Genomic DNA, 125928 nt, shown 5'->3' with positions numbered 1-125928 from the left:
AACGAAACTGAGGGATTTTCCCAAAGCATCCTTAAGAAATGGAAGGCAGATTTGACGTAGTCCTGATGCAAATGGGGGAAAAAGGCATTCTTTCACGTTAGCTCCCAACTAATCAAGTTCAGACCATTAAACAAATTGATTATTTGTATTTATGAAGCAGCTGCTATGAGTCAAACATCGTTCTAGATTTAGCAGTAAGAAAGACAGACTCAGTTCTTGCCTTCATGCAGATTACATTCTAGTCTGGAAGACAGCCCCAAGGAAAATCAGTAATTTAGTTTCAACTGTGACAATGCTACAGATATCAAATATGACAGCTGCTAGATAGAAGAGCTAGCAAGGACTGAGCGAATGTGAATCAGGAAGATCAGATCTAGTTTTGAGGATCAGAGAGAACTTCCCTTTGGAATTAGAGACTGAAAGATGAGCAGGCTTTAGCTAGGTCGGGGAAGAGTGTGTGGAGGAGCCTTCAAGAAAGAGGAAAGGAACATGAGGCAGGGATGCTCTGGAAGAAAAAAAATAACCTGATTGCTGGAGAGGTTTGAATCAAGAAGTATCTGAAGAAAGCTATCGCCACATTTCTAGATGGCAATTAGAGAGCCATCTTGGGTGCTGGCTCTTGAAAACTAAACCAGTTCTCCAAGAATAGAATGCTCCTTAGCATAATAATTCTGGCTTTAATTTCACAAGGTCAATGAGAAAAGTCTCTTTTTCCTAATATGACTGAGGCCTGCTTCATTCTTAGGAAAATTAGTAAGAAAATCAGCTGCAAAAGTTCACGAGTCGAGAGACTCAATTAGAATGGAGTGGACCCATTTTCTCTCTCATCCTTTGGGTTAGAGTGTAGCTTTTACCACTCCAAAATCAACCTGGATTGAGCAAAGGAGAATTTCAATCAGCATCAGGTCAAAGCCAGGGTGTTCGTATTTACAAAAGATGAGAAACGATTGAAAGGGCAGAAATTGTGCCTCCTGTATCAGCTGGTTGTACGCAAGATACTCAAACAAAAAAGATGGGGAGAATTTTACCGGAGGGTTTTGGAGTAACTTGAAGAATTAAAAGAAAAGCTAAACACTGGCATCTACATAGCAAGATTTAAGGGGCGACTTTTTAGGGTTCCCCATGAAGGTGAATCAGCTCCAACAGCTTTCCAGACTTGTGACACTATGCTTCTTATGCAAGTTCCTGTAACCACTGTTTCTTCTAAAGTTCCTTGGGCTTTTGAGATGTATTGGATAATTCGGTAAAGAACTCTATATACATCCATGGTGGAGTTGGGTGTTCTTTTTCTGAGAAAAAGAAAGAAAGAAAGGCAGGAGTTACTATGAAAAGGACCAAGAATTTCTCCAATCTCTTGTGAGGGCTCTGGAGAGGTAAGGCTGGGGAGAATGGGCCCTGCCCTCTTATGAATTTCCAAGTAGAGTCAAAGAGAGTTATTGGTAGCATCAGACAGATCCACAGGCCAGCACCAAGAGATACTGCCCTAATTCCCATCTCCCACCTCCTCCTGCCTTGCATCAGTACTAAAGATACAAACTGAATTCAGGAAACTCTAATTCAAGGACAGGAGGAAAAGTTTGCCACTTCTGATATTCAGACTGAGAAAAGGCCAGTGTGACCGGGAAAGCTAGAGAAAGCAAGGCAGGAAATGAGATCAGTGGGGTAGCAGGCACCATATAATGCGGGTCTTGGGATTTTTATCCTGAGAACATTGGCAAGTCACTGATGGGTTTTCAGCAGGGAAGATGCATAACCGGATTTGTAGTTTGGAAGATCGCTCTCACTCATGTATGGAAACTTGCAAGGATGTTACAAGTGTTGATAGAAGTGGTTCTATGTGAACTTTCTGCAGGATGAGGAGGCAAGTTAGCAAACTGAAATTTGAAATATCTCGTTGAAAAATTCTGAATAGTAATTTGGTTTTATGATTTTTTTTTTTTAGATATAGGATAATTAATGTAATGCAATACCGAGGTGTTAGATGTAGACTCATGAGCCTCAGAAATGATTCTGGGAAATATATATACTTATATAAATTTATTATATTTATATAAGATAATCAAATAAACATAAATGTACTTGCATCTTAAATAATTGTATATTTCTATGTAAAGGGAAGAGAAAATAGCTTCAAAGTCTTGTGACTCAAATGGAGACAACTAGGAAGGATTTGAAACAAAACCTTAAAAGCCAGTATTTTCTCACAGTCGCCTTTTATCATTTTCTTTACTGGAACATTACATATGTACAGAAAAGTATACGATAAATTTCTACAAAGTAGCCATACCTCTATATTTAACATGTAGATCAAGAAACTTATGGTTAATTTTTAATAAACGTGAGGGATAAATTCTACAGTGACACTGTTCTCAGAGGAAAGAAGATGAGCACATATGTTGGTAGATGTCCCCCTCCTTCTCCTTGACTGCTAAGCACATGTGCCTGCAAGCACACACACCCACCCTCTTCCCATACATCTGATTGTAAAGATGCCCCCTCTTACCTGATCAAACCATTCTCTGTGTGGCAGAGGCTCCTAATTGCTTATTAAATAAATATTTATCTTCCCTTTTTTCTCAAATTAACAAACCATGATACTTAGTGGGACATGCTGCTATTCATCTAAAGGCTGCCTTTCCCAACTCCTTTACATGTAGCTCAGTTTTAGCCAATACTATATAGGCAGAAATTGTGTGGGATTTCTAGGAACAGATGGGAAGGGATTTTCCATTTCTTTCTTCATCCTGCTGCCTGGGACAACAATGGATGGATGGAGCTTCAATAGCTGTTTTGGACCCTGAGGACAAAAGTCATAACCTAAGGATGATAGAGTCACAATATGCTAGAGATACCCCAGATATCTTAGAGATAGCTGAGGAATCACCATGCTGAACTAGACTGTATACCTCTTGTCTTCTTCTAGTTGGGAGAATAATAAACATGTATCTTGTTTAAGGCACTCTTTTTCAAGTCTCTTAAAATAATCTAATCCTAATCCTAACTGATTGACCATGTATAGCCTCAAATGGATTTACCTATTCCCCAGTAGGAGCCAGCTACATGTTATACCCCACTCTTGCACATAGGAGTCATGCTATAGATACAGTCTTCTCTGAGCTCAGGTTCCAAATGGTGGCTACTCTTCTTTTAGTTCTCTGTATTATAGGCCAATCTCACTTGTGAACACAACTTCTAAATAAAATATTACCAAATCGAATTCATTAACATAATAAGATATATTACAGGGTTTATCTCAGGAAGGCAAAGATGGTTTAACTTTTACAAATACATTTACGTAATTAATCATATTGGCTAATTAAAGGGGGAAAAGCATACAGGCACTTCAATAAATGAAGAAAAAAATGTAAAAAATTTATGACAATTTTTTTAGTCAACCTAGTAGATGAGAATTTCCTTAACCTGATAAAGAGAATTTCACCCAAAAAACCCCAATAGTAGATGTTAGCAAAAATGGCAGAGTAAGGACCTCTAAAAATTCTGTTATCCATAAAAGCAATGAGAAAACTGGGGAAAAACCATCAGGATCAACTTTTTCAGAATTCTGGAAATTAACCAAAGGCCTACAGCAATTCAGGGAGTGTTTATTTAAGAAAAATGGCTGAATCCCAGTAAGAACAGTGAGCTTTGTGGCATTTTAACTTGCCTTATTCCCATCTCACTCTCTCCAGCCTTTCTCTTGCCTTTAAAACCAACATCCCACAATCATCATAAAAGTCAACAGCCTGGCAGCCACTGGAGGGGCAGAAAGGAGTTATAGTTCCTTCAAAACCTCATCTCCAGAGAACTGTCATTATTTGGTCTATCTGGTGGTTTCTTGAAAGACCCCACTTACAAGCCTGTCTTTATTGGACCTAACTGGGAAATCACACAATATGAAAGCCTTTCCCTCGGGGTGTTTATCAAAAACAATTAGAGGTAATCAATTAACTTTACAGCTGTCTGAGGTGGTGAATAACAGGTCTCTTTTTATTATTTTTCTGCTGAATCAATCAAGAAGAGAAGAAAGCTTCCAGGAGTAACAAATAGGTAGGGGTTACAGGTTGGTTGTGGCTCTGCAGGGCTCTGCGCCATGAATATCTTTCCATTCCAGTTTCCAGGCAACAGGGAGCAGCTCCTTTCTCTGCTGTGATTCTCTGGAGGAAGGTATGAATATAAAACAAGGGTGTTTTTAAAACACAAGATTGACTGTGACATTCCCATGCTTAGAAACTTCAAGGATAGGCTCTTTAGAGGGCATAAAGGCTACTACTGATCCCTGTGTGACTTGGCTTCTGTGGATTTCTTCCGTCTAATTTCTAGCCTGGCCCCTCCCTTGCACCAAATGCTGCAACCTTCCCGAACTACTTGCAGTTCCCCAAACTCACCCCAAGCTTTTGCATTTCCTGGAATCTCTCCTCCCCCTCCTTGTTTACCTAAAAAACTTCTACTCATTTGTCAAGATTCAAACTAACTGTTGCTTTTCCAAAGCCCCAAAACCACTTCTTAGGGATGAGACCCTCTCCTTCCCCAATACATCACCTCTTTCCACCCTCTGCGTGATAAAGATGATTATTACAGAGAAGACCTAGAAATCATCAGCAGGGAAGCCCATAAAATTTGCGTTTCCCCATATTTTCTTCAATCTTGGAAGACTAAAAGAGGGAAGTGGCATGCCCAAGGCCACGTAACAAGTTACTAGCAGAGTTGAGGCTGGAAGTCAAAGATGCTTTCTCCTTTCTTTGGGATTTGCTGATGCCTACTGGACGATCCCTGGGGCTTGACCCATTACTGATTTTACGTTCATAAAGATCTCCTGGAGTCTCTCAAACTGAGACCACTTAGGGCCTGCTAAGATGGCAACATCATAGAGCTTGTTGGCACCTAGAGAAAGCACTGCGATGAGCATGTTTGGTCTCCAAGCTTAAACATAACACCTAGAACCACAACAAAAAGCTCGGGAAGGCTGCATGATGTGAGTGAAAGAACATAACCTTTGGGCCCAGAAGGTCTTGAGTTTGAGTTCCAAACCCACCAACTACCAGTTTGAGAACCTCAGGAAAATCTTAGTTTTGGTTTACTCATATGAAAAAAGTGGATGATCTTTTCATCAGGATTAAATGAGATAAACTCAGTAAATTATCCAGAACAAAATCTGGCATTCAGTAAGTGCTCAATAAGTACCAGTTGCCTTCTTCTATCTCATACAGCTCCCTGCTTTCTGCAAGGCTCAAAAACTTTCATTCTACTGAATCAAGACAAGATCTCTTAGCCTAAGTTTCTCCAAGTGTAAAATAAGCGGAAATTGATTACATGGTCTCTGTGCCCAAAATAATACCTTCTTTCTATTCTTACTTTTATCAACCTTCCCGTTCAGGTCTGCGGACTCAGAACAAAGCCTACCCATGGGTGTGACCTGAGCTTCAGAGGTTTTGCTCTCAAAGGAAGTGAGACGAGTTGGGAAATGCAAATTTGGTGACGAAATAGGACTTCCCTGGGTCTGATGATTTCCAAGATGCCACTGAGATATAATTCCAGTGATGATGTGGAGAGGGGATGCCAGCCATAGCTAACAGAATGGTTGTAATTAGTATGTTCATTCCACAAACACTCATAACACCTACTGTATATTGGGCATTGTTAGACTGGGGAAACATGAATATAAATAGAGCAAAATGAAACTCAGTCAAGGGATGGGTACCCTGACCTAGACCCAAGAGACATGGTTTCTGATCATGGCTGTATAAAACCGGCCATGTGGCCTCTGGCAAGTCCCTCCAAGATGTTAACATCTAAGTCTTAGCTTTCTGAGAGTGCGATGAGGGAGTAGGAAAAGTGGCTTCTAAGATTTTTTTCCCTCCAAATTATACCTTTCCTCTGAAATTCAGCTTTATGTATTCAAGTACTCCCTGTAAATCTCCATCTGGATGAACCATAAATACTTCAAATGAACATATTCCAAGCCAATAAACTAGTCTTATACCCTGGCTCCTAGTTTTTTCCCCAAGTTATCTCCACCTCCTGTACTTCCTATCTTAGGGAATGGCATTGCTATGTGTCTGGAGACTACACCATAAGTTGAAAGGCCATTGGACACAGGTCCCTCTCCTTCACACTCCACCTGCATTCAGTCACCAAACTCTACCAAATTCACCTCTAAAATAAGACTCCAGTGGGCCTTCTCTCCCACCTCATTGCCACTTCCTTAGTGGACACCGTTATTTCTTCTAATCATCTCCCAGTCTCTAGTTTGACCTAAATCTCTCCCACACTATGGCCAAAGTAATCTCTCTAAAGTAGAAATATGACCAAGTGATTCATCTGCTTAAAACTTTTGGTGGCTCCCATCAAGACGATGAACAACTTTCCAAGAATGTGTTTTACAGAAATCAAAATATATAACGATGTATGCCAGAAATTTATATAACGTTATAAACCAATGCTACCACAATAAAAAAAAAAGAAAGAAAGAATAAAAACTAGAAATAAAAAAAAAGAATGTGTTTTGCTATTTGTGTATGAAAAGAAGTTTTGATCAGGTGGGAGGCGGGACATTGCCTCCCGTTGAAAGGTCTAGGTTCACAACTTTGAGTATCCTTAGGAATGACTGGAAGACAAAACTACGAGGAACAGAAGGGAATTACAAGAACTGAGTGCCCATGCTATATCAAATACTGTACTTTCTATATACTGTGTTGTTTTAACACTCAAAAAACGTATGAGATATTTTAGGTCACCTTCCCTCAAAAAATAGACACAGATGGAGATTTGTGGCAGGAGGTTTATTGAGAAGCGCGTGCGGAATCAACACCTAGAGAAATGAAGGACATAGGACTGAGCAGAGAGAGAATTTGAACTCTGGATGCAGCTGACTCCATGAGGGGCCCTGGAGCTGGGATACCCCTTAAGGGCTGGCTGTTCCAAATTGAGGCAAAAGGACTGGACTTTTATATCCTTTCATTGACCAACTGACCAGTTGTTAGATGTGGGTGGCCCGCAGAGAAGGAACTGGTGGAGGGCAGTTCTCGAAGAGGGACTCAGCTGAGAGCTGTCAGCCACCAATGCTTCCAGCAACTGGGGAATGATTGCTTTGGTTCTCTGAGATCTGAGCAGCACTTCACGTCATCCATTACATGAGGTAACTTGCAGTGCACTACTGTATAGTTAAAAAACTGAGTTTCTCCAACAGTGTGGCTTCTCCTGGGTCATACAAGTAGTGAGTGAAATCCCTATAGTTCTAATTCATATTTTTCTGACCTTATGCTCCTTCAGCTACATAGACCTCTGCAATTGGAAAAAATTTCATTAGCGTAAGGTCGAACTTGAACTCTCAGATACTTTGGGTGGCAGTACAAGCTGTCACGCACATTAAATCTTAAAGGAAGAATTAGAGCTAAGCAATAGTGGGGCCAAGCATTTAAGATCCTAGATAGAGATTTCCGAGAAGAGATAGTACGAATATCAGGGCCTGTGGGGCCTCAATGTAAAATTCAAGACCAAGAGAGCAGGACCATGCTTACGGCAGGCCTGGGATGATTCTTTACAGAAGACTGGCAGCTGGAAAATCCAGCAAGGCAGCCATCACAGACCTGGGTCAGGGGCCAGAAAGCACCTGGGAGCTAGAGAGCTCAAAGGGCTGATGCAGAAGGAGGGGGAAAAGAGAGAGCCCGAGGTCAAAATGAAGACAGTTCCTAAGAAGAGGACAGGAAACTCTAAAGAAGTCAACAGTCAAAGATGTTCATGATAACTAGATTAGGACATGGGGCACAGAGCCTAGAAAGAATGTGATAGCACAAGCACCTAGGGCCACAGCTATTCTTTGTGCCAGGTCTCTCCTTATGTGGCCTTCTTACCCTTGGATATTAAGGGCTCTGATAATGGCTTCGCTAGCAAGCATGTGTCCCTGGCCAGTGTGGCAGGAGGTTGTAGAGCTTATACTCAAGTGCTGGCCCTGCCACTTATTTACTGTGCAACCTCAGGCGAGTTATTTAACTCTCTAAGCCTCAGTTTCCTCCTCTGTGACTTGAGGATAATAATAGCAAGGTCCAGACCTGGTGCAGGGCACATGTGCAAGATAAGCTGTATCTGTTGTAGAATTCTCATATTCTTACATGCCCATGACCTAACCCACCTGTGTGGACCAACCAAATTTACAACCCAGGCACTTAAAGTAGATTCTTGTATTTTAAAGAGGTTAGGAATCAACACGATTGCCTCTCTTTCTCCTAGCCTTCCCTCCCAGTATGGAATTCTGCCCCAGGAGGAATCGTGAGTGCTGTGGGATGCAGGGAGAATGTCTGCTGCACGGTCTAGCTGGAGGGAAAGCTGAGAAGGACAGCCGGGTCTCAGGCTGCCATCTGAGCCTGCAGGATGTAATATCCCAGGCACTGGGGCCCAGAGGAGACCAAAGTCCAGCATTTTCACGACCTTCATCCGGGTTCTGTCATTAGAACTGAGAATTGTGAGCCATCCTTCTTAAAGACAACACAACAGGAATAGAGGCCTCCTCTTAGTTGACTATTCACTCCTAGAAAATGTCTCAGGGTGGGACCTACTCCTTATTGTTTTAACTCTGTTATCTTGGTTAACAAAGCAAGGTTTAGAAACAGCAAAACTGAAGAAGGAAGCCTCTGTCTCTGGGTACGGTCTATACTTCTTTTACTCCATAGACTGACCGCCTTCTAAAACTTAACATTTTAAACAGTCTTGTGATCTTTATTTGCTCTCTTTTTATGGCAAGATAATTAATATAAGATTCTTTTTTTTTTTTAAAGATTGGCACCTGAGCTAACAACTGTTGCCAATATTCTTTTTTTTTTTCCTTCTCCCCAAAGCCCCCCAGGACATAGTTGTATATTCTAGTTGTGAGTGCCTTTGGTTGCGCCATGTGGGACGCCACCTCAGCATGGCCTGACGAGCGGTGCCAGGTCCGTGCCTAGGATCTGAACCGGCAAAACCCTGGGCGACTGAAGCAGAGCGCGCCAACTTAACAACTTGGCCACGGGGCCGGCTCCAACACAATATTCTTTAAGAAATCCCTGTTCTTAAGATAAACAAACACATGGACAAAGAGAACAGATTAGTGGTTACCAGAGGGGAAGGGGTTTGGGGTGGGCATAGGGGTAAAGGGACACGTGTATATGGTGACAGACAAATAATAATGTACAATTAAATTTCACAATGCTATCAACAATAGTGACCTCAATAAAATAATTTAAAAAAAGAAATCCCTGTTCTTAAAACTAGGCAACAGCATAGAATAATACATTTTATGTATTACGTTAAATAAAAAGAAGAACACAAAAGTGTGTACACACCAGTCGTTTTAGTTATAAATGTGCTAACAGAATGCGTAGCCCAATGAGGCAGGAAGAAACTTCACCTCAGCCGCTGCTCGGTCAAGAGCATTGCTCGCACAGTCTCCACTCTGGGTACCAGCATCATTTTTTCTTTTTAAAGATTGGCACCTGAGCTAATATCTGTTGCCACTCTTCTTTCCTTTTTTTTTTTCCTTCTTCTCCCCATAGTCCCCCGGTACACAGTTGTACATTCTAATTGTGAGTGCCTCCGCTTGTGCTATGTGGGATGCTGCCCCAGCATGGGCCTGATAGCGGTGCCATGCCAGCGTCCAGGATACAAACTGGCAAAACCCTGGGTCACCGAAGCAGAGCACGCAAACTTAACCACGTGGCCATGGGGCCAGCCCCGACACCAGCATCTTGACTGTGATTATAATTTGGAATTAACTCAATTATCAGACATTTACTTGTGGTGATACCTAGAGGCATTTTTTGACTTGAAATTTCATAATATAGCAAAAGAACAAATTGAAGTGACCAAACCCACCTCACAGAATAAGAGCCCTATAGATATTTTATGCCGTTACAGTTAAAATAAACGGTAACTGCAACTACCATACTGTGTGATTTTGATCTTGACTTCAAATCCCTCCACAGGTGGCTTTAGAGAAACTGAATCAGGTGTGGCTAAGGGTTCTCTTCAGATTTTCATTCTGTTTCACATTTTCTGTTCTGATTCATATTTTATTTTATTGTTCCTGTTCTGTTTTATATACTGATTTTTTCTTTATGAAGTGTGATAGTCTACACCAAGAATTTTCCATTCCTTTATGACAGGGCTGTTAAACACCATTGCAGAAAATCCACCTGTCTGTCTTCAGTTGCTAAATTGGCTCATTCGGGGCTTCATCTCTAATTTATGCTGCAAATTACCATTGCCTTCTATGGAGAAGCCCAGGAATGGTGTTCATTTCTGGTGTGCCTCAAGTATTGTTCCAGGTCTCTGAGGATTGTCCCTGATCTTGACCACAAGGTAGTACTTCCTGTACATCACCAGCTGCAGCTACATGAGCCTCATCATTTAATCACTCATGCTCACCTTCAGGAAGCAATGAAAATGGTACACACCAGATGCAAAATGGCTACCACATGCCAGGCAGTGCCCTGAACACCCTACTTGGACTGTTGTCATTTAGTTCTCCCAACAACCCTATGAGACGATTCCTCATCTTAACTATGTTACTGATGAGGACAGAAAGGCTTAGAGAGATTAAATGACCTGCCCAAGGTTGCAAGATTTATAGATAACAGACTGGGGACTTGAACCCACGTCTCTCTGACCACAGAGCCAGAGTTCTAAACCAGTCTATTCTAGTGCCTTATAAACAAAGATTTCTAGAGGATTTGCAAACTTAAAAGCAGTTCTGAAAAAGTTAGGAAACTATGGGAGATTTTCTCATTTCCTCTTTCTAAATTTTTTTCAATGCTGTATTGCATTTACAATTTTAAAACAGGAGGACAGAATCCTAATATTTAAAAATCTCATTTTCTAAATACCCTGCTCTTAACTAGAAATGTTATCTGAGAAAGTCATTCAAGTGGTTGAAATTAAATGTGTTAGTCTTTGTATGATAACATCACTGAAGGATGTTTAGAGTCATATTTTAACCCAATGGAATGGTTCTCTCATGGTTAGTGCTGCAGGCAAATGGATGGAGAAGAGAAAGTTATGGGACTTCCCCCACCGTGCTCCATCTGGGGTTAGTCCCACAATTCATTGCTCTCTCCAGTGATCCCAGCTAGAGTCCTTCATTGAAGCTTTCAAGTCTATAGCTCACTTTTCCAAACTGCTCAAGTATTAGAGCTTTTCCCTCTTCCCTGGACTCACTTCAGTTCAGCCCACTACATTGGAGTGACAACACGGGATTCCCTATTCTGGTTGTGTACATGGCCCATGAGCATCTCAGAGAATTATTGAATGACCTCATGGAGCATGCAGCTCCCACTTCCCCAACTGCCTCTGTCTCTCAGAGAAGCCACTGTTTGCTATGGACTGGAACTACTTAGAGAGAAAGGAATGAATCCTGTTCCTCACCAGCCTTTGCAGAAAGAGTACTTAGTGGACTTGCCAAAGAGCCTTCTAGAACTGCCAAAGAGGAGGCCTTAGTTCAAGCGTTGTATGGAGGGAAGAACAAGGCTGACAGTGGTTATCCAGGGTTTCCAGGGTACTTCGTAAATTATCATCATATTTACCACTCTTTCTAAGAAAGTGGATCAGAGTTATGGGGGGCAGTTTTTGGTGCACAGAAAAGGTCTGCAGCTGGTGACTCAATAGCCACTGCTACTGGTTCCTAAACCCTGTTCCTTCCTAGAAAGAGTGGAATGGCATGGGCATTTCCCTCTTTCTAGCAGCTTATGCCAGCAGAAAGCAGGCTAGCAAACTAAATGACTGCCCTTCAGGGTAATTTAAGAGCTCCTAGGAAGCACCCCAACCCTACCAAGAATGCTTCTCAAAATGCAGGAACATGAGAAATTCAGGGCTAGTCCAAAGAAGGCCCCAGAAGGGGAAAGATTTCCACACGTTGACTTTGGGGTCTGGAAGGATGGCAGGAGCATGACTGGAAGTGACAAGAATTGGGGGAGGAAATCCTCAGGTTACAGATGCCCATGGATATCTCTCCTCAACCTCGAGACTCTAGTGCTCTGAACTGGATCTGAATGCTGGAGCAGGCACTGATGTGGGAAACCTGGAGAAGGCCTTGGAGTGGGCAATCTCAGCACCACAGACCGAGTAAGGGCCAGAAGGCACTGCCAGTGGGCAACTTCACAAGCCACACTGGGCCATGTTCCCAGCTCCTCTCCCAGGGCCTGGATCACTCAACACATCCATCTGCTCAGGAAGGTGACTGACTGACATGAACACTCCGGGTAAAGATATTGGATAAAGCCTGGGCCTATGTCTAGGCTAGAGGCACGTCATAGCCTAGTTTCCTCCCCTGTCTCCCCTTAGCCCCTCTAGCCCCAACCTACAACAGGGCTGTCCGGTCGACTGGTCTGCTCAGCTCCCGTATCAGACACCTGTCCCCGTGGGCTTCCTCATCTCATGCAGCAGGGCTGACCCCAGGGTGTTTTTCCCAGTGCTTTCCCCAGGCCAATTTTAGACTCTGCAATCAGGTCTCCTAGGAGATGTTTCAGAGTTTGGGGGAATTTTGTATTTTCATTTTGTTTTTGTGGGGTTTTTTTACTTATCCAGATAAATGTGCTCATCATGGGCTCCAAGCAGCCAAGTGATCTGGCCTGTCCCTCAGTGACCCTTCCCTGTGGGGCTGGCTCATGTTATAGAGACCTCTGGTCAGGGGTCGTGATGAAAATGGTCATTGGTTGGGAAGCCAGGATGCTCAGGGGTAGCCCAGCCCTAAGCACCATTAAGCATGTCATTTTGCCACCCTGAGCTGTAAAGTGTCAGGACAGAGAGTAGCAAGTCGTAAGGGGATATTACACCCTCCTGTTTAAGAGTAGGAGAGAGCCTCATTGTGCAGCCCACCTGAGATTGTTTGGGGAGGGCTGTTTTCCACAGACATATGGTCCTCCTCACTCTCAAGGTGGGGATCCACATAGGTAAAGGGAAGGAAGTGGTGCTTTGTCACAGGTGGTAGAGGCGAGGGACAGAAAACGGTGCTCACCCAGGATTCTCCTGTTGCCCATGCCTTCATCTGTGCCAGAGGCAGTGTCCTACGGATAAGGAGCTATTGGCCAACATGAGCCTGAAGACTGGCTAAGGTTCTTGCCCAGCATAATGCAAGTGGCGAGTGGATAAAGTGCAGACTCTGGAGTCAGATAATTTGAATCCAATCCTTCTATTTTTTGCCTCTGAACCATTAGACAAGTTATTTAGCAGCTCTCTACCTCAATTTGAAAATGGTGATAACTCCATCTGCTTTTTGCTGTTATGAAGATTAATGCAATAATGTATGCGGAAGCCACAGGCATGTAGGGAGTTCAGTTGGTGGGATTTCCTTCCTCCTCACCCTCTTGCATGTTCGTGGAGATAGAGTACACTCCAGGGAAAGAGAAAGAGGTCTTGACCCAGAGTCAGCTCCCCAAGTTTGGTCCAGACCCTGTCTTATACCACTACCAGCTCTGCCTCCTTCATAGGGCTGTTGCAAAGATCAAATCAGACAGTGAATGTGAAGACGCTTGAAAATGGCTTTGTAACTACAAGGCATTAGCACCTGTGTATCTTTTGCGGTTGGTCTGTCAAAGTCTGTTCTTTATAGCTTTATAGCTGGTAGAAGCAGCTTGGTGTAACAGGTTCAATAACTGTAAACTTCCGGTTAGTCACGTTGCCCTTCAGGTCCTGTATTAGTTTCCTGTGGCTGCCTTAACAAATTACCACAAACTTGATGGCTTAGCTGTAGGTTTTTGTAGATAATCTTTATCAAGTTGAGGAAGTTCCCCTCTATTCCTAACTGATCAAGAGTTTTTATCACGAATGAGCGTTCAATTTCATCAAATGCTTTTTCTGCATCTAATCATATGATCATGTGATTCTTCTTCCCTAGTTGATATGATGGATTAATTGGTTTTTGAGTGCTGAACCAATCTTCATACCTGGGATAAATCCCACTTGGTCGTAGTGTATAATTCTTTTTTTACACTGTTGGATTCAATCTGCTAATATTTTGTTGAGGATTTTTCTACCTATGTTCATGAGAGATATTGGTCTATGGTTTTCTTTTCTAGTAATATCTTTGCCTCGTTTTGATATTAGAGTGAGTTAGAATATAGAATAGAATGAGTGAGGAAGAATTCTGTGTACTTCTATCTTCTGAAAGAGATTGTGGAGAATTGGTACAATTTCTTCCTTAAACTTTTAGTAGAATTCACTGGTAAGCCCATCTGGAACTGAGGCTTTCTGTTTTGGAAGGTTATTAATTATTGATTCAATTTCTTTAATATATAGGCCTATTCAGATTGTCTGTTTCATCTTGTTTGAGTTTTGGCAGATTGTGTCTTTCAAGGAATTGGTTCATTTCATCTAGGCTATTAAACTTGCAGGCATAGAGTTGTTCAAAGTATTCCTTTATTATCCTTTTAAAATCCATGGTCATGGTAGGGATAGTCTTCTTTCATTTCTGATATCAGTAATTTGTGTCCTTTGTCTTTTTTTCTTATTTAGCCTGGCTAGAGGCTTATCAATTTTGTTGATCTTTTCAAAGAACCAGCTTTTGGTTTTGTTGATTTTCTCTATTGATTTCTTGTTTTCAATTTCATTGCTTTCTGCTCTAATTTTTAATTTCTTTTTTCCTGCTTACTTTGAATTTAATTTACTCTTCTTTTTCTAGTTCACTAAAGTGGAAGCTTAGATTACTGATTTCATGTCTTTCTTTTCTAATGTATGCATTCAATGCTATAAATTTCCCTCTAAGCACTAATTTTGCTGCATCTCACTAATTTTGACAACACGTGTTTTCATTTTCGTTTAAAATATTTCTCTTAAGACTTCTTCTTTGACCTTTGTGTTATTTAGAAGTGTGTTGTTTAGTCTCCACATGTTTTGGGGTTTTCTAGTTGTTTGTCTATTATTGATTCTAATTTAATTCTACTGTGGTCTGAAAGCAGATATTGTATAATTTCTATTCTTTTAAATTTGATAAGATGTGTTTTATGGCCCAGACGGTGAGCTATCTTGGTGAATGCTCCATGTGAACTTGAGAAGAGTGTGTATTCTGCTGTTGTTGGATGAAGTCATCTCTAGATATCCATTATATCCAGTTAATTGATGGTGCTGTTGAGTTCAATGATGTCCCTACTGATTTTCTGCCCGTCGGATATGTTTATGTCTAAAAGGGGTACTGAAGTCGCCAGCTATAATAGTGGATTAATCTATCTCTCCTTGCAGTTCTATCAGTTTTGCCTCATGTATTTGAAGCTCTGTTGTTAGGCACATACATGTTAAGGACTGTTATGTCTTCTAGGAGAATTGACCCCTTTGTCATTATGTAACATCCCTCTTTATCTCTGATGAATTTCCTCTCTTTGATGTCTGTTCCGTCTGAAACTAATATAGGTATTTCTGCTTTCTTTTGGTTAGTGTTTTCTCTTTCTTAGCATATTTTCTCTTTCTCTATCCATATACTTTTAATCTACATGTGTCTTTATACTTTAAGTGGGTTTCTTGCAGACAACAAATAGTTGGGTCTTGTTTTTTAATCCACTCTAACAATCTCTCTCTTCTAATTGGTTCATTTAGACCATCTACATTCAAAATGATTATCAATATCTATCATAATTGTTACTATTTTCTATGTGTTGCCCTTCTTTCTTTTCTTTCTTTTTCTGTGAGGAAGATTAGTGCTGAGCTAACATCTGCCACCAATCCTCCTCATTTTGCTGAGAAAGACTGGCCCTGAGCTAACATCCATGCCCATTTTCCTCCACTTTATATGTGGGACACCTGCCACAGCATGACTTGAGAAGCGGTGCGTAGGTCCACACCTGGGATCCGAACCAGCGAATCCCAGCCACCAAAGCAGAACGTGCAAACTTAACCGCTGGGCCACAGGGCTGGCCCTGTTGCCCTTCTTCTTTGTTACTATTATTGCCTTCCACTTTTTTTCCACCTTTTGTGTTTTCAATGAGCATTTTGTCTGACCTCATTTTCACTCCTTTCTTAATATATCAGTTATACCTTTTTTTTTTTACTTTTTTTTAGTGGTTGCCCTAGATTTTGCAACATAAATTTACAACTAATCCAAGTACACTTTTAATAACACTATACTCTTTCATGGGTAGTATAAGTATTATAACAAAATAATCCTAATTCCCTCCTCCTGTCCCTTGCATCATTGCTGTCATTCACTTCACTTATATATAAGGATACGTAGGCGTATAATGTACATAAGATATATACATAAGCACACAGAATTGAGTACACTGTTGCTGTTATTATTTTGAACAATGTGTTATCTGTTAGATCAAAGTTAAGAGTAAGAAAAATAAATATTTTTATTTCACCTTCACTTATTCCCTCTCTGATATTCTTCCTTTATTTATTTAGATCTGTTTCTGACCTGTATTATTTTCTCTCTTTCTGAAGAACGTCTTTTAACATTTCTAGCAAGCAAAACTATTGGCAACAAATTCCCTCGGTTTTTGTTTTTCTGAGGAACTATTTCTTCTTCACTTTTGAAGGATAATTTCACAGGAAACAGAATTCTAGGTTGGTATTTTTTCCCCTCAATACTTTAAATATTTCACGCCATTCTCTTCTTGCTTGCAGCCATTTTTTTTATCTGTTTTAAGTTAAAGAAATGTGAAACATCAAAGTCATATATTGCAACCTCACTTACTTGTCAGTGACACTAGTGAATAAGATGAAAGTTTTTGAATAAGATGATAGCTTCAACTACCGGAAAAACATTTCCTCAATTTTTTATGCTCCTTACAATGTAAAGGCTACAGTCATGACACATTTTTAAGGTTAATCTGCATCACTTCTGTTTCTCCATCACTTTCTTACATCTAGTCAGTCAACAAAACAATACATCAAAGCTCCGATTTATATCATTTGCTAATTTTCATGATATGTATAGTCCCATGCTGGTTGATTTCAAGCTACCAACATTGATGTCACTGAATGCAGAGCTGGGAAGAGAGGTGCAGCAGCACATAACCTGGTATTTTATTGCCACCACAGAGATGCAATTGATGCAACTGTCCTCAAGAGTGTAGATAATAGTAAAATGTCATAAAATAATGAGGAAGTAATGAGTTTTGAGTTTTATTCCCTCTGTTCTCAATATAATTTATTTAATTTTACATTTCTATAATTCAAATTTTAATAATAGTAATGTTTATCAACTAACCAGCCCACAAGATTCCTGAAAATTTGGTGGTTAACTCTCATGAGGTGAGAGGCTCCAGCCCACCACTGGGTAGTGTTGTGGGGAGGATGGTTGGGTGTCAGGTGAGGGAGCAGGGAAAACAGTTTGGATAAAGAGCAAGTTCACATATACCACCAACTCTTATTACTCTGCTCCCCTCAGGGAAGCTCATTGGAGAGTGCCTTTGACCTGTTAAAATGGACTTTAAAAGCACTAGCCTAGCCTTTCAAAGTCTCTGTTAGCACTGGTAATGGCATCTTTCCGGTGTTTTATTCTTACAGTTTAACTCATGGAAAAACACGGGGTCTTTCTTCTGTCCATTCTAGCCCCTTCTCCTCAACATATAGTTGAGCCAGCTCTGATGGCCGAGTGATCAGAGTTCCGCGTGCTCTACTGCGGCAGTCTGAGTTTGGTCCCCAGGTGTGAGAGCACACCACTCATCCGTCAGTAACCATGCTGTGGCGACAGCTTGCATAGAAGCACTAGAAGGACCTATAACTAGAATATACAACTATGTACTGGGGCTTTGGGGAGGGGAAAGAAAGAGAGAGAGAGGAGAAGATTGGCAACAGATGTTAGCTCAGGGCGAATAAAAAAAGAAGTTAAACACAAGCTCTAAAATAAAGGTGGCCCATCCAAACACAGCACGGGGCTCACTGAATTCTGCCACATTGTACCCAGCAGGGAAATTGGGTTTCTGCCAATGATCTGCCCTTGCCCACTCCACCTCTCTTTGACCTTGGCACCAGGACCTGATTGCACGTCAAGGCGTTCTCTGAAATTATGCAACGAGTCAGAAGTAAGAGGTCCATCAGCTCAGTAAAGTTCAGTGTTCAGTCATCCAAGTTCAGCTTTGAACTGACTGACCAAAATTTGGAGGGGGAGGGGTCTGTCAAAACTCCATTTTTCTTTGCACCCTAAGAAGAGTCACCAGACAAGAACTGCCCAGAGAAGATCAGCACCCCTTTCCTGGAAACAGCTCAGAAGAGGAAGAGGGGAGCAAACTTCTGCCCAAAGCTGGGGTTTGGCCGAGGTGACTACACAGCTCCCTTCCCGGCTCTTGTCGTCTCAGCACCTGACTCGGACTTCTCGGGAACACGAAGTGATTTAAGGCCTGAAAAGAAATGAGCAATCCTCAAGACCATAGGCAGAAAAAGTCCCCGTGAGACAGGAAGCCTGCTGGTTCCTGATGCTTAAACTAGACAGTAGAGGCAGCACTGCCTAATACGGAGCTTGCTTCTGCTGTGGCGTCTGTGAGCAGCTGCCGGGCTCCTCGCCAGGCTCCCTTCCCTCTCCTCACTGGCTGATGGATCCCAGGGGACTCCTCTCCTTGAACTTCCTGCTGTTTCTCTTCCTGGCTTTTGAGCTGAGCTGCGGAACAGGTGAGTGTTTATCTATTAGAGGGTTCGAGTCCTGTGATCACCTGCCAGGAATCAGCTAGCCCCATGGATGGAGAGAGGACGCAGGGGCTGGAGGCTGTGGTTCATCTGTCTCTTCCTTAGGGGCTGGCTCTGAGTTTCACCTCCCTCTTTCAAAGAGGAAAGAACATTGTGAGTTCCTGGGCCCCTGGGTTCCAAGGCTCAGCCCCAACAATCCTAGTTTCCAAGGAAACCAGGAGCTCTAAGCCAAAGGCTCTGGTCACATTCTAAACCAGCCTCTCACAGTGAGAGGCTCTGGACAAAGTCTTGATTGAGTGCTTGATTTTGCATGGGTATCATTCTGGCAAAGATCCAGGCTGAGGGACCGAGCTCGAAGGACAAAACTCTGGGCGAAGATTACTCCTACACCCCTGCCCTGGGAGGGAATCCTCACACATGCAACAAGCGGACAAACCAGAAACATGGCCCAACAACAAGGAAGGGCTTGCAGTGAGAAGAGAGGGTAGAAGTGAAAACCCTAGGAGTTTGGTTGAAAACAGAGAGTGGCCACAGTGTGGTCATACCGGTGGCTACTTTCCTGGAAGAGGTTTCAAGGCAGCAAGAGGAGGAGAGGCCAGGATTTCTGGAGCCCAGGGCTGATTACAGTAAGTGGGACATGCAAATCGGGAACCCTCAGTGTCAGGACTGCTCCCGTGTAGGGCCGGACACACAACAGAGCGTTTGGAGCAAGGCTCTTCTCCTGTCTTTCTGGCTTGTCTGCCTCGGAAGGTAAGCTGGTGTTCTGTGTTTAGTAGTATCAGGGCTGTGAGAAAAGGTATTTGGGAGAGAAAAGGCCAAGCAAGAAGTGGACTTTGGGCTCACTGGGGAGCGGGGTGAGAATCTCCTTTCTGCTTAAATGCCTTGGGACTTTGGTTAGACTGTGGGAGGCAGCCTGGAGCAGAAGCAGCATTAGGGAAGGGGGGAAATCCTGAGGCTCCGGTTGTTTTGCGCTTGGGGTTTTCAGGACCGCAAATCCATTATGGACTTTTCCAGGAAAAGCCCAGAGATAGGCAAGGGATGTCGCAGGGGTTGCATGTGGGATCTGTCTTTTGCCAGACTCCTGGGTGAAGAGGCCCTTCCTTGGCTCCACGTTTCCTCGGAATAAGGCAGAGCCGTGGCTCTTGCTTCACAAGGTCTAGGAGAGGAATAATTGAGCTCAGGGCTTAAAAAGCCAAACTGAACCATTTTAAGCCATCACAGAGAGAGCCAAGCCTTCTTGGGTGCACCCCACTTGTGACTCCGCCATTTTTGGAATACTTCTTGGTGACTATCAGGAGTGATGGGGCAGAACAATGGGCTGGACTTTTCCATTTCTGTGCTTGCTTATCTCCTGTCCAGCCTGGCCCATGGTGTCTCCAGTGCCACTGACAGCCGCACCACTGAAGGCTTTGGAGGTCACGAGTGAGAAAGAGCCCAGCCCCATGGGGTGTGTCTACCCAATCATCAGCAACTCCCTTCCTTGCATACCATCTTCTCTGAAATATGTACCAAATTTTTACAGTGTTTTTATTTTTAAACATGCACCCTTTCGTGAAACCCCAATAAAACCCAGACGGAAATGCTTTGCAAGTAAGATAGGTCAGCCATGACAGATTTACCCAACCAAGAAGCCCGATTCTTGTAAAATCATCTCTCCTCAGTTCACCTTCCAATTCCGTCAGAATTGTAAAAATCAAAAAGTCTATGCGTCCCTTCCCCTAATAAAGTGAATTTTCCATTTCCCCCAATGATATTTTTTAATAGACTTTATTTTTAGAGCAGTTTTGGGTTCACAGCAAAATTGAGTGGAAGGTACAGAGATTTCCCCCTACCCCTACACATGCATAGCCCCCCCATCATTAACATCCTCCACCAGAGTGGTACAGTTGTCACAATTGATGAATCTACCTCAATGGGATTTTTTATTCCTCCATACAGGTTTTCCCCACCTCCTTCACACTTAACGTGGGGAGACATGAAAAACAAGTGAGTGGGTTCTAGACTTGGCCCAACCATGTGTGTTCATGGGCCCATTTTATCCCAACACGTAGATCTAGGCCCTTCTATTTCTCAAAAGCTTTAAAACTGTGATGTCACAACATCACCTTCGCTGTCTCCAGCACTGGACTGGAAATCAGAAGATTAGGGCTATTTTGTTTTATCCATAGACTGACTTTGTACAATCCCATTCAGCAACTATCTATTAGGGACATATCATGTGGCAGGCACTATGTGAAGTGTGGGTAAAGCACAATAAATAACCATAGACTCTGGCCAGCACGCTACACAGTGTCTGGTACCCGAGAGCCTTTCCACAAATGCCTGTTGGATTAACAATGTTAGCACGTACAGCATGCTTGATATATACCAGGCACTGTTCTAAGTGCTGTATGTGTATTATTCATTTAATTTTCACACCATCCCTATGAGACATGTGTTATTATTATCAACATTACAATTTTATAAAGAGGAAAAGGAGGCACAGAGTAGTTTAATAATTTCTTTGTGGTCACACAACCTGACTCCAGAGGCCCCAATGAATGAAATTGCATAAGCTTATATTTAGGAAGGAGGGAATGCTAAAATTTGTGTCCATGACCCATGGTAAAAATTAGAATATGCTGTCTATAAGTAAAGCATATGATTTGATTTTAATTGAATTGAAACGAATTGAAGTATAGGAATTTTCAAAAGGTGAGAGAAGTTGATAAAATCACCAAGAAGTAGAATGCCCATGGAGATATTTGGTCTGGAATTTGGAAAGTGAATAACTTCTTTCACGACGTGAGTTTTCATTTACCTTTTTGCTAGCTAGTTCGTTTATTGAAAGAGTATCACATGAACGTCTGCAAAACTTTAACAATAGGAAAAGGTACTGGATGGAGGCAAATCTCCCTTCCGTACCCCTCTCTGGAGGCAATTACTGTTACCAGTTTCTTGCATGTCCTTCCAAATATATATGTCTGGTAGGCTGGATTTTTATAGGACTTGAAGAGTATTCTGAATGAAGGCACAAATGCATGGGTGAAGAGTTGTGAGTGTTGAGGGGGAATGGTAAGTGGTCTGTTAGACCTGAAACCTAAGGTTCATGGCTAAGGCACTTCCATCTCTTCACCTGGCAAGCTGAGAGAAGGGTTCCCATCATATCCCTCCATACTCTACCCCTTAGGGAGGTAGCAAAGGGAAAGAAGAGCACATTCCAACTTTGGAGAGAGGAGAACTTAGACTCTGTGTTGTCGTTTGTCCATTCATTCATTCATTCATTCATCCCATTTAGTTTTTTCATTCTCTTGGGCAACAAGGATTTGTTGCGTTTCTATCACGTCCCAGGTGGCTGTTAGGATTATAGCAGTGAACAAAATAGAAACAGTCCCTACTCTTGGAAGCTTATAATTGAGGATTATAAGGATGACAGACAGTGAACCAGAGTCAAAAGCGTGGTGAGTGATATGAAGGAGAGATGCAAAGTGCATTAGAAGCACGTGGTAGGGAAACCTAATCCACACTAGGGGTCAGAAGCTGAGACCTGAAGGATGGAAGGAGTTAGCCAGGCACCTAATGAGCAGTAACAGCCTTTCAGGCTGGGGGACGGTAAGTGCAAACACTCTAAGATAGAAAGACCCAGCAACTTCGAGGAATGGGAATAGGAGGACGGCCGGTGGGACTACTGTTTACAAAGCAGCCTTAGACAAGTTCTCTTTTCTTTCTGGGCCTAGATTTGCCATCAGAACTGTGAGGCCTATAAGTTCTGCCTCTTCTTTACCTGAAAGAAATGCTGTAGCAGATGCAACAAGCCCATGTGAAAAGATCAGGGCTGGGCCGAAAAACCAGGGGAGATGGGAGTGTCATAGGTAGAATCCCTCTTGTGAAAGGGTTTGCTACATTCTACCAATTTCAGGAAACTATCCAGTGACCCGTGTGAATCACTCTACTTTGTAAGTAGAGTTACCCCTGAAGGGAAGTGAGTTGGTACTAACAGCTACGAATGTTTCCTCTAGACTCTTTCAGTAAACAGGGGCCGACTGAATCACAGCCCCACTGGAAAACACTCATCAGGAGGGCAGACATTTCAAGAGCAGGGACTCCACTTGCGAGGTTTGATGAACCACTTTAAAGTCCCCACTCATCTTTCCACTCCTGCTTAGGTGGCAATGATTTCAAGCAACCCCTCTAGACCCAGCCACTCGCACGCGCTCAGTTGTTACGTCATCATTCTTTATGTGGGTTGTGGGATGTGAGGGTTTCTTCCTGATGAAGTTTTGATTCCACTCCCCGTGACTGAGTGTTCACGAGCTGCTCAGCCTGTCCTCTTCTTCTGCCCCTTCTTTTCTTTCCCTCTTTCCCCTCCTATTTTCTTTCTTTTATTTTCTCTTTGATTTTTTTTTTGACTACTTCCTACCTCATCCTATATCCCCTCTTCCTCCCACTCCCGGCTAATTCCAAGTCTGAAAGCAGCTGCAGTGCAAAGAGTCTGTTGGGTTAGTTCGGGGAGGGGCACTTGGGGGACAAATGGGAGGGTGGAGGGTTATGATCTGAGAAGGAGGATCATTTCCATTTCTTTTTTCTCTGTATCAAAATTGGTCTAAAATGTCAACAGGATGATAGTGATTCTTAATCTGGTTTTGAACCTCAGATCCTTTTGAGAGATGACATTTATGTACGTGCTCCCAAAAAGCGTATGTATGCTTATCTACACAACTTTTTGTACACAATTTCGGGGTGCTAGTGCACCATATGACATTTCTACTAGCACATATGCCTCTAATTTTCTGTTATCCCTTCATATATAGACGTTTAAGTTCAGGATTCAAGAGGTTACTCTCTTGGGTACTGTACCTACCACATTCTCTGGACAGTCAGACATTCATAAGTGTGACTAGAAGAAAGTCCAACATGCTTCCCACTTTATCTTTGCAAAAACAACACTACCAGGGCCGGCCCCGCGGCCGAGCGAGTTCACATGCTCCACTTCTGCAGCCCAGGGTTTCGCTGGTTCAGATCCTGGGCACGGACATGGCACCACTCATCAGGCCACGCTGAGGCAGCATCCCACATGGCACAACCAGAGGCATTCACAGCTAGAATACACAACTATGGACTGGGGGGCTTTGGGAAGAAGAAGAAAAAAAAAAGAAAATTGGTGACAGATGCTGGCTCAGGTGCCAATCTTTAAAAAGAAACACTACCACCAACAGCAGTATTCCTCATCTAATCAATTAAGCAACAAGGGAGAGCACACTGTTTTAAGCGTTGATGTATTAGCGATATTTAAAAGAACAGATGCCTAATTGCCTTTCTCACTTTTCCTTAATAATTATGAGTCTCAACCACTTTAATCCTGATGTTAGCCCAAGTAGACTGCTTTTCTCTTGTTCCCAGTCTCTGACACTCTAGTCTGATGTCAACTGGACACTTCCAGGACAGTGCTGGGATTTCAGGGCATTCTGGTCTCAAAAATATTTTGACCAGTTAGCCCAATTTTCCAACAACCCATCTTAACCGTAAGTTAATTGTGTCTTTTCTAGGTGGCTGTATTACTTAATCAGACGGTTTTATTTACTCTTCTGATTTTCTTATCGACCAGAACAATCTATGCTGTCTCTGAGTCACAGACTCTTTCTTGTATGAACATTAGCTGATGGTTAAGTTCAGTTATTAAGTTCGGTTACATATGGGGCAAAGCTAAATAAGAGAGATTTTAGATAATACGGCTTTCGGTGTTCACAAATCGAACAGATGTTTATATGGCTTACTATATGCCAACCACTGCTGAAGGTTCTAGGGATAAAACAGTTAAAACAATGAAATTCTTCCTCTTGAGGAGTTTGTGTTCTAGTGGGGGAGACAAAAATAAAATAAACAAAAATACAATACCACACAGTGATAAGTGCAATGAGAAGCGGGGTGCTATTTTAGTTAGGATGGTCAGAGCAGGTCTCTCAGAGGAGATAATTTTTTGAGCAGAAACCTAAAATAAAGTGAGAGAATGAGCTATTCAGATATGTAAGGGAAGAGATTCCTAGAGAGAGAGAAGACAGCAAACACAAAAGCTCTGAGATAGGAATGTTCTTGATGAGTGAAGGAACAGCTGGAGCCCGTGTGGCCTTGGTGCAGTGAGAGAAGGAAAAAGGGCTGGAAATAGAGTTGGAGAGGCACCGAGGACTGGGTTATTCGATCTCTGAAGCCATAAAAAGGACTATGAATTTTTTCTCTATGGGTGCTGGAAAGCCCTGGAAGTTAAAAGCCAAAAAGAGACAAACTCTGACATAGTTTGTAAGAGATTATTCTGTCCATTGTATGGATGCAGGGAGAGTAGTTGGAAGACAGTGGCAGTGCCCAGGCCTGTGAGGGTAGAGATGAAGGAGGTTCGAAGGGCTCGAGTGCCAGATCTCTTCTGAAGACAGAGCTAACAGGATTTGCTGATAGACTGCATGGGGAGTATGAGAGAAAGAAAGGAGTCAAGGATGATTCCAGTGTTTTGGCTTGAGAATTTGGGGGAATTGTAAGGTTTGCAGAAGGGGCTATGGAATCAAGAGTTCATTTGCTAAGTTTGACGTGCCCTTAAGACCTCCAAATACTGATCTGTGTAGGCAGGTTGGAGTACAGTGAAGGGTTTGGGTGGGAGATGTATCTCTGTAAGCATTCCAGAAATATGTTAAACTATGCAACTGGATAAGCATGACTGGGAAAGAGAAGAGGTCGGAATACTGAGTTCTGGGAAACTGCAATATTTAGAGGTATTTAAGAGCAGAAGTTTCCAGTCAGAGACTGAGAAGGTGCAGTCAATGAAATAGGAAGAAAACGGAGAGTGTGGTGTTCCAGTAGCCAAAGGAAGACAGTGTTTCAAAGAGGGAGTGATGAATTACGTCAACGGCTTCTGAGAAAGCAAGATGAGCACGGAGAATTGACCTGGTCTCACAGAATATCCGGTGACCTTGACAAGAGTGTTTCCAGTGACCAGTAGGGAAGAATGCCTGTTTGGAGTGGGTACAAGGAAAAATGGCTCAGGAAATGGGGACAGAAAGTATAAACACACATTAAAGGACTTTTCAATCAAGGAAAACAGAGAAATGGAGATGCAGCTGGGAATGGACCTGGGATCAGGCGAGGGATTTTTAAGATGAAGGAAATTATCTGTTGGTGTGTTGTGTGTTGATGGAAATAACCCACAACATGCTGTGCCAACAATAAAGCTAATGATGCAAAGGATGGGGACAATAGCAGGAGCAAAGCCTTGATGTAGGTGACGTCTCCATGAGGGGAGAGGCAAGCCTTAAATGGGAGTATAGACTATCCACCCAAGTAGGTAGGTTGATTTGGTGGTGGTTACAAATAGAAGGGTGTTTTTTTTGTTTCTTCTACTTTTTCAGTGAAATGAGAAGCAAGGCTATCAGCAGAGGTTTGGGGTTTGAGGAAAGAGGAGGTGTTAAATTGTCAGCAGTAGGATTCCTTACAGTGGTTTGAAAGGTTTTTGGTGAGGTTTTTTGTTTTTGGTTGTTGTTGGCTCAGCTTTTTTGAAAAAGAGAAATAAAATAAGTTCTCACCCTCAACATTATTAACTATCTTACAGTGTTTTGGAGAGCCAGGATTCCATAGTTTGAACACTGAGCTTACAACCTTCCTGACTCCACATCCCTCAGATTTTCTCTCCTCATCTTCCAAAATGATGCTTCTATAACCTTGGTCCTTTGGGCTCAAGAGCTCAGAAACACTTTTGATTGTTCTCCATCTTCATACTATATACCTAATGGTGGTGAGAAGTCTGGTCAAGGAATTAGCTGACCCAGATTCTAGTCCAGTTACTAGTTATGTGACTTTAGAGAAGTCACTTAACTTCTCTATGTCTTAAGTGCCATAGCTATAAATCTGAGTTGATACAATTCCTTCCCAGATCAAAGAAACCCAGTGTCCTAGTTAGTCTATACAGTTCTATCAAAGCAATTTTTAAATTTCCATTGGGATTTTAGAGACTGAGAATGTAGTGGGACGCTCATGACAGTCCTTATCAAATACTAAGGACCTGACAACCCTAGAAATAATCCAAGAGGAGGTGGGAGAGCCTCCAGTCTGCCATTCCTGATGCACAGACACGATGTGATTCTCAAAGGGCTCCGTAATAAGAGATTTTCTTCTCCTTCCTCCCACAGGTGAGGGCTTGATGAATTGCCCAAAGATCCTCGGGCGGTTGGGAAGCAGTGTGCTGCTGCCCCTGACATCTCAAGGGATAAGTAAGAGCATGAACGAGAGCATCCACATCCTTGTCGCAAAGGCAGAATCACAGGGAAGTAGCGTCAAGAAGAAAATAGTGTCTCTTAGTCTGCCAGAAGGAAGCTCTGTGGGCTATCTGGAGGATGGTTACAAGTTTCATCTGGAAAACCTGAGCTTGGAGATCCCGGAAAGTAGGAAGAAGGATGAGGGCTGGTACATCATGACCCTGGAGGGAAACATTTCGGTTCAGCACTTCTGCCTGCAGCTGAAGCTCTATGGTAATGGTGGGTTCCCCCGAGATGGTCCCTTGCCTAAGAAATTTGGCTTCTCTGAAGCAAAGGGTCTTCAGAATTGGAAGCAACCTGAGAGATCATCTAGTCCAGGGGTATTTATACTGAACTTCAGGAAGAAGTTTTAGAAGTTCACAAATCTTTTTTGTCCAAATTGCCCATCGGTGGTAGCTGATGAGCACTAGGAACCCTTACCCCATTTCCCCAAGGAAAGGGGCCCAGCTGCCTGTGAGCTAGAAGGCCTGGAGCCCACGAGTCTCAATTTGCAAACAAGGCTTTGTCTGAAAAAAGTTGGGGTTTTTTTCCTGATTTTTAAAAAGTTTGAATGCCACTGATGAAGCCCAACCTCTCTTTCATAGAGGAGGACACTGAAATCCAGAGAAGCGGTTTGCACATGTTACACACATCTGTGTGGGTGGTTCACTGCACTAGGAGTCCTGGGGAAAGGAGAGCTGAAACTCAGCCCACGCACCACTCACCAAGCCCTGCGCCCTGGTGGAAGAGGCACCTTTTCCTCATTTAAACAAAGGCTCTGGTTTGTAGTCGCTTAGTTGCAGAACTTAAACTAGAACCTAGGTCTATCTGAATGTAAGGCCAGTGCTTTATTGAGTCTCTTGAACTGCCAACCCCTCTTGAGTGCATCCAGAGGCTCCCTGGAATTCCTTGGAATCCTGAGAGCCACGTGGGCTGTCCTGCTTCTTCACAGTGACTTCCTTATGTCTGAGGATGGGACAGAGAGCCAGCATTTCTTTGAAATCCTTGGGTACCTACTGGAGAGACAGTGATACTCTCCCTGCTCTTCACTACCCCTAGCATTCCCTTTCCTCCAAACAGTGGATGCAGAATTCCCACAGCCTTCCACCAGGTACCAGGGAGTTTTGACTAGTCCAGCTGTGGCCCCGGGGAAAGGCTGCCATGAGCATGGAGATTATGCATCACACGTTTTCCAGAACAGGTCACTGCCTTTGTCATATCTTGTGATTAAATTCTTACCTTGGAAAATATGGTCTCTGCAACCATGATGTTCTTCTCAAGTCAAAGAAAGAGGCTGGATTTTTGGAGTCAGACAGACCTAAGTTCAGATCTCAGCTTGGCTGCTTAGAAACTGAGTGACATTATGGAAGACACACTCTCTCTCCAGGACTCAGTTTCCTCATCTATAAAATGGAAATAATTATAACTAGTGTTATAATTGTTGAGAAGATTAAAGAATATGATGAATGTGAAATTCCAAAATTGGGCCTGTCCTATAGTAGTTGCTAAATAAATAAAACTTTCCCCTTTCCCTTGTCTATTTCATGACATTAAAGTGAGATAGATTACTGGGGGCTTGTGACTATCCCTACTCCAGACACACTAGAGCACTTGCCACACACACACACGCACACACATATACACCAGATAAAATTCCACCACTAAAAGTCATTCTTTTAGGTCTAAGAGGTAATACTTTATTTAGCCAATGACAATTAAAAGACAAACTCCACGGATAGAATTCAGGAGGACAGAAGCACCAGGAAGGGCAAGTGGAGCCCTCAAAGCATTCATAGGAGGAGGCTAAAAGGCGATTTTTTCTTCTCTATTTTATCCCAAGGTGGTACCAGAAAGGAGCATAAGGGGAGAGAGGGACAGTGCAAAGCAGTAGGTCCCCACCAGAAATAAATCACACTGCGGACACACAGAGAGGGAAAAATATCATTAGGCTGCATTTTCTTTTAACAACAAGGTTAAGTCAGAATTCCAGGGGATTCATTTCAGTAATGGCTTCCTTCCTTCCCCTCCTGACAGAGCAGATCTCCACTCCAGAAATTAAAGTGTTGAACCGGACCCAGGAGAATGGGAACTGCAGCTTGGTGCTGGCCTGCATGGTGGAGAAGGGGGACCATGTGGCTTATAGATGGAGTGAGGAGGCGGTCACCCACCCACTGAGCCCAGCCAATGGCTCCCACCTCCTGTACCTCACCCTCGGCCCTCAGCATGCCAACAAAGTCTACATCTGCACCGTGAGCAACCCCATCAGCAGCTACTCCCAGACCTTCAGCCCGTGGGCCGGATGTAGGCCGGATCCCCCAGGTGAGTGCCCTGGTGGCAGCTAGCGTGCCACATTAATGATGTGGGTTCAGTCCCCACCTGGACCGATTGCTTTGCTTCCATGGCCATGTCTCTCACCTTGGTAAACATGCTTTATATTTTCTGTATGGCTTATGAAAGCCTCTCACGTGCATTCAGTGAGTGCCCTCTGCTCATAATGACCAGGGTGGCATTATGACACTGAGTTCATGCTGAGGAAACCAATATGAAATGATGGAGCCAGACCCAGAGCCCAGGTCTCCAGGTTGTGACCCTTCCTCTCCCCTCCTGCCTTGGTTCCAACATGCAAGGGCGGCTGGGTGAGGGAGTGCAGGCGGCAGGTCCTGACCCCCCAGTCCAGCTTCCACTAATGGTAGAACAGTCCTACACCATTAGTAGGTATTTATTGATCACTTATGCTGTAGGAAATTGGGAATAGATACAATACATGAGCTCTGCTTTCTAACAACGTGTGGTAAGGATCAGACATGAAACATTTGCTCAGTAACGAAAAGCAGGATATAATGAAGGGCCACCTTTTACGGCATGGACTGTGAATCCTATAGCAGGTCAGAGAGCCAGGGGGGTCAGCTCTCTACGACTTGGACTATGAAGCTGGCAATAATGATAAAGCGAATAACACTTTATTGTTGGCAAAGCACTTTCAACTGTGTAATCTCTTTTGATCCTCACAAGAACCTTGCCGGATAAGAATTATCAGCATCCTCATTTTGCAGATAAGGAACTTGAAGCTCATAGCATTTAAGTGCCCTCCTCAAGTTTCTTCAGCTTGTAAATGATAGAGTCAGCACCTAACCTTAGATCTTCTAACGGCTCTTTTGGCTGTTGTTGAGGAAGATCAGCCCTGAGCTAACATCCGTGCCCACCTTCCTCTACTTTATATGTGAGACGCCTACCACAGCATGGCTTGATGAGCAGTGCCACGTCTGCAACCTGGATCTGAAATGGCGAACCCTGGGCCGCCAAAGAAGAATGTGTGCATTTAACCACTGCGCCACTGGGCCAGCCCCTGACGGCTCTTTCTCTAGAAAGAAAAGCATCATTATTCTGTTAACAAAAGGAAGGGAAGGCTCATTAAGTCAGGCCATCTAACCACTTAAGGTTGGAAACAGGATAGACCACTGAATCTTTTCACCAACTGATCTTGTGGCCACCCCTCAGATAAGTTCGGGGACAAAAGGACCAGTGTGCTGGCCCTGCAAGGCATTACTAATACCCTGACATTCTCCTCTGTGTCCACTGTGAAGAAATAGGAATCATTCCAAGGAGACTTGTGTACCATAGTCTATGAGGAGGACTTTTCCAGATGACAAAGGATGCGGGGACAAGAGAATCCAGCCAGGTTATGCCCTTCAGCATAGCACCTCTAGTCAGAGACTCCCTGCAGGTATTCCCAGATGGACTGCTGGAAAAATTGCATCCGGCCTCCAGTCTGCATCTGAGAGTTCTTTGGTAAAGCTAACCCACTGCATGTTGCCTCTCCCATTCACGGCAGAATTAGGCACCTGTCCACCCACTAGATGTGTGTGGCTGCTTGTCCCCCTTGCGTGCAAACCACACTCAGAGGCTGTCCTCCAGTTCGGACCTCTTTCCCTGCCCACAGCCATTCAGAACGTGCTACCAGGACCAAGAAAGCAGTGTCACATCGTTTAGAGTTTACAGAATGTGGCCCTAGAGATCCTAGATCCAATTCTACCCTTTCTACTTACAAGGATAAGTCACTTAACCTCTCTAAGACTTAGATTCTTTATCCAAAGTAATAACAACTGACAGGTCTTCATTGTTTGCTATATGTCAGTTACATGGCACTTCATTTAATCCTCACAACAACCAAATAGTATTAGTATCCACTTTATAGATGAGGAAACAAAGATATAAAAAGGTCGTACATAGAAGGGCCACCACGGTGGCGTAGTGGTTAAGTTTGCACACTCCACTTCGGTGGCCTGGGGTTCACAGGTTTGGATCCCAAGTGCGGACCTAAACACTGCTCTTCAAGCCATGCTGTGGTGGCATCCCACATACAAAACAGAGGAAGATTGTCACAGATGTTAGCTCAGCAACCATCTTCCTCACCAAAAAAAAAAAGGGTCACACGTAGAGCAAGTGGCAAAGCTGAGCTGTCTGATCTTGGAATCCTCATAGGTACTGGTAGAAGAGACAATTCACTTTAAATGCCTTATTAATCATAATAAAAATGTGGGTTTTTTCTTGGGGCTGAGGAAGCAGTAGACCCTCCCCCTGCACAGCCCTCTCTGATCATAGCAACCCTCTTAGAGTAAAGACAGGGCACAAAGGTATAACCTAGTCTGTCTCAAAAAAGAGGGAGAACTCTCTTCATGCTGCTCAATGTGGTTTAACAAGAATTTAATTAGTGCATTCCAAAGTCTTGGTAGGCCATAAAGCTTACACTACTGCACTTGGCTCATGACATTCTAAAGAAGCATGTAAGGATGCTCTTACTCACCTAAGCCACTTTGAGAACCAAGTATGCACTAGCTTGACCAGATTTATTGGGTAGAGAGCAGACTCTTGTGAGATATGGAGGGACAAGAAGCAGAATCATGGCGCCATGGTAAAGCCCTGTCAGGATCTCAGCTCAGTCATTAAGAGAAACGCCTGTCACAGGGCAGAATTTCACTTTCCTGGCCTCTGTTTTATCATCTGTAAAGTGAAAAGGGTGAACTGGTGAAGCTCTTTCCAGAGTTGATATCATATGATTAAGTTTGTATGTACATTAGTAAGAAGTGCTAATAAAGGGTTACCAAGGTGTGTAAGTTTTCTAGGGCTGCTGTAACAAAGTACCACAAACGGGGTGGCTTAAACAATCCAAATTTATTGTCTCATAGTTACAGAGGCCGAAAGTCCAAAATCAAGGTATCAGCAGGGTTGGTTTCTTCTGAGGGCTATGAGGGAAGGAGTTGTTCTGGGCCACTCTCTTGAGCTTGTAGACGGCTGCTTTCTCCTTATGTCTGTTGACATTGTCTTCCTTCTATGCATATCTCCATAAAAATTTCCCTTTCTCTTAAGGATGCCAGTCATATTGCATTAGGGCTCACCTGTAATTAGTTTGCTAGAGCTAATATCAGCCCTGTTGGTCTAGTGGTTAAGATTCTGTGCCCTCACTGCCACAGCCTGGCTTTGTTTCCTCATCAGGCAACCACAATACCCATCTGTCAATTGTCCTACTGTGGAAGCTGCATGTTGCTGTGAGGCTGAAAGCTATGCCACCGGTATTTGAAATACCAGCAGGGTCACCCACAGTGGACAGGTTTCAGCAGAGCCTCTAGAATAAGACAGACTAGTAATAAGGCCACCCACTTCCAAAAAACTGGCCATGAAAACCCTATGAGTAGCAGTGGAGCCTTGTCTGATACAGCGCAGAAGGCGTGAGAATGGCACAAAAGACCTGGCAGGGTTTGTTCCACTCTGCTATACAAAGGATCACTAAGAATCAGAATCAACTCAACAGCACTGACAACAACAAGGGCTGTCATAACAAAATACTACAGGCTAGGTGGCTTAAATAATGGAAATTTATTTTCTCACAATTCTGGAAGCTAGAAGTCCAAGACCAAAGTTTTGCAGCGTTGGTCTTTTTCTGAAGCCTCTCTCCTTGGCTTGTAGATGGCCGCCTTCTCGCTGAGTCTTCACATGGTCTTTCCTCTGTGCATGTGCATCCCTCATGTCTCCTTCTGTGATCATATTTCCTCTTATAAGGGCATCATTAAGATTAGATTTGGGCCCATGCACCCTAATGACCTCATTTTAACTTAATCACATCTTTTAACACCTTATCTCTAAATACAGTCACATTCTGAGGTACTGGGAGTTAGGGCTCCAACACATGAAGTTTAGGGAGTGGGGACACACTTCAGCCCATAACACCACTCTAATGACCTCATTGTAACTTGGTTAACTCTGTAAAGATCCTGTCTCCAAATGAGGTCACATTCTAAGGACTTCACCATATGGATTTTGGAGGAAACACAATTCAACCCATAAGACAAGTAGAGATACCTTTCGCTATCTCCAGGGATGGGGGACCATAGCACGTCAGAACCAGATCACACAGCTGGTTTGTGGCATGCCATTTCCAGTACACCAGGTTGCCTAAATACAGAAAAAAGAGTTTTATTAGTTCATTGGTTTGTGTTTGCAAATGAATATTACTAGTTCTTAAAATACTGTGCTTAGTTCAACAAAACGTTTATTGAGGTTCTACCACATTTCACCATTGTGCTAGGAGCTAAGTACACAAAAATAAGAAAACACATGATCTTGCCCTTAAGGAAGGAAATAGTTCTATAAATAACTCATTATCCTTGATTGTTTGGTGTGATAGGTGCAAAACAGAAGGATGTGCAAGGTAACGAGAGGAGGGAATGATTGAGACTATCTCAGGGAATCAGAGAGAGCATCACAGAGCATGTGACATGAATCAGGTTTTGAAGAATAAGTAGAAATTACCTAAGCAGATAAAAAAAGACATTCTAGGCGGAGGGAAAAGCAGATCCAGCTGGGTCTTGTTCTGTACTATCCTGTAGGTGACGGGAACTAATCAAGAGTTTTAGATGGAGGAGTGACATGGTCAGCTTTACATTTCAGAGAGGAAATTCAGTGGTGTGAAGAAGAGACTGGGGCAGAGAAGAGGCATAAGAAACAGAAACTAGTTGTGAGGAGGCACCATCATTGCAGTAATTCATCAAGAGATGATGAAGCCGAGCCAAAGCAGTGACTGTAAACAAAGTCTTCATAGAAGGGGAATCCCAGGCCTGGGATGGAGTGTCGGAGTCTGAGGTTTATTAGAGGTCACTCCATCATCTGCAATGAGAACGGTGATGTTAAGACATTTTTTATTTTCATTAATGAAAAACTCAGAACGGTTGATGATGTGATGAGACCAAATGTGATGTGATGTCAGTACTGTCTCTTGTTAGGACTCACTTAAATTAAACTGCACAAGAACATATTTGGCCCTAAAAATCTTCTTTTCTAATGACATTTGGCCATGCTCTTGGTCATGTATTCATCCTTATTTCAATTGTCATTTTAGTGTTTTACAGTAAGAAACACCTTAACGTCTGCAGTTATGAAGCATCTTTTTTGCCAAGTTCAAATCCTAGGGTGCTACAAAGCACTCTCACTAGGTCATGCAAAGCGTGTTGATGTGGGTCAGCTCTGGACAGTCTGTGACTTGCTGCTGTCCTTCATGACCATGTTCTGAGATGATTATGTCTATGCTAGAATGAATAATACAAAACCTTAACTAATTCAACTAAAGGGGAATGCCCCTGAAAGCTCATCTTGAAAAGAGGACCCTTTTCGGTAGATTAGCTAAAAGCTGGCTCAGCAAGTCTGAGGTAGCTCAGTGGAAGAAAAAACTGACACCTGCCAGGGAGCCCCAGGGGCTCCCCCTTTCTAACAAGGCCATTTCTTCAAACAGGGAGCTCCCATTGTTAGAGTTACCTAGATGCTCCATAGACAGAGGCAGGTCCCTCTTCAGGGCACTCCCAATACAGCAAGCATGACAACAATGGTAGAAGGATGGAATTTGGGTACCTCTCATGGACCAGAGCCTTGTAACACGGCCACACTTGCTACAAGGGAAGCTGAGAAATGTAGTTGTTAGCTGGGCTGTCATGTGACTGGACGAGACTTGCATTGCCACAGAAGAGTGGGGGAAATGGTGCTGGGGACACAGCTGGTAGCCATTGCAACACAATGCTGGGTGGGATAGGCAGGTGTAAGTGATTTTTCTGAAGCTGTGAACTCTGTAAAAAGTTCTATTTGGATGGCCCCAGATCTTAAATTAGTATATGATTTGTGAGCATCCCTCCCCCACCCCCAATTCTGAGTGGAAACCGCGGCCAACAAGAAGATATCTCTTGGCGATGGTTGACTTCTTCAAGTAGATGTGTGCCGTGTAGGCAGCCTTGCTGACAGAACCACATGAAAGGCAGGAAAGAGAACTGGCATTCTCAGACCGTTATATTAGCATCTCAGTGTCTCCTGGGGCGGACTGCATTTGCTTCTCAGATTCTTTTTTGTTTTCTCCTTTATCTCCCTTTAAGAAGAAGGGTTGGAGACTTGAGGAGACAGAGAAACTTTTGTGTTTCTGTGGCGGCAGACTTTCAGAGATGAAAAAGGCCCTTCAGCATTTTCCTTGGAGGCATGGTTACATGCCAGGTTATCTTGTTTAAACCACAGCCAATAGAGTAGAAGACCAAAGGGTGGAGACGCATGCAAATTACTTTTCATAAATGGCACTGGAGTTCTCAACCACCCTCCTCAGTTCCCTCTAAGAGGTTTCAGGGGGGAAAAGTCCCAAACCTCCTGTTCAACAATGTTCAGATATGGCTTCCTTGTGAATGAAGACTGGGGTCTGTGGATCCCAGAACAACGCTGCTCTGATTTGTGAGCACTGTCATCCCTATAGGCCTCGCTACATGATTGAGCAGAAAGAGGGAGAGCTAGTTTCTGCCACAGGAAATGGTGGTTTGAAAATGGAGAAAAAATTTAAAAAGAAAGAAAGAAAGAAAATGAGAACACAGGTGGTGCTAGGAGAACAGACATGCATTTTCCTCCTGGTTACACACTGCTATTATAAAGCATATGCCAAGTAGGACATTGCTTATTCTCTTCCACTCCTGCCTTGGGCCATTCAGAAGGCAACTCTGCATTCCTTCTGAGACCTTCTTATACTTAGCACTCTGATAATTCTTAATAAAAGAGTACATGACAGTCTTCTCCTAGCTTCCTTCTATGGCTTATAATTTAATTTAACTTAGGTCATCACACATATATTGAGTGGCCCCCTGCCCTACATTGTATCAGGTGGAATAGGGGATGCAAATAAAGCACAAGGTATAGGGTATAAGTTCAAGGAATTTACAATCTAGGTAGGACTGCTATACATTAGTAAGTGGAAAAATATTATCATATTAAAGAAACCGCTGCTAGAACTCCTCTCTAGAAGGGAAGTGTTTGAAGAGACAGTACCTTAATAAATGCTAGAGGGCAGAAGGTAGGACCTCCCTGCAAAGAATGTGGGTTAGATGGCTCTGTCTGAGAAAGGGGGAAGACGTTGCTTGTGCAGATAGAAGAAGAGAAAGAGAGGCTCTGAGCCTGTCAGATGGTGGAAAGCTGCCTGGTTCACGATGGAATCTGCTCCCCGTGATGCTTCAAAGCTACGGTAGAGGATTCAAACCCACAGAATTCTTAGTGCAGGTTTTGGTTTTGGTTTTGTTTTTTTGTGGAAACTGATGAAGGCACTGAACCTTGCACCCAGGAAGGGCCAGACTAGAGCAAGTGGAATTGCAGGAGCAAACACTTAGAGGATCACAGTGAACCTATTGCCAGAAATTACAGAAATCACAGGCAACCTGACCCCAACAAGCCATAAAAGTAGCATTTTTTCTGTATTAACCCAAATTCCTGAGAGTAGAGTCCCTGACCTCTGGTTTCCATATAAATATCATCATTAGATAATAGCACCACATAGATGAGGACCAAGTGCAAAAATACTTGGGCCTGCTAGTCAGATAGGGAAAATAAGTCATAAGCTAACGACAGGATGGGGCTGAAGCATCTCCAAACGTCAGTGAGGGGACTCCCCTGGACTTGAGATCAAACCTGTTTCCTTGTCCTTCCAATCAACCAAGAATTTACCGAGGATCTATTACTTGCCAGATACTAAGAGAGCAGCAAAAGGAGTAGAGAGATGGTCTCTGGCCTCCAAGAACCTAGCAGCTAGTTAGGGAATTGAGCTGGTGGAAAGAGCTGATATTTATTCACCAAATGCTGGGTTCCAGCCATTGCTCTGGGCACTTTCTATACATTCTTTCACTGATTCATCAGGACAACTCTGTAAACTGAATATTGTTGTGCTCATTTTGAAGATGAGGAAACTGAGGCCCCAGAGGATATGAGCAGCCCATTTAAGGCCATAGATCTATCAAGTGGTAGACCCAGAACTTGAATCCAACTTTCTAGCTCCAAATGCCCTCCCTTAAAATGGTCTCCACAGCAAAGATAGTGTTGCCACAATTCAGGTTCTAAGATGCATGTCATAAACCAAGGTGCTGGCGAGTCTGTGGGAGAGGGAAGCGTGGGAGCTGGAATGGTCAGGAAAAGTGACACAGTGGAAGTACGATTGGCCTGGGGGTCAAGGCTGAGCAGACCTTCTGGACAGCTGAAGGTGCAGCGAGAGGAAGAGTAGAGGGGCAGAGCATGGGGGCCGGAATGGGCAGGGATGATGACGGGATGAGAGCTTTTGACTCATGAGGTCGCCCAGGCGTCCCAGCCTGCTGCTCTCCTTGTAGGGGTCCCATCTCTGCCAGCTAAAACACAAACTGTAAAGTCTACAGTTCTCATCTCATTAGCTGCTGTCAACTTCTTCTGTGACTCTATGGACACTTGTCTGAGTCTCAGTTTCCTCAACATAAAATTAGAGAGTTGGGTGAGATAAGCGCTATAGTTCCCTAGGGTTAAAAAAATCTATGGTTTTGAAAGTACGTATATCAGCCATGTATACTATCTGTACACTCAAGAGATATGGTTAAATAAAACCGGAAAACAACATCTTCTATAGAAAACTGATCCCATATCCTCTAACACAACTTTTTAGAGATTAAGAAACATTCTTTTAAATAAGCAGTTCTCAAAATATGGTGCCCACACCAGCAGCATCAGCATTATCCAGGAACCTGTTAAAAAAACGCAAGCCCTACTGCCGACCTACTGAATCAGAAACTCTGAGCGTGAAGCTCTGCCATCCACATGCTACCAAGCCCTCTGGGTGATTCTGATGCATGGTAAAGTTTGAGGACCATTGTCATAAATAATCCTGGATTCAACTTCAAATCGTAAATAACAGCCATTTTGAGTACACTCATAGATTTGAGTATATACATAGATTTATTTAATCCCTCCCCCAACTACCTTATGAGGTAGGTACTTTCATTATCCCTATTTCATAGTTGAGGAAACAAATTAGAAACTTGATCAAGTAGTCACAACGGTGAGTGGTGAACTAGCATTTAAACCTGAGTATTATGACTGCAGAGCCCATGCTCTTAGCCACTAGAAGGCTCTAGTGCTTCTCTCAATTTGGGGGATGGAGCAAGAGTTAAGCAAGATAGGAAATAATATATACATATATAAAAAATTAGAATTTTTGTAAGGAAATAGTATACAAATAAAGGAGAAAGACAAATGATATACAAGGGAAAAACTGGCACATAACAAAGCATTAACAGTCCTAATATATAAAGAGTTCTCACAAATGAATAAGAAAATGATACTACATTAAAATGGCCAAAGGATATAAACGTAACTCATAGAAGAAGAAATGTAGATGAACAGTAAATATCTGAGAAGATATTCAATCTCATTAGTAGAAAATAAAGTTGGTATTAAATTAAAGCAAGATTATTGTTTTTTGCCCATCACTGTGGTAGAAGTGGAAAGAAAACAGTGACATCCACTACTAGCTGGAATACAGAGAAACGAAAGCAACCTCTCAGCCCATGTACGGGCATGAGAGGATTGAGGTGCTGATGAGATTAAGATACAGGTGCTGATAAGATTGAGAATTCCTACAGCCTTTTGGAAAGTATATGTTAAGGTTTAGTAAACATTTTGAAAACTAAAAGAAAATCTATGATTTAGTAACTTAAATCCTCAAAAAGATCTGTATTACTTTGTTTTCAAAGACTAGGAGAAAAATTAGGGCTTATGAATTATCTTTCAGGACCATGGCAAGGTTGCCTCTCAGACCTGGCTGGACTGGCAGAAGCTGGTCATTTATGTCACAAGACAAGGGTAGCAGATGGTTTTCATCCTCCTGAGACCCTAGAAAAGAGAGGGCTGGCATTATTGTGCCCTCTGGACCTCAGTAATATGAGACAGTCATTTTTAGTTTATGTGAGTAGATAGGTGGCAGAGCTGTCACAATAGGTACCCAGGGACAGGAGAAAGGCTCACCTGGCAGGCGTAACTGGTAAAGTTTTGTCATCTGCTATTTTCTAGTTTTAGAGGCGCCACCTTGTTTGTTGGTTTTATTTTGTCTTTCTCTCAAATGAAATTTGAGAGAAATGTTACCTTTTAAAATGATTTAAATGGTTGGAGGGTTTCTCCTTAAACTAACTGTTTTAGAAGGTCCCAAAATACAACAGAGAAGAAGAAAGAGGAAATAGTCTCAAAATAGTTAGTGCTACTATGACAGTCTGCTGGGCAAGTTCCACAGTCTAATGAAACATTGTGGTGCTTAGGCTACTGGCTCTTCTTCTTCTCTTAGGATTTGGGAGGTTTCTCCATGGGTCCCTCGTGTTGGCAACATAAACCCTGAGTTATTAATCATTAACTACTCTCTTTCTGTCTCTGTCTCTCTCTGACACACACACACACACACACACACACACACACATGCACCTCTGCACAGAGGGTTCTCAGCAGTCATAAGCCGTTCAGAAGGGTCATTCGGAGTGGAGCTGCTCACAGGGCAGCTCCAGCCTCAACGGTGATTCCATACTCAAATTTCATGCTTTATAGAAATTCGAGAGTCTTACTACAACTCTCTGCTTGTCCCCAGTCATATGTTTTTGATCCGGTCATATGACTCTCTGCTGAAGTTGGTATCTGAGAGGTTCAAACATGTTTAATTTAGGAAAGAGTATCTATAGTTCGGTGAGATTCCTTGGGATGACTTGATGTGTGAAAGGCCTAGGAAGGAAAATAGAATCTTTTCAAAGTCAGGAGGCAGCTTCTGGTTAGCTATCAGGCTGAAGGCCCACTTGGATCTTGGTGCGATGCCTTTTATCAATTCATTGAGACTTCAGTCTGTATCTTTAGTTAACTCTGTAAACACCTGAATTGTGTTTATAAGCACTCTGCTCCTTTGTAACTCACCTATTTCTTCCTTTTAACTTCTTTCCAAAAAATCCATCGCAGTTTCTACAACAAGCAGGCTGATTCCACAATCATTTTTATAAGTTACTCTTATACATTAATGTCAATACCTAGTATTATACTATTTATAACCTTAATGCTATTACTTTACCTAGAACCCTAGTGCTTCAGGTTGACCCCCACTGTTAATCACCCTGGTTAACTTACCCCAAGCTTATAAGTCTCTCTGACTCTCCAAGAAGTCTGTCTTACATATTCAGCCATGTTTCTACTCCTAGACCAAACTCTAGTTCTTGAGGCTCTCCTCGTTTGCTTCCTTATCCATAAACTAAGAATAATGAGAGTACCAACCTTGTAGGATTGTTGTGAGGATTAAATACATTAATTAACACAATGCTGCACTAAAAAAACTACCTGGCCCATTGTAAATGCTCGATAATTGTCTATTATCTTATTCAGCCCAATGTCTTGTTTACTGAGGCAATAGGTCTCATTCACTGTTTTCCAAAGTTCTGCTCCTGGTTCAGGATTTAGTAAAGTACATTAAGGAGGAAAAACAATAAAAATTGGCTTTGTGATTTTGAGGCTGGGGGATTGGTACTCCAGCAGAAATGTTAAACATGGGAATCACTGAGAGGGAAAAATACATGCTTCTCTTTCAGTTCAGGTCTAGCGAATTCAATAGTTATTTGCATGGAAGGACGATAATAGCACTATTGTGTTTATTTAAGAAAAACAAAAGTAGATATCTCTTCCTCCCAGTGTCTCATGAGAATGGCGTGGGAGTATGGGGACAACACGTGGAGCTGTCATATTCTTTTTAAGAAAATGGATACAAAACACAGTAGAGATTTAAAAATAGAGAAACTGGACAAGGAGTTGACTTAGGAGAGGCAAGGATAAGTTTAAATTTAGATATGTGGTCTTTGCGATGAAAATAAAGCATTTAAGTAGAAAAATCTTAATGGAAATTAGGAATATGAATGTCAGGTATCAGGAGAGAAGTTAGGATAAGAAAACAAGTACAGAAATCTTCAGTGGTCCAAAGCTGATCTCTAAAATCATCAGAACAAATGTCTTCCTTGAGAAGAATGTAGAAAGAGAGCATGAGGCTCAGTCTCCCCACTTCCGTGTAGGATGTTTTTAAACTCACAGTACTTTTGAGATTGCCTTTTGACTTTTCTTTCAGTATCAAGACAATGGGGACTGTATGCTGGGCTGTGCTTAGGGGGCATCGCTGGTGTCATCATGATTCTCACAGTGGCAGTACTACGGTTTAGAAGAAGAGGTAGGTGTCTGACAACAAAGAGATTCTTATCAGACTCTGTGGTAAGCAGGGGACCTGTCACCACTTTGGCTCTCTGCTGGGAGCACCTTTGCAAAAACACTAAATGAACATATCCTGGGATCTCACTCAGTTTGGTCTAATTCAACATGTCTCGATCCCCTATGTTAGGCTACGGGGATAAAAAGAGAGATGAGCCATAGATATCTAACGTGGGAGACCTTACACAGATAATTATGTCCAACATGACCAGCACTGCAGTAGAGGTACGTACAGGATGCTGAAGAAGTTCAAGCAAGAGGCTTAACAATATTCACTAGAAGCAAAATTCAGGGGACTCTCTTGGATCTCGTTCAAGAGAAGTTATGATTACTGACTAATAAAAGATGATTTCACCCAAGGGTTGAAACCTTTCTGTAATTTCCTTTTATCCTTATGATATCCCTCTGAGAGAAATAGGTAGTTGTTTTTATGTGACATAGCAATGGGGTAACAGAGACACAGAGAAGCTAAGTGACTCGTGCAAGGTCTCCCAGCTAGTTGACGAGGGAACCAGAACTGTAATTATGTCTCCTAACTACCAGGTTGTGTTCCACTGGGAAGGCCCACAGGTAATCAGAAGACAGCTGAGAGAAAACTCTTTACTAAGATTTTAGCATAAATTCTGACTCAGCTTGGGAAAGTATGTGATTCGTGAGGTTGCTTAAAGCCAAACTAAATAGTATGGAAGTCACCCAGGGTAGACCGAAACCATTAAGGCCCAATTATTCCCTTGAAGTTTAAGTGCCTAGAGGCAGTATCCCTTGACCTCTCCTCTAGATTATCCTGGGATTCAATATCTCAGGGCAATGTGCTCCCCTCAGCCACACTGTCCACCACCCAGCCACACTAAAGTCAGAAGGTCCTGCCCCATGACCATGACAGATCCCCAGGCCGGTCTTCCCATGGTGAGGATGGAATTTGCTCCTTACACCACCGAGGTGACGGCCCATCTCATTCTCAAGTAGAGCAATGTTCTCCATATGTACCCTTTTGGGAAAAGCCCTTACCTCAGCACTCTGATGTTGGTTTTGCTTATACAAGAAAATCTAGAGCATGGCACAGCCGCCTACTTTTGTCTCATTTCCTCCACCTAAGAGTTAGCTGGGGAGGAGATGAGGGGGTGGGGCGATTCAGACAGAAATCATGATGAGGGCCTAAGAGGATGGGGCAAGGCAACCACATTCGGCTTGCATAATAAGGAGCAGTGAGATACCCGGGATGAGAAAACGAAGATTAACACTCCCGCCTTAACCTAGCTCATGAAGGTCCTGGGATCCGAACCCACATCTTTCCTCAGCTACATTCCACTCATCACATGGCTGTGCTATGAAGGGAATAGTGCTCCCCATCCTACCACAATTCCCTACCACCTTCCCCAACACAGACATCCGCCCTGGTTTCTAATCATGCGTTCCTTATAAGCCAGGAACACACAAAACCCTGCCTCAAATCCGTGGAGAAACCTAGACTTAATTGCTGTACCCTCCTCAAGACTGTGCTCAAGAGATTCTGTTGGCAGCTTCTAATGGTGTCATCTCCAGAATGCAGCCTGAATCTGAAGGGTTTCAAACGGACTCTCTGGTAATTTTGTGTCCAGGAGAATACACTGGTTAAGAACATAGGCTTGGCATGAGACAAACTTACATTCAAAGGCAGCTTTTGCCACTGACAAGCTGTGTGACCAAACAAACACTTTAACCTCTCCTCTGCAAAATGGGGATAATATTATGTACTTCATGGTATTGTTGTGGGGATCCATGAGTCAGTACACAGAAATCACTTAACATAGTGCCTTCCATGGATAGATAATAGATGAAAGATACACACATACATTCATACAAACAAGCATACATACATACATAGAAAGACACATCTCCTAACACAAGCAAGTTAAAACAACAGTGTTTAAATCCTATGGCCAGCAGAGGGCAGCGCTCGAAGCATCTGGGCACTGTACCTACAGCAGATTTAAAGGACTTGAGGTCATGGTAACATAAGACAAATTTATGCCTCAGGGGAGAGCTTACACAGACACTAGACAGTTTTCCCCTTCATTTTACAGTTATGATAAGAGAAGAGATCCATTGAGATGGCGTGTTTTGTCAATGCCACAAAGCTCATGAGGGCTAGAATGTAGGTGACCTAATTCTAAGGCCAAGACCTTTTTCATTAGACCCTAAGGCCTCACTGACTGAGCTGAGTTGAGAGGGCTCCTGAAAATCTGTTCTTGTACTGGGAAAAAAAAGTATGAGGCTAGGTTATCTTAATCCTCAGTCTTTTTGAAATGCAACGCTTAGCCTTAATTTTTCCGTCTGTCTGACCATTTAGGACTGTCCCCATAATTCTAAATTTCAGCCTGAACCAAAATGAAAGCCTGAAAGTCCTTAAGAACTCATTCCCTACACTATTTTTTTCCCCTAAAGCACCTAGGATAGTGCTGGGCGGGAGCTTCTAACTTTGCCAACTCTCATGGATTTGAACCAAAAGGATATATTTCACAGAACTAACTTGCAGCCACTCTGTTACCACTTCTGATCACCACAATCCCTATCCTCCATTCTATACACACACACACACACACACACACACACACACATACTCCTCAATCAGTATTAACTCTGACCAAAAAAGTGAAGTGGGAACCACCAGGCACTCCAAACCCACACCACACAAGAAAACCATCCATTGACATTCTTTGAATTCTTTGAGCTTTCCCAGTAGCTGCCCATCATCTCCTCCCCAAGGATCACACCCTCGTGTCACGTTCCACAACCTTCACCATATACATACATACTAGGCCTTTCCCTTCCAAATAAAACTATACCTCTCCTAAGTGCTATTCCCTCAGAGACATGCTCCTAGTTTTAAAGAAGATAAATTAATTGATGTTAAAATAGCTCTACCTTAAGACGTGTGATTTCCTCCGGGTCAAGCCTCCATTGCTTCTGCCTGGACTTCACAATAGTTCCAAAATAGGCCTCCCTGCTTTGGTCTGTTACTTTCCCTCCATCCTCTCGCTGCTACATGACACATGCGATGAGTACTATGAAACGTTAGAAAGAATGAGATGCACTAGCACAGAAAACGTCCTCAACACATTGGAAGTAAAAAGACCAGGTTACAGAGAAGTGTGTATAGAATGACCCTATTCTATATAGATATAAAAAATATATTAAAATATATATAAAAAATCTGTCTAGCAAATGTCCAGAACTGCACTGCCTAATATGGTGGTCACTAGCCACATATAGCTGTTTAAATTTAAATTAATTGGAATTAAATAAAATTTAAAATTTAGTTCCTAGTTGCATTAGCCACAGTTCAAGTGCTCAATAGCCACGTGTGGCTTGCAGCTGTCATATTAGACTACAGATATGGGGCATTTCCATCATCACAGAAAGTCCTATTGCACAGAGCTGGTCCGCAAGGTCAGACATCAAACAGTTAAAAGTGATTACTTCTGAGAATGAAATTGCATTGGTTAAGCATGGAGGAGGGTGGACATACTTTTTACTCTATACAATTTTAACTTTTGTAATGAGAATGAATTATTCCTATAATTTAAAAACTAGTTAAAAATTAAAATGTCCTAGAAGTTATTAATATCCAGAGACCCTAGGCTCTGAGCAAAAGTTCCAGATGGAAGGTATTAGAATGACATTGTAGCTTTATTTTCCAAATAATCTCAGGTGGATCGTTCCTCTTACACCCCCCTATACACACACCAAGTCCCCCAGAAACAGGGAAGTGAGAAAACTGTGAGTGAAGCAGCATGCTATGAGCTGGAAAATGCAAAAGAGATGTAAATCACTTGCCCTGCCCTTAAAGAGTTTGGAATCCTATTAGGAGACCAGATATGTACATCAAACAATAGAGGTGAAAATAATTGAATGGCATACCAATTACACCTAATACATATTGGGAACTTACTATGTGCCAGGCACTGTTCTAAACACTTTTCAAGTAATATCTCATGTAATCATCACCACAGCCCTGTGAGGCGGGTATTCCAATTCCATTTCACAGATTGAAAAATAGCCCCAGAGAGATCATGGACCTAACCTAATGTCATATGACATATATGCAGGGGGATTGGGACTCAGTCCATTGTTCCTATGGTACTCTTGGAGAAGATGGGTATACAGTGAGGGGCAAAGACCAGACAGGTCTGGGCAGAGAGTTTATGTTGGGGACCAGAGGGAGATAACCACTATGGTTTCTTTTCTCCAGGTAAAGCAGACCATTACCGGCCAACAAAGGAAGCAAAAAACCTTACTATCTATGCCCAAGTCCAGAAATCAGGTGTAAGTTCTATGTTTTCTTTTTCTGGGGTGGACCTGCCACGTTTCCTACGGAATTCCTGGCTAATCTGCCTTGCGTGTCTGACATTCATGCTTCTGCATGGGTTCTGGAGCAGAGGAAATTAGGGAAGCAGAAGTCCAGAACAAGAGCTCTCTAGAATGACATCAAACTTCAGGGGCAGATGGAACTATTTATTATTTGACATAATGGAAAACACTGGGTAATCTTCTGGTCATCTGTTTCTTCATAGGAAAAAAATGAGGAAGCTAGAAACATGACTTATGACTCCTTCCAGCCCTGGCATTCTAGTAGGCTATGGTTCCATGTTATCAAACTCTCTACTTCTCTAGGGAAATGGGTGCTGGCTTGAGGAGAGAGGGAAAGATTTGGAAAGGCTATCGTGTGACATGTTGGTATGATCTAAGTTTAGGAGTTTGCAAAGTCCCAAAGAGACAAGGAAGGAGGATCTTGAGGATTCTGACTAAAGAGTGGTTGAAGAGATGGAAGAAGATATGTAGGCTGGAGATGAAAGAAAGCAAAACAGTGATGGAGTGATGACTGGCCTGACACAGAAGGGAGAGATGAAAAAACTAGAGTCATGATGAAGTTGAGGAGCAGATATGTTAGAAGTAAGAGGAAGGCTAAAGGGATTATGGTTAGATATGAAGATATTATAGTTTTTCAGACATAAAGGCAATTCTAGGTGATGAATCTGGCCATTCAGGGTGTAGGGGAAGGCAAATCCTGGAGTAAAGTATGTGAAGGTAAAGAAGGTAAAGCTTTGATTAGCACCCTGGAAAATTGCATCAGAGGACAATAAATGCATTTTTGATAACCAGAGACAGATCTTTGGACCAAGCTCTTATTTCTGCTGTCCCCTAGTGGCCTGGAAGGTTTATTTACACAGGCCATGACCACTGCTCAGAACCAAGCTCCGTTTAAATATATGAGAGTCCCAAGAGCAACCTCCACCTTGCATTTACGCATTTAGGTAACCAGGATCGCATTTACCATGGCACCTTCCCTAGCTACTTGATCCCATCCCTCTTTCTACTGTAAAGGATGACATATATACCAAAAAGTGCACAATGTATAAATGTCTGCTCAATGAATTACCTCATCTTGATATCCAGTAAAGCACATCTTCCCACCTTGTTTTTCTTCAAGAGATTTTGACTATTCCTGTCCCTTTGTACTTTCATATGTGTTTTAGAATCAGCTCAAATTTCACAAAAAGGAAAAAAAAATCCTATTAGGATTGCATTGAGTCTACAGACCTATTTGAGGAGAAATTACATCTTTCAGTGTTGCGTCTTCTAATACCATAAAACTACCAACCGGATGAAGAAACAGAACATTGCCATCATACCCAGAAGACCTCCTTGTGCCCCTCCCAATCATTATCCTCTCTCTTCTACCCAAAGATAGCACTATCCTGACTTCTAAAGATATAGTTTAGTTTTCTCTCTCTCTTTTTTTGTTTTTTTGGACTTTATAAAAATGGAATCCTATGGTATTTTTCCTCTCGTATCTGGCTTCTTTTGCTTAATATTACTTTTATGAGATTCATACATGTCCTTCAGCTTAGATATAATGTATTCATTTTCATTGCTTTATAGAATGTCGGTATATGAATATACTAGAGTTTATTTATCCAGTTGATATTGATGGACATTTGGGTTATTTCCAGTTTGAGGCTATTATGAAAATTGCAACTATGAATATTCATCGGTACGTCTCTTGGTAGATATGTGCACATAGTTTTGTTGAGTATATACCTAGAAATAGAATTGCTGAATCATCGAGTATGCATATCCTCCAATTGACTAGATAAGGCCAAACTGTTTTTCAAAATGGGTGTATCGATTTACTTTTCTACCAGCTACATATAAGAGTTTCAGTTGCTACACATTCTTTTTTTTTTTTTTTTTTAAGATTTTTTTATTTTTTCCTTTTTCTCCCCAAAGCCCCCCGGTACATAGTTGTGTATTCTTCGTTGTGGGTTCCTCTAGTTGTGGCATGTGGGACGCTGCCTCAGCGTGGTCTGATGAGCAGTGCCATGTCCGCGCCCAGGATTCGAACCGACGAAACACTGGGCCGCCTGCAGCGGAGCGCGGGAACTTAACCACTCGGCCACGGGGCCAGCCCCTCAGTTGCTACACATTCTAATCAAAACTTGGTATTATCAGTCTTTTTAATTTTAGTCATTCTATTGGATGTGTCTTTTTATAGTTTTATTTTGCATTTCTCTAATTATTGAGGAAGTTGAACAATTTTTCATATGTTTATAGGCCATATTAACATTCTCTTTCTTAAAGTGTCTGTTTAATCTCTTGTCCATTTTCCTTTCAGTTTCAGGCTTTTTTTGTGGATTAGTATAAGCTCTTTAAATATTTTTAGCTTCTTGGCAATTATATGTTAGCAAATACCTTGACCCATTCTGTGGTTTGACTTTGCAATTTCTCAGAGATACCTTTTGATAAAGAAAAGTTCTTAATTTTAGTGTAGAACAATTTAGTAATCTATTCCTTTATAGATAGCACTTTTCGTGTCCTGTTTGAAAAATTTGTCTCTACTCCAAGGTGGTGAAGATATTCTTCTATCATCTTCTAAAAGCTGCATGGTTATCTTTCACATTTATGTCTATTCTATACTTGAAAATGATCTTTGGAGTATGACATGAGATAGGTCGTTTCATTTTTTTTGAGATGGATATCCTATTGACCATTTATTGAAAAGATTGTCCTTGCCCACCTCAGTGCCACCTTCATCATAGATCAAGGGTCCATATATGTATGAATCTATTTTGGGGTTCTCTGTTCTACTCCATTGGTCTATTTGTTTATACTTGCAAGAGTACCATACTGTGTCTAGAAATCTGTGATTACAGATTTATTATAAGTTTGATATCTGGTAAAATGAGTCTTCTACTTTTTTCTTTTTCCTCTTCAAGAATTCTTGATCATTTTGGTCCTTTTGCATTTTCATACATATTTTAGATTCACGTTGTCAAGTTCCTTCTAAAAATCGTGCTGGAATTTTAATTAGAATGGCATTGATCAATTTAAGGAGACCATACATATTTATAGTATTGAGTCTTTCAATTCACAAAATGATGTACCCTTTCCTTTATTAATATTTTCTTTAATTTCTCTAAATGATGTTTTATAGTTTTCTGCAAGAGGATTTGCACATCCGTAATTTATTGCTTGGCATTTGAGCATTTAATACTTTGGGATACTATCATCAATGTTATCTTTTGAAAAAATTTTAGTTTCTGTTTATTATTGATATATAGAAATACAATTAATTTTTATATATTAACCTTATATCTGCAACATTGCTAAACTTATTTACAAATTCCAGTTATTTATCTATAGATGATTTAGATTTTCTCTGTACACAATTCTATCATCTGTAAAAATTACTGCTTTATTTCTTAATTTTCAGTTCACATAATTGCTCTTCCTTTTTCTTGCCCTATTTTACTGGCTGAGATGTCCTACACAATGTTGAATAGAAATGGTCATCGTGGCATTCTTGCATAGTTTGAAACTCAAAGGGAAAGCTGTCAATATCTTACCATTAAATGTAATTCTTGCTGAAGGTTTTTTGTAGCTACCTTTTTAACTGGTTAAGAATATTCTCTTCTAGAGGCCAACCAGGTGGCATAATGGTTGTTTGCATGCTCTGCTTTGGGGGCCTGGGGTTCACAGGTTTGGATCTCGAGCGCAGACCTACACCCTGCTCAACAAGCCACGCTGTGGCAGCATCCCACATACAAAATAGAGGGAGATTGGTGCAGATGTTAGCTCAGCAACAATCTTCCTCACCAAAAAGAAAGAAAGAAAGAAAGGATATTCCCTTCTATTCCTGCTTTGCTAAGACATTTTATCATGAGTTGATGTTGAATTTTATCAACATTCTCTCTGCATCTGTTGATATAATCAGGATTTTTGTCTTTTTCTAAGTTTATCTTTTTTATTTATCTGCTGAACTATACTGATTTGTGAAGATTAAACCAACTTTACATTCCAATGTTACATAGAAGCAATTTAGTCTGATCCTTTTTAAATATTGTTGGGTTTTATTTGCTGATATTTTGTTAAGGTTTTTTTCTGTTTATGTTTCTGAGGGAAATTGGCCTATAATTTTCCTTTCTTGTAATACCCTTGTGAGGTTTTGATATCACGATTATGCTACCCTCACAAAATGAGCTGGGGTGTATGTTAGTTTCCTAGTGCTACCATACCAAATTACTACAAATTTGATTACTTAAAACAACAAAAATGTATTCACTAACAATTCTAGAGGCCAGAAGTCCCAAATGAAAGTGCCAGCAGGGCCGTGCTCCCTCTGAAGGCTCCAGGGGAGAACTGTCTTTGCCTCTTCCAACTTCTGGTGGCTCCAGGCACTCTTTGGTATTTGTTGGCTTACAGCTACATGACTCCAATTTCTGCCTCCATCTTCACATAACTTTCCTTTCTCTGCGTCTCTGTGTTTTTTCTTTTTCGGTCTCATGTAAGGAAACTCGTCACTGGATTTAGGATCCACCCTTATTCAGCATGACCTCAGTTTGAAATCCTCATTTTAATTACATCTGCAAAGACCCTATCCCAAATAAGGTCACATTTTGAGATTCCAGGTGGACTTATCTTTTGTGGGCCACAGTTCAACTCTCTATAGGGTGCATTTCCTTATTGCTTGGGTAGGATTGATGTTATTTTTCCCCTCAAATATTTGGCAAAATTCATGGGTGAAGCTATCTGAACCAGCGGTTTCTTTGAGGAAGCAGTCTTTTAAATTATGTTTTTATTGTCCTATCTTTCTCTCTATTAGATTAGTAAACAAACAACTTTTTTCTATTCTTTTAGTTGCTACCCTAGAAATTACAAAATGCATCCTTATCAAAGTCTAAGATTTATTCCCTTCCGGGATAACACTCTAACTTCACTTTAACTTCACCTCCTGATTTATGCGCCCTTTCTGTTATTATATTAAATTCGTATATATTTTAAATATACAAAACATAATTATAGTTGTTTTATATATCAGTATGCATTTGGACTTAGCCACATCCTTGCCGTTTTCTTTGTTCATATTTGCAATGCCTATATGATTTCATATAAAAACTGTAATAACATGGACAATTATTCAAAAATCAACATTTCCTTTGTTCTTATTTGCAATGATTATCAATACCATTAAATACTATAATAACATGGAAAATTATTTAACAAATATTTGCTATCTGCTACAGAACTCTTCTAGGTCTTATCAGGGCTACCACTTTGTGTGATTCCAGGGGACACCATTCACCAAGAATATGTGAGAATAATGCCCCTGGAGTTTCTTGTCACTGATGCTCCCTGGAGTTGTGCCCTAATTGAAGGCACCAAGATATGAAAATGTACTAAATTATTACAACTATGTTTAAAATAATTCCATATGCCTAAACAAAAATCCTGTAGGGAAATCTAATAACAGGCTAACCATATTGTGTTGAAGTGATAGAACTGTGGGTGATTTCCTTTATACTTTTTTCTCCTTTCTAAAACTTCTTAATTAAATGTTAAAAGCATAAGTTATTTGCCGTTTTCCCCATGCCTCTAAGCCAGGTCATACAAAAGTCCTCCCAGACAGGAAGACAGGAAGAAGTTGCATCTGTTGATAAATCTCTTAATTAAATTGTTTCACATTCTCCTCGTACATCTCATTATTACAAGTAATTCTTCCTTAAATTCATTTTCTCCAAAATACAGTATCCACGAATTGTATGGGATCTTGAAAGTCATCTATTTGAACCACTCAATTACTGCTTGAATTATCTTCTACGACATTACTTCCAAAGTATTAGCTAGCTCCTTTTTACTAAAATATAGTCTGTGAATAAGGAGCATCGGGACCTGGGACCTTATTAGAAATGCAGAATCTCAGGCCCCACCCCAGATCTTCTGAAATAGAACCAGCCTTCTACCAAGATTTCCAGGTAACTCAAATGCACATTAAATTGTGAGAAGCCCTGGTACACCCCAAGCACTTCCAGTAATGGGGGATTCACCGCCTCCCAAGGCAGTTTATCTCACATTTGAGCACCTTTTACTATTAGAAAGATCTTCATCATACTGAACCAAAATATTTCGCTAAAGTTCCAACCTTGGTTTAAACCTAAAGGACCTTATGGAAAAAATCTAATTCCTCTTCTACATGGCAATCCATATGAAGAGAAGGATCATGTCCCACCTGGAATCTTCTTTCCTCCCATAAACTTTTCCAACTTCTTACCTCTTCCATCAGATGACGAGATTCCAAATTCTCTCTCATTAAAACCCATGTGCTTCAGTTTCAAGTCTTGCTCTTTACCCAGGAAAAGGGGAGAGTAGCATTATTCTACACCAGTGCTCCCAGAATGCATTGAAAGGATGGCTTTCCCGGCATAGGCTATGTCATCTCTATCTTACGGGGATGTGGTCTCAGTTTACCCCCACACTGATTTTGTCCTGGTATTGTGGATTTTAATTCATTCAAAGTAACATTCAACAAACATCAACTGAAGGTTTTCGTGTGCTCAGCACTGTTTTGTGGGGAATACAAAGAAATATAGGCTGTTTCTCAAGGAATTGATAGTCTATTTGGAGAAACAACGTGTGACTATATCAGAATGTTTTAAATACAGTGAACAGATAAGTGCTATAATGTGTGAATTAGATTTTAGGTGAATTAGATTTGAGGGATTTAGGTAAAGGAGAGGTCATTATAAGTTGGGGCAACCAAAGACAAATAGTATGATGGAAAGAGAATTTTAAGTTAAAAGACTTTGGTGGGACTCCTGGCCTTGATACTTCTTGCATGTGCACAGTAGGAAAGCACTAAACGTTTCCTGGCTTTAGCTTCCTCATCTGTAAAATGTGAGTAACAACAGTATTTAACATATAGAGTGGTTGTGAGACAAATGAGAAGACATATGTGGAGAACTTTGTAAATGTTAACACACATATGTGTTGTTATTATTAAGTTCAACATTTGGGCTGGAAAGAGAAGTAATGAGAAACCGTGTTAGAGTGAGGAATAGCAGGAACAACAGTGTGGGAATGGAATGAACTCTGCGTGTTGTGGGTGCTATTAATGAGACTAAAATACTATAAAGACCTCATTCCTTTCAGCTGCCCTGGTAAGAGCCATATCAATTTTGATTCACTGTGAGGAAGACCTTTAAAACATCTAGGAAGTGCCAATGATGATCTAGGCTGCCTCACAAGGTTGTGAGCTCCAAGATGTCACATGGGGGGTCCAAGCAAAGCCAGGAACATTGAGTTCCAAGGAATTTGGGGAGAATTTCTACCTAGGAAGGAGGTTGGAACAAGGACTCTAAGGAGCTTTCTAACTCAAAGCTTCTTGACTCTGTGCTTTTCCCTGGGGAGAGTTGGATGGTAAATAACTCTCTGCTCAGCTAATCTGCTTTCCTTGCTTCTCTGACAGTCTTTTCAAAAGAAACCTGATGCCCTGCCAGCTCAGGATCCCTGCACCACCATTTATGTTGCTGCCACAGAGCCTGTTCCAGAGGCTGTCCAGGTGAACCATCTCTCTGCGCCTTGCCTCCTCTCTGTAGAGAGGGAATAGTTGGAGGAGGGGAAAGGGTGGCATCTGGGTAGAGCTGAAATGAAACAGAGTCCTGAAATGGACAAGGCAGGCATAGCAAGCTGAAAGCAAGGAGCATCTGTAGCCTTGGTTGCAGGACTTCCGGGAAACCCATCAGGGCTGCTGATACGGAGTTATAGTTCACTCTGCTCACTACAGTTTCTCTGTTGTCCAAAGACCACATCAGAATCAGCTGGCATATCTGTTAAAAACAAAGATGCCTGGGGCCTTCCACCTACGATTCTATTCAATTAGCACATTTACGGCAAGTAGCCAGGTTATCTACATGTTAAAAAACGTCCCCCAGGTGATCCTGTTGCACATTTAAGTTTGGGAATAGCATATCGAATCCAGGACTTCTCAAGTCCAGCTGCATAATGGAATCACCAGGGGAGCTTTGTAAAAATACTCATACCTAGGCTGCATCCAGCCCTATTCAAACAGAATATTTAGGAATGGAGCTCTGCATAGGTGTGAAGCCTAGAACAGAATATGATGTGCGGCCCAGAATGAGCCTTACCTATTCTACCCCATTGCAAGATCAGCGTGGATTAAGTTTACTTGACAGAAATTTTTTCTTTTACTAAATAGACAGAAACAAATTCTGGGCTGAAATCTTGGCTCCAGTTGGGCTCTATTAAATAAAGCATTTTAGGAGACAACTGAGGAGTAAAAGGCCACAGAAGTGCCTCCATTTACCCCTCTTCTTCAAAGCTCCAACTGTATGCACCCCCAGAGATGCCTGGGAGGATGTCCTGGCTTCATCTTGAAGTCTATTCTCAGAACACTGTTCTATCCGAGGGGGAGGTAAAAACATGAATCTGACTTCAAAAGCTTTAAAAAAATAATGTAGATTTTTAATGAAGTTTTCTTGGGAAGAAAAACAGTATATTTCACATTTTACAGCACGTTTTACATGTTTTACAGCAGAACATGTTCCTGTCTCTTTCTTTCTCTGATCCTAGAATTCCATCTCTGTAAGAGGTTTTTGCTGACAATCCTTGTCTCTCCCCCTTCTTCTCTCCTGCGTGAACTGCTTCTTCCTTCTCCTTTGCATCTCACTAGCCCTTTTTAAAGCTCAGTAATTTAGAACTCTCTTGGCTTCTCCAAACTGTGCCCCCGTGCTAACAGCAAAACCAATGGTTTTCCTTACAAGGCAAGGGAAGGGAAGAGAGCAAAGAGGGAGGGGGGGCACTGAGTGGCGGTCCTCAGACCACTGGGACAGGTCTCCCTGTCTCCCTGATGGCCTGTGTATGCTTAGAAGGGAGCTGTAGCCTGTCTTGCAGGCAGGGCAGGCAGCCTGGGGACCTGAATGCTGCTTCCAGCAATGCCCGACTGTGACAGACCTTGAGCAAGTAAGTTTCTAGGCGGCATGATTTCTGAGACCTTTTCCTTTTCCTAAGCAGCCCTGTCTCCATTTGTAGCCTATGAAGCCAGCGCCAGTCCCTTCACTCACAGACTTCTTCTGTTTTGCTCCCAGGAACCAAACTCCATCACAGTCTATGCCAGCGTGACACTTCCAGAGAGCTGACACCACAGACCCAGTGAAGGGACTTTCTGAAGGAATACGGAGGAGCCAAAATAAACACTGAACTTGGCCCCAGGTCCCAAGTTCCCCATGACACTCCACACATCTGTATGCTTCTCGGATCAACTCCCTGGTGATGTTTTTTCCACATCCACCTGTGAAATGGACAAGGAAATGAGGCTTCCCAAGCACGTAGCCTGCTCTGCAGGGCACAGGCCCAGAACAGAGAGCTGTTGGATAGAGCTTTCCTCTCTGGTGTAGCAGACGAAATGGATAATGCAGGCCCCGTGAGTCCAGACCTTCAGGTGTCTTGCTCCTTGCGGGGAATGGATAATAAAAGCCAAAGCAAGAAAGCCAGGACGTCTAACACCTATCTCAGGCAGCTGACCACCAGCCACAAAGTCTGGAACAGTTCACATTTTGGCTGCCTATACTCAGTTCTGAGAACTGATCCTGATTGCATGCAGACGTGATCAAGGCTCTGTGCCTCAGTTTCTCTCTCTGGATGGGCACTGAAGGGTGAATTCTTTATTATGTGTAAAACACTCTCAGATTATTGTATAAAAGAAGCTAATAGAGTCAGTATTTTATTTGCAAAACCCAGAAACTAAAGCGTTAATAAACTGAAAACTTTGACATCTCTGAGCTTTGAATAACGGAAGGAAAATCATCTAAGATTCTTAAAAGTATAGTTCTGTGCAAATGGCATTCAGACTGAAAGAAAAGTGGCAAGTGTTTGGTGATGCTGTTATAAAGAAACTTGTATAACTCATACCAGCGTGATTTTTCACTTCCCAAAAAGATATTTCAATCCTAGTTCTCTGTTTACTCCATTGAACAACAAACCTGGAGCCTCAGCTGAGACTCTCCAACCTGATTCTGAACCCATTTTCTATCCATGGCCTCACATGGTTAGGGTGTTTTCCAGGCCCTTCCTTATCCCTGCGTACCTCTCCTTACTCAATTTATCCTGAAGTAGAAAATTAACGTATTTCAGCCAATAGCTTAAGTTAATTGAATGCTTCATGACTTCAATTGCAGGCTGCAGACAGAAAGAGCCTCTTTTAGTAAAATACTATTTTTGGCTTTCAGACTGACCCTCTTCTTCTTTCTGAGAGGTTCTTACGTGACCTCAGTGAACACTTTCAGAAATCACCAACCATCTCACAACCGTGTAACAACAGTCACCAACTTTCCAGCTCAAAACTCTGAGGTCCGCATTGCCTGGTACCGGACCTCCTCTACTGAGTCTGTTCCCATTTTGGTTCTGCTGCTTGGTGCATTCCGTTTCCTGGTACCAATTTTGGTAATAGTGTTCTTAGTTGCAATCAACAGAAACCGCCTCTGGATTTTTTATGTAGAAAAGGAATCCACTGTAAAGATACTGGATAGTTCAAATAACTTCTGGGTGGTTCTGTAAAACTATGCTTTGAAAATAAGCAGAAAAAAAGAGAGACTTAGACTGTGGCTAGGACCACAGCCCAAATCACAAAACCAGCCCACGGTTGATGATGTTGGGCACCAGGTGCACAGCCATTGTCCTCCCAGCACTAGACCCAGACTCCACCACTATCTCCCTGCCTCACCTGGACTTAGAAATTCAATATTGCTGTTACACTGTCTGCACCAAAGTGACTGCTCCAGGGTCCCTTCTCCATCTCTTCGTCTCTCGTTTCTAATTCAGAGTCTGGGACTGAGTGGCCAATTCTAGGTCCCACGTCCATGTTCTACCTCCAAAGGAGGCTGGAAATTGAATATGTGTCATCTTCCGCTTTCAGAGTAGTTGGTGGGCTCTGCCTTAGAGTGGTTTGGAATTCCCCAAACATAAGCAGTGGGATTCAATGCTGGGTAGGCAAAAAAAATCCAAAAGGCAAATGTCCACCACACTGTTGTATACCTGTAGGCTCATTAGCTGTCTACTCTCACAAACTGAGAGCACCTACCAAGGATCTGTAAACCCTGGGGTTATAAGCACTCACTCCTTTACTACAACTCACATTGTTCTAGCAGCTCAGTTCCCAACAGTTGGGTTTTTCCTGTGGCCCAATTCTACCTGGTGGAAGGGCAGAAACAAAGCGGGGAAGAGGAGGCTATCCCTTCAAAATTCCCTAGGCTCCAGACCTCACTGGGGAGGATGGCTGTGTCTTGGAGACTGTCAGGCCATCCCTCAAATGACATCTAACGTTACGTCCTGCACCACCAGGCCCCGGACTCAAGTGGGAAATCAGAGAACTCCTCCAAGTATACGCTTCTCCCTCTCCAGTGTCCCCCAAAGGTACTGTGAGTGGGCTGGAGCTTTCCTTTTCCTTAGGCTTACAAAAAGAATACTGAGACCTTGGAGTCTGGTTTCCCCGTGTTTCCTCTCTAATGTTTTCTTTTGACTGAGCATATCTGAATTCTGGAGAACTCAGGAGGAACAGACTCGTTCTCGGTTTTAAGGGACTGGTGTTCTGAAACACGACTGGGCGTAGGCTCCAGCCTCGTTAGGACACTTGCTCTAGGCACACAGCTGGGATGTGATGGGTAAAGGGAGCACATGCTGACTGAGAAACCACTGATTACAGTAAATTACCTCTCTCCCTGAAATTTTTGTTTCTACCTCCCAGAGCTGAATACAATACAGACAATCCACCGAGGAGGTTGCACTTTTGTCTCATGTTACCTAGAGGATTCATAACATAGCCATATGGTAAACCATGTTTCAGGGCCTTGTGTCGCTATGGCTATGGTTATGAATCACTGAAGGGGGCTGGTTTAATTTGATGAGCTGTGAGGTTGTCCCTTTCCTACGCTGTGGGCAACGCTTGGTTCTGTGACTTCTTCACCAAAGTCAGGAGCTACACTCCTCACAGACAAGACAGCTGTGTTTAAAACATTGTTAAATTTTTGTCACAGCCAAAGTAATCGCCATTCCTCAACTTCTCCGAATTCCCCTTGCAGAGCAAATCTAAAGCAGAGTTTTTCAACCACAGCATTATTGACGTTTTGGCCCAGATATTGTTTGTCATGGGGACAGTCCTGTGCATCATATGATGTTTAGAAGCATCCCTGGCTTCTACCCACTAGAGGCCAGTAGCACATCCTTTGACCCTGGTCATGACAATCAAAATTGCCTCCAGAGGGCCAGTCCTGTGGCCGAGTGCTTGAGTTCACGTGCTCCACTTCGGCAGCCCAGGGTTTTGCCAGTTCGGATCCTGGGCATGGAAATGGCACCATTCATCAAGCCATGCTGAAGCAGTGTCCCACACAGCGCAACCAGAAGGACTTACAACTAGAATATACAACTATGTACTGGGGACCTTTGGGGAGAAGAAGAAAGAAAGAAAGGGATTGGCAACAGATGTTAGCTCAGGTGCCAATCTTAAAAAAGAAAAATGCCTCAGACATTGCCAAATGTTTCCCTACTGGGAAAAATCTACCCACTGATTGAGAGCCACTAAACTGAGAACCACTGATCTAGAAACATACTAGCCCCTCATCATTTTGGGTAAACTAGATATACTTCTATATACCAAGAAATACGTCTACCAAAAATCATATTTTGAAAGTGGCCACCTGGTCACCTAAGCATGGCCCACAACTGCCAATATTCCCAAGGTTATCTAGATATTAGAGCTACCTGGGTAGCTTTTTAAAAATACTGATGTCCAGGGTCGGCCCGGTTGTGCAGCGGTTAAGTGCTCATGTTCCGCTTCGGCAGCCCAGGGTTCGCCAGTTCGGATCCCGGGTGCGGCCATGGCACCACTTGGCACGCCATGCTGTGGTAGGCGTCCCACATATAAAGTAGAGGAAGATGGGCATGGATGTTAGCTCAGGGCCAGCCCAAGCAGATGTTAGCTCAGGGCTAATCTTCCTCAAAAAAAAAGAAAAAGAAAAAAGAGGAAAAAAAAAATACTGATATCCAAACCCTACCTCAAACCCAAATGAAATCTGAGTTGAGATCTATAGAACCACTAACTTAGAGCTATACTTATAACCAGAAAGGATTTGTGAAGAGTTCCACACAACAGCCACAAGAGGGAGATGTAGTCCACCCTACTCCAGCATCCCAACATCACTTCTCTCTCATCTGAAGGATGTGGATTTAGTCACAACTCACTGAAACTGTGGCTGGATTCGCATCAGTTTACAACCCTTACAGGCTGGAGGGAGAGTCAACCCCTCCGCTTAGGGATAAGGAGGTGCAATGTGGATTGATAATGATACCGAACCTGAAGTAAGTTCGCTCACCCATTGCGCAGCAAGCCAATCTCTGACACCGCGTGTGGTGGAAGAAAGTAGGAAGTTTATTTTTGCACAGCGCAGAGCAAGGAGAGAAGGCAGCTAATGTTGAAATCCCAAACTCCCCAAAAAGCTAAAAGGAAGGGTTTTTATTTGGGGTTTTAGGTAGGGAAGGGGGAGCATATGGCCTCGCTGGTCAGAGCTTTCTCACCAGCCTGTCTTTGGCCTTGAGACACTTGCAGAGAGTATAATGTATAAATAGTAATAAATTTTATTTTACCTCTATCAATATGTCTATTTTTAGAAATAATTTTCTGTTTGAAAATTTTTTTAGGGTATTAAACACACATTTTTAAAAATTTTTTGTTGAGTAACGTTGGTATACAATATTATATAAATTTCAGATGTACATCATTATATTTCGATTTCTGTGTAGACTGCCCTGTGTTCACCCTCTAAAGTCTAGTTGCCATCCATCACTGTATACACGTGCCTCTTTACCCCTTTCACTCTCCCTTTTTATAAAACTACTTTACCAGTTCACCATTATAAGAAAATTTATCTAACATATTAATATTTCAAAAAATAAAATAGTATTAATTAGTTAAGTGCCCACTTTTAATTTCAAACATTTCCTGATTTGGATGATAAATTATACAATTATTCTGGAAAGAGGAGAACAAAGAATTGACCGATAGGGTTCACAATGTGGAGATCATTGATAAACTTGGCAGGAGGAGTTTTAGTGGACTCAGGAGACATATTGGAGAGAGCTGAAATAAGAAAATAGAGTAAGGGAACAAAGACAATGAAAATATATTCATAATTCAATAAGTTTTGCGTTTAATGGGGGGAAGAAAATGAGATGGTATATGGTAGAGGACGTGAGGTCAGGATATGATACGTTGGGGATTAGGTTGTAAAGTATATTTGTGTGTTTGTATTGCTGTCCAGTGATGAGGTAGAAACTGGTGATGCAGGATGGAAAGAGGGAAAAGGACATAGCCCAAAGAACAAGGGAGAAGAGGGGCTTTTCACTCAGAGCCACCATATTGTCCCTCTGGTAGATACATTTGTTTTTCTCTTCTTTAATCTGCTTAATTCTCAGGATGACTTGTCATTTTTGTAAGCACAGAAAGTTACAGAAATAAAATAATTATTCCTGGTACATAGTCACAGAATTCATTAGTTTTTCTGTTGTATTCATTTCTAATTCTAGGTTACCAGAATTTTTTAGAAGAGTGCATTTTTTCAACTAACATTGGTTTTATTTTAAGTTAATTCTCCTATCTTCTCTTCAAATCATTTTTGAAAAAAATAGGAGTAAAAAAAGAGGAAGTGAGAGGAGGAAAGAGGAAGAAAAAAATGAGTTGTATTTAAAACTTGAGGATCTCGTCAAGATGGTTCTGTGAGCAGACGTTGAACTCACCTCCTCCCATGAACACAACTAGGTTACAACAATTTTGGGAAGAATCACCCTGGATTGAAAACTGGAAACTGGATAAAAAGAACCCCCACAACAAGGGACAGTCCTGATGAAAGCAGAAGAGGCAGTAACTCTGGCTGGAGAGGAAAAAAGCCACCTTTGGGAGCAGCGGAGCTTCTCAGCTGGCCAGGCGGGAGCCACCCTAAGGTACGAGCCCTCCCTGGAGGAATGAGGTCTGGAGCGGGGGCAATACTGCTATAAGCATCCTTCGGACTCAGCCCAACTGAGATGGGGGGGGGTCTTACTGTCTGGCTTTGCTGGCTATTAACTGCAGTGAGGACACTCCCAGATGAGCTATCAGCTGAAAGCCGAAAAGATCCACGTCTTAAAGGGCCCACGCACAAACTCACTCATTGCAGCAACCTAAAATCACCAGAGAGAAGGCTAACTGTCCTTTGGTGAAACAAGACTCACCTGGTGGGCTCTGGGGGCATGTTGGTGAGAGGAGGGTCCTCTCCAGAGACTGAGACATTGGTGGGGGCCATTGTTCTGAGCTGGTCCAGGCGCACTGATACAGACACCAGTGGGGGCCATTTGGGTGCATCCCTTGGGCTGTTAGCCCAGGGGTCTGCCACACCCACTAGAGCACAGATTTAATCCAGTTCAGCCAGGGCAGGCAACCCACCCTAGGGACTGGCCCCACCTAACAGCAAGCCCTCAGGCTACTTTTCAGCCTGCATTGACTGAGTGCCTTGATCCTCTACAGGCAGGCAAGGGTGTCTGCCTCTGTGGGGCAGGGCTTGTGTGAGGACCAGGGGAACTTGGGGGGCATTGGGGCAGAAGTGGGGGACTCTGCAGTATGGCGTTGGGGTACGGTCCAGGGGGTTGAGAAGTGTGCATGGACCAGGACTGTGTTGACAGTGTATGTGGTCCAGTGGGGGGTGAGGCTTATCAGTGGCAGAACTTGTGCTTCACAATTATCCATTAAAAGGATCAGCCCCACCTTCCAAAGCCTGAAACAACTGAGTGCCCCCATGCCAAGAGCCAGCCCCACTTGGCTGCACTCCTAAGAGAACTGACAACAGCCTTGTTGGCCTCGGGCCTATCACAACTGTATGCCCCTGAGCCTAGCAACCAGCTACACTGGGGACAAACCCAATTAAGAGGACAATTGCAATAAGAGTGTGCTGATAGACTTTGTAGCCAACAGTGCTGAGGCCCCTCCAAACCAGATTTACAAACAGCTGGCCAGGGAAGGAAAGATCAGGCTCCCTGGGTGCCTGCAGTGGGAGCAATCCTGCACAGCAGAAGAACACAAGTAGCCCACAAAGGGGTCACTCCTGGTTCTTATGGTCTGGTGACGAGAGGGAAGCACACTGCTGGGCCTCATAAGGCATCTCATACATAAGCCCATTTCTCCAAGATCAGGAGACATAGACGACTCACCTACTACAAAGAAAATAGCACAGAGAAAGAGGCATAATGAGGAGGCAAAGGAATACTTTCCAAGAAAGGGAACAGTACAAAACCCCAGAAAAAGAACTAAGTGAAACAGAAACTAGTGACCTCCTCGACAAAAAATTCAAACAAAATATAATGAGGATGCTCACAGATATGCAGAGAAGAATGGATGAACACAGTGAGCACATCAGCAAAGAACTGGAAGATTAAAAAAAAACAATCAGAAATGAAGAATACAATACTCAAAATGAGAAATTCACTAGAGCGGCTCAATAGCAGAGTAGAGGAAGCAGAAGAACGGATCAGCAAGCTAGACGAAAGATTAGAGGAAATCACCCAAGCAGAACAGAAAAGAGAAAAAAGAATTAGACAGAATGAGAACAGTGTAAGGGAACTCTGGGACAATATCAAGCGTGCTAACATTCGGATTATAGGGGTCCCAGAAGGAGAAGAGAGAGACAAAGGGGCAGAAAATTTATTTATTGAAAAAATAGAGGAAAATTTTCCTAACCTGAGGAAGGAAACAGACATCCAAATTCAGGAAGCACAGAGAGCTCCAAACAAGAGAAGACCAAAGAGGCCCATACCAAGACATATTATAATCAAAATGTCTAAAATTAAAGACAAAGAGAGAATCCTAAAAGCAGCAAGAGAAAGGCCACAAGTGACATATAAAGGGAAGTCCATCAGGCTGTCAGCAGACTTCTCAGTCGAGACCCTACAGACGAGAAGAGAATGGCACGACATCTTTAAAGTGCTAAAAGGAAAAACCTACAACCAAGAATACTCTATCCATCAAGGCTGTCATTCAGAATGGAAGGAGAGATAAAGAGCTTCCCAGACAAGCAAAAATTAAAGGAGTTTATCACCAAGAAACCAGTTCTACAAGAAATGCTGAAGGGACTTATTTAAGTGAGAAAGCAATGACCACAAATAGAGAGAAAAGAAAAAAATTATCAAAAAAAACCAAAACAACAACAACAAGAAAAAACAGGCAATAAAATCACTTGTAAGGTAAAAGCATAGTAAAGGCAGCAGATCAACTACCTGTGAAGATAATATAAAGGTTAAAAGACAAGTGTACTAAAATCACCTATTTCAATGATAAGAGGGTAATGGATAGACACACACTAAACAAAAGACTATATATGATGTGAAAAACATATAATGTGGGAGGAGGGGAGTGAAAAAGTAGAGCTTTTAGAAAGAGGTCAAGCTAAAGAGTCTATCTACTCAATATAGACTGTTATATGCATAGTATATTAAATAGGATCCTCATGGTAACCACAAACCAGAAACCTATAACAAGCAGGAAAAAAAGTAAGACAGAAGAAATCAAACATATTCCTAAAGATAGCCATCAAACCACAAGGGAAGAGAGCAAGAGAAAAAGAAGTGAACTGAGAAGAACTACTAAAACACCCCAAAAGAAGAAAAAGTGACAAAATGGCAATAAATACATATTTATCAATAGCTACTTTAAATGTCAATGGACTAAATGCTCCAATCAAATGCCATAGGGTGGCCAACTGAATAAACAAACAAGATCCATGTATATGCTGCATACAAGAGACACACTTCAGACCTACAGACACTCACATACTGAAAGTGAAAGGATGGAAAAAGATATTCCATGCAAATGGCAAAGAAAAGAAAGCGGGGGTAGCAATACTTATATCAGACAAAATAGGCTTTAAATCAAAAACTGTAATAAGAGACAAAGACGGGCACTACATAATGGTAAAGGGAACAATCCAACAAGAAAATACAACACTTGTAAATATCTACGCACCCAACATAGGAGCACCTAAATATATAAAGCAATTATTAACAGACATAAGAGGAGAAATAGACAGTAACACAATAATAGTAGGGGACTTTAACACTCCACTTACACCAATGGATAGATCATCCAAACAGAAGATCAATAAGGAAACACTCACCTTAAAGGACACATTAGACCAGATGGACTTAGTAGATATATACAGAACTTTCCATCCAAAAACCACAGAATACACATTCTTTTCACATGCCCATGGAACATTCTCCAGGATTGATCACATATTAGGCCACAAAACAAGTCTCAATAAATTTAAGAAGATTGAAATAATACCATGCATCTTTTTGAACACAAAGGTATGAAACTGGAAATCAACTACAGAAAGAAAACCAGAAAAGCCGCAAAAATGTGGAGATTGAACAAAATGCTACTGAACAATGATTGGGTCAATGGAGAAATCAAAGAAGAAATTTAAAAATTCCTGGAGACAAATGAAAATGAGAACACGACATGCCAAAATCTGTGGGATACAGCAAAAGCGGTTCTACGAGGGAAGTTTATAGCAATTCAGGCCTACCTCAACAAAGAAGAAAAATCCCAAATAGATAATCTAAAAGTGCACCTAGGGGTACTGGAAAAAGAACAACAAACAAAGCCCAAAATCAGCAGAAGGAAGGAAATAAAAATCAGAGCAGAAATAAACAAAATAGAGACCAAAAAAACAATAGAAAAAATTAATGAAACCAAGAGCTGGTTCTTCAAAAAGATAAACAAAATTGACAAACCCTTAGCTAGACGCACCAAGAAAAAAAGAGAGAAGGCTCAAATAAAATCAGAAATGAAAGAGGAGAGATTACAACAGACACCTCAGAAATACAAAAGATAATAAGAGAATACTATGAAAACCTATAAGCCAACAAATTGGATAATCTAAAAGAAATGGATAAATTCTTAGAAATATACAACCTTCCAAAACTGGACCAAGAAGATGTAGAAAATTTGAATAGACCGATCACCAGTAAGGAGATCGAAACAGCAATCAAAAACCTCCCAAAAAATAAAAATCCAGGACCAGATGGCTACCCTGGTGAATTCTACCAAACATTCAAAGAAGACTTAATACCTATCCTTCTCAAACTCTTCCAAAAAATTGAAGAGGAGGGGAGGCTTCCTAACTCCTTCTATGAAGCAAACATTATCCTGAAACCAAAACCAGACAAGGACAACACAAAAAAAGAAAATTACAGGCCAATATCACTGATGAACATCGATGCAAAAATCCTCCACAAAATACTAGCAAATCGAATACAACAATACATTAAAAAGATCATACATCATGATCAAGTGGGTTTCAATCCAAGGATGCAGGGATGGTTCAACATCCGCAAAACTATGAACGTGATACACCACATTAACAAAATGAAGCATAAAAATCACATGATCATCTCAATTGATGCAGAGAAAGCATTTGACAAGATACCGCATCCATTTATGATAAAAAAATCTAAATAAAATGGGTATAGAAGGAAAATACCTCAACATAATAAAGGTCATATATGACAAACCCACAGCAAATATCATTCTCAATGGAGAAAAACAGAAAGCTATCCCTCTAAGAACTGGAACCAGACGAGGATGCCCACTGTCACCACTCTTATTTAACATAGTATTGGAAATCCTAGACAGAGCTATCAGACAAGAAAAAGAAATAAAAGGGATCCACATTGGAAAAGAAGAAGTGAAACTGTCACTCTGGCAGACGACATGACTTTATATCTAGAAAACCCTAAAGAGTCCACTAAAAACTTTTAGAAATAATAACTGGACAACCACATGCAAAAGAATGAAAGTAGACCATTCCCTTACACCATACACAAAAATCAACTCAAAATGGATTAAAGGCTTGAATGTAAGATCCGAAACCATGAGACTTCTAGAAGAAAACATAGACAGTACGCTCTATGACATTGGTCTGAGCAGCATATTTTCAAGTCCCATGTCTGACTGGGCAAGGGAAACAAAAGAAAAAATGAACAAATGGGACTACGTCAAACTAAAAAGCTTCTGCGCAGCAAAGGAAACCATCAACAAAACGAAAAGACAACCTAACAATTGAGAGAAGATATTTGAAAACCACATATCAGATAAGGGGTTAATATCCAAAATATACAAAGAACTCATACAGCTCAACAACAAAAAAAAACAACAATCCAACTAGAAAATGGGCAAAAGATCTGAACAGAGCTTTCTCCAAAGAAGATATACAGATGGCCAACAGGCATATGAAAAGATGCTCAGCATGATTAGCTATCAGGGAAATGCAAATCAAAACCACAATGAGGTATCACCTCACTCCAGTCAGAATGGCTATAATTAACAAGACAGGAAACAACAAATGTTGGAGAGGATGTGGAGAGAAGGGAACCCTTGTTCACTGCTGGTGGGAGTGCAAACTGGTGCAGCCACTATGGAAAGCAGTATGGAGTATCCTCAGAAAACTAAGGATAGATCTACCATATGATCCAGCTATTCCACTGCTAGGTATTTATCCAAAGAACTTGAGAACACAAAGGCATAAAGATACTTGCACCCCTATGTTCATTGCGGCATTATACATAATAGCCAAGACTTGGAAGCAACCTAGGTGCCCATCAAGGGATGAATGGATAAAGAAGTTGTGGTATTTATACACGATGGACTACTACTCAGCCATAAGAAATGACGAAATCCGGCCATTTGTGACAACATGGATGGACCTTGAGGGTATTATGCTGAGTGAAATAAGTCCGAGGGAGAAAGTCAAATACTATATGATCTCACTCATAAGTAGAAGATAAAAACGACAAAAAAAAAAAAAACACATAGCTTTGGGGATTGGACTGGTGGTTACCATTGGGGAAGGGGGGAGGGGGGAGGGCAAAAGGGGTGATTAGGGTCACATGTGAGGGGATGCACTGTAATTAGTGTTCGGGTGGTGAACATGATGTACACAGAATTTGAAATACGATGTACATCCGAAAAAAATAAAAATTAAAAATAAATAAATAAAAAAAGTAAAACTTTACTTCTCCCTACGCACTGAAGACATGGATTAGATGCTAACAATAGACTCTGAGCAAACAACTTAAGGAGTGTGAGCACTTGTGTGTGTGTGTGTATGTATAGAGGGCTTACCATTCTCCTCATGGTTTTCTCCAAATAACTGGAGAGAGTGCTATTAAGCTTTAGCTAATGTTTCATGCGCTCTCTGATCAATGGTTAAACACAAAGCGTTTTTGTTTTTCATGACCCCAAAATAGATTTACATATGTTGTTGTAAAGAGTGATTAGCTCCTTTCAATTCAGCTTGCACGCTGAGAATATCAAAGTTGCTGCTGAATCTATCCCCTCCTCCACTGATACTTATCATCTCAGGTTACCCACATGCTGCTGCTGCAGCTGGTTTTTTTAAGCCAGCCATGACAACAAAGTCTAGTAGATAAACTACCTCTAAATTCATGGCCCTACACACCACGTAGCTGGGAGGATTTCATTAAGAAGGAAACACAGAATTTTAAAATTTTTGTTTGGGGACATTCAAGATTCAACCACACAGTGAGAAATTCTCACAATAATATCCTTATCAGGGGTCCATCCAGTCTTGGCTTGAACTCCTCTCTCCATTGTGAAATGACTACAATTGTTAGCGGAGGAAATATTTACTCTGAATCGAAGTCGGCTTTCCTGGAACAAGATGCATGGTGACCAGTTCTGCCTTATGGAGACACCTTGACTCTGTTGTCCAAACTACAGCGTTTCAAATAGCTGGCCATAATTATCACAGTGTCCCACTCACCGCCTTCATCCCAGCCCCCTCATCAGATTTTCTCTTTTCCAGGCTAATCAACTGCAATTCCTTCAACTGTTTCTTATATAGAAATGTTTAACAGAGTCCTGGAAACAAACTTGGCACTCAGTAACTGATAATTATTTTTCTTGGTGTTCTAGTGGTTAAGATTCAGCTCTCTCACCACTGGGGCCGGAGTTCATTTCCAGGTCAGGGAACCACACCAGTTGTCATACTGTGGCTGCGGTGTTGCTGGGATGCTGAAAGCTCTGCCACCTGTATTTCAAATATCAGACGCTGATATAGGACCATGCTCCACTGCTATTTGTAGGGTTTTCATGGCCAGTTTTTTTCAGAAGTGGGTGGCCAAGTCCGTCTTCTTTGTCTTAGTCTGGAAGCTCTGCTGAAACCTGTCCACCAGGGGTGTGACCCTGCTGGTATTTGAAATACCAGTGACATAGTTTTCAGCATCAGAGCAACACACAGCCACCACAGTATGACAACCAACAGATGGGTAGTGTGGTTCCCTTGCCCGGGACATGAATCTGGGTCACAGCAGTGAGAGCACTGAATCTTAACCACTAGACCACCAGGGCTGGCTTTTCTCCCAAAGGAGAAAATTGGGAGATGTTAATTCAGCCATATGGAGAATAGCTTCAGATATTTCAATAGGAATTTCAGGAAGAACAAGTAGAGAGGCCAGGAAAGAAGCAATATTCAAGGAGACTGAAGAAAATTGTCTTTTGTTGGAGAAAGATTTGAGCCATCAAATCGAAAATACAAACAGATACCAGGCAGAAATATATAAAGAAAACACACCTGGAGACATCCTGGTGAAATTTAGAACTCCAAGGATAAAGAGAAAATCCTAAATGTTTCCAAATAGAGAAATTAAAAAAGAAGAATAAAACTAGCATACTTTTCTGGTTTGTAAGATGGAAAAGAGGGAGCCTATAGACAACTTTATAGGAAAAAAAAAGACGAAGCTCACAGTCAGCTAAGTTATAGAAAAAAAGATGGAGCCCATAGCCAGCTAACTTATTTACATAACAGAGCAAAACAAAGACATTTGCAGATATTTATAGACTCAGAATATATACTTTCTAAATAAGTTTTAAAAATTTACTCAGGAGCATACTCTAACAAAATACAAAGCAGATTAAAATAAGGATTTCCAAAAAAGAGGGAGGTTATGGAACTCAAGGTATACTGGTGTGCAAACAAACCAATAATAGTAAATTTCAACAATGGTTGACAATAAAATTGTTAATATAGTGTATTCCTAGGAGAAGATTCTTAGAACAGAAAATGATTTCTTAAAGTAAAAAAGAAATAAAACTTCAGCTTGTTTCAACAAAATGAAGAGACTGAGAGAAATAAATGCTAATATTTCATCTTACTAGGAGGTAGGTATATCATACTAGTTAATCCTTATTACCAATAGGAAAATATAGATTTGTATATGTTTCTTAAAATGTAATTTGTAATCACTAATAGAACAGATTAGTTTCAAGATTTAACCCAGTCTATTAAGACATTACGACATATTGGTGAGAGAAAGAACTTGGAAGCAGAAAAACCAACTTCTGGCTAACCTGTTTGTGGCTATGTTGCTAGGTAGCTCCCCCAGAAAGAACTTAGAAGAAAATATTGCCGTGAGCTGGACAAGTGACACCATCATGAAAACCTTAAGTGGCCATGTTAATTGAAATAAAAGGAAACATGACTATCCTTCTGACAAATTCTATTTGTATGTCAAACAATTTTTGTTTCATGAATGTAAATGCTGTGTTGTGAGGTACCTGAAGTTTTATGATCACCACATCTTTTAAGCAGATTGTGTGTACATTTTATCATTATACATTCTCTTACTCAAACCACATGCTACAATGTGCTTATTGCACCAAGCTCACACAAAAAGGAGATTTAGGAATTATGTGAGAGGTTTGGTGACATCAGCTGTCTTGACTACTTGACATAAGTTTGAGGACTTGGAATCACTAGATGATGCGCTATCCACCATTCTCCAAGGAGAGGTGAAACTAATTATCTAAAATGTCTAATAGTTATATTGAGAGTATGACATTTGGGGATATTCAGTCAAACCTGCATACTTACAACAAAAATTGAACTTAGTGTAAATTAAGTTTCAGGTCCCAAGTTGCTCTCTACTCAAGGGAACAGGTGTAGGAGACTCCAAAAACTCTTTGCTTAAACGTGTGTATACATATGCTTTTTACATATGTATACACCATGAAACAATTACTACACTCAAGATAATGAACACATTCATCACTGCCGAAAGTTTTTTTGCATCCTTTGTTATCCCACCCACCCATCCCATCCTGCCCCCCAACCAGGCAGCTGTTGATCTGCTTTCTATCCCTGTAGGTAAGTGTGTATTTTCGAAAATGTTTTTTCATTGGAACTTAGAGTCTATTTTGTATCTGCCTTCTTTCACTTGGCATAATTATGCTGTGATTCACGCATGTGGTCATGTGTTGTATTAATAGTTCATTCCTTTTTCCTGCTGAGTAGTATTTTATTGTATGAATATAACACAATTTGTTTATGCATTTACCTGTTGATAGACATTTGGATTGTTTCCAGTTTTGGCTATTACAGATAAAGTTTCAATGAACATTAATGCACAAGTCTTTGTATGGACATACGCTTTCATTTCTCTTTCATAAATACCTAGAAATGGAATAGCTGAATTATATGGTAGACATAGTTTAAGTTTTTAAGAAATTGCCACTGTTTTCTAAAGTGGTTCTACCATTGTCTTGGTCTACTCAGGCTGCTATAACAAAATACCATAAACTAGGCAGCTTATAAACAACAGAAATTTATTTCTCACAGTTCTGTAGGCTAGGAAGCCCAAGATCAAGGTGCCAGCAGATTTGGTGTCTGGTGAGACCCCTATTCCTGGTTCATAGATCACTGTCTTTTTACTGTATCCTCACATAGTGGAAGAGGGGAGGAAGCTCTCTGAGGCCTCTTTTATAAGGGCACTAATCCCTTTCATGAGGGCTCCACCTTCATGACCAAATCACTTTCCAAAGTTCCCACCTCCCAATACTATCATACTAGGGGTTAGGTTTCAACATATGAATTTTAGGGGGACACAAACATTCAGTCTATAGCAACCATTTTATATACATACACACCAGCAATGTATAAGAGTTCCAGTTCCTCCATATCTTTGCCAACATTTGGTATGGTAAGTGTATTAGTCAGGGGTCTGCAGAAAAATAGAACCAATAGAATATATACCTATATAGCTGGAATGAGATTTATTATAAGGAACTGACTCACATGATTATGGAAGCTGAAAAGCCCCACAATCTGCTGCCTGCAGCTGGAGAACCAGAAAAGCCAGTGGTGTAGATTCCAGTCCAAGTCTGAATGCCTGAGAACCAGGAACACTGATGGTGTGATCCCCAGTCCAAGGGAAGAACAATGATGTTTCAGCTCAAGCAGTCAGGCAGAGAGAGCCAATTCAAACCTCCTCTGCCTTTTTGTTCTATTCAGGCTCTCAACAGTATGGGTGATGCCCACCACATTGGGGAGGGCAATCTGCCCTCAGTCCCCCAATTCAAACGTGGGTAAAGAAAATGTGGCATACATATACAATGGACTATTATTCAGCCATGAGAAAGAAGGGAATTCTGCCATTCATGACAACATGGGATGATCTTGAGAGCATTATGCAAAGTGAGAAAATTCAGACAAAACAAATACCATATAATATCACTTATATGTGGAATCTAAAACTAAAAAAGTCAAACTCATAGAAACAAAGAGAAAACTGCTTGCCAGGGGCTGAGAGGTGGGAGAAATAGGGAGAGGTTGACAAAAATTCTGATAAATTTTCAACCATAATATGAATAAAGTCTGATGAGCTAATGTAAAACATGGTGACTATAGTTGATAACACTGTATTGTATAATTGAAATTTGCTTAGAGAGTAAAACTGAAATGTTCCTACCAAAAAAAAAAAAAGATAAAAAATTATTTTAAAAAACGATAGAAGAAAGAATAAAATAATTTCCAAAATAAAAGGCATAATGCAAATATTTCAGAAACTAGTTTTAATTTTAGTTTTTGCCATAGGTTTTCTCAGCAACATATAGTAATCTTCACAGTGGTTATGAATATCTAGGCTATAGTAGGGTCTACAAGTTTGTAATTGTGACTCAATATAGTTACAGTATTTTATTTTATGCATACTGAGAAATTTATATACTAAATAAAACAATGTTAAATTCCATTGTATAGAATGTTTAACATTCCATTGTATAGAATGTTTAACATTCCATTGTATGGAATGTTAAAAAAAAAAAAAAAGCCTGCTGGGGTTTTGAGTGAGATTGTGTGGAATCTATAGATCAACTGAGAATTGACATCTTAACAATGCTCATACTGATCAACAATATTGATGAATCTTCCAATCCATCAACAAGTATTCCTCTCCATTTATTGGTAGCTTATATTTAATTTCTCTGAGCTAATTTTTCTAGTTTTCAGTATCTTTTGTCAGATTTATCCTTAATCTTTTGTCACATTTACCCCTAAAGCTTTCATAGTTTTGACCTCCTTTCTACTTCAGTTTGGACAGTTTTTATTGTCTTTGATGTTACTGAACCTTTCTTCTGTAGTGCCTCTTCTGACATTAAGTACACCTAATTCATTTTTGTTTCATATTTTATGTTTTTACATTTTAGAATTTCCAGCTTGTTCTTCTTTGGAGTTTTCATTTCTCTCCAGAAATATTCCATCTCTTCAAACTTTCAATATTTTTGCCTGTGAAGTCTTCAAAATATTTATAACAGTTGTTTTAAAGTGTTTGTTTGCTATTTCCCAAGCCAGATCAGCTGTTGTCTGCTTCCATTGATTTAGATTTCTCCTGATTATGAATCAAATTTTCTTGCTTCTTAACATTTCTAATAATTTTCATTGATTTTAATAGCTGTATAGAAAAGAATAGTATATATACAAGTATAATATTTTTTGTATTGTTTTACTTTATTTATTTACCTGGGAATGTAATCCCTTCCCTCTGCCTGGCAATTTGAGTGAGTAGATGATCATTAATATTCACCTTATAATTAAATCGAGGTGATGTCAGCATCATGGGAGAGTGAGCTGTTCCCTTAGTCTCTCCCTCATAAGATACAATGAAAAGGACATTCATTAACCAACAGAGGATGTCCACACAGCACAATAGGAAGTCTGAGAGATCCACACAGCCATACATCTGAAGGTGGGGGCACTGGATCCCCAGCAAGCAGTGTAAGGAGGTAAGCAATTTCCTCCTTCTCCCCAGTGGCTGGCAGCAATCTAGGACACAGGACCTCACAAAGCAGCCAGCATGTGACTTTGAGAGGAGACAGGACAATACGCAGCCCTCTGCAGGAATGCTTTCACTCTCAGAGTTGCTTCACAGCCCGTGGGAACACCCCACACCAAGGTAGCTCAGACACCATGTGGGCATCCCCACCCAGCCAAGCAGCCCAGGTGGGCTGTCAGTGAGTGCAGAGCAGGATCATGCAGGATCACACATGTGAAAGAAAGTGCCCCTCCCTCACCCCACCTGGCACACCAGAAAGGCCAGTGAGTCATGGCAGTGGATCTGCAGTAGAGTGCCTGCACCTGCGTATGCGAAGCAGCAGTGGCCAGCAGGAAAACTCAGAGAATCATATTGGCACAACTTCCAGTGGATATGGGGAGTTCAGAAAACACAGCTCCTGCCCCGCCCCCAGTGGTGGCAGGTGGAATCTGTGACCAGATACTACCACTATGCAGTGACAAAGGTCCATTCCATGAAACACCATGAAGAACTGTGTTAACACTCTAGAGCAGAAGGAAAATGACAAGTCTCAAGAAACTAGCCCTGAAGTCACAGAAATCTACAATCTAAATCACAGAGGATTCAAAATAGTTATCATAAAGAAACTCAATGAGATACAAGAAAACTCAGAAAGACAGTTCAATGAACTCAGGAATAAAATTAATGAGCAGGAGAAATTCTTCACAAAAGAGATTGAAATTCTAAAAAACACCATACAGAACTGCTGGAGATGAAGAGCACAATGAATGAGATAAAAAACCAATCTAGAATACTTAAAAAACACAGTGATATCATGGAGGACAGAATTAGTAATTTGGAGGACAGAAATATAGAAATGCTTTAGGTGGAGGAAGAAAGAGAACTAAGATTAAAAATAAATGAAGAAATTCTCTGAGAAATATCTGACTCAATTAGGAAATGCAACATAAGGATTACAGGTATTCAAGAAGGAGAAGAGAGGGAGAAAGGAGCAGAGGGCTTGCTCAAAGAAATACCAGTTGAGAGCTTCCCAAATCTGGGGAAGGAACTAGAATTATAAGTGAATGAAGCCAATAGAACTCTTAATTACATCAATGCAAAAAGACCTTCTCCAAGGCATATATTAGTAAAACTGGTAAAAGCCAATGACAAAGAAAAAATATTAAAGACAGTAAGGCAGAAGAAAATACCTTACAAAGGAACCTCTATCAGGCTTTCAATGGACTTCTCAGCAGAAACCTTACTCTCTAGGAAAGAGTGAAATAATATATTCAAAATACTGAAAGACAAAAACTTTCAGCCAAGAATACTCAATCCAGTGAAACTATCCTTCAGATACAATGGAGAAATAAAAACCTTCCCAGATAAGCAAAAGCTGAGGGAGTTCACAGCCAAAAGATGCCCCTAAAAGAAATTATCAAGAAGGTGTTCATACCTGAAACAAAAAAGGAAAAGGTTTATAAAGCCTTGACCAAGGAAATAAATAGACAAAATCAGAAAAGTACAGCTCTCTATCAGAACAGGTTAGTAAATGCTTAACTATAACATTAAAGATAAAGGTAAGGAAAGCATCAGAAATAACTATAAACACTTCACTTCAATCACAAACTCACAACACAAAATGGAATAAGTTGTGACAACAGTAACTTAAACAGGGAAGAGGAAAGGGATGGAACTTCTTTAGGTTAATGAGATAAGAGGCTATGAGAAAATGGAATATCTCATCTACAGGATCTTTTGTACAAACCTCATGGTGACCACTAAACAAAAAATCAGAACAGAGACACAAACAATAAGTAAAGAGAAAACTGAGAAAACCATCATAGAAAATTGCCAAACTGAAATGGCTGTGAGAAATACATGTGATGAGAAACAAGACAATTATAGAACAACTGGAAAACAAGCAATAAAATGGCAGTATTAAGCCCTCATATATCAATAATCACTCTAAATGTAAATGGGTTGAATTCTCCAATCAAAAGACACAGAGTGGGTGGGTGGATTAAAAAACAAGACCCAAAAATATGCTGCCTCCAGGAAACACATCTCAGCTCTAAACACAAACAGAGGCTCAGAGGGAAAGGAAGGAAGGCAATAGTCCAAGCAAATGATAAATGAAAGAAAGCAGGTGTTGCCATACTTGGACAAAGCAGACTTCAAGATAAAAAAGACAATGAGAGACAAAGAGGGGCAGTATATAATGATAAAAGGGCCATTCCACCAAGAGGACATAACAGTTATGAATATATATGCACCTAACACGGGAGCATCAAAGTAAGTAAAGCAGCTATCAGTAGACCTAAAGGGAGAAATTAACAGCAACACAATAATAGTAGGGGACCTTAATACCCACATATATCAGTGGATAGATCATCCAGACAGAAAGTCAACAAGGAAATAGTGGACTTAAATGAAAGACTAGACCAGATGGACTTAATAGGTATATATAGGCCACTCCAACAAAAAACAGCAGGATACACATTCTTCTCAAGTGCACATGGAGCATTCCCAAAGATAGACCATTCACAGGGGAAATTCATAGCAATACAGGCTCACCTCAACAAACAAGAAAAATCTCAAATAAGTAATCTAAACTACACCTAATAGAACTAGAAAAAGAAGAGCAAACAAAGCCCAAAGTCAGCAGAACAAGGGAAATAATAAAAATTAGAGCATAAATGAATGAAATAGAAACCAAAAAAAGTAGAAAGGATCAATGAAACTAAGAGCTGGTTTTTTTGAGAAGATGAACAAAATTGACAAATCCTTAGCCAGACTCACTAAAAAAAAAAAGAGGCTCAAATAAATAAACTTAGAAATGAAAAAGGAGAAATTACAATGGATACCACAGAAATACAAGGGATAAGAGAATGCTATGAAAAACTATATACCAACAAATTGGACAACCTGGAAGAAATGGATAGATTCTTAGACATACAGCCTCCCAAAACTGAATCAAGAAGAAATAGAGAATCTGAATAAACCAATCACAAGTAAAGAAATTAAAATGGTAATCAAAAACCTCCCGAAAAATAAAAGTTCAGGACCAGATGGCTTCTCAGGAGATTTCTACAAAACATTCAAAGAAGGTTTAATACCTATCCTTCTCAAACTATTCCAAAAAACTGAAGAAGATAGAATACCTCCTAACTCATTCTATGAGGTCAACATCGCCCTGATCCCAAAGCCAGTCAAGGACAACACAAAGAAGGAAAATTAAAGGCCAGTATCGCTGATCAACATAGATGCAAAAATGCTCAACAAAATACTGGTGAACCAAGCATAACAATACATTAAAAAGATCATACACCATGATCAAGTGGGATTTATACCAGGGACACAGGAATGGTTCAACATCTGCAAATCAATCAATGTGATACACTAGATCAACAAAATGAGGAATAAAAATCACACGATCATCTTAGTAGATGCAGAGAAAGCATTTGACAAGATCCAACATCCATTTATGATAAAAACTTTCAATAAAATGGGTATAAAAGGAAAGTACATCAACATAATAAAGGCCATATATGACAAACCCACAGCCAACATCATACTCAATGGGGAACAAGACAAGGGTGCCCACTCTCACCACTCTTACCACTCTTATTCAACATAGTACTGGAGGTTTTAGCAAGAGCAATTAGGCAAGAAAAAGAAATAAAAGTTGCCCAAATTGGTAAAGAAAAAGTAAAACTCTTGCTACTTTCAGATGACATGATTCCATATATAGAAAACCATAAAGAATCCATCAGAAAATTATTAAAAATTATCAACAACTATAGCAAAGTTGCAGGGTGCAAAATCAACTTACAAAAATCAGTTGCAATTCAATACTCTAATAACAAACTAACAGAAAGAGCATTCAAGAATACAATCCCATTAACAATCACAACTAAAAGAACAAAATGTCTAGGAATAAATTTAACCAAGGAGGTGAAAGACCTATACACTGAAAACTATAGGACATTATTGGAAGAAGTTAAAGAAGACATAAAGAAATACAAAGATATTCCATGTACATGGATTGGAAGAATAAACATAGTTAAAATAGCTATATTACCCAAAGCAATCTTACATATTCAATGCAATCTCAATCAGAATCCGAATGACATTCTTCACAGAAATACAAACAAGAATCCTAAAATTTATATGGAACAAGAAAATACCCCAAATAGTCAAAGAAGTCCTGAGAAAAAAGAACAAAGCTGGAGGCATCACAATCCCTGACTTAAAAATAATACTATAAAGCCATAGTATTCAAAACAGCATGGTACTTGTACAAAAACAGACTCACAGATCAGTGGAAAAGAACTGAAAGTCCAGAAATAAAACCACACATCTATGGACAGCTAATCTTTGACAAAGGAGCCAAGAACACACACTAGATAAAGGAAAGTCTCTTCAGTAATTGGTGTTGGGAAAACTGGACAGCCACGTGCAAAAGAATGAAAGTAGACCATTATCTTATGCCATACATAAAAATTAACTCAAAATGGATTAAAGACTTGAAGGTAAAACGTGAAACTATAAGCCTCCTAGAAGAAAATATAGGCAGTACACTCTTTGACATCGGTCTTAACAGCATCTTTTTGAATACGATGTCTACTCAGGCATGAAAAACAAAGAAGAAATAAACAAATGGGACTACATCAGACTAAAGAACTTCAGCAAGGAAAAGGAAACCAGGAACAAAACAAAAAGACAACCCACCAACTGGAAGAAAATATTTGTAAATCATATATCCAACAAGGGGTTAATCTCCAAAATATATAAAGAACTCATACAACAAAGAAGTCAAAAACAAAAAAACAAACTCAACTGGCCCCGTGGCTGAGTGGTTAAGTTCGTGTGCTCCGCTGCAGGCAGCCCAGTGTTTTGTTGGTTCGAATCCTGGGTGTGGACATGGCACTGCCCATCAAACCACGCTGGGGCGGCATCCCACATGCCACAACTAGAAGGACCCACAACAAAGAACATACAACTATGTACTGGGGGGCCTTGGGGAGAAAAAGGAAAACATAAAATCTTTAAAAAAAAAAAAGGGCAGAGGATGAATAGACGTTTTTCCAAAGAAGATATACAGATGGCCAACAGACACGTGAAAAGATGTTCAACATCACTAATTATTAATGAATTGCAAATCAAAACTACCATGAGATATCACCTTATACCTACTAGAATGGTTATTACTACCAAGACCAAATAACAAACATTGGAGCAGATGTGGAGAAAAAGGAGCCCTCATACACTGCTGGTGAGAATGCAAACTGGTGCAGCCACTATGGAAACCAGTATGGAGATTTCTCAAAAAGTTAAAAATACAAATATATGTGAACTAGCTATCCCACTACTGGGTATTTATCCAAAAAACTTGAAATCAACAATTCAAAGAGACTTATGCACCCTATATTCATTGCAGCATTATTCACAACAGCCAAGACATGGAAACAACACAAGCACCCATCAACTGATGAATGGATGAAGAAGATGTAGTATGTATATACAGTGGAATACTAGTCAGCCACAAAAAAAGACAAAATCATCCCATTTTCAACAACATGGATAGACCCTGAGGGTATTATCTTAAGCAAAATAAGCCAGACAGAGAAAGACAAACACTGCATGATTTCACTCATATGTGGAAGATAATAAACACATGGATAATGAGAAGACAGTAGTTGTTACCAGAGGGGAAGGGAGTTGGGAGGTGGGAAAAGGGGTAAAGGGGCACATATATATGGTGACGGATTAAAATTAGTCTATTGGTGGTGAGCATGAGACAGTCTATACAGAAACTGACAAATAATAATGTACACCTGAAATTTCACAATGTTATAAACCATTATGACCTCAACAAAAGTTTTTTTAAAAGAATTAAATTGAGGAGGAAGATCCAAGATGGCGCCGTGAGTAGTCCTCTTTGTCTCTCCCCCTTCGAGTCTACAATTATTTGGACACTCATCGCTTAACAAAGGATATCCAGATAGCATCTCAGGATGTCTGAGAGACCCACGCAACTATACATCGGAAGGCGGACGGACTTCCCTCCAGGGAGGAGGTGGAGATAGGTGAAAACTCTCCGACCCTGACCGAACAGCCTAGTACCTGCAAGCGGCTTTCTTCCAACAGACGCCCCCAGAAGATCAACACACACCTAGGGCAGGAGCGAGCACACACCAGAGGAGCGACAGTGGAAACAGGTGACCAGAACCCTACTCCCCTCAATTACTCCTAAACGCAGAGGGAAACTCTAGAGTTGCACACTTGAGCCCGTGGGGAGAGTCTCGCCCCGCCATTGGCGGGGAGATCCCACCTGGTGTCCACAGCGCCTGGAGGGTCCCAGAGAGAATCACAGAGGGCGTGGCGGCCCCCCAGCTGCCACTGCCTGCACAGCCGGGCAAGGGATTGCCAGAGATCTCTGAGAGGACTGGGGCTGGGTGGAGCTCCAGAGGCCAGCTCCGCGGCCCGGGGGGGAAGCTCCAGAGTTCCGTCCAGGCAGCAGACAAAACTCTCTGTCTGCCATTAGCGGAGGGGCCACGCCCAGCACTCACAACTCTGGGAAAGTCCCGGAGAGAATCCCAGAGGGCGAGGCGACCCCCAGCTGCCATTGCCCGCCCCATGGGGCAAGGGATTGCTGGAGATCTTGGAGAGGACTGGGGCTGGGTGAAGCTCCAGAGGCCGGCTCCGTGACCCGGGGGGGAAGCTCCAGGGTTCCGCCCGGGCAGCAGACAAAACTCTCTGTCTGCCGTTAGCAGAGGGGCCACACCCAGCATCCACAACACCGGGAGGGTCCCGGAGAGGAGAATATCAGGCAGGGCAGCAGCTGACCAGCTACCACTGAAATCAGGATCTCCGTCTATCCCCCAGTCAGGGCAAAGGGCTCCCTGAGTTCCTGGGGAACAGGACTGGGGATGGGTGGAGTTCCAGCGACCCAGCTCCATAGCCTAGGGGGAAACCCTACAGGCTCACAGCAGCCTCAGCAAAAGCCTCTACACAGCACTAGTAGAGAGCACCCATCCGGCAGCCACAAGGCTGGAAGACCCCGGGACAAAAGTAGCATAGCTAGGTGAGCTAACCACAGACTGTAGAAGATGCCAATAGCTCGGCTGCGACCCATAGTGGACAAGTGAGATTTTGTGGGTGCCGACAGTGACAGAGCGGCAAATATAAGTGATCCTACCCCTGGCCACTGGAAAAGCCCATAACACCGTTGCAGACCCCAAGGAGGGAGCACATCTAGGTGGGCTGCAACAGTAGGCACCAGCAGCCTGAAGCCCCCCCATGACAGCCCCCACGGCAGAAGAGGGAATCCAAAGGACCACTGTGACTACGAGAAGGGGCCCAGGCCCAGTTAGCAACTGCGGATAGGGTTCCTGGTTGGTGCAGTATAAACAGCTGCTCCCCCACCACACCAGCAGAAACAAGTGGAAGGAGCAACTAATCTCTATCTCTATGCGGAGGCACAAATCTACAACATCAAGCAATATGAAAAAATACATTAAATCTCCAGAACAGAAGGAAAACAACAAATATACAGACAACAATCCCAAAGAAAATGAAATATATATAAGCTAAATGACAATGACTTCAAAACAGCCATCATTAAAATACTCAATGAGTTAAGAGAGAATTCAGATAGACAACTCAACGGGTTCAGGAGCTATGTCACAAAAGAGTTTGATACGATAAAGAAGAACCAAACAGAAATACTGGAAATGAAGAAAACAATAGAGGAGATTAAGAAAAATCTAGATGCACTGAACAGTAGGGCCGATAATATGGAGGAAAGAATTAGCAACTTGGAAGATGGGAATATAGAAATGCTGCAGGCAGAGGAGGAGAGAGAAGTAAGACTAAAAAGAAATGAAGAAACTCTCCGAGAATTATCAGACACAATTAGGAGATGCAATGAAAGGATTATAGGTATACCAGAGGGAGAAGAGAAGGAGAAAGGGGCAGTAAGCCTATTCAAAGAAATAATGGCTGAGAACTTCCCAAATCTGGTGAGAGAGATGGATCTTCAGGTGACAGAAGCCAATAGATCTCCAAACTTTATCAATGCAAGAAGACCAACCCCACGGCATATAGTAGTGAAGCTAGCAAAAGTCAATGACAAGGAGAAAATACTAAGGACAGCCAGGCAAAAGAAACTAACCTACAAAGGAACCCCCATCAGGCTATCAGCAGATTTCTCAGCAGAAACTTTACAGGCTAGAAGAGAGTGGAATGATATATTCAAAAATCTGAAGGACAAAAACCTACAGCCAAGAATTCTCTACCCAGCGAAAATATCCTTCAAATATGATGGAGAAATAAAAACTTTCCCAGATAAACAAAAATTAAGGGAGTTCATTGCCACAAAACCTCCTCTTCAGGAAATCCTTGGGAAAACCCTCATTCCTGAAAAATCAAAAAAAGGAAAGGGGCTACAAAACCAAGAGCAGAGGAGATAAGTAGAAGGACAACAACAGAGAGTAGCAGCTCTTCATCAGAACAGATTAAACCATGGGACGAGAAACAAAGGAAATTGAAGAAAACTGGAAAACAAGACATAAAATGGTAGTGGTAGGCCCCCACATCTCAATAATCACTCTAAATGTAAATGGATTGAACTCCCCAATCAAAAGACACAGAGTGGCAGGACGGATCAAAGAACAAGACCCAACAATATGCTGCCTCCAGGAAACACACCTCAGCCCCAAAGACAAACACAGACTCAGAGCGAAGGGATGGAGAACAATACTCCAAGCTAATAATGAACAAAAGAAAGCAGGTGTCGCTATACTAATATCAGACAAGGTAGACTTCAAAGCAAAACAGATAAAGAAAGACAAAGAGGGACAATACATAATGATAAAAGGGACTCTCCACCAAGAAGACATAACACTTATAAATATATACGCACCCAACACAGGAGCACCAAAATTTGTAAAGTAACTCTTAACAGAACTAAAAGAAGACATCAACAACAATACAATAATAGTAGGGGACCTCAACACACCATTAACACCAATGGATAGAACATCCAGACAGAAAATCAACAAGGAAATAATAGAATTAAATGAAAAATTAGACCAGATGGACTTAATAGATATATATAGAACACTTCATCCAAAAACAGCAGGTTACACATTCTTCTCAAGTGCACATGGAACATTCTCAAGGATTGAACATATTTTGGGAAACAAAGCAAACATCAATAAATACAAGAGAGTTGAAATAATATCAAGCATCTTTTCTGATCATAATGCTATGAAACTAGAAATCAACTACAAGAAAAAAGCAGAGAAAGGTGCAAAAATGTGAAGACTAAACAACACGCTTCTGAACAAACAATGAATCATTGAAGAAATTAAAGAAGAAATCAAATATCATCTGGAGACAAATGAAAATGAGAACACGACACACCAAATCATTTGGGATGCAGCAAAAGCAGTCCTAAGAGGGAAATTCATCGCAATACAGGCTCACCTCACTAAACAAGGAAAAGCTCACATAAGCAACCTCAAACGACACCTAACAGAACTAGAAAAAGAAGAACAAACAAAGCCCAGAGTCAGTAGAAGGAGGGAAATAATAAAAATAAGAGAAGAAATAAACGATATTGAAACAAAAAAGACAGTAGAAAGGATCAATGAAACAAAGAGTTGATTCTTCGAAAAAATTAACAAAATTGACAAACCTTTAGCCAGACTCACCAAGAAAAGAAGAGAGAAATCTCAAATAAATAAAATTAGGAATGAGAGAGGAGAAATCACAACAGACACCAATGAAATACAAGGGATCATAAGAGAATACTATGAAAAACTATATGCCAACAAATTGAACAACCTGGAAGAAATGGACAACTTCCTAGACTCCTACAACCTCCCCAAACTGAATCAGGAAGAAATGGAGAATCTGAATAGGCCAATCACAAGTAAGGAAATAGAAACAGTAATCAAAAACCTCCCCAAAAACAAGAGTCCAGGACCAGACGGCTTCTCTGGAGAATTCTTCCAAACATTCAAAGAAGACTTAATACCTATTCTTCTCAAACTATTCCAGAAAATTGAGGAAGATGGAGTACTCCCTAACACATTCTATGAAGCCAACATCACTCTGATCCCCAAACCTGACGAGGACAACACAAAGAAGGAGAACTACAGGCCGATATCACTGATGAACATAGATGCAAAAATCCTCAACAAAATTCTGGCAAACCGAATACAGCAATACATCAAAAAGATTATACACCATGATCAAGTGGGATTTATACCAGGGACACAGGGAGGGTTCAACATCCACAAGCCAATCAACGTGATACACTACATCAACAAAATGAAAAACAAAAACCACATGATCATCTCAATAGATGCAGAGAAAGCATTCGACAAGATCCAACACCCATTTACGATAAAAACCCTCAATAAAATGGGTATAGAAGGAAAGTACCTCAACATAATAAAGGCCATATATGACAAACCCATAGCCAACATCATACTCAATGGACAAAAACTGAAAGCCATCCCTCTGAGGACAGGAACAAGACAAGGGTGCCCACTTTCACCACTCCTATTCAACATAGTACTGGAGGTGTTGGCCAGAGCAATTCGGCAGGAAAAAGAAATAAAAGGAATCCAAATAGGTAATGAAGAAGTAAAACTCTCGCTGTTTGCAGACGACATGATCTTATACATAGAAAACCCCAAAGAATCCATAGAAAAACTATTAGAAATAATCAACAACTACAGCAAAGTAGCAGGGTATAAAATCAACATGCATAAATCAGTAGCATTTCTATACTCTAACAATGAACTAACAGAAAAAGAACTCAAGAACTCAATCCCATTCACAATCGCAACAAAAAGAATAAAATACCTTGGGATAAACTTAATCAAGGAAGTGAAGGATCTATACAATGAAAACTGCAAGACTTTCTTGAAAGAAATTGATGACGAGATAAAGAGATGGAAAGACATTCCATGCACATGGATTGGAAGAATAAACATAGTTAAAATGTCCATACTACCTAAAGCAATCTACAGATTCAATGCTATCCCAATCAGAATCCCAAGAACATTCTTCACAGAAATTGAACAAACAATCCTAAAATTCATATGGGGCAACAAAAGACCGCGAATTGCTAAAGCAATCCTGAGCAAGAAAAACAAAGCCGGTGGAATCACAATCCCCGATTTCAAAACATACTACAAAGCTACAGTGATCAAAACAGCATGGTACTGGTACAAAAACAGGTCCACAGATCAATGGAACAGAATTGAAAGCCCAGAGAGAAAACCACACATCTATGGACAGCTAATCTTCGACAAAGGAGCAGAGGGCCTACAATGGAGAAAAGAAAGTCTCTTCAACAAATGGTGCTGGGAAAACTGGACAGCCACATGCAAAAGATTGAAAATTGACCATTCTTTTTCACCACACACCAAAATAAACTCAAAATGGATCAAAGACCTAAAGATTAGGCCTGAAACAATAAGTCTTCTAGAAGAGAATATAGGCAGTACACTCTTTGACATCAATTTCAAAAGAATCTTTTCAGACACTATATCTCCTCAGTTGAGGGAAACAATAGAAAGAATAAACAGATGGGACTTCATCAGACTAAGGGGCTTCTTTAAGGCAGGGGAAAACAGGATTGAAACAAGGAAACGGCTCACTAATTGGGAAAAAATATTTACAAGCCACTTATCCGACAAAGGGTTAATCTCCATAATATACAAAGAACTCACATGGCTTAACAACAAAAAAACAAACAACCCGATCAAGGAATAGGCAGAGGACATGAACAGACATTTCTCAAAAGAAGATATAAATATGGCCAATAGACACATGAAAAGATGTTCATCATTGCTAATCATCAGGGAAATGCAAATCAAAACTACACTAAGATATCACCTTACACCCGTTAGGTTGGCAAAAACATCCAAGACCAAGGGCGACAAATGTTGGAGAGGTTGTGGAGAGAGGGGAGCCCTGTTGGTGGGAATGCAGGCTGGTGCGGCCACTATGGAAACAGTATGGAGATTTCTCAAAAAGTTAAAAATAGAAATACCCTATGACCCAGCCATCCCATTACTGGGTATCTATCCTAAGAACCTGAAATCAGAAATCCCAAGAGTCCCTTGCACCCCTATGTTCATCGCAGCATTATTTACAATAGCCAAGACGTGGAACCAACCTACATGCCCAGAAACCGATGATTGGATAAAGAAGATATGGTATATATACACAATGGAATACTACTCAGCCATAAAAAAGACAAAATTGGCCCATTCGCAGCAACGTGGATGGACCTTGAGGGTATTATGTTAAGCGAAATAAGCCAGTCAGAGAAAGACGAACTCTATATGACCCCACTCATAGGTGGAAGTTAACATATTGACAAGGAGATCTGATCGGTGGTTACCAGGGAAAAGGGGGGGTGGGGGGAGGGCACAAAGGGGGAAGAGGTGTACCCACAACATGACTAACAATAATGTACAACTGAAATCTCACAAGGTTGTAATCTATCATAACATTAAAAAAAAAAAAGAATTAAATTGAGCTGGTGTAAAGCAACAGCTTTAATAATGGAATTCACCTGTTAATAATAACAGCTTTAATAATGGAATTCACCTAATAGCCTAACCCTCAAACTCCTTCCCCGCCATTGTCTCTTAGATCTAATCAATATTTGAGGTGAGAATAAGTTGGGATCTAATTTCAGTATTTTTGGTTTACTTTTATATTAAAACTCCAGAATCCAACAGTTATGAAATATTCGGTACCATAAAATTTGTCTCTGCTTTCCAGTCCCTTCTCATGCCACTTTCTCAACAAAATTCTGGAGGGAATGGGAATTGTTGGGCAAAACCATTGGTTTTTCCATTGAAGCTTCTTCCAGATTCCAGCCGGTGCTGTCAGCCCACACTATCAACTAAGTTTCATCTAATTTGTCCTTCTTCTCTAAATTTCTGTCTATGGTAGCCTCTTTTCTGTTGTTCCGTATCCTAAACCAGCCTCCTGCCCCAAGTCTTGAGCTATTGCCTTTCCACTCATCTACAAAGGGCACATTTCTTTCTGGAATTTAGTCTATTGAGGGTTTTTTGCATACACCATTCATTACATATCCCATGGAACAGTGTGATTTTTATTTTGGCTTTGTTGTTGTTACCATGGAATGAAAAGACTTTCATGTCCTTCTATATCATATCAAGAGAAGAGGTCTCAAAAGGTAGTGTCTTCTTGATAAAAAATACACCAGTTTTCTGGCAATCTAAGGCTGAAAGACAGAGATAAGACACTGGTCCAAGCTCAACAAGAGATAAATTCTTGAGTAAGCTAACAACCTAGGATTTCTAAAGACATAGACATGAGACCAAGTAAGAGTTTTAAATGGCAAAGGAAGAAGGATTAGAATGAAGAAGTTAAAAAGAGAATACAAAGTCAGGTTTTCAGCAGCTCTTGACAACTTCATATTCTTTCTTTTTTCTTCCTTCTCTGTGCAACTAACATGTGATAGCTGTGTGTTTCTGCACATGTAGTAATTATGTATTTCAGGAAGACACACTTCCTACAAATGTTAAAAGTAATATAGCTTAATCTTGTGAAAGGAAATAATTGGGGAAATTCCATTTTTAATTTCAATCCTTCTTTGGTCCCAAACAGCTGCCCCATTCACTATATGTACAGAAAGGCACTCAACCATTCAATACTGAACAAGTATATATGAAGAATGATGAGCAGGATTGTTCAGGAAGTGACTCTGGAGGCGCAGGTTGCCTAGAAATGAGCTAGGTGGCTAGGGACTTCTCTCAGCGGGAAGGGCTGTATACAGTTACTTCCCCAGGTCTCAGGGACTGTGTCCTTAGCTTTCCCAGCACTCCTCAAAACAGCTGGGTCCAAATTCAAACTGCTTGACTTCTAGACCCAAATATTTATTCTCATCACCACTCCTTGACACCCCCACACATACAAGGCCCCTGTTTTTCTTCTAATGGTGAGTAGCGGGACCTCTACCAGAGAATAATCCTGTGTTACATCTAGCTCAATCACAATATAATTATAATACTTAAATATAATATAATATAATATAATAATTAGTTATATATAATAGATAATATACATACTATATAATAGAGTTATACGTAATTTTATTATAGCCTATCATATATAGCTATAATTATATAATATTAGTTGCTACTATTTGTTAAGCTCCTATCATGTCAACACATTCTTCCTATTCCCTATCTCCCACCACTTTCCTCCTAATAACGCTAACTTACTCTTAAGATCTGTCTCAGCTTGCTTGTCGTTGTCAGTTCCTTCAGGAAGCTTTCCTTACACTCCCCTAGCCTGGGTTAGATGCCCTCGTTGCTCTCCCAGCTCCCCATATTTTCTCTCTTGCAACATGTATCACCCCGTATTGGAATTGCCTGTTTAATTGTTGATCTCCCTGACAAGAATACGAGTGAAGCCGGGTACCTGAGCGTTGCTGTAGATATTCAATACGCAGTTTGCTTTTTCCTGTTTAACTGGGGCGGTGACACGGGGATCTGGAGGATTTGTGTGCTTGTTTTGCAGATTCATGAGCTTATTTTGCAGAAGAAAGAGAATGCCTTCGGGGAGGTTGTGATCTCCTGGATGGCCCGCCCCCAGCAGCCATTGAAGCCAAGAAGTCAGATTCCCCGGGGGCTATCAAGAGCGACTCCTTCGTTTCTCCGAGGCTCCTCCTGCCGAGCCCCTTAGCGCTATAAAACCCCCTTGCTTTCTGCTTTTGGGAAGGCAGATTTGAGCGCACCCATGCTCCCACCTTCTCGTTTTGTTCAATTTGCATAAATCTTTCTCCAAACACCAATGTCTCAGTGTTTGGTTGACTGCACATCAGGCACACGAACTTGAGGTTAAGAGGTTTGGTATCATGAGCACCACGAAAGGAGGGAGAGCAATTGCTTTGTTGCTCTTTATATTGCCAGTACCCAGAATAGCACCTGGCACATAGTAGGCATTCTATAAGCATTTGTTGGGTAAATAAATAATTAATGCTATGTACTTTATGTTATGTAATGGGAAAAAAATCTACCATCATGATACATAGACCAAGTTTCCTAAACAGTTAACTCATACTTCCTTTCTTACACGCGGTTCTAAAAAGGCAACTTGCGTGAAACTGACTCTCGGCTAGAAGAGTGACGTCCTCCTTGTCCGAAGATTATTCCCCGGGAGAAGATGGCCCAGCACCGCCTAGGGATTTTGCTCCTTTGCCTGCAAACCTGTGAGTTCTGATCCTTGCTGATCCCCTCCTAGTTTTCTGTTAAGTTTTTAAAATTGCCCTTAAGGAAGACATTGAAATGCCCTTTTGATCTGTTTTAAAAGGGGGTCCCAAAAGAGATCCAACTGGCTGAGGAGAGACTTAAGATTTAAACGTAACTATTTTTCAGCTTTAGTGTTTGTATTTCTGAATTTTTTCTGTGTCCAGTCTCCAAAGGTCTGAGACAAGCCCTTCTGCTCAGGAGAAGATAGACCCACCCAGAAAGCCTGGCAAAAGAATAAATAATCCCAAACATCAAATAACTCAAAAGCAATTTCTTTTTGGCTTTTATAGTTTTTGGTTACGTATAGTTTTGGTTATACAGTTTTTGAAAGAGACCTGCCCTCCCCAATTATATTTCATTACTCCAGCAGATTAGAATGATGTATGACTATAATTATTATTGTAAAAACTTCATGTCTATAAGCTCCCCTTATTTTCAAAGCACATCAGAGCTATTACCCTGCTTATACCCTCCCAAAACTCTCAAAAATAAATGAGGAAGAGATTATTATCCCTATTTTACAAATAAGGTAAGTCTCAAAAAAGAAATGGAGAAGTTGAACTAAAAATTCTGTTTCTCTTACTTACAGCTTAGCGGTAAACTATAAAGGACAAAATGAGTATTGATTGTTGTTAGTACAAAGAAAACTATGGAACAGTAACGTAGCTCTGGGAGTGTTTTGTCATTGTATATATCATCTCATGAAATTCAAGCAATTGCCTTGTTTATACAAAAATTGACTGCGTTTGGCATTTCTAAATTTACTTGATATTTCTTACCAGCTCTGAAAATGCACTAGCAAATTCCTGGCATGAGTTAGAACACAGAGAATCTAGGGAGTTAGGATTTCCTGAAAAGGTAGAATCAATGCACCTTGCTCTCTCTGTTTCCGGACCATTTAAAGCTGTGGCTCCTCTTTTTTGAGCTTCATGGAGACTGCAACCACTGGGCAGGCTAAGTTTTCAGAGCTTATGCTAGACACCCTGATGTGGCAGATATAAAATGCAAGCAGAGGGGGAAAAGAGTTGGATAGTACCTAAATAGAAACCTAGGGATGTCCCCAATCTTCCAGAGAAGGCCTGGGCAGGGTGACATTTGATACTACTTAATTTGCAAAGCATTCTACAATTTTTTTGCCTGTATTTTTATGTTATCCATGCCAAAACCATTGAAGTAAGCAAGATAGATATTATTAATCCCATTATGCAAAAAAAAAGAACAAGCATAAATTAAGATTCAGGTTAAACGATTCACCTGAAGTTTCAAAACCTGAAATTGGTACAGCTGGAATGGACGTTGGTTCTTCCCGTCCCAAGACTATAGCTCTGTTTACTCTACATTCTTTCTGACCTCCTCACTCATTAAGTTTTCAGATCCTTGATGCTCTTCAAAGGGCGAAGCACATGCTAAGATAAAAGGCAGTTCTAAGATACACTTGTCTCATCTACTGAATCTGAAATCAAAAGTTGTTGGCTCTGCTAGTAATGAATCATTTATCCACCAGCTTTGTGACTTTGGGGAAGTCCTACTAGCTCTCCCTGTTGTTTCCACTTCAAAATGGAGAAACTGTTAGTGCAAGAGGGCTGTTTAGAGAAGCAAAATGATAATTCTTGTGCAACACTTGACACAGTGCTGAACATAGCAAGTGCCTAACAAATATTAGCTAATGCTGCTGTCGTTTTTCACACTTGCTTTTCACGTGATATTAGGAAAAGTTGGGACTTTATTGCACAGAGATCCTGGACAAGGCTCCTCTGTTTGGGATGGTCCGAGGGATGTAAGCAGGAGGAAAGGTGGTGGGAGTTTGAGCTGAGGTGTAGGCTCTTGGGGTTCTAGGAGAGAAAACCAGGGGTGAGATATTTATTTTGTCAGGGACCCATGAAATGGAGTTGGGGCTTGTTTTTATAGCAGTAAAGCCAGAAGTGCATTCATGTACCATCTGCCTTTGCTGCATGGATCTGTTTGCCTCATAAAAATTATTGCACAGGCATTTCCTGCGTGCAGAAATATACCTTAAATTCCTCCTGCTGCTCTTTCTGGCAGAGGTGGTCCCTCATTTTTAGCATTGGGTTTACTAGTTAACACTGATTTTATTCATTTCCCTGGAATTCAGAGCGGTTGGGGCAGCTGAGAAGCCGTGGAAAAAGGAGATTAGAAATCCCCATTTTCCCTTGAAATCACTGAAATAAGAGAAGTCTGTGTGTGCAAACTCGTGACTCCTTCATGCTGGAAAAGTTTTCTCTACGAACCAAGATTCCTAGTCATACTCAGACCTCAACTTACTCATCGTAACTTGTGAACACTGTGATTCTGACTGTTCCTCCAAGTGGCCAACTGGCCACACCCGCTCTGGGGTAGAAGAGAGAAGAGTCTACCACATTCGCTGCATGCCCATTTCCCTCCACATGTTCTCCCCCACATTCTTTTAATGCTTCCTTTTCTCCTCACCTGTCTGGCCTCACTTTTGTCAACCCCTCCCCTTGGTCTCTTCTCCTATCTCTCACAAATAATAGTAATAACCAACCATTTATGGAAAAAAATCACTACACATCTGGCATTCCTCTAAGTAGTCTACATTTATTATTTTGTTTAATCCTCACAATACTCTGAGATGAGTACTATTGATATATTCCAATTTTACAGATTAAAACATTGAGACACAGAAAATTAGAGATCATTTAGCCAAAAAGTGGAGGAAGTAGGATTTGAACTCCAGTGTCTTTACACTTAACCACTGAGCAACGCTGCCTTCACCAACTTTGAGGCTAAAGTGAAATAAAATACTGTCCTTACTATTGGTCGTTACCACATTGTGGGAATTGTTAGCAAAGAGTGGTGTTTTATTCTCAGCAAGACAGGATTATTCAGGCAGAGGCTAAGCCTGTCTCTAAACCCACTTGTAGAGGAGGGTGGGGTTTGGTGGGCAATCTTTTGCCAATAACGAAAGTTTAGGCAGGCCAGCAAGGCAGAATATCCAAGGAAAATACCGTATCCAGACATAGTTCAAGCACCATTCTCATCAATCTGATTTTGGTTGACTTGAATTAGCTTCTTCAGAATAAGCAAAAGTCCATTATCAACAGTCTTCATATCCTGTTGAATGTAGAACACAGTCATGGGGCATTCCAGCAGTTAATATTTAGAAGTCCAAGAGATGAGTGGGCTCATCTGGATGTCTGTCCATGAATAAGTAGGCCCCAACCACCATCCTGGGGGTTAGAGACAGGATTTCATGCCTGAAGAAGAGCCCTGATAAGAGCCAAATTGCCACTGGTCCAAAGTCCTTACAGAGAGGAGCCTTCAAGATAAAGACGAAGGCTCTGTTCTAGAAAGAGATTTGAGCAGACTACTGCCACACACACTCAGAAAGGGTTCAAAATCAGAAGTTCAGTTATAGAAATGGAAAAATATGTTATGAATGGTGAAAACTGGATACCAGGACATCAGCCCAAAAATCTAATTTCCAAATAGAGGCTGGGACACTGCATCCCTGCGATAACACAAGACTCCCTCAGAGGGAGTAGAGGCCCACCTTGTCAGCCTGCTCAGCTCTGGAAATCAATCTGGTGACCGACAAAGCAGCCAGAGTACCGTCACAGCAGGTGCCCAAAGGTCATGCAGGGTCACTCAGGCTACTCAAGTATTTCCTGAATCAAACCTTTCTTGTATGGAATCTTGGAGAGGGAGGAATTTGAAAGTTTGTGGGTAACCAGGCTCAGCTATGTGGAAGCTGGAAAAGAAAAAGGTATAAGAATCAGTCGGGGTACCGATGTTGGTGGAGCTGTCTACGTACCCATATTTCCTTTGTTATACTCAATTTTTGATTATGTGCTAGTGGAGGGGAGTGGTGGTAAAATCAATGGTTGGCCAGGATCCTATCTCTGTTTTGAGAACGTGTGTGTGTGATTGTTTCTGCTTGTTTTGAAGAAGTGGATTCAAGTCAACCCAAATCTCAATGAAGATGACATCCAGTAAAAAAAAAAAAAATCCAGCAGAAAATAGTATACTATAGTATGGAAGTGGTAGGTTCCTTTTTTTAAATCTCATGACCGAGGAATTTCCATCCACAAAAAGAAAGACACAAAATTCCTGCTCAACCCTTTGCTTCCTCTTTGCCCTCTATTTCCCTTCACTCAGTATAACTGGTTACAACCATCTCTCGTTTGGGTGCCACAGGGTACAGCTACCTCTAGTCACCCTTCCACACCTGAAATATTCTGGGAGATTCCATCCCCACTTATTGATCAGGAAGGCAGTGGAAGGGAAGAGAGGAGGGGAACTTGAACTAGTTCCAAAAAAGAAAAAGAAATGCTTATTTGAAGGATCCCAAAGAAGCAAGGGGGTTTATGTAGCTGTTAAGCATCAATACACTTCCTTATTTCCACTCTCATTAATAGCTACGTGTTGACCTTCTCTAACATCTCTCCAATACACCAACTCTTCTTTTCCCTTCATTGTTGCCTGGGGATGTTATTTTCATCTCTGTAACAATGCTTCCGTGTTTTATATAACAAACATATACAGTGCTTAGTGTATGCCGGGCACTTTTCTAAGGGGTTTATAAATATTAACTCATTTAAATCTCACAACACTTCTATGAGGTAAGTGCTACTATTAGCTTCATTTTAAAGCTGATAAAACTGAGGCACAGAGAGGTTGTTGACTTTCCCAAGATCTCATGGCTGGTACCTGACAGAGCCAGGATTCAAGCTCAGGCAGTCTGGTTGTTCATCACTTAGTCGTGATGCCTCACACGGGGTAGACAGGGTGCTCCTCATGGCAAGACTCCCTTCGGAGTCTCTCTAGATTCTTCTTCATTGGTATACACACTTGAGAATGCTCTCATGTCATTTAATCCTTATAATTCCTCACAGTGGCAGGGCGTGTCTTTTTTATTTCATTTGCCAACCAGAATCCTGAGACTTAGCAGAAAAGTGACTTATGCATGGTCATTTAGCCAGTTGACAACAGAGCCTTGACTAGAACATATTTCTTGATCCCTAGTTCAGGACATTTTTACTAATCATGCTGTGAAAATCCATCATGTAGATCTATGCAATTTTTTTTTTTTTTTTTGCAAGCAGTGTGAGATATTGGAGTGGAAAGGAGTTACAGTTAGCCAACTGCTCCTTATTAATCATTTTATATCTTGGACCTTTCACACCAAGATCCAAGAACCAGTAGAATTCTCTCTTGCCCTCATTTTCTCTTGCTATGAGTTTTTCTATCTTGCTTTTTATTGCTGGAAAAGGGGTAACTAGGTAAGTAGTCAAAAAACTATTCATTCTTTCAACAAACATTTGATAATCATCCACTAGTTGTTAGGGAAATAGTAGTGACCAAAACAAAGACTCCACTCATGGCAATTACATTCTAGTGGGGGTAGGGGTTGGGGAAGATAATAAATAAATATGGACATTCAATGCTTTAGTAGTGATGATTGCCGTGAAGAAAAACAAAGTAAGGCAAAGCGATAGAGAGCAATGGAGCGGGGATTGCTGCTTTAACACAGTGATCAAGAAAGCTCTCTCTGATGAGACGACGCGGGAGCAGAGTTTCACAGTGAGGGAATACTAGAAAGAGACTTGTAGAAAAGGACAGCAAATGCAAAATCTCTAAGGCAACAGCAGGTGTTCCTGGCCTGTTTGAAGAATGAGGAAGCCAGTATGGTTGGAGTGAGTGAGGGAAAGAAGAATAGGAGATGAGGAGAGAGAAGGAGGGGCCAGAACAGGCAGGGCCTAGTAGATGATGGCAAAGTATATGAAAGGATACTAGAGAGCCCCCCAAAACCCCAAGTGTATAGTCTCTTTGTTTTTAATAGAATCTAAGGAAAATTAATAGGTTTTTAGATCTAAGTGCCCTCTCCGTTGTCATCAATTTTTGATATTTTGAAATCTTTTTGGATTCCACTCAACACTTCTTTAGTAAGTTTCTCTTGCTCACCTCTGAAGAATTTCCCTCAAGCCAGGTAAAGTCCTCCCACTCCGTCAGTCTTTCTAACCCAGATGAAGTTCTGATGCTGTTTTTCCCCAAATACCTTTCTTTTTCTCATAGTCTCTTTTACTTTCTTCTAGTCAGTGATTTTTGACAGCTACTTTGTCATGGAAAGTACATTTGTAAAGTCCACCCACACCCATCAGTTCATCTGGGGAAATAGGAGTTGTCACCTAACACACAGAAAGGCATATTAGGCAGGGAAAGGTGCTCAGCTTCCCTTCCATGAGGGGAAGGCCACGTCCAATGATCAGCCTGTCCACAGTGCTATCTGTCAAAGCTGGTGTCATCCTGCCCTTGGAGTCCCAGGTTCCCTCTTCACCAGAGCTACCTAGGGGTCACAGCAAACATATTTTTCTATCCAAGTTCACCCCAGAGTTCCAGCCTTTTCTTGCCTTTGATTCTCCTCTAGAGATATTGCCAAATTTATTTCTTGCTCATGTAAAAAAGTCAGGAGTCGGCAGTTTCATTGGTAGAATAGTCCACAAGGTCATCAGGGACCCACACTTTTTCAATCTTCCTGCGCCATCATTCTCAGCGCTTGGCTTCCTCTTCTTTCCCGATACAAAATGTCTGTCTGAGATCCAGCTGTCATGGTATTCCAACCTGCAAGAAGAAAGAAAGAGATGAAGAAAGCACTGTGCTCTCTTCTTAAAGACGTAGAAGTCATAGACAACACTACCACTTTCATCTCATTGGCCTGAACTTAGTCACATGACCAACCGTAGCCGACAGAAAGCTAGTATTCTGGGTGATCATATGCCCTGCTAAAACTTGGGGATTGTTACTAAAAATGAGGGAGAGAACAAATATTGTAAAATAACTAGCAGATTCTGCCACAGCTCCCCAAACAATACTTCAAGCCTATTCTCCCTCCTTATCTCCCATCCTTTCAACTGCTTACTTAGATGGTCCACCATCGTCTCAAATTCAATATTTCTAACACTACATTTGTCTTCTCCTTTTGACTTCTTTCCATCTGAAACTTAATCAGTTTTCTATATCTATCAGTTTTCCACTGACACAAAGTAGACACTCAAAATACGTTGTTGAACAATCAAATCCTATTAGATGCCTCCTTATTCCTTGCCTTTCTTTGTGTTGTCTCTCAAATTCATCCCTTCCTTCCCATTCCCATTATCATCCCCTCATTCATGCCCAGATGGCTACAAAAGCCTCTGAAATGGTCTCTCAAGCCCAGCTTCTCCTTCCTCTTATTCCCCCTACACATCGTTATTATATTACTATGACCCTAAAACATCATTTTAATCTTTATCCTCAAAAGCTTTAATAGCTCCCCTCTGTGTGTGGTATAAACTTCAAACTCAAGGCTGTCCCAAATCCAAACCTAATTTGTAGCTTCAGCCTTATCTCTCTCTACTCTGCTACTCAGATCCATACTCCTTCAACCTACATCACACGTTCTCCTGCTTTTAAGTGTTTATTCAGGACCTGAGGACGGAAGACACCCATCCTTTCCCTTTCTAGCCAAGAAAATTATATTTACTCTTCAAAGTCCTCCTCAAATTCTACTTTCTCCAAGAAGTTTTCTCTAACCACCACAGCTCCAAGTGATCTCTCTCTTCTTTGAATTCCTACTGCAATTACTATCTCTACCATTCACTAGAATTTATCACCTACTACCTCATACTACAAAGGAGAGTTATGTGTATGTGTGTGTCTTATTTCCCTAACCAGATAGGAAATTCCTTTAAAAGGCAGGGAATTTCTTTTGGTCATAGACTTGCATAGTGCATTTCATAGTAAGTCTTCAAGACATTTTTGTGCCACAATTTCTCTGTGAAATTGAGTTTTCCTTAGGTCCCCTCCAACACTAGTATAACGTCTGAATCCCTTTAGCACCTAGAAAAATAAATATTGGGGTTGGTTGATATGGACATTCTTTTTTAAAAATCTGAAGTCTTTAAAAGAAGAATAAAGTCCCCTAAGTGGAGTGGTACCTAAAACTATCCCTCTGGGCTTTACTTGAATTAGCTATTAATAATGGCTTTTCATACATTCTTCAGTATAGGCCTCATGTCACCAAGGCCATCATCGAGATGGGCTAGAGAAGCCCTAAACGGCAGGTACCAATTATTAAGATGATGGGTGGTTCTCATCCTCATCATTATCATTATCAACCTTAGAAATGACTAGCATTCATTTTGCCTTGATGGTTAACAAAGCAATTCCACTCATAATATATAATTTGTTGATCACTAATTAGATACAGCGAATTTTATAGCTATTATTTCCATTCTATGAATGAAAAAACTGAGACTCAGAAAGGTTTTGTGACTTTATTAAGGTTGCCCAGCACATAAGTAGAAATACTAGCACCTACGTCTTCAGCCTGCCTGTCTTTCCACTACACGCTATGGTTTTGCAGCTGCTTCCCTCAGACCACAGTCGGAGTGTTTAAAGTAGTCAGAATCCTATGCCTGTGCAAGCCCTTTGCCTTTTCTCAGCAGGCCCAGGATTCTCAACAACACCAGGAGCACAAATAGCAGCAGGACCTCCCCCAGCATTGCCTATCTGCCACCCTCAGTGTTTCATCACCCTTTGCTACCCCCAGCACCATTTCCTGAATGACTTGCTATGGGAAATAAGATATGCTTCCAAAACAGCCACACACTAACCGCCTGTGGCACAACCGCCCCAATGCTAAGCAGGTGTCAGCCTTAGCAAACGGCCTACACACTTCCTGGGGTTTAACAAGAGAACTCACCAGAATTGAGTCTATGGAACCTACATCCTATCCATCATCTCACACCTAACCTGAATCTAAAGAGTGGAATGGTAATTGGGAGCTGGGGCTGATGTCAAAAAAGCCTTAAGAGATGTGGGCGATCTGGCACCAAGACCAGCTGTAGAGTTTGCAGAACCTAGTACAACATGAATATATGGGGCCCCTTGTTCAAAGAATATTAATAATTTCGAGGTGGCAACAGCAGCATTCAACCGAGTTCAGTGTCCTTCTGAGCTCAAGGCTCTGTGCAACTGCACAGGTCACATGCCCATGTCTAGAACAGCCAGGGATTCAGGCTGGGACACTCCAAGGGTCTCTCTACCAGACCTCATCAACCCAGTGGAACAGTTTATGTGGAGAGAATTCATGTTCAAGGAAATAGATTTTGTAGACTGACTCCTGCCACTGAAGGCAAGTTTAGTCTCTCTTTCTGATCCCTTAACATTTGTTCCTTTTGCTCTTTTCATTTAGCACTCATCACATTGTATTATTTTTCACTCACACACACCTGTGTTATTCTCTGGGCTGTGAGTGCCTCAGGACCACAACCATATCCTATTCATCCTGAGTTCCTAATACAGCATCATCTGACATGTAGTTAGCACTTAATAAATGATTGTAGATAAGGGCCCTTAGTTTCCCCCTTCTCTGCACACCCCACCCCCCCCAGGCTTTGCCTGGGATATTCCTCCTAAAGGAAAATCTTGGTTGGTCTGAAAGGAAACAGGTTTAGACCAGCAGTCCCTGGGCTCATTCAGGAGTTCCCGGGCTAGAAGGGTGCCATAGTGAGACAAGACCATCACGTTAACAAATCCCTTTGCTTTTCTGACACTTCAAAATAACTTGTATTCCCAATGACCTTTATTCTTGCCCTCTTTATGCCAAGCCCTGGATAAACTTAAGAGTCAGCCTGAACCCACTTATGTGGAAACTTACATCCTGCTCTTTGGGGGAACATGCAGCCGTTACTCATCAGAACAGCCCAATAATTGTTCATGGCTGATGCCTTTTCTGATTGGCCAGTGGTTGTGTCTATTGGTTATTAAATATTTTAAATATCATCTATGCTGCCTCAAAACCCCGTCTCTCATTAAATAGAGCTCAGTGAGAATAACAGAGTAATGAAAGAAGAGGAGGAAGAGAAGAAAATAACACCTTATAATTATACTCTTTTATTTTATAAACTGCGTAATAAACCAATTTTCTTCATAAGGTGATGGAGGAGAAGAAAATAAACCTTTTATTTTTTCCAATGTTAGATTTCAAAAGCACTCATCTTTCAGCTTTTACTAGAAAGCATTCCTGGGTTCCCAGAATAGATCAAGTCCCCTTGCCATTCTCTCTCAAATCACCTTAAGACTTATATATTTCAATCTAACCATCTGTGGTTATCTGATCAACACTCGTTTCCTTCTTTAACTGCTAAGTTCCGGAGAGTGGAAACTCTATCTTTTTTTACTCACCATCGCGTCCCCAGTTCCTTGTATCATGCTTAAAAGAATAGATGCTCAACAAACATTTGCATTACAAATTAAATTAATAAATACCTGCCATAGTGTCCAGAACAAAACTGACCCTGAATAAATAACATGCGGTCATTCATAAATGTTTGGATCAATAAACTAACTTTGCTTACCTCAGAAGTTGTTCCAAAAGATTCTAGGCAACACATAGGTGAATTCCATTTATCAATTCATTCTGCAGATATTTCCTAAGCACCCACTATATTTCAGATACTCTTCTAGAGACTGGGGATATAGTAGTGAACAAAAAAGACCCCATAAATCACCAACTTAGGGAATATTTACTCCAGAGCCTCTAAGGCTCTCTCTGCCTGTATCTTCCAGGAATAGTGGCATAAATGGTTTTTGCAAAGACTGCAGTAGCCATTCCAGACTCTTGTCCCAGTTCTTCTACCACTTGGGAATATGACCTTGGGAAAGAAAGACGTTTAATGTCTTGGACGTCATGGAAGTCTATGGTCTTCATCTCTCGAATCCCTTCTAGCTCTCAGAGTCGATGTCTAGATAAACATGTTTGTAATGAGATAGACCCCTTGAAATTCACTGGGAAACTTAGTTTTTAAGTGAGAATCCTTTTGAAAATTTAGCCATCTAACATATAAAATATTCCTAGAGTAAAATGCTCAAAAAACAAAAAAATCCTCAAGAAACTGGATGAGCTGCACCCATGGCAGCTCCTTAGGGAGACTCAAGCCTGGGGGGACAGGAAACTCTAAAAGGTGCAACTGTCAAATGGCTATGGTTTTCTATGTATGTCCTCAGGTCTGGAAGTATCTGGAAGCAACACAGACATCATCACAGTGAATGGGATTCTGGGAGAGTCGGTTACTTTCCCCTTAAATATCCAAGGATCACAGCAAGTTAACAGCATTGCTTGGACTTCCAAATCATCAGTTGCTTCTATAATACCAGGAAATTCCGGAACACCACCCATAATTACTGTTACCCACCAAGATTATTATGAACGAATAAATGTCTCAGGTCAGAACTATAACCTGGAGATCAGGAATCTGAGGATGGAAGATGCAGGGACCTACAAAGCCGACGTAAGTTTAAAGACCTCTGAAAAGAAGATCACCACCACCACCAAGCACTTCAACCTTCAAGTCTATCGTAAGTTGTGGGAAGACAGAGGGTTTGTTTTTTATTTTTACTTTGCAAATTTGCTATCAAAAGAACACGCATACTTCTGACACTTGGGTTCCCTAAATTGTTTTATACTTACAAATACTTATATAAATATACCAATACTTATAAAAAGGATGTGGCTTTGCTTGTTTTTAGCTATGTAATCAATCTCCTATTCGCAGTTTGTCCCATGGGCCTTGTTTTTCTTTTCTATAAAATGTGAATAATCATACTATTCACCTCCCGTAGTTATTGTGAGGATCAAGTAAGATAGTGTTTGCAAAGCACTTTAAAAGTTTTTGTTTATTTTGAAGTGATTACAGATACACAGAAAGGTGTAAAGAAATATACAGGGAGATTCTGTGCCCACTTCACCCAGCCTCTCCCAATGGTAACATCTTACGTGACTGTAGTACGAAGCAAAACCAGGAATTGACATTGGTACCATCTATAGAGCTCATTTAGATTCCACTGGGTATACAGGTACTCATTTATGTGTAAGCATATGTGTAGCTCTGTATAATTTATTCCCATATGTAGCTTCACGAAACACCACCACAGTCAAGATACTTAACTCTACCATCACCACAAGATTCCCTCATCCATTATAGTCACCCATTACTGCCCCTTTCCCCTCCCAAACTGCTGGAAGACATTAACCCATTCTTCATAGCTATAATTACATCATTTCACAAGTGTTACATAGATGGAATCATGCAGTATGCATGCTTTTGAGATTTGCTTTTTTCACTTAGTGTAATTTCTTTGAGAGTCATCCCAATTATTGCAAGTATCAATAGTTTGTATCTTCTTATTGCTGGATAGTATTCCACGGCATAGATCCACTAGTTTGTTTTAACTATTCACCTACTGAGGAATATTTTAGTTGTTTCTAGCTCGGGGCAATTACAAATAAAGCTGCTATGAACACTCATGTACAGGTTTCTACATGAAATAAGTGCGTGTTTCTCTGGGATAAACGCCCAAGAATGAAATCATACAGTAAATCCATTTTTCTTTTTTTTCTTTTTTATTGTGACAAAATATACATAGCATAATGTTTAACATTTTAATCATTTTAAGCGTGCAGTTCAGTTGCATTAAGTACATTCACGTTGCTGTGCAATCATCACCATTATCCATCTCCGGAACTTTTTTTTTCCCTTTCAAATAGATTGTACTTTTTAGAGCAGTTCAAGGTTCATAGAAAAATTAGGTAGAAAGTTCAGGGAGTTCCCATATGCACCCTGGCCCCACAGACATGCATACCCTCTTCTGCTATCAACATCCCCCACCAGACAGGCAAATCTTTCACAATCAATGATGTACATTGGTGCATCATTATCACCCAGAGTCCATAGTTTATACTCTTCCTTCTCAGAGGTAGTCACTGTCACCAGCTTATTTTGTCTCTTCTATAGATAATTAATGTGCATACAATCATAGATAGATAATGATAGATTAGATAGACAGACAGATGGATAGACACATGAATAGACAGACAGAAAGACAAATGGATATTAGAGTAGTCTTTAATAATAGCTCATTTAATCCACGTCAATCCTAGCAGGAGGAAATTGTTATCCTCGTGTTATAATTGAGGGATCTAAAGCTCAGCAAAGCTGTATTCCTGCTCCACCATTCCGCAGTTAGAGAGTTGTGGAGCCCGGATTCTGAACCAGGCCGCCAGTGGCGTCCACACTCTGACTTGGGAGGATGAAGGCCTGTCAGCCACAATCCTGACCTTCTCTGCCCAGCAGCTTTGCGCAGGTAACATCTGTTCCTGCTGAGAAAAATGAAGTGGGATCCTATTCTTCACCGCTATCCCTTACCTTGACACCCACCAAAAAAAGTCTTTTAAAAATAAGTAAATACTAACAGAGACTCAAACCTTCTTGTAAATCAAGTTTCTAAAGAAGTACATACACACACACACAATTTGGTCCATTTTTCGTTATACGTTGTATCTGTCAGTGTTACAGTTAATCAAAGTCTTTGGTCCAAACTTGTTTGGAAGTCTTTTTGCCAAGTCATCACTAATGCAAATCTGGAATCTTAGATCCCCCTAAGAGACTCTTAGGACCAGAGTTTCTGGCTAGGCTGGAATCAAAGACCTTTACAGCATCTTACTTCTCATGTTCTGCTCCCTCATGAGAACAGACCAATAGTTCCTATATTTACATTCCTAAATACACTGCCTTTATAGACACCACATTAACTAGAAAGTTGTGTGCCAGTTCCTTCTGACTCCTCTAGTGCCTTCCTCACATGGCTATAGTGGAAGGGACAAACCCCATCACAGCAGCCCTGGCAAGATGAACTAGATTTATCAACTCTGAATGTGGCCATTTTCTCATCTCCCGTTAGAGAATCCCCTTCCTTCTGCCAGCTCCAGATCTAGCTACAGCATTACCTCAACTTAAATATAGCTGTTCTTTGATAACCCTTTACTAGCCTATAACTTTTTCAGTTTACCTTCTGATTGCTTTAGTAACAAGATTTCTCAAAAGGAACTTTTAAAGAGGTTTTAACTTTCATCACAGGCACTTCAAAACAAAACAGAAACTTAAAGAAAACCCACATACACTAGAAAACAGAACCAGAAAAAGTTTCTTAAAGGTTGTTTCATGCAGAATATGTGCATACACACATCCATATATGTCAGAACTTCACTTGTTCGTCAATGACGTGAGCAACTTCTTTGCTGAACTGGATAATGGTTTTGATGTAGCGGAAGAATATTTCCTAGTTTTTTTGTGCTATTCACAGTGTAATGGCTACAGAAAGGATGCCCTTTTAAGTTTAATCTCCTTTAGTAATCTTTCTTCCATTGCTTTCTTAAGTCTAAAGCAATAATCAACAAAGTAGTAAATCAAGCCCTAGTTTGTAGCATTTGCCAATTTCTGTGGTGTAAACACTCCCACTGTGGCTTTTTTTTTTTTTTTTTTGCAAGGAAGATTAGCCCTGAGTTCACATTTGTTGCCAATCTTACACTTTTTGCTTAAGGAAGATTGTTGCTGTGCTAACATCTGTGCCAATCTTGCTCTATTTTGTGTGGGATGCCACCACAGCGTGGCTAGATGAGCAGTGCTAGGTCCGCACCCAGGATCCAAACCTACAAACTCTTGGCCTCTGCAACAGAACACACGAACTCAACCACTACTCCACCCGGCAGGCCCCTGTGGCTAATTGCAAGACATGCAAAGTTGGGAAGACTTTGTACATCCTTACAAAGGGCAGCTATAATAGATGTCAAAAAAACAGAAAGTGATGAGTTTTAAGTATTTATTAGCTTTGTTTTTAAAATTATTTTATTGTAGGTTTTTGTAATTTAATTTTTCATGATGGCTCTGTTTAATAACCATCTTGAAAAATTTCTGAAAAGTTAACAGTTGGCTCTCACAAGCTCCAGCTTACCACTGGCTCACATGTTTTCCCCTCCCAGGTCGGCTTGGGAAGCCAAAAATTACTCAGAGTTTAATGACATCGATGAACAACACCTGTAATGTCACACTGACATGCTCTGTGGAAAAAGAAGAAAAAAATGTGACATATACTTGGAGTCCCCTGGGGGAAGAGGGTCATGTCCTTCAAATCTTCAGGACCCCTGTCAACCAAGAGCTGACTTACACGTGTACAGTCTGGAACCCTGTCAGCAATAATTCTGACTCCATCTCTGCCCGGCAGCTCTGTACAGGTAACCAGCTCTGTCTGTCTCTCCTGGAGTCAGCAATCACTCAGAAGAGCTGCACGGCCTGAATTTGAGGCTTGTTCTCCAGGGAAATGTGCCTCCCTTAGGCCGGGCATGGTCCCCAGGGGCATCTCCTCCCAGGAAGCCATGGAAAAGAGTCCAAAGCCTTCTGAGAGATGCCAGGCATTGCAGGGTGTTCTGGGGCAGCCCCTGCTCTCTGTCTCAGTTCCGAATCTTGACCTGTAATAGTAGATAGTAGAGTTTCTCTCAGAGCTTTGGCAGTCCTCTGGAGGGCACCCAGTTTTGATAGTGCCCCTGAATGTGGACAAGCCTACCCGGCCTCTTGGGCCTATTTCCCAAGAGCTCAGTGACACTGCATTTTCTATTTCCAGATGTTGCAATGGGCCTCCATACTCGCCGCACTGGGCTGCTGAGTGGGCTGGCTGTGCTCTCTCTGTTTATGCTCATTCTACCTGCAGTGCTTCTGTTCCTTTTCTGCAAAAGAAGACAAGGTAGGATTTTCCCAGAAGGTAAAATTTGGAAATGCACCTTCTGTCTTCCGGGGACTGAAGTCATTTATCCAAGGTGGTGTGGAGAGGTTTTTATTCTAGGGTATCAGGCTTCCTACAGGCCCCGTGCCACCCCACCACCTCACCATCCCCAGAATAATGGCTCTGAGGACTATATGACATTACCCTGAATGGTCTTCAGATCTGTTTCTGGGATCACCAGTGTCTGCTGGGCCCAGAACTTGGGTTTGAGTTTAGCGCTGCCATTAACAAGCTGTGCTTTACTGAACACGTGTCTTTACCTCTCTGGCTCAGTGTTCTCACATGTGAAATGGGGTTTGGACTAGAGGGTCTCCGGGGTCACTTCCAACTATGTTGTATTTTGACTAGGACTTTCGGAGAGTCACTGAGGGACATGTACTAATTTTGTATCCCGTGATTGTCACGAGATCCCTCTGGATCCTGCTGTAATTGTGCCATTCTCAATTGAGGAAACTGGATCTTAGGCCCCTAGGGGGTCATTACATCCTCCTATTCCTCCTAACCCCATGTCCACCCAAAGCCCTCCTTTCCCACCAATCATGATAACGAGCCTGGATGTAGAAAGGCTCTGCTTGTACTTCCACGTGCCTGACTCTCCTCTGGGTCTAATTCCTCAGGTTCCTACTCCAAGACCTTCAGTAAGAACCCTGGTAAGTTCTCAGCCACAAGTTTCCCCGGATGACAACTGGGAGAGATGAGTTCACAGCAGAGTGGTTAAGACCAAGCTTGTGCTTGCATTGCAGGCAGTCTGGGGTGAAGGTCCCAGCTTAACCATTTATACCTACCAGTCATTTTATTACTGTAAGTCTGTTTTCTCGGTTGTAAAATATGTACAATAATAGGCTGTGCTGCATATGCTTAGTAAGTGGACTAAATGGAATTACACATATAAAATACTTGGCCCAGTGCCTGGCACATAGTAAGTACTCAGTAAATGTCAGCTACTGTACTTAAAATGGACGGGCCTGGGCTTAGCTAGAGAAAGGCATTCTAGAGGAAGAGTTTGTGACACTAACTATAACTCAAATGGCCTCACGATGGGGAGAAGTCACACAACTTGCACAGGTCATAGGTGATCTTCAGGGTTTCTCAAAAAGACACCTGTCTTCGATCCCTCACACTCTTGGGAAGAAAGAAGCGGTCCTTTTTCACCAACAAATGAGGTAAGAGCAAGCACTCGATCTGGCTTACTTGCCACGTCTGGGGCAGGGGCCGAGACAGGACTGAACTCTGAAACGTGGGAACCCTGTGATATTGCTCAGTCAGACCCGTTATATGTGTTATATGTTGTTTGTGCCCTGGATTGTGAAGGTCCAAAACTCTGACTCTCTCTTTTCACCTTGACCCTAAAATGTTCCATGTTAGGAGTGAAGAAAAGGGGTATGCTGCAATGCATGACTCTACCAGCCCATGAATTCTTAAAAGAAGGGACTTACCTCCCCTGTCTTTGCTCCTCTGTGGCCTCGCACAGAGCCTGGCACATAGAGGGAGCTTAATACATGTTTGACTGTGTGAATTGATCAAGCAACAAACATTTGTGGAGCATCTACTATGTGCTTAACATTGAGGAGGTAAAGGAAAGTCTGCACCAGAAGAATCCAACACAGTGTATAACTGGATAGAATCAATCTTGTTTAAAAACTAAGACCCTCCATTAAAAGACAGCTAGCCATGCAAGGCACTCAGTGCTAAGTTCCAGAGACATTAACTAAGACCCTGGGTGGAAGAGCTACTTTGACTGCCCACACAGGGATTGGGGAGAATCTCTTTAGCCTACTGCAGACTGTAGAGTGGAAATGAATTCCCACCGTCCTCTGGGTGGGGCCTGAGCCAGGTGGTTCCCATTCCACACGCAATCCCTAGAAAAGGGAGAGACGGTCCAAGGATCCAAGAGGACTGGGAGCCATTTAACCTCTTGGGGCTTCATTTCTTCATCTTAAAAAGAGAACATTACAATAGATCATCTCTAAAAATTCATCCACCTTTCACATACTATGGTTGTATGTTTATTTGTGACACAGATGCTGTCTCAAAGAACACAATATACACATATATTACAGCTTCAAGAAACACCCAGCAAGCAGAGTCCAGAATCTATGATGAAATCCCCCAGTCCAAGGTGAGTTGATGCTACTCATGGATCCCCATCATCACCCCCAGGACAGGGAGTCACAGGCAGCAGGCCTCTGCTTCCTGTTGCCTAGACAGCAGCCACAACCAAGAAACTGGAGGGTCCAACTAGGAAATATCATGTCAGGGAAATGATACCACAAGTCTCTCTATGAGGACAAGAATGTGACTGATTATCACCCCATGGCAGCCTCCAGGAGTTGAGGCCCTAAGCTTCCGCATGGAGGCCTGGCTCTGGGTTAGATGAGAATCATGACTAGGAGTGACGCACCTTCTACAGAGACATATAACTAGGGAGCCCCTAGTGTGAGGTTAGGGCTATATGTGGCCTCAGACATGTGAACAGGTTGCTAAGGGGGCTCCAAGGGCACAGAACTGAAAAAGGTCCCCTTGAATGCGATTTCCTTGTCTGGCTGCAGCAGCAGCTTGCTTTCTTCAGGCTCAGAGTCACTCTGTCCCACACCCTCTCCTCCCACCTGCATTTTACCTGCCTGCCCCTCCCTCACCTCCACCCTGGATCAGGCTTCTTCATGGTGTCGCCTTCCTCTGTGCCTTCACCAGCCTGCTCCTCAGATACTCAGGTCTGCTGGGTCAGTCTAGCACTGTGCTTGGACTGATAGGGTAGCTAGGTCCATAAAGCCCGTGAAAAGCTAAAATCCTAATTGAGCAAGACTCAGTTTGAACCACGCAGACCCCTCCTCTTGGCTCCTGAGGTTTTTGCCCAACTGCTACCTACTCTCCCACCCACACCCCCACCTGACCCTGATCCTCTCCAAAGACCGATGGGACCAGAGCTGAGGCCAGGAGAGGAGGCCAGCTAGTGAAAATGGGACCAGGGAGGGTCCCATTGGGCAGGGGCAGCAGTAGGAAGGGAGACTCATAAGGTTTTGCCTGGTCTCCCTCACTAAGGGGAAGATGGGTGTTTTACAGGTGTTCCCTGCCAAGGAGGAGCCAGTGAACACAATTTATTCCGTAGTGCAGTGCTCTGATAAGGTAAATCCTATCTGACCTTTTCTGCCAGTTGCCCCATCTCTTCCAGCCATTCTGCTCTACCCCAGCCATCCAACCAGGGGCCAGCTGGTTCTCTTGGACTCTTCTCTGTACTTCTCAGGACTGACTGCTGGGAGCTTTGGTATAGGTACTTGTACACATGCACAGAGCCTTGCTCCTAGGTCCATGGCCATCCACAAACTGGCCTGCTTGGGATGCTGATCCCACCCTTTAAATGTAGGAGCCCCTAGGCCTCTGAACTACAGTGAAAACTCCAGCCTCTATAACACCCAGGGCCACTGCTCGCTCACAGTGTGAAAACTAGAAAACAGGTGCCCTTCCCCCACACCAGGTGCACAAATTAGCAAGTAGAACGCAGGCTGAATTTCAGTTCCTGTTTGCTCCCTCAGCTGACCTTCACAGTACACAACCTCCACAGCTGATTGCAGTGGTCTAGTGGCATTCACAATTCCCTGTGCCTCAGTGTCCTTCCCTGGAATATGTAAAGAGGGAAGGTAAGTCCTGTCACAAGAGTTTGGGGGAGCTGGTGAGGGTCTGTCACTGTCTGAGGGTCCTCATTTCTGCCACGGTCAGAAGGACAGCTTTGGGTTTTCTTGGAGAACGAAATGTTTTTGAAGTGTTCCTGTTTAATAGCTAGCTAATAGGCAGGAAGCTAATCACGAAAGATAAATTTGAACCTAGGAGTCTAGGGGAAAGGGAAATAAGGATAACAAATGAATAGTGGGAGGAAATATTGGGAAGTTGAAATGGAATGCAAATAAATCCATGATTAAGAATTAAGAGCTAATTCTCTAAGGCATCTGTGAGCTGGACGAGCCATTTCCTTTGTAAAGGGACTTAATGCACAGGTCAGTTTGAATGTAATGATGAGCCAAGTGTCCTGGAGAATGAGACAGAAGAATATTTACTTCCTCAGTGATCAGGGAAGGGAAAGAGGGAGAAGGAAAAGAAGGGGGTAAATGAGGAAAGAAGAGGAGGAGGAGGAAAGGATGGGAGAAGCAAGGCATGAGGGGCAGGGTCCCACATGTTTGAGCCAGGGTCTGAAGGAGAGTGGGAGGAAAGAGAGAAGGAGATAAAATTGGAAAGGACCAGACTTGAAGGTTTAATCAGGGAGTCCTGGATGGAGACATCTCAAAGTAAATCAACTAGACAGTTGGATGACAATTATTAATTGGTTAGTATGTAATTTTAAACCTAAGACTTCTCAAGCCTTTGGGAAGATTGTCTGCGGTACTCTCAATAACTAGAGCACGTCAGACACTAGTGGGGGTGATTCGCAACTATGTGTACACAAAGGTACAGTTATTGGGGTACAGAAGGAACTAGGGCTCAATCAGGGAGAAGGAAGGCAGGTAGCTTGAGCCTGGATGTTGCCTCAAGCCTATAATCAAAATCAATGCAAACACCCCCACTGCCTCCTGCTGCTTTCTTCTGGGCTAAGAAGTTGACTACCCAAGGGCTTCCAAATAAGGTGACTGGAGCGGAGGCAGCAACTCAGCAAAAGAGAAGGCTCTCCTACCCTAGATTTCCCCAGCATCACGGGAATCTAAGGCATTTCCCTGTGCCATTTGCAGAACTCTCCTGGGTACCTCGTGGGACTGGAATTCCCCAGTAACAACTTTCAGTTAACATGTCCTCTGTCTCCCTCTTGTGCACAGGAGAAAATCAGCACACAGGACAGCAAACCTCCTGGGACTTCAAGTTATGAAATTGTAATCTAAGCTCCCAGCCAACATTCTCCCTGTGGAAACTGAGCTACAACCACAGACGTTGGCAGATGCCCCAGACCCAGATTTTCTCTGCCCAGTGCTTACCTGGAGATTGTAAATCACCAGATCACAAAATGTAGGCAAAGCAGGAAACTCTCTGCCACTAGGCATAGTTTGTGCCTAGATAGACAAATGGACACGTGCCCTTTCTGAAATGGCTCCCTTCTGGATGAATGACAAGGCAAGTCCCCAGGCACAGTGCTTCTCAACCTTCTTCACATCATAGGACATGGATAAAATAATATTTTTATGGCACAATGGGGTAAACAATCAAGATTGCTCACGTCTGAGGTTGCATATGGCTAGAGGCTTCTCGTGACTAGAGGTGATGACCCTTACCAGCAACCCCATATATGGAGAAGATCAATATTTTGCACACCTGTAATATGCCATGGCACACCATCTAGGATGCTCGGCTTACACTCAATACATGTGAGGAGCCCTGGCACACAACCTCACCAGTCCACACAGCACCTTGGGCAAATTAGACAAAGGCACCCTTTTCCTCGTGCAGATGGAGCCCCTCACCCAATCACATGACTTGGAGAGTAGAGTGTAGGCTGCATTTCAGCCTCTACTTGCCCCTTTGCATGGGAACCTTTGTGCAGGGTACCATTGGCTGGGCTAGCCCAACCACACATGACAGTGTCACCTGGGAAGCCATCAGAGTTGTGTCTCTCAGCTGTGTAGACCCACTCTCCAAATGCACAGTTGCAAAATGCTCTTTCTGTAAGGACTAGACTGCTGGGGCATTTTTATTCAAGCTCTACTTCAGAAGCCTCGTACGATTTTCCTCCTGGCCAACCTTTCCTTCAGTATCACTCTCTGATGGTAAATTTTATGTGTCAACTTGACTGGGCCATGAGGTGCACAGATATTTGGTTAAACATTATTCAGGGTGTATCTGTGAAGGTGTTTCTGGAAGAGATTAACATCTGAACTAGTAGACTGAGTAAAGCAGATTAATCCCCCACTCCAAAGGGAGTGGCCATCACTAAATCCATTGAAAGTCTGGGTAGAAATAAAGGCAGAGTAAGGGAGAATTCCTTCTCTCTCTCTGTCTGACTGTCTTTGAGCTGGAACATAGGTCTTCTCCTACCTTAGGACTCGGACGTGGACTGAAACTTACAGCATCAGCTCTCCTGGTTTTCAGGCCTTTTGGACTAGACTGAAACTATACCATCACCTCTCCAGCTTGCCGACTACAAGATCTTGGGATTTCTCAGTCTCCATAACCACGTGAACCAATTCCTTATATTATATATATTTGCTATTGGTCCTGTTTCTCTGCAGAACCAGACTAATACAGATTCCAAGCAGCCTCAGCAAGAAGACGAAGCCATACACAGCACCTCCATTCTCCAAAAGGAATTAACCAGTTATATTTTCGGCACTTTAGGGGAACTGAGTGTAACCCAACCATCAAAACAAGAGACCTTGAAGGAAGCAGAGGCACTCTCAGAGGGAACTTGGGAGATGATGGTGTAGATGATAAAAGTGGCTTCACCCCAGTTCCTTAGGCTTAACCCAGTGAGTCGCGCAGTTCAAGTGATCTTAGATGCCCCTCCCTGTCCCCCTGCCAGCACTGAGGAGGAATCATGCATAGCTGAGCAGAAGATTTAAGTGAGCATTTGAAGAACTGTTTCCCTGATAGTTTAGCAAATGTAACCAGCTAAATCCTAAATCCATGAATAATCACAGACTGGACAGCAGAAATAAACTCTATTTAAGTAGAATGAAGGTGCTAGTCTCAGAACCATCTATTCCCGACTACCATTAGCACTTTTTTGGGCGCTGCAAGGTCCCCAAAGTATAAGATGAGCATCATGTCTGCTCTAGGCTAGCTGAGGAACCAATTCCAACACAGACACTACATTTAAATCCTGAACTATATGCTGCAAGGAGTGGCATGAGCTAGTGCAGTCAGAAAAGACCTTACGGAGAAGGCAGGGCTGAAGCTAGGCCTTGAAGGATGGATGAGATTTGACAGAGAATGAACAAGGAGACAGAGGGCATCCAAGTGAGTAAAGCATGAAAAAAAGCAGAAGCCTGGATCTGGGTGGTGTATTTGGGGCAGCTACTCATACACCATGCATGTTCACAGTCCCTTCCCAATGTGCGACACAGTGCCTCAGCTGAGCGCCCTCTCTCCCTGTCCATTTACACATCTTTCAACGTCCAGCTCAGATGTCACCTCCTCTATGAAGCTTTCCCTAGTATCACTAGTCAAATTAATTATGGTTCTTTTTGTACTCCTTTTTTTTTCCTTTGGTATTTCTATCCCTATAAGTCATTTCATTCTGCCTTCCAGAGTAGATAATTATTTGTTTCCCTCTACACTGTACATTACTTAGGGGCAAGATCCATGACTTCACGATCACGAAGAGGTAGTCATGAGAGGATGCACCTCTGTATCCACCACCAGCCAACACAATGCCTTGTAACCTGCTTATGAGCAATAAACACTGTTGAATAGACTAGAATTGAAAGGGACCAGCCAGCTCGAACAGAAGGTACATGTTGGAAGTATTGCTAGATAGAAGCCAATAAGCATAGTGGAATCAAATTATGGCAAGCATCCAGGATGCAGACGTCAGAGGCTATTCCCAGCGTAAGGGCATTTTGGAGGGAGAAGACTTTCAGAATTAGACAGACCAACTAAGACGTCACCTGAAGCAATGAGCCAGGTGTGAGGAGGTTGAAAGGCAGTCACCCCAGGGAAGGACATGAAGGAAGAAATAAAGAACCTTTGTCATAAGAGATGGAGAAGTTCCACAGTGACACTAAACACACTGGATTTCTCCTAATATAAAAGCGCTCCTCACCTTTACGTGGGTAGAGGGATCACTCCTGAACATCCTCGTTCTCTAACCCGTCCCTGCCTTTCCCTGATGTGCTCACTCAGTGAAATCCTAGTGTCCTAATACCCCAGTAGAAAGTTGAGAGGCAGAGGAGAAGGAAAAAGAAAGAAAGAAAAGAATCCGAGGGAAGAGTTCTCCAGGTCTTCCAGGAGAACAAACCTGGGATGGAACAAGCGCACAGGAATTCTTAAAGTGGCTTTGGGACTCAGGACCACTGTGCCCTTGTCTCTCACTCTTTCTTCTCTATGAATCTTCTGATTTGTGAAGATGTAACCTACTCACCCCATTCCCTAGGGCTCAGCTCTTAGATTCCCCTTCAGTAAAATGAGAGTGATCCTGTTTTCCCCTTCACAGCTTTCCAGACAAACTACATTGTGACCAACAGCTCTATAAAATCTAAGTATTCTTTCAATGGAATAGGAGCTTGAATCAGACCAAGATGTGCCAGTTTTTTAAAATACACATTGAAACTGAAATCTTAGGGGGCAGGGCTCTCTGATAAGCAAGGGCAGTCCCTCTGCATGCAAGTCAGTGTGGACTCCACCAGGGAACTGAGAAAATGAGAAATGTTGCAGCTAATGTCTCTCAGGAAAAGAAAGTGAAGCTGATTTCAAATGTGATTCTTAAAAAGCTACAGAACACTCTGAACTACAGCCCACAAGAGAAGAGCTTGGCTGGGCCATCTCCGGAAACTGGGCATAGGGAGGAAGGAGGCGGACTGGTCCAGGCTGGGTCAACAGACAGCGCTTCTTAGGCTGCATCTGGAAAAAAGAAACAGCCTGGCTGTCTCACCTCCCAGATTCAGTACTTTTCTGCTGTTTGACTTTTCCCTAAATTTCTCTTAATTTGTGCAATTTTCTCAAGTATAATTAGTGACAGTCTCTGCTGGCTGTAAAATGAAGCTCGAAGAAGGAGACAATAGAAGAAGTGTAATGAGTGGTCGCAAATGCGGGCTCTGATGCTAGAATGCCTGGATCTGAATCCTGGTTTCTTAGTCATATGACCTTGAGCAAGTTATTTTAACCTCTCTGTGCCTCAGTTTGCCCATCTGTAAATAGGGGAGAATGATAGTTCCGACCTTGTAGGGCTGATGTGAGGATTAAATGCCTACACATAGAAAAGCCCTGGGTCATTGTATTCACTGTTATAGGCCTGAAATCTTCATAAGATGCTAACAATCTTACGAAATAAGGTTCTTGCAGTAGAAATGTATCTGATATTATGCTAAATTAACGTTGGATATCAAACTTTTACCTTTCAATCCTCCTAACTCAATGTCTGTTCCTTCTATGATTTCGCTTACCGCACTATACTCTAATTACCTGCTCTATCTGTCCCTCCAGCTAGGCTGAGAGAACAGGGGCTATGTCTGAATAATAATAATGGAAATAGAGAGCTCCTTGAGGCCAGGGAGGCTGTAACAATTACTGAGGGCCAACTTTGTAGACTGACTGCTATGCTAGATGCTTTGTACATTATTGTTGATACTCACAGCAACCCTGTAAAGCAGAAATTAATTCTTCTAGGTTACATTAAGGCTGAGGGAATAAATACCTTAGCAAAGTCCGGAAACTTGGGAAGAAGGGCTTTGAACTCAAGACTCCTTGTCATCAAGAGCCATCCACTGGCACTCTACCATGCTGCCTCTGTTTACCTGCTGTGGATTCCCAACACCTAGAAGTTTGCTGAGGTATAGCACACACATGGCACTTTGTTTGACACATAATAGGTGGACCACAAATATTTGTTCAGTGAATATGTACTTATAGTTATAATTAAAGACACTAAGAGCAACTCCAAGTATGCATGTATTAATTCCATTGTTATCTGGATAACCACTCAACTTTTCTATTGGAAACAGCCATTAAAGAAGCTTGGGGAGAGTTTTCTGTCTACATTTGGGGCAGAGCTGGTTTCATATCAAACAAGGGATCCAGGTAATAAGCATTTCTGATGAGTTGTTACAAAACGAGAAAAGCACAGTGTAAATTTCCACTGTTAATATCACAAGAATAACAGGAACAGATGAAGAGTAAATTCCTGAAGTTCTGACTTGAGGAAGCAAAGTAATGACTGGTACATTCTCTAGAGACTTGCAGACTTTGAGAAATTTATCTTGAGAATGCATAAAAGAACAGAACTAGCCTCTCATTGGATAATAACTATCACCTCTTGCTGGCTGATTGCCCAGACAGTTCTGAACAGCCCTACACAAGTCTCTTCATTTGGGCTGCATCAACTCTGGGACCTGAAAATGGCCATATGTTTGCAAGTGAGAAACAGAGATTTTTCTTATGAGGTCTTACTGTAGGCAAATAATTACATAAGTTATCTGCCACAGAATTTTTTTAAGTACACATAATCTCAATCATTTCATTTCTAACCTGTACTTCCAACTGTTTATGGGTCATTTCTGCATGGATGTCGGAAGTCACCTTAAATTCAATGTACCCATTATTGAACTCATGGGTCTCTCCTTGAGCTCCCTAACTTCTTCTCTGTTTCCCCTATGCCAGTTAACGACTTGCCATAATCATAATAGCTAACATTTACGGATTGCTTACTATGTACCATTCCTTGCCCTAATGTTTTGCATGTACTAACTCATTTAAAGCCCATAAGAAACATTAAAACTACCTACCCCCAGAGTAGATGGGGTCATTCTTTATTTTACAAATTAAGAAACTGAGTCACAGAAAGCCTACGTAACTCATTCAAGCAACTATTAAAGCCAGGATTCGACTCCTGGCCTTCCAACTCCAGGAGCTATGTGCTGAACTGCTACTCTTCACTGCTTCACCAATCAGCAGCTACCCAAAGTCGAAAACTCTTATCCTTGACTCCTCCTTCCTGTCACCCCAACTTCCCCCTACATCTAATCAGTTGTAAAGTCCTGACAATTCCAACTCCTCCCTATGGCTCCTCTCAACCATGTCCCCTCAACCTGTCTAATTCTCAAACACACTGTCCCTCTCCATGCCCACTCTCTCAGGACATTCCCTTATCCTATGTTACCTGGGCTGCTAGCACATAAAGAGCAATCGTTCTAAGACACAGATCTTATCACTTCATTTTTGTACTGAAAATTTTTTCCTGTGGGACCAGATTCCTTAGCAATCTTCTCCATAGGATCTTCCAAGTCCCACTCCTGCCTGCTCCTTAGGCTCCAGCCACATGGGAATACCATGGGTCCATGAACCAAGCAAATCCTTTCTTACTCCCTGTCTTGGCCCATGCTGTGTTCTCTGCCTGGACTGCCTTTCTCTTCCTTCCATCTCTGGCTCTTTCATATTTCAGGAATCAGACCAAGCATCCCTTCTTTGTGTAGCCTCCCCAAACCTCCCACTCCAAGCTAAATATACAGCTCCCTATTTACACTCCTACAGCATTTAGTACATAAGTGCCTTGGAGTAGCATTTATCACATTCTATCATCATTACATACCTGTGGTATTTTTTTAAATGTCTCCCCAACTGGCCAATAAATTGTTGGGATCAGAAACCTTTCTTCCCCTTCTGTGTCCACGGTGTCTAATGACACTCTGATCCTCAAAAGATGTTTATCGGATTAGTTAATTAAATAATATGAACATGAAAATTATGCTCACTAGTAGTGAATGCCATTAAACCTATTTCAGAAGCTAAGTGCCATGTTTGTAACAGGGTATCTTATCCTCTCTACATGTCATCTTAATTTCATGCATTTGTAAATTTCCATCAATAAAGTATCATCCAAAAATTTTACCTTGCAAAAGCCTAAGTGAGACTACAGGCTCCACTTCAGCAGGTAAACCCAAAAAATATTTGATAATACATTTATTCTTTTTGTGTCTTACTTTGTTTTCAAGAAAAGAAGAGATAGAGTAAGTAGCTGAAACCCCAAAGGCTCTACCAATGACATAATAAATGCTCTGTGCAGTCTGAAAACTCAGGCCCTGAGTAGACACAAAGAGATCAAGGGATTGAGAGTAGGAAGAGAGAGAACCGGCAAAAGGAAGTCTGATGTGAGAAAGAAGACCAGGACCGTGAGAGAGGGGCGAAGAGCTAGAGACAGGGAGGACCGATACTAGAACCAACAAGAATGCAGAGCACTGCAGAGGCACACGGCTAGAGGCGGAGCAGGGAGTTCTGCCTTGATATCCCAGAGACAGGGAAACTGGGCATTTTAATCACATGCTTTGGGATCCATCTTCCCCCAGGACAAAACATTTATCTTAGTCATCCTTTTTTTTTTTTTTTTTTTTTTAAAGATTGGCACCTGGGCTAACAACTGTTGCCAATCTTTTTTTTTTTTTTCCTGCTTTATCGCCCCAAACCCCCCCTGTACATAGTTGTATATCTTAGTTGCAGGTCCTTCTAGTTGTGGGATGTGGGACGCTCCCTCAACATGGCCTGGCGAGCGGTGCCATGTCCGCGCCCAGGATCCGAACCCTGGGCCACCGCAGCGGAGCACACGAACTTAACCACTCGGCCATGGAGCCGGTCCCTTATTCATCCTTTAGTTCACAATACCCATCATAGAGGCCAAGACCTAGAGGAGCTTGATAATATTTGTTGAACTGAACTCAGATTGGGACCCAGACATCGGGAGAAGAAAAGGAGTCCTAGAAAACACTTTCAGAGTCTGGGTCTAGGGAATTGGAGAGTGAGGATTGTCTGTGTCACCCACAGTGCCACTTGGAGCAAAGGAACAAAAAGACTGGGCTTTTCCTTGTTTTGGGTTTGTTTTTTGGTTTTATTTGGTGAGGAAGAATGGCCCTCTTTTTGCTTGGGGAAGATTGTCCTTGAGCTAACATCTGCGCCAGTCTTCCTCTATTTTGTTGTATGTGGGATGCTTCCACAACATGGCTTGATGAGGGGTGTGTAGGTCCGCACCTGGGATCTGAACCCCGGGAACCCCAGGCCGCCAAAGTGGAGGACACGAACTTAACCACTACACTGCCGGGCTGGCCCCAGGACAAAAAGGACTGTGTTTTTCAATAAGGAGAATGAGGCTGCAGTTTCCTAAGAATCACCAGTCCAGGGCCTCAGGATTTTTCATGAAACCCCGAAGGAGAAATGACTTGCTAAGAGGTAATGTACAAGACAAATGGAAGCTTCTACATCTGAAACCAATTCCTTTGGTCCTTGCTTATCAAAGAAGCCCCAGATGCTCTACTCCAAGCAACTCTTTGCAGATGTGCTTGGGCTCCCGGCCCCGCCTCCTCCCCGCCCCCCCCCCCCCCCCCCCAGCTGTATCTCTTCATCCTTTTCTTTTTGGGCTGAAATTGAACCATTACCCTGAATAATTTCAGAGCCCCTTTCGAGGAACTCTGTAAGCAGATACAGGAACTACTTCAGAAGATTAAAAAAAAAAAATGGTAGTGTTTTTCCAGTGCCCTCTGAGATTCCAGCACATTTTATTTAATTTAATCTACACATTAGCCTTAGGACTCTCCCTCTGCCTGAAATCCTTCACCTCCCTTCTCCTTTCTCTCACTACCTCCAATACACAACTTCACTCAGTGATGTCCACTCACCCCTCAGGGCTCAGCTCAGAGGTCCCTTTCTGGGGGAAGTCTTCCCTGTTCCTCCAGACTGCGTCTGATGTTCATATTTTGCTTTCATTGTACTACATCTCCTTTCTTCACAGCAGTTTTCAAATTTTCTCTTTAAATATTTTTCTTTGTGATTGTATGATTAATGCCTCTCTTTCCCCACTAGACTGTGAGCTCCACGAGGACACAGCATGTTTGGTTTTGCTCCCCATTTGTATCCAAACTGCCTGATCCCAGGTAAGTTACAGAGGAAGTCCTCAAGGTGTAATATTTTGATTAATTAATGAAGATGCAACAGATTCTGCAGTCTTTAACTGCCTTACCTGGAATATGACAATCCTTTATGTCTCAATAACAAAGCTATTTACTCCTGAGTGTATTCCCTTGATAAGTTTCCAACATTTGGATGGAAATGCAGTAGAAAAATACTGACTTTACAAAAAAACATAGTTAACAGTTAGAAAACACAGAAAAGAGTTAACATTGTAAGCCTAAGACTACTGTCCTTTGAAACATGTGCTTACAAATTTCGTCCTTGGCTGGTGTCTGGGAACTTGGATTTTAGGAGAGTTCGAACATTCTCTGATAAGAGTGGTTCACTGAGCTTCAACTGTTCATACAAACCATTTGGTTTGTTCTCCTACTTGCTTTCCTTCTGGGATTCTGGAATTTTGGTACATGTTAGGTAGATAGTGCGTACATTAACGACTGTTGATAGAAACCCTGGAATCCTAGGCTCAGGCAAGCTTCCCTAGCAGGCAACATTTCACTTGTGTTGTCACAAAATGTTGCTAGCAGAATTATACACATCCTTTGTGACTCCATTGGGAGAAGACTCTTGGAAGCTTGTGCCTGGTTTCTTCTGGACATCACTCCATGTACCATTGCCTTTTGTTGATTTTCCCTTATATTTATCCACTGTAATAGACCATAGCCCTGAGTATGACTATGTGCTAAATCTGATAAGTCCTCCTAGAGAATCACTGAACCTGGAAGTGATCTTGAAAACCCTTGACACACATCCTGAATGTTTTTACAGTCCATCTAACTTTTCTTCTTTCAACCACCAGTAGCGAAAGAACTCTAAGCCAACGCCATCTCTCACCTGGACAACAGCACTTTACCTCCTGCAGTTACACTTCCCCCAGTCCAATCTATTCTCTACACCACAGTCAGAGTGATCCTTCCAAAACACAAATGTGACAATGCCATCTAGTGGCAGGAAGAACCTATGGCTTGCTCTGGTGTATAGCTTTATATCTATGATAGTAAATAAGCCAAAAGTTTATAACTAGAACCTCTTTAATCAGAGAAAAATGGATAAAATATTCAGTGGATCCCCTTTGTGCCATCCAGCTCCCTTGCGTGAGTGATTTAGTCTGTGGTGAAGCATCGGGGCGGCCAGTACTCTTGAAAGCAGCAAGTGGAGGTGCTGCCCTAGTGGCCAGGACTCTGGACTACGGCGGCTAGTGATACAGAACGAGATGGACTAGCCCCAGAAAAGACATCCCCAGATAGAGATAAGAAAAGAGCAGTCAGATGTATATGTTTCTCCTAGAGTCTCAAAACATCATTATTCAAGATCACAATCAAGGTCAACAGAAAGAAAATGAAAGGCAGATATTGAAGGAAGAAGCGAAGAGGCAAGAAGACATGAATCCAAAGATAAATCCTCTAAGAAACACAAGTCTGAGGAACATAATGACAAAGAACATTCTTCTAATAAAGGAAGAGAGCAGCTAAATTCATCTGAAAATGGTCAGGACAGACACAAATGCAAAGAAAGAAAGTCATCAAGAGGCATAAGTCCCTCAAGATCTAGGTCTTGTGAAAGGCGTGATTGTAGTAGAAGCAGGAAGTGGCAGAAATCAAGATCCAGAGGCAGAGAGAAAAAGAAATCACGATCCAGAAGCAGGGAAATAAAATGTTGGATCTGATCTTGGTCCCACTCAAAATCAAGACACAGGCCTAGGAGTAGAAGCAGGAGTAGGAAAAAGAGTAGTCCTTTACTCTTTTAAAGAGAAAAAACCAAGAAGATTTAGTAGAAGTTTAAGCCGAACTCCTAGTCCACCTCCCTTCAGAGGCAGAAATACAGCAATAGATGCACAAGAAGCTTTAGCTAGCAGATTGGAAAGGGCAAAGAAATTACAAGAACAGCGAGAAAAGGGAATGGTTGAGAAACAAAAACAACAAGAAATAGCCTCAGCAGCTGCAGCTACTAGATGTTCCATCCTCAATGTTTCTGCCCTGTTGGCATCAGGAACGCAAGTAACTCCTCAGACAGCTATGGCAGCTCAAATGGCAGCCCTGCAGGCTAAAGCTTCAGCAGAGACCCGAATAGCCGTACCCAGCTATTATAACCCAGCAGCTGTGAGTCCAATGAAATTTGCTGAACAAGAGAAAGAAAAGAAAATGCTTTGGCAAGGCAAGAAAGAAGGGGACAAATCTCAGTCTGGTGAAATATGGGAAAAATTGAATTTTGGAAACAAGGACCAAAACATCAAATTTAGGAAATTAATGGGTATTAAGAGTGAAGATGAAGCTGGATGTAGTTCGGTTGATGAAGAAAGTTACAAGACTTTGAAGCAACAGGAATAAGTATCTAGATGCTCAGGATGAAATGGCAAGATGACAAACACACACACAAAGAGACATGGGATTGGGTTTCACATCATCTACATGAGGAATGGATGCAGTTTGGAAAAGATCACACTTAATGTTTGGGACTTTATAGACTTCTGGTTCTGATGTCAGTCCTTGTTCACCAAACAGCTAGCATTCTAGCTTGCACAGGTGTTGCACTGACTTTAATTTATTGAAAAATATTACTTTTTGTAAATATCGCATCAGTGATACTGGGGGTTAGTGTTGTAATCAGGTTAAGCCCACTTCCATTAAACTTGACAGCACTATAGAAGGACAATATTTCTTAGTTCAGGAATTCTACTTTTCAAATATATAAAAGCTGCAGGTGGGATGAAATTCATATGTGGATTTTCATGTATGTTGTCTTGTGTACTTTTGTACTTAACCTTGTACAGTTATTTTCTGCTCTTGAAACATGAAAGAAATGTTATCTAGATGTTCTTTAGAAGATCCGGCCATTTGGTACATAATACAGCACAAATAAGCTGGGTGGTGATGATAATAATAATAGTTTCTCAAAACTGGTGTTAATTTATCTGGAATTCTTATTTAAATTTGTTTTATGGTTTCTGTAGCATTTCACAATTGCTATTAGAAAACACTGACTAGAAATTCCTTTTTTTTTTTTTTTGAAGAATAATTAACTATGCTATAGGTGATACCATGGTGAGCAGAAATGTAAAAGGAAGTTGAGAGGAGTAAAATTTATTAAAATAATACTGTTTTCTTACTATTATAAGGGACAGAATTGGTACAGAGTATTTATTAAATATTCCATATGTTATTCAGGAAATAGATTAATACATTAAAGGAATGTAAGCACTTTTATTTTAACAAAGTGCCTTATAACAACAACAAAAAAATTCAGTGATCTAATTCGCAAAAATGTACCACACCTACATGGCTTTATGAACTAGTTCTACCACCTTCAATGAAAGGATAATTCCCATGTGATTTTAACTGTTCCAAAGCATGGAAAATGGTGGGAAACTTCAAAATTCATTGAGCACTATTAATATAACACTGATTCCAAACTAGATGAGGATGATTTCCCAAAAAGTGAATGTAGACCAGGAGTCAGCAAACTACAGCCTATGGATAAGTCCAGCCCGCCAAGTGTTTTTATATGGCCCGTGGGCTAAGAATGGTTTTTACAATCTTAAAACGTTGGGGAAAAAAACCCAAAAGAAGAATAATATTTGGTGACAGGTGAAAATTATTTGAAATTCAAATTTCAGTGTTCAGAAATAAAATTTTACTGGAACACACCCAATACTCATTTGTTTATGTACTGGCTATGGCTGCTTTCACGCTACAAGAGCAAAGCTGAGTAGTTGCAATGGAGACTGTATGGCCCACAAAGTCTAAAATATTCACTATCTTGACCTTTACAGAAAATCTTTGTCAACTCCTGATATATACCAATCTCACTTATAAATAGAAATGGTAAAAATCTTAATTTAAATTTTAGGAAATTGAACTAAGCAATGCAATAAAAGAAAAAAATGCAACCAAGTAGGGTTTATCCCCAAAATTCAAGGATGATTTATCTTTAAGAAATCTTTTATTGCAATCTATTGCTTAAACATATTAAGGGGGAGAAAAACATAATCATCTTGACAGATTCCAAAAAATATATTTGATAAAACTCAACAACCACAACTGATTACAAAAAATAAAAAATCAGCAAGCTAAAAATAGAAAGTGTTCCAGTCAACGTCCAATCAGAAAATACGAAACCATACTAGATTTTACAAACCCAGCAAATTGAATACAGGAAACTGAATACAAAAGTGAGGGAAGGGTATGAGGAGTAGAACAGAGAAGATGAGGTTACTAAGCAATTAGTAATTCTAGGAAGTTGTTACCACTCCTAGGGGAATTTGTCTTTGGACCCAGTGCTGCCCCACTGAAGAATGCCAGGAGTCCATATTCCCATCAAAACTACAAGAACCTGGGAAACTAAGGTCACCCACCATTGCAGCTGCCACCATTGGAGTCAGAGCCCACAACTAACACACTGCCAAGACTTCTGGAATGACCGCTGGAACTGCATTGTTAGATTACAAACCCTGGAGCTGCGCTCATTTTCCACTATCACTGCCACTGCTGGAGACATTATCAGAAACCAAGATGAATAAAAAAGATTCATTTCTCCCTCCTCCCACCTTTCAGCCTTTTACCAGTACCACCCATTGATAAAACTACATAACAATATCCTTTACAAATATTGACACAAAATTCTCAACAAAATGCCAACAAATCAAACTCAGCAGCATATTAAAATGGTTATACATTGATTTATTCCTAGAATGCAAGGATGGTTCAACATACAAACACCAAGTAATGTAATAGAATGCATGACGGAATAGAGGGAAAAACACACATGATCATCTCAATTGATGCAGAAAAAGTATTTGACAAAATTCAAGACTATTTCCAAAATTAAAAACAGCCAAAAAATTAGGAATACAAGGAAATTACCTCAATGCAACAAAAGCCATGCATTAGTTTGCTAGGACTGCTATAACAAAGTACCATAGACTGAGTAGCTTAAACAACAGAAATTTATTTTCTCACAGTTCTGGAGGCTAGAAGTCTGAGATCAAGCTGTCAGCAAGGTTGGTTTCATTCTGAGGTCCCTCTCTTTAGCTTGTAAATGGCCATCTTCTCCCTATGTCCAACATAAACCATACTGGATTAGAGCCCACCTAAATAATCTTATTTTAACCTAATTATCTCTTTAAAGGCCTTATCTCCAAATACAGTCACATTCTGAGGTACTGGGGATTAGGACTTCAAAACATAAATTTTGGGGGGACACATTTTAGCCCATGACATTCTGCACTCTGCACCCCCAAAATCCATGTTCTTCTAAAAAGCAAAATAATTCACCTCCACTGCAATGGCCCCAAAAGTCTTAACTATTCCAACATCAATTATAAGTCCAAAATCTCATCTAAATATCATCTAAATCACATATGAGAGAAACTCAAGATATGATTCATCCTAAGGGAAAAATCCTCTCCAGCTGTGAACCTGTAAAACCAGACAAGTTATATGCTTCAAAAAAACAATGGTGGAACAAACAAAAGATAGACATTCCCATTCCAAAAGGAGAAATAGAAAAGAAGAGAGTTTTCACAGGTCTCATAAAAGTCCAAACCCTAGCAGGACAGAATTCTACTAGATTTGAAGACTTGAGAATAATCCTCTTTGGCTTCATGCTCTATCCTCTGCATCTACCTGGGTGGCCCTGCCTTCTGGGCACACCGTGCCTATCCTCTAAGCCTGTGCAGTGGTCTTACCTCTCTGGAACTGAGAATAAAACAGCTCTGACCCCTGAGCCTGTGCCCCAGGGCCCATGGTAGCAGTATCAGCCCTGCCAACCTCTGAACCACCTTTGGGATCATTTCTCCTTTTTCTTGAAGGATAATGCATATTTGCAACTGGATAGCTCTATTGGCCTGTCCTGTAAAATCCCTGAAGTCTGATGGCCTTCCTTCATCTAGTCTTGTCTCTGTCTCCTTCAGTCCAAGCTGACAGCATTTCTGCTGGTATAAAATTCTCAAAAACCTTGTCAATCTCCCATGCAATTCAGAGAGACCCAAGTCGTCAGACAAGAGGGTCATCCACAGATCTTTCCTGGATAACCCTATGTCTATTCCTGGCTTCAGTTGAAATGATTGATTAGATCCTAAGTCACACACCTGTACTTCAGCCCTTAAAAGGCCACATATGACAAACCCACAGCTAACATAATACTCAATAGTGAAAGACTAAAAGCTTTTCCCTTAAGATCAGGAACAGGACAAGGATGCCCACTTTCACCACTTCCATTCAACATAGTATTAGAAGTTCTAGCCAGAACAATTAGGCAAGAAAAAGAAATAAAAGGTACGCAAATTAGAAAGGAAGAAGTAAAATTATCTCTGTTCCCAGATGACAAGATCTTATATATAGAAAACCCTAAAGATTCCACGAAGAAAAAAACTATTAGGGCTAACGAATGAATTAAAGGTGCAGGGTACAAAATTAACAAGTAAAACACAATTGTTTCCATACACTAACAATGAAAAACACAATCAGGAAATTATGAAAACAATTCCATTTACAATAGCATTATAAAGAACAAAATACTTAGGAATAAACTTAACCAAAAAGGCAAAAGTCTTGAACACTGAAAATTACAAAACATTACAGAAAGAAATTAAAGAAGACAAAAGTAAATGGAAAACAGACCATGTCCATGAATTGAAAAACTTAGTATTGTGAAGATGACAATACTACCCAAAGTGATCTACAAATTCACTGCAATCCTTATGAAAATCCCAACACGGTTTTCTGCATAAATAGAAAAACTCATCCTAAAACTCATAGGAATCTCAAGGGACTCTGAATGGTCAAAACAATCTTGAAAAAGAACAAAGTTGGAGGACTCACACTTCCTGATTTCAAAACTTACTACAAAGCTACACTAATCAAAACAGTGTGGCACAGGAATAAAACAGACATAAAGATCAGTGTAATAAAATAGCTCAGATATAAACCCTTAAGTACATGGTCAAATGATTTTTGACAAAGATGCCAAGAGCGTTCAATAGGGAAGGACAGTCTTTTCAAATAGTGTTGGGAAAACTGGATATCCACATGCAGAAGAATGGAGTTGGGCCATTACCTTACCATATACAAAAAGTAACTGAAATGGATCACAGACCTAAATATAAGAGCTAAGACTATAAAACTCTTAGAAGAAAACATAAGAGAACATCTTCATAACATTGAAGTTGGCAATGATTTCTTGGATATGACATTAAAAGCACAGGCAACAAAAGGAAAAAATAGATAAATTGGCATTTATTAAAATTTAAAAACTTTTGTGCATCAAAAGACACTATGAAGTGATACAACCACTGAATGGAAGAAAATATTTGCAAATCATTTGTCTTACAAGGGATTAATATCTAGAATAGATAAAGAGCTCCTACTACTTAATAACAGCAATAATAAAACCCAAACAAATTTTAAAAGAGACAAAAGACTCAAATAGATATTTCTCTAAATAAGATATACAGATGACCAATAAGCACATGAAAAGATGCTCAACATCACTATCGTTTAAAGACATGCAAGTCAAAACTGCAATGAGATACTACTTAACATCCACTGGGATGGCTATTATTCAAAAAACAGAAAACAGCAAATGTTAACAAGGATATGGAGAAATTGGAATCCTTACACATTGCTGGTGCTAATGTAAAATAGTGGAGCCACTATACAACACAGTTTGCTGGATCCTCAAAAAGCTAAACATAGAATTACCATATGACCCAGCAATTCCACTCCTAGGTATATACCCAAAGGAGTTGAAAGCAGGGACTCAAACAGATACATGCTCCAATGTTCATTGAAGCATTATTCACAATATGCAAAAGGTGGAAACAACTGAAGTGTCCATAAACAGATGAATGAATACAGAAAACGTAGTATATACAAATGATGGAATATTATTCAGCCATAAATAATAGAATTAAATTCTGATACATGACACAACATGGACAAACCTTGAAGACATTATGCTATGTGAAATAAGCCAGGCACAAAATGGAAAATGTATGATTCCACTTAGATGAGGTATCTAGAATAGGAAAATTCATAGAAACAGAAAGTAGATTAGGTTACCAGGGGCGGAGGGAAAGGGGAAATAGGGAATCATTGCTCAATGATTACAAAGATTCTGTTTGGGGTAATAAAAGATTCTGTATTCAATTCCAATGTTGGTCCACACCAACAAGGAATTCTCTGACACTACTTGGGTGTCCTACAATTCAACTTGGTTCTGACACTACTGGGAGACAGCATCAGGTTCCACAGGTTAACATTCAGAGTCACAAGGCTGTCCCCACTCCCCACTACCACCATTTCAGATGCCAATCACAAGTGCAGATTGTCACCTGGGCTTCTGACCAACTGGCTATAGATCAGAGGTTCCAATGACCCCTCCTTGGGTTCAATTAATTTGTTAGACTGGTTCACAAAACTCAGGAAAACATCTTACTCACTAGATTACCATTTTATTATGAAATGATATAGCTCAGAAACATTCAGGTGGAAAAGATG

The 125928-nt window shown here is 41.4% G+C and overlaps 2 protein-coding genes, 1 long non-coding RNA gene and 1 pseudogene across 19 annotated transcripts; 3 read left to right on the top strand and 1 right to left on the bottom strand.

Annotated features, from left to right (window-relative positions):
* Positions 1-17977: 17977 nt before the first annotated feature.
* Positions 17978-58730, top strand: SLAMF1 (signaling lymphocytic activation molecule family member 1). Of its 4 annotated transcripts, none has more exons than XM_070497009.1 (7): positions 17978-18564; positions 26727-27071; positions 28866-29150; positions 41269-41367; positions 45637-45710; positions 53188-53280; positions 54827-58730. In XM_070497009.1, the coding sequence occupies exons 1-7, from the start codon at positions 18489-18491 to the stop codon at positions 54875-54877; spliced, it is 1023 nt and encodes a 340-aa protein (XP_070353110.1). In that variant the 5' UTR covers positions 17978-18488; the 3' UTR covers positions 54878-58730. The 4 variants fall into 4 exon arrangements, with proteins under 4 accessions (XP_070353110.1, XP_014703851.1, XP_044614007.1 ...); XM_014848365.3 differs by having other exon boundaries at positions 18001-18564; positions 26727-27065; XM_044758072.2 differs by lacking the exon at positions 17978-18564 and adding an exon at positions 18843-19329 and having other exon boundaries at positions 26727-27065.
* Positions 22966-87747, bottom strand: LOC123280637 (uncharacterized). Of its 2 annotated transcripts, XR_011498054.1 has the most exons (4): positions 87390-87747; positions 33189-33281; positions 28071-28234; positions 22966-23685 (listed from the first exon to the last, which is right to left on the bottom strand). It is a non-coding gene; the product is annotated as an uncharacterized lncRNA (long non-coding RNA). The 2 variants fall into 2 exon arrangements; XR_006519725.2 differs by lacking the exons at positions 22966-23685; positions 28071-28234 and adding an exon at positions 31986-32863 and having other exon boundaries at positions 87390-87598.
* On the top strand, positions 60481-110505 carry CD84 (CD84 molecule). Of its 13 annotated transcripts, none has more exons than XR_011498050.1 (10): positions 60481-60728; positions 88060-88179; positions 99248-99598; positions 103059-103310; positions 103697-103816; positions 104473-104505; positions 105916-105974; positions 106916-106978; positions 107386-107490; positions 108655-110505. XR_011498050.1 is itself a non-coding variant. In XM_014848363.3 (9 exons), exons 2-9 carry the CDS (start codon positions 88134-88136, stop codon positions 108715-108717), a joined length of 987 nt encoding a protein of 328 aa, XP_014703849.1. In that variant the 5' UTR covers positions 60481-60728; positions 88060-88133; the 3' UTR covers positions 108718-110505. The 13 variants fall into 13 exon arrangements, 8 of the variants coding, with proteins under 8 accessions (XP_014703849.1, XP_014703848.1, XP_070353108.1 ...); XR_001399209.3 differs by having other exon boundaries at positions 105877-105974; XR_011498052.1 differs by lacking the exon at positions 107386-107490 and having other exon boundaries at positions 104473-104656; positions 105877-105974.
* Positions 110506-118367: 7862 nt separating this feature from the next.
* On the top strand, positions 118368-119896 carry LOC106835809 (arginine/serine-rich coiled-coil protein 2-like; annotated as a pseudogene).
* The last annotated feature ends 6032 nt before the right edge of the window (positions 119897-125928 follow it).

The sequence above is a fragment of the Equus asinus genome, chromosome 25, assembly GCF_041296235.1.
Source record: "Equus asinus isolate D_3611 breed Donkey chromosome 25, EquAss-T2T_v2, whole genome shotgun sequence".
NCBI lineage: Eukaryota > Metazoa > Chordata > Mammalia > Perissodactyla > Equidae > Equus > Equus asinus.
This window is presented reverse-complemented; position numbering and strand designations above follow the sequence as displayed.

Coding starts and splice junctions, on each gene's coding strand:
- CD84 (XM_014848362.3), top strand. CDS start 88,134: ATGGCCCAGCACCGCCTAGGGATTTTGCTCCTTTGCCTGCAAACCT. Junction 99,599..103,058: donor CTTCAACCTTCAAGTCTATC/GTAAGTTGTGGG, acceptor TTCCCCTCCCAG/GTCGGCTTGGGAAGCCAAAA. Junction 105,975..106,915: donor ATGAAATCCCCCAGTCCAAG/GTGAGTTGATGC, acceptor GGTGTTTTACAG/GTGTTCCCTGCCAAGGAGGA.
- SLAMF1 (XM_070497009.1), top strand. CDS start 18,489: ATGGATCCCAGGGGACTCCTCTCCTTGAACTTCCTGCTGTTTCTCTTC. Junction 27,072..28,865: donor GCTGAAGCTCTATGGTAATG/GTGGGTTCCCCC, acceptor CCCTCCTGACAG/AGCAGATCTCCACTCCAGAA. Junction 45,711..53,187: donor CCCAAGTCCAGAAATCAGGT/GTAAGTTCTATG, acceptor CTTCTCTGACAG/TCTTTTCAAAAGAAACCTGA.